The 124161-nt window shown below is 48.4% G+C and overlaps 2 protein-coding genes across 3 annotated transcripts; one reads left to right on the top strand and one right to left on the bottom strand.

Annotated features, from left to right (window-relative positions):
* Nucleotides 1-18957: 18957 nt before the first annotated feature.
* ZXDC (ZXD family zinc finger C) lies at nt 18958-57607 on the top strand (the record flags this gene model as incomplete). 2 transcript variants are annotated; one of them, XM_080801164.1, is made up of 11 exons in its annotated part: nt 18958-19939; nt 22447-22599; nt 22695-22773; nt 23948-24078; nt 28266-28436; nt 31897-32585; nt 33759-33821; nt 34476-34560; nt 52024-52193; nt 54244-54345; nt 55911-57607. In XM_080801164.1, 11 exons carry the CDS (start codon nt 18973-18975, stop codon nt 55995-55997), a joined length of 2697 nt encoding a protein of 898 aa, XP_080657290.1. In that variant the 3' UTR covers nt 55998-57607. The 2 variants fall into 2 exon arrangements, with proteins under 2 accessions (XP_080657290.1, XP_080657289.1); XM_080801163.1 differs by lacking the exon at nt 33759-33821 and having other exon boundaries at nt 18973-19939; nt 55911-57585.
* Nucleotides 57608-58042: 435 nt separating this feature from the next.
* CFAP100 (cilia and flagella associated protein 100) lies at nt 58043-100007 on the bottom strand (the record flags this gene model as incomplete). The annotated part of the gene is made up of 17 exons (XM_080810956.1): nt 58043-58156; nt 59071-59164; nt 59855-60060; nt 61005-61140; nt 77884-78035; nt 78121-78169; nt 83726-83852; nt 83929-83961; nt 84282-84463; nt 84959-85039; nt 85248-85411; nt 85495-85562; nt 87210-87402; nt 88850-88950; nt 95242-95316; nt 99383-99457; nt 99953-100007. The coding sequence occupies 17 exons, from the start codon at nt 100005-100007 to the stop codon at nt 58043-58045; spliced, it is 1905 nt and encodes a 634-aa protein (XP_080667082.1).
* Between the last annotated feature and the right edge of the window lie 24154 nt (nt 100008-124161).

Raw genomic sequence — 124161 nt, 5'->3', positions numbered from 1 at the left:
CTGCTCCCTTCCCTGTAGACATGCAGGGCCATGCAGGGAGTCAGGCTGAGGTGGCTCCACCACACTTGCTGGCTGTCCAGGCCAGGAGAAGCCCCCATGACCTCACCGTGCAAAGCAGGGCACCTTTGACTGTGCACCTCCTTCTCATTATTGCCTAGCCTTAGATTAGCCCCTGGAGCTCATTGACAAATGACCCACCCTACACAGAGAATTTAGAAAGCCACTGGGGGATGCGTGTCTAAGGAGCCAAAGAGAACCTGACACCCCTCCCCCTCTACACCTGCAAAGAGGAGGCCAATCTAGCTGGGCTCTGTCTTTAACCACTAACTGTTGTCTCCTCCCTAGTGGCCATTTCCTCCTTTTCCCTTACTCATGAAGCCCCGGTTTTGTCTGGGCTGTAGTATATACATCACCCCATAGTTGATTTCAGGACTGCTTTGTTCTTAGGAGTGACCATTGGCCGAGTTCTGGCCATGAAACGAGGTGGAAGTGGACTTCTGGGAAAGCTGTTGCTTCTTTAATAACAGTGGACAGGTGAGGCTGGATTGCTTTTGGCCCTCGCCCCTCCCCCTGCCAGAACCTCAGGTGTGATGCCCAGAAGCACAGCAACCCTGCTGTGACCACAATGACCGCAGAAGCACATGGAGGATGCTCATGGAAAGACAGTGGTGCCCGGGCTCCTGGCAGTGTGTGGAGCTGCTGTGCCAGCCCTGCTGCTCCCACTCCAGCCTCTGCCGTCCTCATCTGTTAAAGCTGTCCCAGTCGGGCTTCTGCTGTATGCCACAAACTCAGTTCTAAAACCTCCCACGGTCTGTCCACAAGTCTCCATGGAAAGCACCCTGGTGCCTGTTATCTGTGTGAATATTCCCTCTTCCTTCAGAGAAACAAAGAGGGTACGTCCAATGTTAAGACCAGGACTGTCCTTTTCCCATTCAGCACCTTCCTTTAAGGGCAGGGAGGCAGGACTCAATGGCCAGCCTCAGGCCATGCCTCAGGAGGCAGTTAACCATATGCAAGGGACTTGGACCCTCTCTTGGCTCCACTCCAAGCCATGCCAGTAAGCAGGCTACTTCCCTGGGCCATAGTGTGTCAGCCTATGTCTGCTGCCACCAGGGAGAGGGGACACCGAACATCCAGAGTGGGGCCCCCATGGGGTTCAGTTGGGGAGCTCAGCCTCTGTGGAGTGGATGGAGCAGAATGACTTGTTTGCTGGTATCTCAGGCAGACAAGGAATTGGATATTTTTCAAAGGGATTTGGTGTCCAGTTTAATCTTACTTTTAAGAAAACAGAGATGTGTGGTCTACTGAGAAATGTTTTCATCAAAATGATTGAAACAGAAACCAGTTGACCATGATCAGCATAGGCTTCAGTTGCTTGAAGATTCGAAGTTGTGAATGTGTCAGGGCCTCTCCCTGAGTAGCCTCTGCCCTCCGTGAACCTGGAACTCCTTGGGAATCAGATGCATTCCTTGCTGGCCAGCCCAGGTCAGTTCAGGAAGGCTCAGCTGCATGATGAGCTCTGTTGCCCTGGGCCTTCAACTTGGTCTCTACAAGGAGGGCAGGGGGCCAGACTTGACCTCCTGCTGCATTTTGTTTGCCCTCTTAAAAAATGTTTGACATTAGAGGAAGAAGCAAGATGGCGGAGGAGTGGGAGACTAAAATATCCTCAGGTCCCAGGAGTGCAGCTAGATAGTTATCAAACCATTCTGAACACCTGCAGACTCAACAGGAGATAGAAGAGAAGAAGAGCAGCAATTCTAGGAACAGAAAATTGACCACTTTCTGGAAGGTAGGACGTGTGGAGAAGTGAATCTGAGGAAGATGACCGCGGGGGGAGGGGCCAGCTCCCAGCAAGTGAGAGAGCAGTGAAGTACAAAATTAGGACTTTTAGAAGTCTGCTCCACTGTGGGACATCACTCCAGAGTCTAAGGAGGGGGTGGAGCCCTCACCGAGACATGGTGGTCTCAGGACCCATGGGGTCACAGAGAGACCGAGGGTGTCTGAGTGTAGTAGAGTCCCCAGGTATCGTAGCTGGGAAGCCAACTACAGAGACAGAGCCAAAGAGTGAGCTCTCAGCTCGGGGTTACCTTAAACCGTTATCCAAGGCACGGTCAGGCCACTGCTCTTTGAGTAGGGATCCCATAAGTGGCAGAGTGGTGCAGGAGCACATTGCAGGAATCTGCTGAGTTTGGAGACTCCAAATGGGGCTGTGCACCAGAGATAGAAATGCTCGGTCAAAGGCAGGCTGATCACGGAGCATGGCCTGAGACCAGGGAGACATTGACTGCTTTTCTATGAGGGTGCATTGAGGAGTGGGAACCCGAGCTCTCAGCTCCTCCAGGCCAGAGATTGGAGATTGGAAGAGATTGGGAGGCTGCCATCCTCATTCCCATCCTCCAAAGCTGTATGGAAAGTGTTCAGGGAACAAAAGCTACAGAGAGCAAACCCTAGCAGATTACTTAGCCTGCCCCCTGGCAAGGGTGGTGCAATTCTGCCTTGGGCAAAGACATTTGATAATCACTGCAAGAGGCCCCTCCCCCAGAAGATCAGCAAGAACATCCAGCCAAGACCAAGCTCACTGATCAATGAAAACTGTGGAACTCCAGGGCTAGGGGAAAGCAACACAGAATTCATGGCTTTTTCCCCATGATCCTTTAGTCTTTCAAAGTTAAATTTTTTTCTTTTTTTATTTATAATTTTTTGTTCTTTATTAACATATAATGTATTATTAGCCCCAGGGGTACAGGTCCAAAGTAAAATTTAAAAAAAAAATTTCTTATTCTAATTTTTTAACTTTTCCTCTTTCCTATTTTGACATTTTTAAACTATTTTATCAATACCTTTCTTAGAAAATCTTTTTTTAAAGAATATTTTATTTATTTATTTGACAGAGATCATAAGCAGGCAGACAGGCAGGCAGAGAGAGAGGAGGAAGCAGGCTCCCCACAGAGCAGAGAGCCTGATATGGGGCTCAATCCCAGGACCCTGGGATCATGACCTGAGCCAAAGGCAGAGGCATTAACCCACTGAGCCACCCAGGCGCCCCTAAAAAATCTTATAAATTTTTCATTGTTATAGTCATATTTTATCCCTTCATCGTATTTAACCTTATTTTTGTATACATATAGTTTTTTTTTTCTCTTTAAAATTTTGGGATACAATTTCTTTTAATAGATCAAAATATACCCTAAATCTAGCACATGGCTGTGTTCTAGTCTCCAGACGATTCACATTCTCTCCACTTTTTAAAAAATCTTTTTCTAACCAACTTACTCTTACCAATTCCTTTTTTAGAATTGTTTTTAATTTTCATCTTTGCAGTCATATCCCCTTCCTTCATCATGTTTACCCTTATTTTTGTATATATATAAGTTTTTCTTTCTTTAAAATTTTGGGAGGTAGTTTCTTCTAAGAGACCAGAATACACCCAAAATCAAGTGAGTGGCTCTGTTCTATTCACCAGTCTATCGTATATACACACAGACACACACACACATATACATTTCCTTTCCCCCCCGTTTATTCTCCCCCCTCCCCCAATTTTGGGTCTCTTCTGATTTGGTCAGCATATATTTTGCTGGGGTCGTTGCTATCCTTTTATTATTTTGTTCTCCCATTCATCTATTCTTATCTGGATAAAATGACAAGGTGGAAAAACTCACCACAAAAAAAAGAACAAGAGGCAGTACTGATGGCTGGGGACCTAATCAATACAGACATGAGTAATATGTCAGAACTAGAGTTCAGAATGACGATTATCAAGGTGTTAGCTGGGATCAAAAAAAGCATGGAAGATATTAGAGAATCCCTTTCTGGAGAAATAACCTAAAATCTAACAAAGTTGAAATCAAAAAAGCTATTAATGAGATGCAATAAAAAATGGAGGCTCTTACTGCTAGGATAAATGAGGCAGAAGAGAGAATTAGTGATATAGAAGACCAAATGACAGAGAATAAAAAAGCTGAACAAAAAGCAGACAAACCTGGACCATAGGGGGAGAATTCGAGAGATAAGTGATACCATAAGATGAAACAATATTAGAATAATTGGGATCACAGAAGAAGAAGAAAGAAAGAGAGGGGCAGAAAGTATATTGGAGAAAATTATAGTAGAGAACTTCCCTAATATGGCAAAGGGAACAAGCATCAAAATCTAGGAGGCACAGAGAACCCTTAAAATCAATAAAAATAGGTCATCTAATAGTAAAACTTACAAGTCTTAGAGACAAAGAGAAAATCCTGAAAGCAGCTCAGGACAAGTGGTCTATAACATAAAATGGTAGACAGATTGGCAGCAGACCTATCTAAGAGACCTAGCAGGCCAGAAAGGACTGGTATGATACATTCAGAGCACTAAACCAGAAAAATATGCAGACAACAATACTATATCCACCTAGATAATTATTGAAAGTAGAAGTTGAGATAAAAAGCTTCCAGGACAAACAAAAATTAAAAGAATTCGCAAACACCAAACGAGCCCTACAGGAAATATTGAAAGGGGTCCTCTAAGCAAAGAGAGAGCCTAAAACTAGTAGGCCAGAAAGGAACAGAGACAATATACAGTAACAGTCATCTTGCAGGCAATACAATGGCACTAAATTCATATCTTTCAATAGTTACCCTGAATGTAAATGGGCTAAATGCCCCAATCAAAAGACATAGGGTATCAGAATGGATTAAAAACAACAACAACAACAACAACAACAAAAACAAGACCCATCGATATGCTGTCTACAAGAAACTCATTTTAGATCCAAAGACGTCCCCAGATTTAAAGTGAGGGGGTGGAAAACAATTTTCCTTGCTAATGGGCATCAAAAGAAAGCTGGGGTGGCAATCCTTATATCAGATAAATTAGATTTTAAGCCAAAGACTATAATAAAAGATGAGGAAGGACACTGTATCATACTCAAAGGGTCTGTCCAACAAGATCTAACAATTTTAAATATCTATGTCCTTAACATAGGAGCGGCCAACTATATAAACCAATTAATAACAAAATCAAAGAAACACATTGACAATAATACAATAATAGTAGGGGACTTTAACACCCCCCTCACTGAAATGGACAGATCATCCAACCAAAAGACCAACAAGAAAATAAAGGCCTTAATGACACACTGGACCAGATGGACATCACAGATATATTCAGAACATTCCAACCCAAAGCAACAGAATACACATACTTCTCTAGTGCACATGGAACAGCCTCCAGAATAGATCACATCCTAGGTCACAAATCAGGTCTCAACTGGTACCAAAAGATTGGGACCATTCCCTGCATATTTTCAGACCACAATGCTCTGAAGCTAGAACTTGAATACATGGAGGTTAAAGAGCATCCTACTAAAGAATGAATGGATCAACCAGGAAATTAAAGAAGAATTGAAAAAATTCATGGAAACAAATGAAAATGAAGACACAACTGTTCAAAATCTTTGGGACACAGCAAAGGCAGTCCTGAGAGGAAAATATATAGCCATATAAGCCTTTCTCAAGAAACAAGAAAGGTCTCAAGCACACAACCTAACCCTACACCTAAAGGAGCTGAAGAAAGAACAGCAGAGAAAGCCTAAACCCAGCAGAAAAAGAGAAATCATAAAGATCAGAGAAGAAATCAATGAAATAGAAACGAAAAGAACAGTAGAACAAATCAACAAAACTAGGAGCTGGTTCTTTGAAAGAATGAATAAGATTGATAAACCCCTGGCCAGATTTATCAAAAAGAAAAGAGAAAGGACCCAAATAAATAAAATCATGAATGAAAGAGGAGAGATCACAACTAAAATCAAAGAAATACAGACAATTATAAGAACATATTATGGGCAACTATACGCCAGCAAATCTGGAAGAAATGGATGCATTCCTAGAGACATATAAACAACCAAAACTGAACCAGGAAGAAATAGAAAACCTGAACAGACCCATAACCAGTAAGGAGATTGAAGCAGTCATCATATATCTCCCCCAAAACAAAAGCCCAGGGCCAGACAGCTTCCCAGGGGAATTCTACCAAACATCTAAAGAAGAATTCATACCTATTCTCCTGAAACTGTTCCAAAAAATCAAAATAGAAGGAAAACTTCCAAATTCATTTTATGAATCCAGCATTACCTCGATCCCAAAACCAAAGACCCCATTAAAAAGGAGAATTACAGACCAATATCCTCAATGCACACAGATGCAAAAATTCTCACCAAAATACTAGCAATAGGATCCAACAGTACATTAAAAGGATTACTCATCACAACCAAGTGGGATTTATTCCTGGGATACAAGGTTGGTTTAACATCTGCAAATCAATCAATGTAATACAAAACATTAATAAAAGAAAGGAAAAGAACCATATGATACTCTCAATAGATGCTGAAAAAGCATTTGACAAAGTACAGCATCCTTTCTTGATCAAAACTCTTCAAAGTGTAGGGATAGTGGACACATTCCTCAATATCATCAAAGCCAGCTATGAAAAACCCACGGCGAATATCGTTCTCTATGGGGAAAAACTGAGCACTTTTCCCCTAAGGTCAGGGACATGGCAGGGATGTCCACCATCACCACTGCTATTCAACATAATACTGGAAGTCCTAGCCTCAGCAATCAGACAACAAAAAGAAATTAAAGGCATCTGAATCAGCAAAGAAGAAGTCAAACTCTCACTCTTTGCAGATATTATGATACTTTATGTGGAAAACCCAAAAGTCACACTCTAAAACGGCTAGAACTCATACAGGAATTCAGTAAAGTGTCAGGATATAAAATCAATGCACAGAAATCAGTTGCATTTCTATACACCAACAGCAAGACAGAAGAAAGAGAAATTAAGGAGTCAATCCCATTTACAAGTGCACCCAAAATCATAAGATACCTAGGAATAAACCTAACCAAAGAGGCAAAGAGTCTGTATTCAGAAAACTATAAAGCACTCTTGAAAGAAATTGAGGAAGACACAAAGAAGTGGAAAAGTGTTCCATGTTCATGGACTGGAAGAACAAATATTGTGAAAATGTCTATGCTACCTAAAGGAACCTACACATTTTCTTTTAATTTATTTATTTGTTAGAGAGAGAGTGAGCGAGCACAGGCAGACAGAGTGGCAGGCAGAGGCAGAGGGAGAAGCAGGCTCCCCGCTGAGCAAGGAGCCGGATGTGGAACTTGATCCCAGGACGCTGGGATCATGACCTGAGCCGAAGGCAGCCGCTTAACCAACTGAGCCACCCAGGCGTCCCAGGAATCTACACATTTAACCGAATCCGTATCAAAACACCATCAACTTTTTTCAAAGAAATGGAACAAATAATCCTAAAATTTATATGGAACAAGAGAAGACCCTGAATAGCCAGAGGAATGTTGAAAAAGTTAACCAAAGTTGGTGGCATCACAATTCTGGACTTCAAGCTCTATTACAAAGCTGTAATAATCAAGACAATATGGTACTGGCACAAAAACAGACACATAGATCCCAGATATAGACCCTCAACTCCTCTATAGTCAACTAATCTTCGATGAAGCAGGAAAGAATTCCAATGGAAAAAAGACAGTCTCTTCAACAAATGATGTTGAAAAAAATTGGACAGCCCCATGCAGAAGAATGACACTGGACCATTTACTTATACCACACACAGAAATAGACTCAAAATGGATGAAGGACCTCAATGTGAGACAGGAAGCCATCAAAATCCTTGAGAAGAACACAGGCAGCAACCTCTTTGACCTCAACCATGGCAACTTCTCCCTAGAAACATCACCAAAGGCAAGGGAAGCAAGGGCAAAAATGAACTATTGGGACTTCATCAAGATCAAAATTTTTTGCACAACAAAAGAAACAGTCAATAAAACCAAAAGACAACTGACAGAAAGGGAGAAGATATTCACAAATGACATGTCAGATAAAGGGCTAGTATCCAAAATCTATAAAGAACTTACCAAACTCAACACCCAAAGAACAAATATTCCAATCAAGAAATGGACAGAAGACACGAACAGACGTTTCTGTAAAGAAGACATCCAGATGGCCAACAGACACATAAAAAAGTGCTCCACATCACTCGGCATCAGGGAAATACAAATCAAAACCACAGTGAGATACCACCTCACACCAGTCAGAATGGCTAAAATTAACAAGTCAGGAAACGACAGATGCTGACGAGGATGAGGAGAAAGGGGAACCCTCCTACACTGTTGGTAGGACTGTGAGTTGGTGCAGCCACTCTGGAGAACAATATGGAAGTTCCTCAAAAAGTTGAACATAGAGCTACCCTACGAACCAGGAATCACACTACTAGGTATTTAACCTAAAGATACAAATGTAGTGATCCAAAGGGGCATGTGCACCCCAATGTTTATAGCAGCAATGTCCACAGTAGCCAAACTATGGAAAGGATAGATGTCCAACAACAGATGAATGGATAAAGAAGATGTGTTATACACACACACACACACACACACATACACACACACACACATATAATGGAATACTCTGCAGCCATCAAGGGAAATGAAATCTTGCCATTTGCAACAACGTGGGTGAAATAGAGTATATTATGCTGAGTGAAAAAATCAATCAGAGAAAGACAATTATCGTATGATCTCTCTGACATGAGGAATTTGAGAGGCAGGATGAGGGGTTGTGGGGGGTAGGGAGGAAAAAAATGAAAGAAAATGGGATCAGGAGGGAGACAAACCATGAGACTCTTAGTCTCACAAAACAAACTGAGGGTTGCTGGGGTGGTGGGGAGTTTGAGATAGGGTGGTTGGGTTATGGACATTAGGGAGGGTATTTGCTATGGTGCTGTGAAATGTGTAAGCCTGATGATTCACAGACCTGTACCCCTGGGGCAAATAATACATTATATGTTAATAAAAAAAAGTTTTACTTTAGGGGCGCCTGGGTGGCTCAGTTGGCTGGGCATCTGCCTTCAGCTTGGGTTGTGATCCCAGTGTCCTGGGATTGAGCCCCGTGTCAGGCTCCCTGCTTGGCAGGGAGTCTGCTTCTCCCTCTCCCTGCTCCTACTTGTGCCCTCTCTCGCTATCCCTATTTCTCAAATAAATAAAATATTAAAAAAAATAAAAATGTTTGACTTTGTCACCAACTTTTTAAAAAAAAGATTTTATTTACTTGGCAGAGAGAGAGATCACAAGTAGGTGGAGAGGCAGGCAGAGAGAGAGAGAGAGAGAGAGAGGAGGAAGCAGGCTCCCTGCTGAGCAGAGAGCCTGATGTGGGGCTAGATCGCAGGACCCTGGGATCATGACCTGAGCCGAAGGCAGAGGATTTAACCTACTGAGCCACCCAGGCGGCCCTTGTCACCAACTTTTACAAGTTGGAAGATTTCACTTAAACGTCGAGATTTTCAGTGTACTTAAAGAAGTCAAGGGATCGGGTGACATTGTGCCCTTACCACCTCTGCGTCGGCAATCAGCTGGAAGCTCCTTGTGGCTATGCTTGTTTTTTCCACTTTGCCACAGTCCCTACCAGTCCTTAATGACCTCCAATGGTAAGGCCAAAGTGTTGTTCCTTCTTGGGCTTGAGATGCTTTGCATTGTGTGTCACCTGCAGGGTCTCTGGTGGGATTCAGATCTCTGTGTATTATCGTTCTCTAGATAAATGGAATCAAGAGGAGATGTAGCTGTACATATGTACATATATAATACAGATATCTATAGATGTCTCCAGATAGATAGATATTGTTGCTATATATATCATGGCAGTCCCGTGGAACCGTAAACTAGATGCCTGGGAAGGCCAGAGGCATAATTCAGTTCAAGTCTGAATGCCTGTGAGCCAGGGAAGCAGGGGTGTAAATCCCTGTCCGAGAGCAGGAGATGAAATGAGGTATCCCAGCTCAGTGAGGTATGGAACAGGAAGTTCCTCTTCCTCTGCCTTTTGTTCTGTTCAGACCTCAACAGATTGAGACTTTAAGAGATTGCAGATGCCCACCTACCTGGATAAGAGCCATCCACTTAAATGCTAATCCTGTCTGGAATCACTCACAGGGACATATCCAGAAACAATGTTAAAATGGCCCACTGAAATTGATGCTTAAAATTAACCAGCACAGAAATCCCGGATAGAGAAGTTTCCTTTCACTCTGCAGTATTCTGGTTTATAATAAAAAAAATTATAAATATTTGGTCTTCATTCCTATTTCTCTGTATTCATTCCAAATATATAGACCCTTGATCTTCATTCCCAGAGCTCCTAAAACCCTTGGAATTTCCTAACTGACAAGTGTGATCAAGGTGTTTTGACATTCTGGGGACTTGTGGCTCAGTCGGTTAAGCAGCTGGCTTCAGCTCAAGTCATGATCCTAGGGTCCTTGGATCAATCCGCACATTGGGCTCCCTGCTCAGCGGGGAGTCTGCTTCGCCCTCTGTCCCTCCCCTGCTCATTCTCTCTCTCTCTCAGATAAATAAAATCATTTTTAAAAAGGTGTTTTGATATTCATAACAAACTTCTTTCAAGTACACCTGCCTTTATGTTAATGAGGTGACTTTTGGAGAATACCTAAGGATGATGACTGGTTGCAAGGGGAACCAAGGAGTGATGAGAGGGTTGAAACTTTCAGTCCTACCCTCTGACCTCTGTAAAGAGGAGAGGAGCTAGAGATTGAATCCATCATTAATGGCAATGGTTTGATCAATCATGCCAGAGTATTAAAACATAGAAACCCAAAAGGACAGGGCTAGGAGAGCTCATGGGTGGGGGAACATGGAGATTTGGGGAGAATGGTGTGTTGAGAGGGAATGGAAGCTCTGAGCCCCTTCCTCATACCTTGCCCTATGGATCTCTTCTATCTGGCTTTTCCTGAGTTACATCCTTTACTGGTAAGCTGGTAAGTAAAATGTCCCTCTGAGGGGCTCAGTTGGTTAAACATCTGCCTTTGGCTCAGGTCATGGAATCGAACTCCGCAGCAAGCTCCCTGCTCAGTGGGGAGCCTGTTTTCTCCCCCTCCCTCTGCTCCTTCTCCGGGTCCTGCTCACTCGCTCTTTTATTCTGTCTCTCACTCAGATCAATAAAATATTTTTTAAAAAATGTTCCTCAAAGTTCTGTGAGCCACTCTAGCTCATGAATCAAACCAAAGGAGGGAGTCATGGGAGTCTCCAATCTATTGTTGGTCAATCAGAAGCACAGCTGACAACCTGGGCTTGAAACTGATGTGTGTGTGTGTGTGTGGAGGGGGCCAGTCTTGTAGGACTGAGCCCATAACCTAGGCAATCTGACCCTATCTCCAGGTAGATAGTGTAAGAATTGGGTTAACTGATTAGTGGTGATGCAGGCTGGCCAGGTATGAGGACATAGAGGGCGTCCCACAGGACCAGCCAGGAAGATCCTTGGCTTTGGGCAGGATAGAAATCAAATGCATGGAGAAGAAGTGAGAGCAGAGTTTATCACAGATGTATAGAGAGCACACACAGACAGAGCATCTGGGAGACTCAGAAAGGGAAAAAGAGTGAGTCTCATCTTTGCTTGGAGACTGGGGTTTTTGTTGAGGATTGTGGTTCAGCACACGTGTCTTCTTGGGCATCCAGGAACAAAGATGAGTGTTTAGCTGACCTCCATAAGTCATTTCTGCCCAGGAGTCAGGTGGCTTGGTAAGTCTGTGGTCTTGGAAAACATCTGTAATGACACCATCGGCTCCTCCTTAGATGCTACCTATTGTGCTGGAAGCACAATTCTCAGCTTTACAAAGCAGATTCATGTTATCTGTTCGATGAGGTGTGTGTAAGCCAGGCTTATAGGTCCCAGCAAGAAGCGGGAAAAGAAGCAAAAAAGGAGGCTTTCATGGGGTCCCTTTTGTTTCCCTGTCTCAGTGGTGTTGGAAGGAACATGCACATTGGAACTCGCAACCACAGCCCATCCCTACTCCTGCCAGAACTTGCGATGCTCTGCACATGGACGGTGGCAATTCAAAGACCACAAGGATGTCATCAGAGTTCTCATAGCACACTTCTGCTCCCTCCGTTTTGACCTCAGTCTGTACTAATTGATTAAATTCTTCTTTTCATTTTGTCTCTTAATTTAGGCAAAAGACCCTTGCAGAAAAAAAAAGAAAAAAAAAAAGACCCTGCAGCCAAGCAACCCCTAATAGGAATGAAATCACCCCCTAAAGCAATAAGGACTGCCCTGAGCCAGCAAAGCCCTGCCCAGGATAAAACCTTCACCACCCACCTGCATGTACCCACCCCCTTTCCTCCCACATTTTCCTTTTATCAACGAGGAACAATTTTCAGCACTTCAGAGACCATCTATGAGACACTAGTCAGCAGTCTTCCCAGTGGTGGCCTCAGTAAAGGAATGCCTTCCTTGTTTCACCACTGCTTATTTCTCTGCCTTTGGATTTTGCCAGCGGTGAGTGGCCCAACCTGGGACTGTTTGGGACCCCTGGAGGCAGGGATTCTTGCACCCTTGTGCCCCCCAGTTATAGTGCTGGGCTCCCAGCAACATCTGGCCTGGCGGGATTTCTCTCCAATTGCAAGCAAATGTGACAAGCCCTTGTGTGTCAACTGCTTCTCTTCCCTGGCTGCCCCAAACCGCTTCCTACACACACATTCTTGGAGATTTCCTCTCGGACTGAGACACCACGGAACAACATCAACTATTCAAGCCTAGCGCAGGAGCTAGCACATCTGCTCCTCACTATGAGCCTTATTACTAGCAGTGATGGAGAACCTCAGGCAGGAGGAAGGGTGAGATGAGTCCTTGCCAGATGTTCAATAAAGTTAATTTCACTCACTTTAAAGTGTTATGAAAGATACTTTCAAAAAAGTATCTTTTTTTTAAAAAAGATTTTATTTATTTGAGAGAGAGAGCCCGCGCAGGAGTCGGGGGGAGGGGCAGAGGGAGAGGAAGATGCAGACTCCCCACTGAGCAGGGAGCCTGACCAGGGGTCCATTGCAGGACCCTGAGGTCATGACCTAAGCAGAAGGTAGATGCTTAACCCAGTGGGGCACCCAGGCGCACCTGTAATTATCTTTTAAAAATGGTAAAATCCAAAAGATGAAACTCACTGATATTCCCACCAAATATTTTTCATTAAAAATTTCAAAATTTTCTTTTGTTGTAGTAAAATATGCATAGCACAGAATTTACCGCTTTAACCACTTCTGAGAGTTCAGTCCAGCAGCGTGAAGTGCACTCACCCATCCCCACCATTCAGCTCCAGAACTTTTTCATCGTCCCAGACTGGAACTCCGTATCTATTAAGCCCTGACTCTCCCTCCCTCCACCCCAGCCCCTGTGACCACTGTCCTACTTTCTGTCTCTATGAATGTGGCAACTTGAGGGACCTCTTATAAATAGAATGACACAGGGTTTATCCTTTTTGCGACTGGCTTATTTCATGTAGCACAATGTCCTCAAGTCTCCTCCATGTACTCACATGTGTCAAATTTTCCTTCCTTTTGAGGACTGAATGATGTTCTGTTACATCCATAAACCACATTTTGTTTAGCTATTTATCCATCTGTGGGCACTTGGATTGCTTCCACGTTTTGGCCACTGTGAATAATGCTGCTGTGGGAATACCTGTCTGAGTCTCTGCTTTCAGTTCTTTTCAGTATCTACCCAGAGTGAAATTGTTGGGTCTTGTGGTAATTCTATTCTCAGTTTTTGAAGAACGACCATACTGTTTTCCATAGTGGAAAAAATTATTTAATTATAAAAGTTACTTTGAAAGCAGTCATGATCTTGAGAACTCTGTAGTTACCGTTCTCTCTGATGAACATAGAAAAATCCTCAATAAAATATTAGCAAATTGAATCCAGTAATACACTAAAAAATCATTCACCCCAATCAAGTAGGATTTATTCTTGATATGCAAGGGTAGTTCAGTGTTTGCAAATCAATCAAGACGATACATCACGTGAGTGAGAGAAAGGATAAAAGCCATGCGATCATTTCAATAGATGCAGAAAAAGCACTTGACAAAGTCCATTCATGATAAAAACTTTTAAACTTTCCCTTTAGAGGGAACATACCTCAACATAATAAAGGCCTTATATGAAAAATATCATACTCAATGGGGAAAAACAAAGAGCTTTTCCCTTATGGTCAGGAACAAGACCAGGATGTCCACTCTCACTGGTTTTATTTAACATAGTACTGGGAGTTCTGGCCATAGCAATCAGATGATAAAAAGAAAAAAAAAGTACACAAATTATTAAGGAAGAAGTAAAACTGTCACTATGTGCAGATGAAAGGATACTATGTATAGAAAACCCAAACTACTTCTAGAAAAATATTAAAACCGATAAATGAATTCAGTAAAGTACTCAATATATAGAAATCCATTGCATTGCTATACCCTCATAACAAAATAGCATAAAGAGAAATTAAGACAATTCCATTTACAACACCAAAAATAAAAATACCTAGGAATAAACCTAACCAAGGAGGTGAAAGACCTGTACTCTGAAAACTATAAACACTGATGAAAGAAATTGAAGATGATTGAAATGGAAAGACATCCCATGCTCATGGATTGGGAGGACAAATTTTTTTTTAAATGTCTATACTACCCAAAGCAACCTACAGCTTTGATACAATCCTTATCAAAATATCAATAGCATTTTTCACAGAACTAGAACAAATAATCCTATAATTTGTATGGAACCACAAAAAACCCTCAAATAGCCAAAGCAAAATTGGAAAAGAAGAACAAAACTGGAGGTATCACAACCCCAAATTTCAAGATATACTACAAAGCTGTAGTCATCAAAACAGTATAGTACTGACACAAAAATAGACACATAGATCAACGAATGGCACAGAACAGAGAGCCCAGAAATAAACCCATGATAATATAGTCAATTAACTTTGACAAAGGAGGCAAGAATATCCAATGGGAAAAAGACAGTTTCTTCAACAAATGGTGTTGGGGAAACGGGACGGCTACATGCAAAAGAATGAAACTGGCCCACTTTCTTACATCATACACAGAAATATTATTCAAAATGGATTAAATATCTAAATGTGAGACATGAAACCATAAAAGTCCTCAAAGAGAACACAGACAGTAATTTCTCTGACATTGACTGTAGCAACATTTTTCTAGATATGTCTCCTGAGGCAAGGGGAACACAAGCAAAATTAAACTTTTGGGACCACATCAAAATAAAAAGCTTCTACACAATCAAGGAAATAATAAAAAAACTAAAAGGCAACCTATGGAATGGGAAAAGATATTTGCAAATGACATATCTGATAAAGGGTCTGTAGCCACAATATAGAAATAACTTATACAATTCAACATCCCAAAACCAAATAATCCAATAAAAGTTGGGCAGAAGATGTGAATAGACATTTCTCCTAAGAAGGTATATAGAGGGCTAACAGAGATGTAAATAGATGCTCACCATCACTCATTGTCAGGGAGATGTAAATCAAAAAAGTATAATGAGATATCACATCACACTTGTCAGAATGGTTAAAATCAACAACACAAGAAACAACAGGTGTTGGCAAAGATGTGGAGAAAGGGGAACCCTTGTGCACTGTTGGTGGGAATGCAAACTATTGCAGCCACTGTGGAAAACAGTATGGAGTTTCCTCAAAAGGTTAAAAATAGAACTACCCTAGATCCAGCAATCCCCACTGGGTATTTACCCAAATAATGAAAAAACACTAATTTAAGGAATACAACACCCCTATCTTTATAGCAGCACTATTTACAATGGTCAAGATAAGGAAATAGCCCAAGTGTCCATCAACAGATGAATGGATAAATATGTGGTGTATATATACAATGAAATATTACTCAGCCATAAAAAAGACTGAAATCTTGCACTTGCAATGATCTGGATGGAACTAGAGAGTATAATGCTAAGTGAAATAAGTCAGAGAAAAACAAACACCATATGATTTCACTGATATGTAGAATTTAAGAAACTAATGACAAAGAAAAAAGATGAACAAGAAACCAGACTCTTAAATACAGAGAACAAATTGGTGGTTAGCAGATGGGAGGTGTGGGGGGGAATAGATGAAATAGTGAAGGGGACTAAGAGTGCACGTACTGTCATGAGCACCGAGTAATGTATAGAATTGTTGAATCACTCTCTATGTTGTACACTGGAAACTAATATAGCACTGTATGTTAACTACACTGGAATTAAAATAAAACAACAAAAACAAAAACAGAATCCCACTCATAATCTAAAACAAAAGCAAATAGTGCCAACAGGAGAGAAGTATTAAGTGAAGGTGCCCTTCCCCACCTCACTTTAGAAGTAGTCACAAGTACTAGCAGTGTCTTGTGTATCTTTTTACAAACTTTCTAAGGATATGCAAGCATATGAGCATAGGTATAGTTTTTCCTTCCTTACACAAACGGGGTCCTCCTAAATATAAACAATTGTTCTGCATTGATTTTTCCCAACAATATATTTTTAACAGAACAAATCAGAACATAAAAGTCACTACTTTAAAGTGTATAAGCCAGAGGTTTTTAGTATGTTCAACTGTGTTGTGTACCCACCACCACTGTCTAATTCCAAAACATTTCCATCACTCCCAAAAGAAATACTGTAGCTATCAGCAGTTATCTCTGATTTCCCCTCACCTTCTGTCCCCTGGCAACCACTAATCTACTTTCTGGCTCAATGGATTTACCTTTTCTAGACGTATGAGTGGAATCATGTATTATGTGTTTTCTGTCTGGCTTTCCCCCCTTACATGTTTTCAAGGTTCACTCATGTTGTAGCCTGTGTCAGTACTCCATTCCTTTTTACGGCTCAGTTATATTCTATTGTGTGGATACACTGCAATTTGTCTATCCATTTGTCTATTGATGGACACTTTGTTGTTTCCACTTTTATTATGTAGCATGCTACTATGACCATTCACAAACAAGTTTTTGTGTGAATACGTTTTCATTTCTCTTGGGTATATGCCTACAAGTGGAATTGCTGGGTCATATGGAAATTCTATATTTAACTTTTTGAGGAAATGCCAAGCCTTCTTGCACACCGGCTTCAGTTTTATATTCCCAGCAGAAATGTATGAGGGTTCCAATTTTTCTGTCATCCTCACACTCCTTTTTCTTTTTAAAAAATGACTGCTGTTAGCAGATAAGAAATGTTATCTCCTTATGGTTTTGATTTGCATTTCCCTAATGGGTAATGTTGGACATCTCCTCATGGGCTTATTGCCCATCTGTACATTTCTGGGAAGATGTTGATTTTGTTTTAAATTTGGTTGTCTTTTTGCTGTTTTGAGTCATGGGTTTTAAAAAATATATTCTAGGTAGTAGTTGCTTATCAGATATATGATTTGCAAATTTTTCTCCCATTCTGTGGGTTGTCTTTTCATTTTCTTTTTGGTGTTCTTTGACCAGAAGAGTTTTCGGTTTTGGCAAAGCCCAATTTGTTCCTTTCATTGCTTGTGTTTTTAGATTTATATCTAGGACACCATCTCCTAATCCTAGGTCACAAAGATATACTGTTTTCTCCTAATAGTTTTATAGTTTTCACTCTTACATTTAGGTCCTTGATCCATTTTGAGTTACTTTTTGTGTCTGGCGGGAAGTAGGGGTCCAAATTCATTCTTTCATGTGTGGACACCCAGTTGTCCCAGAATCATTTGTTGAAAAGATTATTCTTTCCTGATGAACAATGTATTTGGGGGCATAAATTCACATTTCATATATAATATGATATTTCTTATTCGTTTCAACAATATTTATGTATCTTATTAAGAACTTTTACCAGTACAGCATTCATCAATAAATATTTACTGAGAGTCTCTGCTACTAGCCTCTGAGCCTACAGCTGTGAACGAGACCAACACAGTTCCTGTCCTAAATGAGTCTACATTCTAGAGGGGGATTGTCCAGGAAAGGGGCAAATAAAACAATAGCAGTTGAGAGCTATAAGAACTAACAATTGGGGGGTGGAGAATAAGGGGCTGGGTGAGGGTGTACCTCATCAGAAGGCCAGTCTTCCCAGAGCAGAGACCACGGGTGTGGTCCCGCAGAACTAGCTCGGCTTGCTGGAGGAAATGGAAAGAGAGAGGGGAGCCTTGGGATTGTAGGGTGAGGGGCGAAGTGGTGAGAAATGTGGGGGGGACTTCCTAGGCCGTAAGAGCAATGGAGTGTCCCGAAGACTGGGGCACGACTGATTCGTACTTTTGGAAGATCACAAAAGTCGGCCCTATTGAGACTAGACTGGGTGGAGGCGCGGCGGAGGCTGCGGCTCAGCTGCGGTGTTACTTTCCCACGAAGCTAGGCTTGAACGAGGGGCTCGGGTCCGGAGGGCGGTGACGCGAGGCCAAGCAGAGGGGCCGCAGACTGAAGCTGGGTTGAGCTGGCGGGTGGGGAGCTCGGCAGCATGAGTAAGGGCTAAGGCGGGGTGGGCCAGTGCGGAGTCCGAGAGGACAGAAGTTGGGAGCACGGGCAGGGGTCCCCGTGGAGGGGCGGCGGGGGCGGATCTGGGGGCAGTTCGCGCCAAGGTCTGTGAGCCAAAGGCCAGCGGCGGCTGCGCTGCTCGCAGTTCCGGGAGCCCGCCCGACGCCCGAATCCTGCCTCTCCCCGTTCCCAGCTGGGTGACCTCGGGCAAGGGACTCCTGCCGGCTGCGCCTCGGTTTCCGCACACTCGCGAGTGTGAGGACAGTTGGCGGCTGTTACTAACCCACCACCCGAACGGAAGACACGACTGTGGAGTCCGGCGAGCGCCGTTCCCCACGCAGGGAGTCAGGATGCGGCTGCAAGGTCGGGGCTCGCCCAAACCCCCAGGCTCGGCGGCGAGCGGGACCCGCGGGACCGCGTCCGGGCGGCGCCGACCACCCCTGGCCCGGCAGGCCCCGCGCGGCGCCCCGCGGCTCACGCGCACGCGCAGCTCCGGGCCGGAGTCCGGCCGTGCTCCGCGCCGGGCTTTGGTGTCGACCCGTCGCGGCGGCCGCACGGCGTCGCGCACGGCTGGGCGGGGCGGAGCGCGCTTCCTCCAAGGCGGCGGCTGGGACGCCGCGGCTGGGCCCAAGATGGACCTTCCGAAGCTGCTCGCCGCCCCGACCGCGCGCGGAGCCCAACATGGCGGCGGCGGCGGCCCCGGCCGACTCCGCCGAGGCCCGGGGCCACCGCCCAGCCCGGGCCCCGCGCGCCGCCGCCTGCTCCTGCTGCGGGGCCCCGAAGATGGCGGGCCGGGGCCGCTGCGCGGGGAGGCCCGGGCGGCGGCGGCGGGCCCGGAGCCGAGCCCCTCGCCCCCCGAGGACAGTGGCGACTCTTTCGTGGTGCTGCTGGAAGTGGCGCGCGGCGGTGCGGCCGAGGACCCCGGGCGGCGGGAGGTGGGGCCCGGCGCTGGCGCGAGCCCCGTCACCCACTCCGAGCCGGGCCCCAGCGGCGCAGCCGCCGCCCCCGGGTCCGGCGCGGCTCTCGCGGGCACCGTCACCATTAACAGCCAGGACCTGCTGGTGCGCTTCGATCACGGCGTCTTCACGCTGGCCGCCGCGCCGCCGCAGCCGGGCCAGCCTCCCCGAGGCCCGCCCGCACCGCCGGGCGAGGAGGCCGCGAGCCCGGCCGAGGGCCGCCGGGGTCCCCAGGGTCCCGGCTCGGGTGCCCCGGGCTACCGCTGTCCCGAGCCGCAGTGCGCGCTCTCCTTCGCCAAGAAGCACCAGCTCAAGGTGCACCTGCTGACGCACGGCAGCAGCCAGGGCCGACGGCCCTTCAAGTGCCCGCTGGACGGCTGCGGCTGGGCCTTCACTACCTCCTACAAGCTCAAGCGGCACCTGCAGTCGCACGACAAGCTTCGGCCCTTCGGCTGCCCGGTGGGCGGCTGCGGCAAGAAGTTTACCACCGTGTACAACCTCAAGGCGCACATGAAGGGCCACGAGCAGGAGAACTTGTTCAAGTGCGAGGTGTGCTCCGAGCGCTTTCCCACGCACGCCAAACTCAGCTCCCACCAGCGCAGCCACTTCGAGCCGGAGAGGCCCTACAAGTGTGACTTTCCCGGTAACCGCGCGCCACGGGCCTGCGGGCGGGCTTCGGGGGGCTCCCGGGGCCCCAGGTCCAAATTCAGCCGCCCGCCCTGGGCGCGGTGTCGCCCTGCCTCCGGCTGTTCATCTGGGCAGGATTTAAGTTCCGTGGGCCAAGAGTGAGGGGCGGGGACGGAGCACTCTGGTGTTTATGTTCCAGGTGATTTGGGTTTGACACCTCAGCCCTGCGTTGCTGTGGGGATCTCGACAAAGGAAGCACTAGTTTCCCCACGGTGGAGGCAACAGGTGTCTCTTAAGGTGCTTCAGGTTAATGAAGGTGATAAAGCATCTTACTGGAGATTTGTTTTAGGAGTCAGGTGTCTGTTTTCTTGGGGGTTTCATCAGTTAGAAATTCAGGTATCAGATACTTAGGTCGCACAGATGAGTCTGGCCAGGTGGAACGCCCTAAGGCCCACAGGGGGTAGTCACAGGTGTGTGGTGCAGTGCAGTTTTCTGGCCTTTTATGCTTTTATCTTCTTTGGACTTCACAGTTTTGGGAAGTTCTAAAAATTATCATTTTACAGATGAAGAGTCTGAGGCCCAGTAATGTGGATAAAATCCAGGGAAGTGTTCTTCCCCCTCTGTCATTGCCTGCAGTAGGAGGGAATGCAGGGTCCAAAACCGTGAACTCCACCAGAAGAGGCAGATTTACATGCTCTAAGAGGGAGAGTGTGCCTCCCCAGGAGGAAGAGAAGATTCCTACCTGGCGAGGAGGTGGCTTGCGTGAGCTGGTGTGGAGGGCAGTGCTGGTGGGTGACACTGCAAAGCCAAGGCAGGGAATGCGGGCTGTGATGGTGCTGTGGGGTGGGGAGTGAAGTTGGGAGAGTGTGGGAGGGCCCAGTAGAGGGCGAGGGACTTTCTCCATCCTCTTCGTTAAAACAGAACCTCAACTATGTGCCTAGCGGGTGCCTTTCATGTGTATTGATGCATTATATATGTGCAGTGCTCTCATAGTAATGTGTTTGTTAGAAAATGTACTTAAATTAGAGGGATTTTGAAAGGGTGAAATGAAAAACACATTAATAGGTTCTAGTTTCTTTTCCCCCCATATGCTTGTGGACGGGCTTGTGCACCCCTTTTGTGGAGAATATAGGTTTAGACCGTTTCAGAACCTTTCTAAATTATACTCTGTAAATCTGGCTTATAGACTGCTCCTGAGTAAAGTGTACTAAGAGAGAGCATCATTTCAAGTGTAATACTAGGAAGATGAGGGATTTAGCTTGCTTTAGGGTATGAAATCCTCCTGAGAGTTTTGGGTTGGATGATCAGAGGTGTTCTACATGGGTGGGTTCAGGGGAGGGAACTGTGAAGCCTCATTAAATGTTCTACACCTGAGTTTGCTGAGGCATTGGGAATGGTGAGGGGCTTCCTGTAGGAAAGATTACAGAGGCAGGATCAAAGGGCTTGATTGTTGATTGCAGGGAGGGTGGTTCTTGGTAAGGCAGAGAGGTTTACCTCTTGGAGTGTGTGACTGCACCAAAGCCCAAAACAGGGAATGAGGGGGGTGGGAGGGGAGAGCAGATTTATGCCAAAGAGGAGGAGCACGATGATTTGGGGGCATTTAGGAAGAGGAGTGTTTCCCGGTTGAGTGTTGCTAGGGAAAGTAGGGTTCCTGGGGCTCAGTGCTTTGAGGCGGTGATGTGCAGCGTGTATCTGCTTGGTGGTTTATAGGCACGATGGTAGCATGTTACAGGTTCTAGGAAGAGCTGCCACAAAGATAGGAATCTTGCAACCTGGTATTTTCTACTCTATTTAAACACTGAACGTTTTTGTCAGAGGAGAGCTATTGATGTGGAAAGTTTGGGGATGGCTGAGGTAGGTTCCTTTCTGAAGTGGGGTTGAAGATGGGAGTGAAGGAAGAGGCCATGTGAATGATGACTCTGGGAGCCTCCTTTGACAGCAGGGAATCTTGTGAGATAAGCAAAAGGAAAAGGAGAAGCCAGGTGACAGTGGGGGCTGCTGCCCTTTGCAGAGGTTGTCGAAGAGGACATTTGTAATTGCGGAGGACACAGCGTCATGTGCGGGGGCGAATGAGAAGTCTCAGAACAATGGTTTGTGGCCCTTCCAGGTTCAACCCTCCCAGACAGAATCCTTGTTCCTTAGTATCTAATATCTCTTGTTGGGTTTTCCTTGGCCTCACACAGACAGCATTGACATTTGAGTTCACAAAATGTAAGAAAGGTCTGTGCTGTGGAAACGGGAAGCATGTGGCTGTGATTGGAGGACTTTTCCTTGATCACGCCCTCATAGCTAAGTCATAGCGCAGCAGGTGGCCTGCCTGTGCTTGCTGGCTGCCCTTAGCCACTATTACAAAGACCGTTGTCAATGGTTATAACAGTGGTTGTAACTTTCTGGAGCTGCTTCTATCTCATTTTCTTTCTTGTTTGCTTCAGTGTGCATGGTGTCCTGGAGCGGTGACTAGTTTAGCTGTGGTATGTGATTTTTGTCACACCAGTGAGCAGGGTTTGTGTTTTCTTTGTTCAGGCTGCGAGAAGACATTCATCACAGTGAGTGCTCTGTTTTCCCATAACCGAGCTCACTTCAGGGAACAAGAACTCTTTTCTTGCTCCTTTCCTGGGTGCAGCAAACAATATGACAAAGCTTGTCGCCTGAAAATTCACCTGAGAAGTCATACAGGTAATGAGCTGGAGAATACAGCATTTGTACCTAAGATTTGCCTTTGTGGTAGCTTGCATTTATGATTATATGGCATAATTTTTTTGTTTTCTAAGGTGAAAGACCTTTTATTTGTGACTCTGACAGTTGTGGCTGGACCTTTACCAGCATGTCTAAACTCCTGCGACACAAAAGGTAATCTTTACGTTTCACTTGAATTACCCATATAGAAAATGAGTGAGTTGTTTGTCAGTGGCAGAAGCCTGTGGATTAAATATCTGTCGATTTTTTTATGTTATAAGAAAAGGAGCCCATTGTAGATAGTTTGGAAAGTTCAGAAAGCTGTAAAAAAGAAAACCACGCAGAATCTGGTCACCTAATGTCAGTTTTTCTGTGTTATACTTGTTTTTATTTTATTTTTATTTTTTTAAGATTTTTATTTATTTATTCGACAGAGATCACAGTAGACAGAGAGGCAGGCAGAGAGAGAGAGAGGGAAGCAGGCTCTCTGTTGAGCAGAGAGCCCGATGTGGGACTCGATCCCAGGACCCTGAGATCATGACCCGAGCCGAAGGCAGCGGCTTAACCCACTGAGCCACCCAGGCGCCCGTGTTATACTTGTTTTTAAATGTAATTTATGTACTTTATACAAAATCCAATATTTAAAAAAGGTTAACATTGTGGAAGCAGCTTTCCTGGTGTCATTATAAACTTTCCACACTGGTAGCGATGTCCTTGGAGGGCTTTGTCTATGTGCAGGTGTTGGTCAGCATCTTACCTTTAATCTCTTTCCTTTAACCGTCACAATGACTATGGCTTTGATGTTCTTACTTCAGACTTTGATGTTCTTAGTCTCCTGGTTTGCATTGGGACAGAGAGGTTGGGTGGTTTGTCCATGCTTGCACAGCTGGGGATTTGAGGGGTTTTAAGTATAACAACATTACTAGAAAAGGACTGTATTTGTGCATGAACTTGAGGGGGTCCTTTTAGCATTGCCATTGATTTTCTTTGCATGCTTTTCTTTGCTCTCTGCAGCTTGGAAACCTTGTTTGTTAGCAGAATCTCTAAACATTGGAAGTAGTTTCGTCAATACGCAGACATTTGTTCATAGATTGAAGCAGCACTAATTGTCATGTCTGACTTTTGAGTCAACCTTGTCATTAAAGTAGAATTTCTAATTGCAGGATTAGCTAAATTGCAAACCTGTCCACATGGGTTAGAAAGAATTAAGATTTTCTGAAATGTGCTGATCGTTTTCTTTAAATGCTAAGACTTTGTAATTTGCAGAATCTTAAACAAAGAATCACTTCTGAGGTTTGGTGTCTCCGGGTTGTGTGAGTGAAAAATCACTGTTTTTCTCTTCTGGCAGGAAACACGATGACGACCGGAGGTTTACTTGCCCTGTTGAAGGCTGTGGGAAGTCATTCACCAGAGCAGAGCACCTGAAAGGCCATAGCATCACCCACCTGGGCACAAAGCCATTCGAGTGTCCCGTGGAAGGTAGATTTTAATAGATTACTTCGAGCTGTAAACTAGTATGTGACTGCGTTGTTGTAAGTTTAAGTCGTTTAAAGGTAAGTTTTATTTGCTTCAAGGCAAGGTGAGTGTACATTGCAGCATTAGATTTAATTGGCCGGTTTTTAGTTAGTTGTTTTATCTTGGGAGTAGTATATCGAAAAGAACTGATTTCAGAATCAGACCTGGTCTGACTCTTGGCTCTGAAGTGCACTCCCTAGATTTGTGGCTCTAGTTATTACCTGTTTCATTTGGTGGTTGTGAGGAGTAGGTGAAATGACCTGTTGAAAAGGCTTGTTTTGGCATCTGGCACCTGTCACGGATTCAGTAAATCAAAGCTATCTGTGCATGCTATGACTGGACAGCAGTCAAGTTAGGCTAGCTTTTTGAAAAGGGCACTCAGATGTTTTTTTTCTCTGCACAGCGAAGGCACGATTCGTGGGCAGAAGTGTGCTCCATGGCTTGTGTGTGCTGGCCTACTGTAGTTGCTGCAGGTGTGTGGGAGGGCAGAGCAGGTCAGTGTGTGCTTGTGAGTCTCCTTCCTGGCTTCCCCTTCCCTCAGGTGATGAACTCAGGCCAGCTTCTCTGGGCATTAATTTCCTTATCCGGAAAAGGGATAATAAAGACCAATTTGAAGCCAAGACCAGTTCCTAGAATGTCATGAAGGTAATATAGGTTGTTTAACCAAGACAGTTCCTTCTGTCATCAGAGCTCCAGTTGGGGCACACCAGGTCGACCAGTGCCTATAGGGTGCTGTGGGGACACAGAGGTCACCCAGGCTGCTTCTAGAGCATGGGGGCATGGGAGTGGTCTCCCAGTTGGCAGAAAAAGGAGGCGGAGCTCACCAGGGTTAGAGGAGGCAGAAGAGGCCAGTGTAGGGGCATCTCCCAGAATGGTGACAGCAGCAGGCTGGGTGTTCAGGGCAGGAGTGTGATGGGACCATGACTGAGTTTAGGGCTCAGTCTGGTTTCCTGGGGAGATGGCTTGTGCCTGCACTGGGGCTTGGCAGTGGGAAGGGAGAGAATGCACAGGTGAGAGAAAGGAATTGGACAGTGTGCCAGTAGCGCTTGGTGATAGATTTGGGAGTAGGGGTTTTGGGTGAAGCAGTAGTTAGGGCCAGTATCTCACTTGAGGTGGGCACACAGGGCTGGTGGTTGGAAGAAGAGGATGTGCTGCATTTTAGGTGCCCGCAGGCTTTCCAAGTTCAGATGCTCAGGAGGCAGGGATGTACTGCTTGTTGGGCTCAGTGAGGAGGTGGGCTGGGAGTGAGGCTGGTGCACATGAGGATGAGCTAAGCCGTGGAAGTGGATGCGGGGCTCAAGGATTGGTGTATGCTGAAGAGGGGAGGTAGAGTGTGGTGACTGAAGGCTTGAGGCTTCCTGGACCCCATTCCCAACCCTGCCACTTAAGTCACTCTGTAACCTCTGACAAGTGGCTCAAGCACTCTTTGCCTCTTTCCCTCATCTTTGAAGTGGTCATGAAACCACACAGGAAAAGCAGTCACATTCCTGGCCATCAGAGGATGTACAAGTGAAAATGAAATATATTTTGTTCTCTGTCGAGTTAACAAATATTTTTAAAAATGGAAACCACTGCTAACAAGTGTGGCAGACATCCCTGTTGTGGTTGATTCCTGTCCTTGGCAAAGCAGTTTGGTAAGAAGCGTTTTCAGCACCTCTGCTCAGTGCTGTGCCTCCTTAAGTGTGTGTGGAGGTGTCCCAGCTGGAAACGGGGCTGAGGGACATTGCAGGTATAGAGAACCCCTGGGCACCATGTGGAGCAAGGGACACATTGTAGACGGTGCATCTAGGGGTGAACCTGGAGGTATCTGTCCTCTTGTGTGTTTTCCAAATGTTCTCTCCTGAGCCTGACCTGGAAACAAGCTGGAAGCTTTGTTTGAAAGTGAAGTAAGTTCAGAACTCCTCTCAGAGGCAGCCAAAACCCTTAGTCATCTGGCTGTATTCTGTCTTCATAGCCTCTTTTCCTAAAATAGGCCTCCCCCAGGCCCTAGACTCCAGCAGCTCCACCTCGCCATCCCAAGAAGCTTCCACAAGTGCAGTGATGCTCGTTCTACTTTCTTGGGTACTGTGCGAGCATTCTGTAGGTTGGAATTGTTTACCCTATAGTGTTCATAACCCCTCTGAGGCGTGTGTCATTCCCACTTTACAGAAAAGGAAAAGGAGACCCAGAAAGAATAAATAAGGCCACGTGGCCAGTAGGGTCTGAAGTAGAGTTGCTCCAGAGTGCAGGCTCTGCCCACCCTGCTTGGTGGCCTCCATGCCTTGGGTGGCAGTTGCTCAGCCTGTACACCTTCCTGCTCTGCTGTGTGGCCCCTACTATTTGTCAAGACCCAGTCACCTCAAATGCTACCTACCTCTTGAAACCTTTTTTCTCTCTTCTCAAGAGGTACACTGTTTCTTCTGCTTCTAGAACACTCCATGGCATTAGCACTGGTTTATTTTGCCCTTTTTTAAGACAGCTGGTTTTCACATCCCTACCAGGTCACAAGCTTGTAGGTACCTAGACCTGCTTCCCTCTGCTTGTCCTGTGATACAGAGCTCCAAGAGCGGGAGATTAGGCCAAGAGGAACGTGGTGATACTTTGTAATTTGTCTTGTTTTCCCTCTGACACACGTGCGCAGGTCGGTGGTCTTACTGATTCTGGTTAAGCTGTTGAGTAATCAGCAAGACTACTCCACCTCCAGACTCCACTTGTGCTTCTGATTTAGGGTCATTTGCTTGGTCCCTTTGGGCCTCAGTTTCTCAGTAGTAAAATGAGAAGAATTGGCTTTGGTGGTATTTTGAGATAGTTTCCAAACTCTAAATGTCATAGGGTTCCAGTTTTTTAGTAGTAGCTAAGTACAGGTAATTGGTACACATTTTTAGTAATTGAACTTTTAAGGAGTTGTTTAACACTGAATTTAACTTACTTTGTCCAGCAGCCTTGTGTAGTGGGTGAAGAAACAGGCCCAGCGTTAACTTGTCAAGGTTATGTGTCTTCTACACAACTGATGGGGAACTTCCTATCTCCTTTTATTTATTTATTTATTTTTAAAGATTTTATTTATCCATTTGACAGACAGAGATTACAAGTAGGCAGAGAGGCAGGCAGAGAGAGGAAGGGAAGCAGGCTCCCTGCTGAGCAGAGAGCCTGACGTGGGGCTCTATCCGAGGACCCTGAGATCATGACCTGAGCCTAAGGCAGAGGCTTAACCCACTGAGCCACCCAGGCGCCCCCTCCTGTCTTCTTTTAAATGGAGTTTGCTTTCAAATTTAATTCCTTGTTTTGTGGGGGAAGAATTTTTTTCTACCCTTCAATATTGTTCTCACTGGACTAAATTAAATTGATGTGAGACAGATTAACAGAAAATAAGGTTTATTTAATCATTTATTTATTTTAAATATTTTATTTATTTATTTGACAGGGAGGGAGAGACAGGGAGAGAGGGAATAGAAGCAGGGGAGTGGGAGAGGGAGGAGCAGATTTCCTGCTGAGCAGGGAGTCCAATGCAGGGCTCAATCCCGGGACCCTGGGATCATGACCTGAGCCGAAGGCAGATGCTCAATGACTGAGCCACCCAGGCACCCCTGGAAAATAAAATTTAATTTTATATGTATGGAAAACCCACACAGACATGATATTCAGAGACAGGTAAAATGAATTATGTATGTCATCCTGAGCTAAAGAGAAGGGTGGATAGGGACCTGGGACTTTCAGAGGGAAGGAAAGCATTTTACAGGAAAATGGAAATGAGTAAATGGTGAACAAGTGTTTCCTGGGCTCATAGAAACAATGTGACACAGAGCAGACTTTGCTAAAACAGGCCTTGCTAGGTCCTCCCTGTCCCCCATACCTAGTTCATATCATAACATAGTTATCTGTGGTGTTAGCTTTTTTCCTGGAGTCTGTCCTCCATCTAAATTCTTTTAGGCAGTAGGCAGAGGGATGTCAAAGTTTATTTCTGAGTCTTTTAGGCCTTGATTGCTTCTAGCTGGCATAACCTGCACCGTGCCTTGGCCCCACATTTGTGATGTTGCCCTAAGGGCTATGTGTCTGTCCCTGGTCAGTGGCCAGAGCATGGCATGCATTGTCTTATGATTCCAATGGGAGGAAATGTCAGCACTGGTTCCTTGGGGATCCTCAGGTTTACCACTCATTTGTTCTCGTTCCAGGGTGCTGTGCCAGGTTCTCTGCCCGTAGCAGCCTCTACATTCACTCCAAGAAACACCTGCAGGACGTGGGTGCTCCGAAGAGCCGTTGCCCAGTGTCCAGCTGTAACAGACTCTTCACCTCCAAGCACAGCATGAAGGCCCATGTGGTCCGGCAGCATAGCCGGCGCCCAGGTCTGCTTGTTTACTTCTCTCTTAGGGCACTGCAGAGATGTGTCTGCTTGACATGTGTTAGAGAAGCTAAAGCGTGTCCTTCCTTCCTTCCTCCGCCCCCTTCAGAAGTTGTCTGGTTAATTTAATCAATTAATTGAGCACAACGAAGTCTTACTGGCCCATAAACCATGGCTGCCAAGCCTAGTGTCATCTTTTGGACTGTCTTCTGCCACTTTTTGCCTCTGACCCTAATCCCTCACCTCTGAAGTGCTTCCCTCCAGGAGCATTCAGTTATTTATTTATTTGTTTATTTATTTTCAGTGTTTTTCTTGGTTGGCTTTTCCTAGCATGTGTCTCCTAAGTCTGTCTCCCTCTGTGACCTTTGTCCTGGATTCTGAGCCTACCCCTCCCTTGTTTCTGTCTTCACCCCTCTCTGTCTGGTTGTGCAGAGTGGTGGTTCACCTTGTGAGCAGGGGGCGGGTCTTGAGGACCTGGGTAGGGGAGAGGGGTGGGGGAACCACAGCAGTAGTCTGGAGCAGGGATTCTGGGCAAACGAAGGCCTGGTCATCTGGCTGCATGGTGACATGGGATGATGGTCTACCTTTCGAACTGCACGCACAGCCCTATGGGCAGACTGTTGAGGGATGTGGGCAGCCATGCACTGCCTCTGCCCTGGAGCTCACAACATCCTGCTCTCTGGGGCGCGGTGGGGTTGCTGCTCCTGGCAGGGGAAGCCCTCGCTAGCCTTAGAGTCATTTGAGTGTGCTGCCTCCCTGCCACCTGTGTGACAGGCAGCAGCAGCCTTGGGGCACAACTGCTTCCCAGCCGTGGGATCTAGGCTAGGGCACAGGTTCTTGAGCTTTGGCTTTTCATCTTTAAAACATGGAAGAGAATTTGTGTAGTGTTCTGAAGGAAACCTCCTTCCTCTGGCTTCTTCCCATCCTGTTATAGATGTGGTCACGTCACTCCTTTGGCTCTAACAGTAATTGCCATTTCACTTGGGATTTAAGAAGCTGCCCTTCTGAACTCTAGGTGTTAATGAGGACTCATATGAGAGGCTGTCACCTCAACTCACAGAGTTTAGTCAGGAGCCGTAGGCTGGTCTTGAGAGGCCCTCAGTGGTCGGGTTGCTACTTCTGTCTCTAGAACTTAGCCGTCGCCCCTCCTGGCTCTGAGCTAGCACTATGGGACACTGTGCACCCGGCCCTCTCATTTGGAACTCAGCAACAGCATCATTCCTTCCACACGAGTGTCCTTAGTCTCTGTCTCCATGTGAGAGCCTCTTAGGGGCTCTGTAGTGCCTGTGTTTCCCAGGCTCTGAATTTATAATGTGCCATTGACTGACTTGGATGTCATTCTTCTCTGCCATGGTCGGGGTGGATAACTAGGTAGTGTCCCAGTGCTAGCCTTGTGAGAAACGGGTGCTTGGGAACCTGCCTTGTTGTGGACTGATGCTGCCAGGGGCTCTGCTAGACCCTGGACGGGTGTTGGAGTTCCCTCACAGTGATCCTGGGGCAGGGGCATTTTCACTGCTCCATTCCTCATGAAGCCGAGGTGGATAGGAGAGGGACTTGTCTGAGGTCCCATATACTGAGAAGTGCTGGAGCGAGGTCATGCTTATAACCTTGGTCAAGATGCTGTATTAATTAATGTTTAATGATTTCTGAATATCCAGGCCTTGCAATAGCAGGTGTCCAGTAGATATCTGTGATTTCAAGGCTAAATAGGAAATTTATGAACAAATTGGTGTCTGTTTGCACTGAGATTATTATTACTAATTTTTTTATCCGTATGAAATTCTCAAGATAGTGAAGGAAATTTTGGGGAGGTTTTGAAAAAGAGACTGTTTTCCATTTTTAATTTCTGAATCTCTGCCATTTTTTAAAGTTGTTTTATTGGTACTGAGATACTTAGTGAAGAAGCAATAATATATCGATACTATTTTTCAGCTTTGAAGTAGTATGACAACTGAAGAAGATAATATTCGGGATTTAGTTATTAATTTATTTTGGAAGGGTCTGTCATGGATTTCTTTCATAGGTTTGCCTTAGAACTATAGTAGGCACTCTTATGTGGTGTCCACCACTAAAAAGTATGAGTTTGGGATTAATTAACAGTTGGTGTAGGAGGAATAGAACCAAAGAACTGAGAGAGCCTTTCCCTCTGGCCAGGCACTGGCATGTTCTAGAAGCTTCAGCTACACATTTCTTGGGAAGGATTAACTTCAGGGCCCTGTTGGGCTCCCTTACCCAAATATTTTATACTCCCATCTTCCTCTTTGCTTGCTGCTTAAAGAGTCCTAGGATTTGGGATGATTGATTGGGTTCACTGGTGTATAAATTTCTGACTTGAATATTCATTGAAATTTTTTAAGATTTTATTTTTAAGTAATTTCTACACCCAACGTGGACTTGAACCCACAGCCCCAACCAAGACGAAGAGTCACGTACTCCACTGACTAAGCTAGGCACTGCTCAGTGAAATTCTGTAAAAGTATGCTAATGCTCACTATTCCTCCAAGGGTAGTCTGACTGTTTGAGTTACTTAATTGAATGACAAGAGAATCAAATATTTGATGAGTAAAATGACCAACAACAGAGGCTAAATGAACAATCAAGACTAAAGAGGGATTTACTAGAATTATTTTTTCTGTGATCATTAAGTGCTGCTTAGGGGCTAGGTGCCAGTGCCTGGTGCTAAAGGGACATTGTTGGTCAGATAGACTCCCTGCCTTCAGGATGATCAAGGAAAGAGTGTTGGAGTTTAGAAATACAGTGGTGGGGAGAAGGAGAGCCTCTTAGGAAATGCTCCAGGGGACACAACTCCAGAGTGCCTGGGGGGCGGATGTCTTAGTTCTCTGTAGTCCGTAGGGTTTGGACCTTGAGCCAGGGCATTTATCCCAGAGCATGCCAGACAGGACAGTTTTTTTACCCACTGATCACCCCCAGATGACTCAAATTTGTTTTGGAATGGCAGCTAGTTGTGGAGTGGGGCATAGATTTTGATGAGACATGAGCTGACACCAGCCGACTCCAAAAATATCCTGGAGCCGGAGTTCAGCTTGTGTCTGACTTCTGAAGATTTGTGGTCTGGGTTAGGTTTTACAGGCTTCCGAAGGCACTTGTTGTGTAGCAGGACGAGCGTAGCATTTGAAGTCGGAAAGACATGGATTCAGTTCTTCCCTCTTTCTGTTACAAGTTGATGTGACTTTAGGAAGTATTATTTAGACTCTCAGGTCATCTTCTGTCTGGAGAAATCCCAGTGAGCTCAAGGATTTGAGGGAGTGTACTTACAATGCCTCATAGGTTATCAAGCAATGCCTTTCTTAAGCCTGTGGCCACCTTCGATGCACCAGGCGACAGGGGCAGGAGGAGTAGATGTTACCTTGATGGCTTGCTTACTGCGTAACGTCTCAGCACGAACAAAACCTCCGAGTCTGCTAAAGTGCATAAGACAACTGGAGTGTTCATTTCTCTTTCAGATCTCTTCCCTCAGCTTGGAGCTTCGAGTTCTCTTACCCATAGCAGTGAACTTGGCAGCCCAGGCCAAAGTGAGCTGAACAACCTAGACCTGGCAGCGCTCTTCTCTGATGCACCCGGTGATGGTGGTGGTGCGGCGGGGGCCTCAGACGAGGCACTGAACTCTGGCATCCTGACTATTGATGTTACTTCTGTGAGCGCCTCACTCGGAGGGAACCTTCCCGCTAATAATAGTTCCTTGGGGCCCATGGACCCACTGGTGTTGGTGGCCCATAGTGACATTCCTCCAAGCCTGGATAGCCCTCTTGTTCTTGGGACAGCAGCCACCGTTCTTCAACAAGGCAGCTTCGGTATGGATGACGTACAGACTGTAAATGCAGGAGCTTTAGGCTGTTTGGTAGCTCTGCCTGTGAAGAACTTGAGTCCGGACCCACAGGCTTTGACCTCAGGTGGTCATTTAGCAGACACCACCTCCACACTGACCTCTCCGAGCCCCCCACCTGGAGACACCGGTGGCCCAGAGCTGCTGGCTCCAATCAAAGTGGAACCGGCCTCGCCTCCCAGCCCCGACACTGTAAGGCAGCAGGAACGGAGCGGAGGGGCGCCCAGGTCGGTGTTCTGCAGCCCTGCGGAAAAGCACAGTCCTCAGAAAGACACGGGGCTCAGTGCGGGGACCGGCAGCTTCTATTTGGTATGAAGTGCTCTATTCAGTCACCACCGCATAACTCGCTTCTCTTACACTCAGTTTTGAGGATGTTCTGGATTAATCGTTCATGTGCAGACATTTCTTACTGGTTTGCGAAAAGACGGAGCCCTGGACTACAAGTCTGGATTCTGGACTCTGATCTTGAGTCTGGAGCTGACTAGGTTTTACGACCTTAAGGAAATCACTTATCCTGTCTGAGCCTTAAGTTCTCATTTATTTCTAAAACGAGGAGGTTTGGCTAGATGATTTCTAAGGTCCTTTTGAGTTCTGTGATTCTGTGATGATGTGTTTCTTTTCTTGGAAAAAAAAAATGGGGTATTTCGTAATGTTGAAATGTTCTGCCTTTGTGCTTTTCATGGAATAACAGGTCCTTAGACTTACTAATGGCCAGAGGAAGAGGAATCGTGACATCAGGTTTAATGGAAACTTTAAAACCATGCAGAAAAATTAAAAAAAAAAAATTAGAATTAACAAGGAATAAAGGGAGTGGTTTGTGAGCTTTTGTTTCTGGAGGGTTTTAAGAGTACTTCTCCAATTTTGAGGCTCGGCAGTTAATATACTTTAATTATATTTATGTCAGTTAATACATTTAATATAATTTAATTTAAAATAATTTAATTAAAGATTCTTGGGGGAGAGTCTGATTATTTCCTCAGTCTCAGATGGGAGTGATCAAATAGGTTTTTTCTTTGTGGCACATGTTAAATTTGATGGTGATATTTATATTCAAAATGTTAAATCTTATTTTACCACAATTTTAAAAAAAAAGTTAAATCCTTTGAATTTGAATTTAGATCATTTGTGAGGGATGTGGTAACCCATCTACCATGAGCCTTTCAGTCTGAGAGAAGCACAGTCTGTCATACCATTTCTGATGGCTCTCACTTGTCGGTGGCCTAGCCATACTTGCCAGCCTTTGCTTAGGTGGCCAGAGCAGTTGCTAAGCCACCCAGGTGACTGGGCCAGAATGGGGAGGTGGCCGAGGCTCAGAGGTCACTGGGGAGGCAGGGCCTGTGTGGAGGGCCTTGATATCTTGGGAAACCATAGTTCCTTGGTGTCACTGCCGTGACACCTTGGTGTCCAGAGCTGTGACTGTGGGTGGAGGCAGGAGGAGCCGCCATGACCTTGATCCTGACTCCTTGTTCATTTTCTCGCTAGCTGTGTGACGTTGGGCTGCCTCGATTCTCTGAGCACAGATGGTGTGTGGTGAATGGGTTACAGGTATGCCACAAGCTGTTGAGGGATGTTCTTTTTCTTTTTGTAGTGATAAGCATTAAGCTGTTTTTCTTATCAAACATTGACAAATTTACAGAAGTGAAGTCCCATTTGAATACTGTTTGGATCCCTCCATAAACTTTCTGAATTCAGTAATGTAGTTCTTGTTTTGGTGTATATAACTTTTGAGTCCGGCACCTGCCACCAGAGCGGCCTCTGTAGTGGGTATATGAAATAGGGTCTTCCTGGGTCTGCCGTACAAGTGTCGTGTGGCATGTTCTGGAAAATGTTGAGAAGTGCTGCAGTTAATTAATCCTGAACCACCAAGGGAAGGCTGCTTGTTTCAGACAGCAGAGAAGTATGTAACTCCTTTTATAACAGTTTCTGTGTAAAGTATTTTAATATGTTTTAGACTTTGGAGGAATAAACTTTGCTTCTCTGGATAATAAAATTATGTATATTGTTCCAACTCTCATTCTGTTTAGTTGTCACTGTAATTGGATGTAACATTTGATTCTCCGTGAACCTTTGCTGGAGATCCTCAAAGATTATTGGACTCAACTCTGTTCAGGAGGCAGACTTAGTACATTTCCATAGTTCTTTGCTACCCTTCCTTTACTATTTGGAACGAGTGACTGACATGCTTTTCTTTGGTCTCAGGAAAGTGGGGGCTCAGCAAGAACTGATTCCCGAGCCATTCAACTAGCCAAGAAAAAAAAGCAGAAAGGAACTGGGAGCAACGCAGGTGAGGCTGTGTGTGCTGGGGGACTGAGGGATCTGAGTCGCCCTGGGCCTTAATTAAGGACAGAAGAAACAGGCAGAATAGGTGTTTCTGTGTTCTTTGTGTTACTTTTATGTTCAAAATGCCCTTTATCAATTCCTTAGTTTTATGTGAACCTAAGAAAAAATTATCCATTAAGAAAAAATTATCAGCAAAATTTCCAGCATCAGTATGGACATGTTTTATTTATCTAAAAAAGACTGTGCAAAAGTTAGTGGTCGCAGACTCCAGTGTCTGCTGCCTACCAGGCTGCTAGGACAAAGAATAGACTGGCCAGGGGTCAGAAGAGCAGAGGTGTGAACCTGAAACTAACTGGCCACTGCCCCTTACCTTGGCACTGGGAAGAGCCTGGGGACAAGACTGCAGCTGTCCCAGTAGCTGGGTTCCAGGAGCCAGCCCCTGGCTGGCACATGGCATTGTGGATACCTAGTTCTGAGTTCTGTTGAAATCTTGTCATTTTAAAATGTCAACAGTTTTTTTGGAATTAAAACAAACAAACAAACAAAAAAAACCAGTGGACCAAACCAGACCTGCTGGTTTGTGGCTTCAAGTATTTATCCAGAAGGTGGGATAGTGGGATGTGATGCTTAAAGAAACTATGGCAATCTTTTGTAAAGGTAATAGTGATTTCTTCTAATATCATTTTCTGCATATTTCATGTGTCTCTTTACCTAAAATTTGTTTGAAGAGTATCAAAGGGTAGGGTGCCTGGTTGACTCAGTTGGTTAGGTGTTTTAACTCTTGGTTTTGGCTCGGCTCCTGAACTCATGGGTCACCGGTGGGATAGAGCCCTGAGTCTGTCTCTGCAATCAGCAGTGAGTCTGCTGGAGATTCTCTCTCTCCCTCTCTGTCCCTCCTTTCACAAACGCATGTGTGTGCTTACTTGCACACGCTCTCTCTGAAATAATAAATGTTTTTTAAAAAAGAATAGTGATTTCTATAATCAGAGAAAATGTACAGTGAATTATACAACAATGAATTATACAATGTAGGGTTAGCGATTCAGTTTTATGTCTTTCTGTTTGTAATAGCATGGCTTCTTTCACTCCCTATTTTCTGTTAATTAGTTGTCTTTAAGCAGATACTGTCCTATAATGGATGTCATTCATGTCCGTGTTCATGGTGACTGGGGAAGGGTTCAGGGCAGTTCAGGAAGTATCCAGATGGCACTTGGAGAGATAATAAAAGAAGGTGTGGGTGGGGGGGAGAGGAGATAGGTAGAGTGAAAGAATTCAGCACAGTCCGTGCTACAAATTCCGTGAAGGGAGCCAACTGTCTTTAGCCTGATAGGTAATCTCCATTTGAAGGAAGAGGAACACTGAGCATTCAGGGATACAGTGTGTGTCGCATTGATTGCATTGCTTTGGGATCATCTATAGAGGGGGTTTTATTTATTTTTAATTGTTTTTATAAATATTTCAGTATTTTCTTTTAATAAGAAGGTCACTTAAAAAGCATAGTGATATGTTATTATCACTTCTTTAAAAAATAATAGTATTTCCTTCATATCTAGCAAGTGTTCAAATTTTCAGTTGTTTCAAATGCTGTAAATGTTTCTTGTAATTGTCTGCTTAAATCAGAATACAAGTAAGTCTCCTCTTACTCTCGGTTGGTGTGTTTCTTCAGTGTCTTTAACATGTATAGGTCTCTCCATTTCTCGCCCATGTATTTGTGGAAGAAACCGGGTGGCTTGTCCTGTCAAGTTGGCCAGTCTAGATTTGGCTGATGGCATCCCTTTTAGTTTAACAGGTTCCTCTGTCATCTGGGGTTCCTGTAAATCAGCATCTAGAGGCTTGATCTGATGGGTCAGCCATTGGGGGTTGATGAAAGTCATTTGCCAGTGGTGGGATGCTCTTCCAGCGGTCCGTGACACCTGGTGGTCGGTCTGTCCTGTGTTGTTAGCAGCCACTGATGACCATGACTGGATTTATTAATTCCTGAGGATTTGCAGAAGATACTTCTCATTTCATTACTAGCTAGGATTCTGTAAAGAGCAGCTTCTCATCTCTTCTTTACCTGGAGGTACAGTCATACTGGAATGTCAGGATAAATGTCTGAGCCTTTTTCTTCATCAGTTTTCAAAGTAATGAACTGGTTTCTTTGCATCCTCCAATGGTGGTCAGAGTACTTTTATACACTCGTTGATTTAAACATTTTATAGACTTTTTTAAGGGGAAATAATCTCCAACCTCTAAATGTTTACATAGTAGAGTTTTCTTGTATTTATGAGGGCTTACATCTTTGCCCCCCACATATTTTCTTGAAAAGCCCTCGTGAAGTCTTGTCATCAGCCAAGAGATAGAGAAATGATCCCTTTTCCAGAATCTTTGGGGCCAACTCTATTTCCCCCTCACCCCTTGTCATTTTATTTTACTAGAATCTCAGACTTGCAGAAAAAAATGATTCCCTGGCTGGCCATACTCTATGAATATTGTCACTCACTCATGTTTTCCAGCTGTAGAACCCCTTACCCAGCCTCCCCTCATATTACCATCTCCCATAGTCATAGTGTGTTTACCCAAGCTAAGGAGTGATCACCACCACAGTCCCAGGGAGCGGACTGCAGACTCTATCTGAGTTTGACCGGCACCCCACTGCTGATCCTGTCGGGGGTCCCAAGCTGCACTTGGTTGTCACAAGTCCTTAGTCTCCCGCAGTCTGGGTCAGTTCCTCAGCCTTCCTCGCCCTTCATGATACATTTGAAGAGTGCTGGTCCCTTACTCTGTTTGGGCCTGATGCTTTTTTCATTAGGCTGAGGTGATGGAGCCTGAAGTGAGGTACCCATTGCACTGTGTCGTATTGGGGTCCATGCAATAAACGTATTACAGCTGATACTAACCATTATCACCGGGTTAAGGTGTTGTCTGCCAGGTTTGTCCATCATGAAGTTACTATTTTTTCCTTTTACAGTGAATAAATATTTATTTTGAGGTCGATACTTTGAGATGGTATGCAAATCTCAGGGATCTGCAAGATGACCCTGAACTTCTACAAGTTCCAGGGTCTCTGAGACCACTCTCAGGTTCACTAATTCTTGAGAAGGGCTCAGAACTCACAGTTAGCGATTACTGGAGTGAAAGGATTTAGAATTAAGTCAGCCAAGGGAAGAGGAGAGGCATAGGGCAGGTTCCAGGTGAGATCCTAGTGTGAAGCTTCCCACCGGCCTCTCCCTGGAGTTTTATTGCCAGCTAGGGGAGCTCACCTCAGCCTTCATGTCCAGACATTTATCAGGTCTCAGTTGCACAGATGGATGCCTGTCCGTGCGGCTGACTTGGTCTACAGCCCCTCTGAAGGTCGAGCAGACACTGTGACCCAAGACCTACATTCTAAGTCACACTGTTAGACTATCTGGAGTAGCTGAGAGCTCCCAGGTAAACAGACACACTTCCCAGGCAGGACCTTCCAAGGACCTTGGTGATTTCTTCTCAGGAGCCAGGGGCAAAGGCCAGACGTGACCTTGGGCAAAGTTAATCTGCCCATGTACATGTGCAAATATCCCTTTTCTCTTTAAACCTCCCATCAATTCAGGGCTTAAGGGTAGATTTTGTTACAGTGATGTTCTAGTGGTGATCCCCCCTACTTATTCTTGTGCATTCATTAGACAACTTCTGTAAGGAAAAGCTGTCTCTTGTAACTCATTTATTTATTCCTTTCTGTCAGTATGGACTCAAAGGTATTTTTCCTTTAGGCTATTATAAGGAATATTAGACTATAGTCAGTATTACCAGTGTTTATTTTGCTGTTCAGATTGTTCCAGCTTTGGCCACTGGGCGCTCTTTCGGTTGGATTCTTGTGCCATGGTGTTTTAGGGGGCATTTCCCTACCTTCTGGCACCATCCATCTGTGTGTTCCCTGCCCCAGCCCAGGATTCAGTCACTTCCCCAAGGAGTGCTATTCCTTTTATTAGAAAAAGGTTAGAAACCAAGATCTGGTCGCTCTGTGTGGCTGTTGCTCATTGCTATCCAGCTGTCATTGTGTCTAGGCCCTCACAGCAGACAGTGCTAGGAAATAATCTTCATGTCCATTAGCATGCTGGCTGTGTTTTTAATTCAGAATATTTTACGTTTTAGAACGGTAATAAAGTACATATATTCTATATTTCTTAACATGCCCAGTTACTGCATCAGCACTTTTCAGTTAAATATATTCGTTTAATAAGAGTTCAGGTCAGGTGTTGGCCGGTGATTATTTTTGGCACCAAATTTAGGAGGGGAAATGTAGGTTTGGGAGCTTTTTGGTTTTCAGGATTAAAGGATTTATTTGTGTAATAAGGCTAAGAACAGAGAAGTTGCAGGGAAACAGGACTTAGTGGAATTGAGACACTTAAACATGGTTGGGATTTTATTGTCGCTGTAGTTAAGTGCAGAGCCTTAGAAAACGTGCAGTCTGAATGATTTGAAAAATAAAGGTAAAATGTCTAAAATTCAAGATTATTCCTGTTGGGTTGCTGTTGCGTATAGAAAATAAAATTGTGCTAGTTTCTTTATCTTTAGTATTGTGGCTTTCCCTGCCCCAAATAAACCAAGAATATTTTCTCAACATAAGAAGTAAAGAGAAACTTTCTTTCTCGAATCTGATAGGGAAACAAACTTTTTTTTTTAATGTAACCGGCTTCGGGACTATGACTAGATGTGCACCTTTCTTGTCTCTGAGGACTGGGCAAGGAGGGCACAGGTGGGACTGGTAGGAAGACACAGGAAACAGCAAATCCTGCCGACCGCCCTTTTTCTTGACCAAGTGAAAAAGGGAAATCCCAATTCTGCGTTGTCTAGAAGAGACACACTCTGGAAGGAAATATTTAGGAAGGTTAAAATTTAAGACCAGATAAAACAAAAAATAGGGGTCAATAGTAATGTTAGAGATGTGGAATTCAAAGGAAACAATTGGGGCAGAGAAGGTTTTCCCTATTTTGGGATGCTGTTCACATGTAATCAACAGCAAGACTAAGATTTGTGACCAGGCATGTGAGTATTTATATGAAAACTTGTAATATCAAATAGGATAAAGTAAAAACTGGTGGAAATCTATAATTAGATAAATGAAAACCTAGCAATATTGGAAGTGGGTAATTAAACTCATTAGCAGATCAAGCACAAAAAAATACAGATATGAAGGATGTTTACAGTGGGATTAATAAAATTTAACAAGCTGTACTCCATAACCATGGGATATTTATCAAAATTAAACTGAATAAACTAGGCCATTAGGAAAACTGTAACAAAGTGTTAAAGGGGAAAAACCCAACCTGACAGTACATGTTTTTACTATAACGTGATAAAATAGAAAGTAAAAATTCGGGGCACCTGGGTGGCTCAGTCGGTTAAGCAGTTTGCCTTCAGCTCAGGTCATGATCCCAGGGTCCTGAGATGGAGCCCCGCATCGGGCTCCCTGCTCAGCAGAGAGCCTGCTTCTCCCTTCCCCGGCTCTTGTGCTCTTGTCCTCCCACTGGCTCTCCCTCCCTCTCAAATAAATAAAATCTTAAAAAAAAAAAAAAAAGTAAAAATTACTTGGAAAACAAAAGAACCTACTAAACTCTAAGTAAAGAAATAAAAGCTGATTACAGATAGTTACAGAAAAACTGGCTCACCGTCCAGTTATGGAGTGTGAATTGAGCAAGCAGCCTCCTTGCTTTCTCCTTTGTAAAATGGTTAATAAAAGCACCTATTTAGGATTCTTGGGGGGGTTAAATGAGATAATACAGGTGAGATGCCTAAAAGCAGTCAGTGTCAGCTTCTCCTTGTTAGGTATGCAGGCAGGGGACGTCACCAGAGCCAGAGGCGCGTTTATGACCCGAGTGCCTGCCTGTTAAAATGCTCAAAAGGAAGCTAAGAGGAATAGCTATTATTTCAGGATGGAAAAAGAACAAACCTGAAGGGAGTCAGATCCAGATTTTGACACTTGAGTGTGCAACCTATTCATGATTTAAGAACGTTCTGTGTGGGCCAAACAAAACATCCTTCAGTGGATATAGCCCCTTCCCTGTTAGTGTCTACCTCCGTCTGAGTGGTTTTACCGAGAGAGAAGAGAAAGCGTAGGTGAATTCCACTGATCCAATGGAGAGTCAGTATCATGCAAACCACATGGTAATACATTGGAGTACTTGCAGTAGAATGCACGATTTAAAAAAAAATAAAAATCAACCATTATTCAGAAATAAAAGTATAAGCAGTTCAGCAACCCCCGGATGAAGTTAGTATTTCAGAGGCTCATGCTTACCTGCTGGCTATACAGACAGATTCTACTCTTCTGTGGAATATGTACATTAAATGGTATTCTGGGCTGTGTAGAAAAGAGGAAACTCCCTGTGATCTTGACACCAAAGCCTGACAGAGATACCCTCCCAAAGGAGAGCTGTAGATTGATGACTTACAAAAATACACTTAGGATTTGGCAAAATATTTTAATATTCTGACCAAGTGGGGTTTAGTCCTATAGCTTGCGAGTGATTAATGTAGGAAGTCTGGTATTTGGGTTATGTTATTTTCTCAGTAGATTATGTATTTATTGAAAAAATTGGTATCCATTATTGATAGAATTAGGAATGCAATAAAGATTCCGTAGCCCAAACTAAGAGCCAACATCATAACTCACTGGTGGCTTACCAAAGGCATTCTGCATGCGTGCCGGAATTGCTTTTATTATCATGGTTAACCCTTGACAGTTAATGTTGCTCTGGATGTTCTTGCCATTGAAATCAAGAAAAATAGGAGCTCGTAGGGAAGAGACAGTGACTTAAGAGATGATTTGACCACTTATTGGAAGACCCCATAGAATCAAGTGAAAACTGCTTAGAACTTCAAAGACATCGAAGTGACCACTTATAAACATATAACCATTGGCAGTGTCCTGTGTGGCAGCAGTAGCTAGTTAGGAAATGCAGCAGAGAGAACAGCTCATGTGCAGTAGCAACAAAAATTCTAGAACAATTAGGGGGAGATTTCATAAGTGGGCAGGACATAAAGGAAGAGAGGAGACGACAAAACTTGGGACTGAGAGAAGAGACAATGCTTCCAGATGTCCTGACTCCCGCTTTGATACATGTCCCCCACGGAGTGCCATGCAGGGAGACCACTGCTTGCATTCTGATGTGGGAGCTGGGGTGGGGGTCGGGGGAGCTTTGGATAAACAAAAACAGTAAATCAAATGGTAAATGTGACTACAACAAGGAACAGGTATGTGTTCCTTTGCGGTTTATAGTAGGGTAGAGAGAGGCCTCAACAGAGGAGGAGACCCTTGACAAAGGTGAGAAAGGAGCCATGAGGATGGATCTGGGCAAAGTCCCTGTGAGCCTGAGGCTGGAAAGTGCTCTCAGTAGAAAGATCTTTGTTGTCCAAGGTTGGAGGCCCAGGGGGTCCTTTTCTGAAGTGGTCAGAGAGCTGGTGGGAGGCTGGGCTGTTGAGGGCCGCTCAGGAACTGTTGGAACTTTGGCTTTCACTCCGAGTCCGATGGGGAGACATAGGGACATAATTAGAAAAGTGACATGGTCTTTTGAAAAGGATCATTCCAGCTGCTCTTCTGAAAATAAACCGTAAGGGGCAAGGACTGCAGGTAGGGGGTTCCTTGTAGTCCCCAGCAGGAAATGACCATGGCCGTGGGCAGATGGTGGCTTCCAGTGGGAAGAGGTGGGTAAATCCTCCTCTGTCTTAAAGACGGGTCCAGCAAGATTTGCGGACAGCTCTGGGGTTTGGGGGAGGAAGAAGTCATTATTGCAGACATGCTAACTCTTCCCACAGTATTTCATGCAATTCCATTTGAAATTCCGAGGACGCTTGTGTGGGAACCTACAGTCAGGGATTCCTGAGGACACATGGAAAATGAGCCTGGAGGCGTTGCTCTGGGTTTGGGGGGACATCTCACAGGCGTCAACCACTGAAGCTGTGACAGGGCTGTGATCCGTAGGCCAGGACACAGGGACGCACATTGATCGATCGTCCTAAGACCGACACTCTTGTGTGTGTCAAGGTGGCTTCTGTTATTGGCAAATGAGTAATGGCCTTTTGGGAGAAAGAGACTAAAATTCCATACAGGATAAAGAAAGAAGACAAGAGGTTTCAGGTTTTTTAAAAGCATGGAAAGCTGTCTGGATAGCCCACACTTGCTTTGCCCTTATGTGTGTGCTTTACATGATTTAGCTTGTGTATCTTCACAGTAGCTCCCTAAGGTAGAGACTTAATTACCAGCCTGTTCTACAGCTGGGCCGCCAGAGCCGCTCCCCCAGTGTGCTCACTGCTCAGAGGGTACGGATGCCCAGAGCAGAGCAGAGGCCCAGGCCTTGGAGATGGGTGGACGCTGAAAGGTTTTAAATGAGTGTACACAGCATGAAGTAAGAGGAAAGGTGGGGACGGGACATGAGTAGGCACTGTGCAGAAGGCGGCCAACAAATGAGGAAGCAGAGGGGATGTGCTTGGTGCTCAGAGGCAAGGAAACCCAGAGCCCACAGGGGTGCACGTGGAACATGGGGATGCAGTGTGACATTTCTGGATGGTCACTTGATACTGTTTGCAAGAGCCAGAAGATTCACGTAATGTCCAGTCGTGAAATGACTGTGTTGTAACTTATCTCAAGGAAATATCCAGGGATCTACGTCAACGGACGTGTGCCAGCTGCTGCCCAGTGCTGAGCTGTGTATTACTAAATACCGCTCGTGTCTGCCAGGAAAGCGCCACACTTGGTGCATATTTTTGGTAAGTTCGTGTTCATAAGAAAAGCTGGGTGTGTTGTCGGTAGACACGTTTGTTTTTGTATTTGCACAGAAACAAAAATGGTAGAACACATACCCTTGCAGGGTTAGTAGTTTTTTTCTGAGTGATAAGATTGAGTTTTTAAATCATTTTTCATCATTTTCATTTTCTATATTTGAAAACACATGAACTACATAGTTAGAAAATAAATATTAACCACCCCCATCTAAGTAGTGGGAACCAGAACATTGGTCCCCTCTGTCCCACCCTGGGGTGGAGTGTACCAGTGGAGGTTTTTGGGTTGCACCTGAGGCACTTGGGTGGGCTCTCCAGCTGCTTCCCCTGTAAACTGAGACAGAATAGTCTGCAATTGGTTTCCCTGCCCAGAAAGGGATGATGAGAGCAGCAGGGAGCGGGCAGAGGGGCCAGGCAGCATGAGGCAGGGCCCCTCTGTGGCTCCTGTAGGCTCGCCAGCTTGTCCAGCACGGGAAGGTGGGCATGCGGATGGAGGGGGAGCTGATAGACCTGCTTGGTGCCTCTGGTCAGTCTATGCCACGTGAATGTTTGAATAATTGGGTTGGATTGAGCCATGAAATTAAGTCAGTGATCTATTTTTTATAGTATATATACATATATATTTAAAAAAATGTTTTTCTCACATTAAAGCAAAAATTTGGGGGCCTGTATCACCAGGCTCCTCCCATTTCTTCCTGTTGCTGCCGTGCTGAGAGCAGAAGGGCCACACTGAGGGAGACAGGATTCGGAAGGCCCCCACGCAGGCTGTCCGTTAATTGGGGAGCGGTGGCAATTGTAACTCTTTTTCTAGAAGAGAATTCTGGGAACGTTCACACAGGCACTCCTGAAAGACTGGATTGTGAACTCGAGTGTCATGAAGCTCCCTGGTTGGTGGATGGGGAGTCTGGACTGCAGCCAGAGAAAGCCCCCTCTGATGTATGGGAAAGTGTGTGTCTGAATCTCTCAGGGCTTTCTCATTCCCTGTGGACTCCGTTTAGGCACCCTGGAGGACAGATGGGGCCTGTGACGGCATGCAAAGTGGCTTGCAGGCCGTGGGGAGGCCGTCTGGTCTGGTCTTTGCTTTGAGGTACCGGATGATTTGCTCTGGCTGTCTGTGGTGGTTCCCTCTGCACCGCTGGCCTTCACCTGGCCAGGCTTAGACCCTGCAGGCTAGGGTTAGTACAGCACGGTTGCCTTGAGCAGCTCTTTGTGGAGTGAGTCTCCTGGCGGTGCACTTGTGGCCAGGGCCACAGCCATCTCTGGTCATTGTTCCCATAGGGCTGAGGGTCCGTGTGGTCCCTGGACTGGAGCTGTGGTTTTGAGGGCTGGCATAGCCAGAGATCTCCTGAAGCAGGATACAGGGGCGTGGTGGCAGCCATCTTCCTGTTGCGCTGGTGGGGAAATGTGGCCTCCTATCCCTGAATCGGCTGTGAGTTGAGGTTTCCTGCACTGGGACAGTGAGCAGGTGATACTCATTTTCTCAGTCCTGGTCCTCTAGGCCCGCCCTTTACTGACGAGCAGCGGTCACTTTGGTTTCTGTTAGCTGTGTGCCTGCCCTGTGCTGTTCCCTGCTGGAGTGCATGTCTCGCTTCCTTTCTGTCTCCCTGGTAGATAACTGTTTCCCTGTAGGTCCTCCCGTCTCGCTGCGAGGGGATCATGGAAGCCTACTGAGGCCCTCCCTGGCAGGTCCCTAACCCCGGTAAGGAGGAGGCCTTTGTTCGAGAAAGATGTGATTGGCTTGGCCACGCATTTGAGAGTTCTGCTGCCACGTGAGGTGATTTGTGGGGACAGTGCCAGGTGGCAGTGTCAGAGTACCAACTCAGGAGTCCGGAGTGCAGTTGAGGTCTGCTCGTGCAGTCTCAGTGGCCTTGGGCAAGAGTCTGCCCTCTGGCTGGCTGCAGCAACATCCTCTGTTACTGGAGGTGGTACAGGACCCACCTTCCTAGGTGGTCATGAGGATTACATTCGAGGATTCTTGTAAAACAGCCCAGTGCTGATTGGAGGACCCAGTGCTTCGTTGAATTCCATGTAGGTTTCGCTCATCACAACACATACTTCTGTACCTTCAGTTAGCCTCCCTTTGGAGCAGAATAAGAAAACAATGGCAGGGCTTTGTGTCTATGTGGTTTCGGGCCCCTAGCTCTTACAGTTCAGCTGACAGAGGTGGCAATCGTGCCCTGGGAGCCCCGGCCTGCTCTCCTTGGCCTGATGTATGTGCTTTGGTTGTCCTGAACTATGGATGGCACCTGGGGATGTACTCTGTCCCATAGCCTGTCCCCCTGGGAGCTCCTATACAGCCTTTTTCGGTGAAGTCTGAGTCACCCTTCCCGACTTGCTGGTTTGACCTTCACAGCCTCAGGAACTGTCTTTCCTAGGCTCCCAGCCAGGGCTGGCCAGCGGGAGCACTGGCAGGAGATTAGGTGGAGGGAGGAAGGGGGAACCAGGACCTTGCTCTCGTTCACTTTAGTGGGAGTTTTATGACCATGGCTATATCTCCCCTGGGGTCTCAGTTCTTGCTGGGCAGCCCCTGACATAGTTCTGGTTTGTGTGCACTGTCCCTCTTCTGGATTTTGGGGGTGGTGGTGTCTATGGGCCATACTGACAAGGGTGTTTGCCCCTTAGCGCACCGTCACTGGTATACATGTCGGCATGACATCCCTCTTGGTGCAGTACCTTGAGTATTCCTGGGGCCCTGACGGGACCCTGACGGATCCCCTAACGTGAGCAGCTTCTCCAGGGCCGTGGCTGCATTATGGCTGCAGTGTTACCCAACCTCTCCAAGGCCTCCTGCCAGCACCGGCCCCTTCTGTTCGCGGGATGCTGTTGGGCTTCATCCTCGAGTGTGGGCTGCAGGCCCGTCTCTGTGTCCCTGGGAAACAGCTGTACTTAGGACACAGGTAAGGCTCACCATTTCTAGTCCTGTACCCAGTGGAGTAAAGAGTCAGTCAATATTTGTTGAAAGAATGATAAAGCGTGAAGAGACGGCTAATCACCGGACACATGTCAAGTAGCAGCCCTTCAGTAAGCACACCCCTTGCTGCACCTGACAGACGTGTGGCATTCATTCAAGCTAACTGTACACCCAGCGTGGTTCTCACCGCAAGCCTGTGAGATGCAGGTGCTCATACCCCATTGTCTGGGGGAGGAACCCAAGGCACAGAGAATGCAGTTGATGGGGGCTGCACAGCTGATGGGTGACTGCGCTGGGGGTAGAAGCCCAGGCTGACCGGCTCTAGAGCCTTCAACCAGCCTGTGAGCTGTACGACACACAAGAACAGCGTGTCTCCCCTTCAGCGAGTGAAACGGATGTGGAACTCCCGGGTAAAATACTAGCACCTGGATTCCGGATGATTAGGGCTGGTCCAGGGTTGCAGGTGGGCCAAGGTTAAGCAGCTGTCAATGTAATTTGCCACATCAGGAAGCTGGAGGAGAACCCTGCTATCTTCACTGAACAAGGCAGCTGAGAAAATTAATCATCGCTGATTTTTAAAAATCATAAACCTTAACTAGGAACTAAAAAAGATTTCCGTAATAATAGAGAGCAAGTTAGAATAGCAGTCAACATTATTTTCAGTGAGGTGATGTGTTCCCATTATAATCGGAAGAGGCAGCAAAGCCGACACGTCAACAGGATTGGACATTTTTATGGAAGCTTTAGAGAAAAACCAATAAATAGGAAGATGTGATTACCTATCAATGATGATTATTGGGCTTAGAAAACCCAAGGGGATAGACTCAATTAGCTAATTGTACAAAAAGTGTTTGCATATATCACAGGAATAGCTTTTCAATTTTTGGAAAAACAGTAATGAAAAATAGATCTCACTCATAATGGCAATAAAAGTACTGAAGTATCTCAGTTTCACCAGTGACATATAGGCTGGGCTTGGATAAGGCCCTATCCACAGCTTATTATATACTTGGATGGAGCACTCTGTTCTGTTAATTTACATCTTTTATTCAGTTCCTTTAAAATCCCAAAGGAACTTTTTAAAAGAAAAAAACCACCTGTCCATTTTAAGTTCATCTGGAAGGATAGCTTCATTAAAATCTCCATGCATACTTCAAAAAAGAGAGGGCATGGGTCAGGGAGACCACTGCGCTGGTGACGCAGGCCTGCTGAGGAGTGTTGGAGATGAAAGTGGGCCGGTGCTCTGGCGGGGAGCAGGCCATCTAGGCGGCTGGGGACAGCCGGAGCAGAGGCACGCGGGCCAGTAAGCGAAGGCTGCACAGCCCATCAGTGGTTCTGGTAACGTGGGTTTACTCTTCGGGAAAAGTAATGGTGATTTCATACACGCTTTCTCCCCCCACCGTAGTTCCACCACCCAGGGGAAACCGCTTCCGGCATTTCGATGTTGAACATTTTCCCATGTGTATAAACTACACCTGTTACTTTTTTTAAAGAAATGATATACATATATTTTTATCTGCTTTTTGCTTTTAAACATGACTATTTTTCCATGTGAATAAATACATGTTTGTGGTTTATTCTTTACTAGCCGTGTAGGATGGACCACTTCAGGAACTATGAAGGGGTTAGGCTCCAGTGCCCTCCACCATCCAGGATACATAATGGGGCCAGCCTCCCATCCCTAGGAGAACCGGGGAATAGTTACTGAAACAGGTCACTGCGCTCTCTGGTTCAGTGAGGATCCCCAGCAGAGCCCAAGGTTATCAGGCCCCTCCTGCACACCTGGTGGCGGGAGCAAGTGAGCCATTGGAGCCCGCAGTATGCAGGATAGAGAGCTGACCATACTCAGTGCAGAGCCCTCCTGGGGTGAGGAGGCCACATGCTTGGGGTGGTACTGGATTCTGTAGCTGTCAGCCTAGGGGCGACTTCGGGAGGTGTGCCGGCAGAGCCCTTCGCCTGAGCCCTCACCTAATTCTGGTCATGGTCGTGCTGCAGCGCGGTGCACCGGTGAGTTGGGGACTCGGGGCACGCAGTGGTGTACTCCAGCTCGCTTGGCTATTTCACGCCCAAATAGGGTTGTCTTTTAGGTCTCCTTAGCCAGAAGCTGACTTGCTGGTTGGCTTTATCCTTCTGTCCTCTCCCTGCTCTTTCAGGCTATCGAGCACAATCCAGTGTTTCAGGTAAATGTTGAGATTACTGAAGCAAAACTCAGTTCATTTGAAGATGACTTGCCCTCTAAGGTTTTTTGGATTTCTACCTCGAGAAAGAAGTTTTTTATGTTTCTGGACATTGGTCTGTAGGTTAAGTTGGTCACGTTACATGCAGTGCCGTGACATCTTTTACTAGTGAGGACGGCTGCATGGCCATTGTAGGGTCCTGTGTAGAGGCTGTGTGTCAGCTTTAAGCCCTCCGGCATCCATGGCTCGGTGGGCTTGTGTAGCCAACTCTGGAAGGGTGTGATTTTCAGACATTGTATGCGGTGATGGCACACTGTCGGATGGTACAATGTACCGTCTGGGGTCACGTAACCCAGCACCCTGCCCCAGTGGTGCCAGCAGGTCAGCAAGGTGTTTTTTCTCCGGAGCAGGAAGTCTGGAGGCCAGGTGCAGGGCGCTCAGCGCATCAGCTCTCGTTCCCCTCTCCTGGCCCTGCCTTCTCCCTTCGCAGCTTTCTCAGGGCGCCAGTGGGCAGTGCTCAGCCTGAGCTCTGAGACCTTGGGTGCACCAGAAGACTTTGAAGGGGGAGGCGAGCATGGCTAGTCTGAAGGGAATCTGCTTTCCCGTAGCTGTCTTCCGTTCGTAACAGAGATCGTGCATTTGGGCCCAGAACTTCTGCAGGCTCTCCTGTCCACCTTTCCTTCACGACAGTGAGTCCTTCCCCACCACCAAGCTCTCTGTGGTGCAGCACCCCCGGGGGCGCATGTAAACGCAGTCTTCCAGAGCCCCAGACCCAGGACACTTCAGAGTGCTGACTTCAGGGAGGCGCCTTGTATGGATCTGTTCATGCAGGCATCAAGACCGCCTCGGGGCTCTGTGGCCAGCTTGGCCTCCCTCATGCACTGGTTTTCCTAGGCAGGCATGTTGAGATGTTCTGAGGTGAGATACAGCATAGGGGGGCCCTGGGGCGGGGTCAGCCCTTACCTTTCCCACCCTTCTGCTCTCGTCCTAGCAGCAGCTGCTTTTACGGGGAGTCCCATGAAAGCAGCGGTATATGTAAGCCCGAGCAGTTCCTTTTAGCTCTGGGAACATTTCATCACCAGGAGGAGTTGTTAACCGCAGAAGGTCCCAAAGCACCTGTGGTTAGGGGCAATGATTCTCAGTGGAACTGTGGCATCTGCAGGAGTAACCAGAGTGTCAGGTGCCAGACGAAGGGACAGGCTGTAAAGAGAACATGATGACACGTGTGCTTATACAGTAATTAGCTAATACAGTTTAGCCTGTGATGTGTCACCAAGTGTTCTAGGTGCAGTCTGTCTTACTTCCTGTTACCAAACTACTGCCTCTTACATCCCTTTAAAAAACACAGTTATGTTCCTGTCACTGACTCGTTTTTCAGCAGTGTATACTGTTTGTGATGGAAGCCTGTAACGCTGATGTACAGCAAAATTAAGTGGGGTCTATTTCTGATGTTCATGTGGTTTTTACCTAATTTCCCCATCGTTTGCGTAGCATACATGCTAGCACACAGCTAGTAAAGGGACACAAGGCTTTGATCATTCTTCTTGCTTCATAGGTAATGCAGAGTATGAGCTACACAGCTTTCATTGAATCCTTATAACACAGACGAGAAATGGCTCAGAATGACCTGGTTTTTAATCTTACAAAGCTCAGTAATAAGCATTAATATACATATTTAAATCTTGCTTTTAAAAGTAGCTTAAAATGATGCATCACTTGATGCTTTCCTTTGTTGATTTCATAGTGGGTTTCATAATATCCCTTGAACCATGTTTCAGTGTGTTTATTTGAACTGAAAAATGGAATTGGACCTTTCAGGGGAAAGGAGCACTGTCCTGACAGCGTGGACTCTGAGGCCCGTTCCTCCTTTAGCTGCAGCTGCAGAGTGCTGCGATTGTGATGAAATGATATTTAAAGCACACGAGCAGTGTATTTAAAATACTTTTTTATTTGCCAAAAGGCATCTGAGTCTAGCAATGAGTAGTACTGATCCCCAGCCCCATGAGCCTCCTGGGAAACAGGCAGTCACGCTGTTCTCTCTGCGTTCTAAGCTTTCGATACTCTGTCACCGTCAGAGTTTCTAATAGGTTTGGTTATTCTGGTTGGGCTTGTGTTATTAATAATTGCAATGGTAACTTGATTTTTCACATGAAGATTTCAACTCCTAGAATGTATATTTAAGTTTTTGTTAAAACTAGAATTTTAATTTACATACATGTTTTTATCACAGGGAAGATGCTAGGGGATAAAAGACTTCAAAGCCCAACAACACATTCAGGGAAAAAGCCGGAGTTGAGGGGAGTAGCGTGCATGTGTAGGGAGACTAGCGAGTGACGAGGAGTTTCTTACTGAGTGGATCCCAGGCCGTAGCCCCTCACCCTCGTCCCAGCCCTGGTCTGCCGGCTGGAAGCTGCACCGCAGTGGGGAGAAGCATGGACGGCGGCCGGAGCTAAGCCAGCAGGAGGGCACTGGGCTCCCTGAGGTAGAGGAGCTGGTATTGCTGTCAAGAACTTGCTCTGACAGAGGCGGCTTGTCCTCTGTGTCAGAGTCAGCTGTTCCTGTTTAAAATGGAAACTTCGAGTACAGAAACCTACACAAAGAATGCAGCCTCTCATGTGTTTCCTCCTTTCCCTGTAACATTAGGTCGTTAGACATTTTCATGAAGACGTGTTTTCTAGAAGTTCAGCACATCCTTCAGTTTCACTTGTTCCTTTTCATTTTATTAAATTCAACAAAAATCAGATGCTTTTATCCTTTTTAACTTGTACGATGTTCACTGTAAAATTGTCTTTATGAAGTCACTCATGTACACCTGTCCTGGGCTCTCCGGCCACAGCTATCACAGCACCTGAAATTCCTTGGCACTTACTAGGACCCAGGCACTGTTCTCAACTTGCATCACATCTCTACTTAATCCTCCCAAAACTTTGAGGTAGGGAGTATTGTTCCCATTTCACAGGTAGGGAACACTGAGGTGAGAGCTTAAGTTGCTTGTCCAATGTCAGGTAGCAGAGTCAGGGGTGGAGCCAGGATTTGAATCCAGGCCACTGTCCTTGGGGTTTTGCGCTGCTCACAAAGCACGTGAGTGTCAGAGAAACCCTTTCTGGGTGTCTGGATTGTTTTGATTTTTCTTTATACTTTATTATTTTTAAAAGTATGTTTTTATGAGATCAACGGAGAGATGACTTTTGAGGAGGAAGCTGGACAGAAAACAGCCTAAGGGATTTGGTGGCTTACTGAGCACACACCAAGGGGCCTGAGGGTGGGATGTGGTGGCTAGCTTCCTTCCCTTGTTCCTTTTCTGCGACTGTGTAGCCCTGCCCGCTATTTGAGCTCCACCGTGTTGGGGATCTCCTGTGTGCCTGCAGCTCTTGGCGTTGCAGGGTAAGGAGGAGCCTCTGCCCCTGTGAAATGGGCACTGGGGTTCTGACCGCTGAGCGTCCAGAAGACACGTATGTAAGTTTGCTACGGTTTCTAATCAAAATCTTGTTTTTTCCCGCCTCTGAAGCCCATGACTCTCTCTGTTGACTAGTTTGAAGCCCGCAGGGCTGTGCACAATGACGATGGGGAGGCCGTATCCCCAGAGCGTGGCCTCTGTGAGGCACGGTACCCTGCATGTGTCGGTTTGTCTTTTTCATCATAGGAGCCTCAGGGTCCGCTCAGAGGAAAATGAAAGGTGGCAAAGTCAGTCCTACTCACTTGCACACGAGCCAGCCTGGCTGGTTGTGTGGGAACCTTGTGGTGCCCAGCGGAGGTCAGCCAGCACCGGCTCCGGCGGCTGGAGTGCAGTGCGTTCAGCTCCAGCTACTGCAGGTAAGAGCCAGTGAGCCCGGAGGACCCTGGTCACAGGGCGGGAGCGGGGGCCAGGCTTCGGGCCGCATCTCCCAGAGCCCCCACCCTCCAGTGCTCCACCTTCTCAGGAACTGCCCCCCACACTGCTTCTGACGTCCTAAGTCCTGGATGATGTCTCCATCACCCCAGCTCCCCCCTTCCTCCCGCCCTGTCCTGCTCTGTTTGTCTGAGCTTCCGTCTTTACTAGGATTGATGCTTCTGTGTCCCCATGAGGTGAGCAGTGAGCCACGGGACACCTGGCACAGCCCTGCCCCTCCCTAGACACCACTGCTCTTTTCAGGGCTGGGGTGAAGGGGCTTTGCTCATGCAGCTTGGCAGTTCTGTGTCTGGGAGCATCCGCAGTGCGCCGAGGATATAGCCTTTATGTGCTAAGGATGCTGGCTCCCTACCCCCTCACTGCCCTTCTTCTCTACAAAATGAGCCCTCGAGGGCAGGCCAGCCACCTTGGGCTGTGCCGGGGCCTAGCAGGTGCCTGCAGCTGGCAGCCACTCCGTGAACGCTCACCGGACACATTGACTGCAGCTCTGTGGGCACCTTTGTCTGCAGTGTCCTTTTTGAGGGTCCAGCAGAGGGGCAATGAATTGGGACTGTTTGGGGAGAGAAGAGGCTTAGAAGCTGAGGCTATGTAGCTCTGACCTGGCCTGATCTCATTGCCACCTCGTCCCTGAGCATCTCCTTTGTTCATACTCTGGGGCCGTAGAATACCATGGGCCTGGGAAGGCACAGACACCCAAGGACTTCTGAGTGCCGAGCTGACTCTGAAGAGGAGGGTGGCCAGATCCTGGGGGTGTGTAGTCCTGGGAGAGGCTCGTTGAGGAGATAGGACCGAGCTGGTTGTGAAGAGTATAAAAGGGTGGATGGCCTAGGTGGAGCTTGGGGAGGGGCTGGAAGATGGGACCTGAGAGCATCCTTGCTCTTCCAGAAAACAAGATGTTAATGTGAGCTTTTGGTGGGGGTGGGACCTGGGAAGACTGGTCTGCAGAGGTGAGCGGGAAAACAGGTCTCTTCTTTCCAGGTGTGGGGCCAGGGTGTTGGGGCAGTAAAGAGGCCAGGGCTCTCCTGAGATGGGGGCTGTGGAGGTGGGGGGGAGGAGCAGCAGAGCCCTTCTGAACGTGCTCATGGCGGGCAGGTGAGACGTGGGGAAGGCGGGACTGGAGGTTCTAACGGAAACTTCAAGAAAGCTGATACATTGCAGAAAAGGCGTTCATTGGAAAGGGAGATGTTGCTCTTTCGGACATCCAGTTGAAGGCGTGAGCCTTGAGGCAGAGAGAACTCACTTTCAATTCTCAACCTTCCCCTTTACCAGTTAGTGTTGTCTTGTTCCTTAAGTTCTCCGGGCCTCGGTTTTGTTGTCTGTGAAGTGGGGATGATAGTGCTTGGCACAGAAGGTTCTTGAGGCCAGGGAAGGGCTGGGCTGATGGGGGCGGTGGCATCGGAAGTTGAGTGGCAGGGCCGTGGGCTGCCATGGGCTGGGTGTGCAGGTGAAAGCTGAAAGGTTAGATAGCGTCCCTTTTCTTACTTGCATGATTATCAGGAGCCTATGTGCCTCCCTCTCTCCAGAGACCGGTGATCTTTTGTCCCTTCCAGCCTGACTGTGGTTTGGGGCAGAGGTGGGCCTTCTTATGTGCTGTGAGGTGGCCACTGGAGAGCTGCTGCGAGCCTCCACCAGAGTTCAGGAACAGCCTATGGGAGGGAAATTCGGGCCTAGGCTAAGGGGAGGTATTGAATGTGGGGGAGTTCCAGGGAAGGGGCCTGGGAGCGGGGAGCAGCCAGATGGCAGGTGGTACGGGCCTCAAGCTGGGGACAAGATGAGAGACTGAGGACCAGGAGGAAAGGTCAGTAGCCCCCAGCCCCTGATTCCAGTGACTGCTGGGTCCCCGGGCCTCACCTGGCTCCCTGTGTGGCCTCGCCTGGAATCCAGGGGCTGTGTATCAGAGGGACGGGGACTCCTCAGGCCGGAGTGAGGAATGTCGCTGTGCTTGATCAATGAAACATGCCATTGCCTCCCCAGAACGAGCCCTCCAGTGAAGCAGCCTCATCGCTGGTTCTCAGCCCGCAGCCTTCCGCCCTCCACCCCCTGTTTGCTGTCGATTTGCCAGTCTATGTCCTCCAGGTCTGGATGCCTTACAGCTCTTTGGGTCTGTTAGTAAGACTGTCGGGAAGCTTTCGGCTTTCTGGGGCTTGCTGCTGAGGCGGGGCTCAAGTGGGCACTCACGGGGTTGGTGGCCGGGACGTTTTGCTGCTTTCTAGAAAAGGTGGATCAATGACCGAGGAAGAAAGACTAAGAATAAAGCTCAGGTTTGCTCCCGCTTTTAGCTCCTCCTTGTAAATAAGGTGAAATTCAATACACTCGAAATATTTTCTATTTAGAGACTCTAGTCACGGGACACCTGGGTGGCTCAGCCAGTTAAGTGGCTGCCTTTAGCTCAGGTCATGACCCCAGGATGTCCCATAGCAGGCTCCTTGCTTAGCAAGAAGCCTGCTTCTACCTCTGCCTGCTGCTCCCCTGCTTGTGCGTTCTTTCTGACAAATATCTTTAAAAAATAAAATAAAATGCTCTTTGACTATATAAAAAAAAAATTCTAGTCACTTTCTCCTATGGGAAATAGGCTGGCCAGGGTTTGTTTTTAAAGATTTATTTATTTATTTGGGGCGGGGGGGGTAGGGGCAGAGGGAGAGGTGGAGAAACCAAAGAAGATTCTACACTGAACATGGAGGGGAGGGGACATGGGGCTCGATCTCACAACCCTGAGATCAGACCTGAGCCAAAACCAAGAGTCAGACGCTTCACTGTGTGTGCCACCCAGGCATCCCTAGGCCAGCCAAGTTTTTGACCTATGGGAAGACAGACGCAGGAGAGTTAGCTTGCTTAAGTAAGTGGATAAACCACGTATTGGTGGCAATAGGTAATTCAGATTTGGCTATAAAATAAAGTAGGTAGCTTATCAAATTTTTAACAGTTCAGCCTTAAATATGTATTTTTAAAAGACCTACACATATAATTTTAGTTTTCTTGTATTCAAATTGGGCTGTTGAACGTTTTCCTTAAGAGGTCAAAAATAAATATCGAGTAAAGTGCTGGTAGACAGAGGTGTGGCTGGGGGTCCCGGGCAGCTGGAGTGGGGGTTCCTTCCAGTGCAGTTGGGGATCGTGTATTTAGAAAACCTCACGGATGTCGACTCCATTCTGCCTGGTATTCCCACTCAGGAGATTATTCTTAAAGAAATCTGGCAGTGTACATGTAATTGGCCAAAAGATGTTTGCCATCGTCTCAAAGCTAATGCTGGGGACGTGTTGTAGCACGAGGAGGTGGGCTAGGTGGGCGGTGGTGCAGCCATCGATGACCACCACAGGCAGTTAGGAACTGAGAGAGGAGCTTCCCCATACAGAACGGGGAGGGGCTATAAATTGAACAAGGACATTTCCGAGGAGACCTAGAACACAGTAGCATTAAGTTCACTTTGCCTTTTTGTTTACACTCAAGTTTCTTTCTTCAAGGAATATATGTGAAAATAAGGGAAAAACAGTTCGTTTTAGGAAAGTGGGAGGTGCCCTTGCTGGCCAGCCCTGTGGGTTATGATGCTGGTCGTGTGTGGCCGCCCCGCTGCCTTCTGGGAGGTGGTCCTGCACTGCCCCGGGCCCCGGCTCTGCTCCTCACCACTCTGCTTGGTTTTTCAGGAGGTGCTTCCTGCAACTGGAGGGACTGTCGGGCCTGAGGACGTGCAGTGTGCGGGGAGCACCATCAACCTTCGGGACCTGCAGTGACCGCGGCCCTTTCCCAGGGACCCAAGGGCCACGCCTCCAGCCTGTGGCCCTGAGACTCTGTTAGGTGGTCTTACAGGCCTGGGGGAGATCCCACTAGGTTTCTGCTCAGGAGGCTCGCTGAGCTCCTCGGAGACTTTTGGGCATGCTTCTCAAAAATGTTTTTCGTTCGTTTTATCAGGAACCGGTTTGGGGCAGTATTCGTGGAAATCGCCTTATAGGAACATGAGGCAAGGCCTGCCCTCAGGGCCAAGCACATGGCTTTCCCAGACTTGGCTGCACACGAATGTCCCTTGTCCCATTTGAGCGAAGCCATGGAGCCCCTGCTGCATGAGGAGAAGAGACTTAGGCAGGGGGTAGGGTGGAGTACAGATTTCCTAGTCAGATAGGACTTCATCTGTGGTAAAAGCAAATGGGATCTTTCACCTTCCATGCTTCAGCATTTGGCCTGAGAAAGATCTAGAAACTCTTTCCCCTTTCTGAGAGCTAGCAGGCTGATTCCCATCCCCTGGGGTGGGGGCTGTGCTTGGGCTGATTCTGTCAGCCCGAGGGGCAGAAGTGGTCCCGTTGTCACAGTGAAGCCAAATTCGAAGCCCTGTTTCGGCAGAGCAGGCGGGGGAGCTCGTGTGAGGGGAAGGAGATGGGGGTGAAGAGGGGCGCACTGGGGCCCTGTTAGCGAGCCCTCTGCACGGAGGCCAAATGTAAAGCTCCTAATTCGGGCATGGATGGTTGAGGTAAACTTTACGTTTTTCTAAATTCTGTATTTGGGTATTCACGTTTAATACTAATTTGTCCACGGTTTCTAAAGTCACAGTCTGAGTCCTGGACATGACGTGTGGGGCAGCGAGAATGGTGTGTCTGCTTGTCCAGGCTGCACACGTGCGTGTTCTGTGTGGCCGTGCATTTTTACAGAGTGCGGTCTGTCTTGCACAGGAGGCGAGCCGATAACCTTGCACATATTTATTTGTTTGTTAGTGGGACTGGCCATGGGGCACTCAGAAATGCTGTTTTTCACCGTGTACCTTTGAGGATTATGTTGATTCAGATGCTGTTTTGGTTCTTGAATTTGGAATTGTCCAAACTCTGCCTGTTCTTTGTTTCTTCATTTCTTGAGTTTTTGGCCTTGAGCTTTTGGGAATGACCCCAGCATTTGGTGGTAAGTCCTATCTCTGTCCTCCTCTGAGGTGCTGTCTCTCCGGGGTGCTTCTCCACCCAGGGGAACTCGGGCCCTGTCAGAAATGGTTTCTGTGCTGCGTCACAGACTAAAGTTTTGTGTCCGCCTGGCCCCTCAGCCTCCAAGTCACCAGCAGCCCCCTCCCTTCATGATGAGCCAGCCCGCCTGCCAGGGTGGTCTTGGGGGCTGGGTCGCCTAGTGGCCGCACTGCCCTGTCCTTCTGTTGGGAGGAGGGGCCGGGCCATGGGAACGCTCTCTCTGGGCTGGGTGGTTGGAACATTCCCCAGAACGTTCTCCTGGGAATGTCCACCACCTATATGACTGGTACTGGCTGTCAGTTTCCTGGGCACTGAGTTCTGTGGTGACCATGGGCCCAACTTCTAGTACAAATGAATAAAAGTTTTTGTACAGTCATGTACTGATGGTGTTACTTGGCTTTACTTCACGGGAGTGTGTGTATAGTGTGGACATCATGTTTTGTTTTTGGTCAATAGTGAGAACCCTCTCACCCGCCTAGCTTGTTGCCTCCTTTCTTGTCTCCGCATATCACACCTCAGTGTGGAACTGGCCTTCATGTCTCAAAGCAGCCACCTCTTACCTGAGGGCCAGATGAGCTCCTTCCTCAGCCATGGGCCTAGGGCTCAGGGATTAGAGGACAGGGTACAGATGTCAGAACCAGCTTGCCTCCTTAAACAGGCCATCAGGCCACCAAGGAGGGGGAGTTTATTTCACACGAGTAAGGAAATGTACAGTGGGAGGCCTGGAGCGGCATGGGGACAGGGCGACGGCCACCGCGGGCCCGCCTGCCCTGCCCCTGCTTCCTGCTGCTGTCCTTGCTGGGCTGGGGGTAGAGCGGCCAGCTGGCGCCGGGTGGCTAGGTGAAGAACAGCAGCTGCTCATCCTTGTCCTCCTCCATCTGCACGTGCTCAGGCTCCTCCTTCACCTTGAGAGCTGGGGGCCGGGAGCGACTCACCAGTCTCCTGCCTCTCTGCAGAACAAGTGGACTCTGTGAGCTGCGCCCCGCGGTGTCACCGCACCCAAAGGTGCCGCCCAGGTCCTGAGCGTGCCTGGAAGCCAGGGAGCTGGGGCTGTGGGCTCCCAGGGACGTCCTGGCCTCCCCCGTCAGCCCACGGGCTCAGGGCTAGAGCCGTCCTGAAATGACTTGGGAGTGAGCCTCCCCAGCATTTCCAGAGCCTGTTCCCTGGGCTGCAGGCCCCTTGATGTGTGTGTGTGTTGGGGCACACCTGCAAACACACGGGCTAAACACCTGGCTAACAGAGAGAGCCCTCTTCCTTCGCTCCAGGGATTTAAGGGGAGACCCCACAGTGTCTGCCGACCCCGTGTGACAGCATAGAGAGCTCTACTCTATTCAGAGAGCAGCCCCTGTCTGCTGGAGGCTGTATCTGGGCTTGGGCCTGCTTTAGGGAGCACCCCTCCTGCTCCCAGGGCCTGAAGAAAGTGGCTGCTCTAGCCTTTGTCTGTGGGGTGGTCAGGGGAAACCCTAGTGATGGGGGATGAGCTGGAGTGATGGGTTCTGGCTGGAGTGTTGGTGGAATGATGGGACCCTGCGGGGGCTGAGCTGCACCTGAGTAGGACTGGGAGGGGGCTAGCCAGGCCAGTCACCCCCCCAGGAGTGCGTGTGCAGGACGACAGGCAGCCCCAGGAGGACTTGCTGAGGAAGCCAGTCCCGAGGGGCAGCAGGACTGGTGGGCCGGGAACGGGACAGCCTGCTCTCTCCTGGCCCTACTTGGGTGGCCCCATCTTTCCCCCGGCGCCTCAGCAATTAGCAGCTGCAAAACGGTGAGCCAGGCTTGGCTGTAGTTCCCCAGCCCCTCTCAGCCCCACAGTGCCTGGTCATGGGGCCCTTGCCCAGCAGTGACTCGCCGGGACCACCCTGCCCACCTTCTTCTTGATCTCAGCCTGGGCCCGGGCCTGGGCCCGCTGCACACGCTCCTCCTGCAGCCGCTTCTGCATCATGACCTTCTCCTCCCGGAGTCTGGATGCAGGGGCAGCACAAGGCGGATTAAGAACTGGAGGCGCTGGGGAAGCTCCCAGATCCCCTTCCCAGCGCCTCCCATGCAGCCTTCAGTCAGGCCCCGGCCCTCCCCCTAGGAGAACACTCCCCTCTCCTCTCCACCCTTCCCTGCCAGGCCAGGTTGGCCTCTGAACCTTGTTCTTGGGGTTCCCGGCGTAGGTCCATCTGCTCGTACCCCTTGGACGGTGGGTCCCTGCTGCCTGCTTCTAGCATTCTGACACTGCCAAGTCTTCCTGCCTTCCCTGCCACCGAACTGGGCTTCCCTGGCTTCCCCCTGAGTCTGCATCTTCCTTCCCTGGGGCTCTGGCAATGCCGATCTCTTCCTCTCCCAATCCAGCAAGGAAGATGGCCATTGCTGTCCCTTGTCCTTGGGGTGAGGCCATGCTGTCCACACCCTCACTTTGGCTCTGGGCCCCCTGAGCCCACATCCTCTCCCACTCCAGACTAAGTTAGGGGTCCTCTCTGGAAGACCTCTCAGCATGGAGCACCAAGGTCCTGTCTCCCTTGGTTTGGGCTCTTACAGGACGAGTCTGTACCCGACCTCTGTCCCCAGGGCCGGCCTGGGCCTGCCTAGAGCAAAGCAGGGGTGTGGAGGGCATCGTGAGGCGGCCAGGCAGACTGCGTGGGGTGGGGCAGGGGCTTGGCTCTCACCTCATGCGGCGCTCCTTCTCCTTGGCCTTCTCCGCCTGCTCGATCTTGATCTGGGGCACCCGCTCTAGGTTTTCCAGCAGCTCGTCCAGGTGGTGCTCGATGATGGTGAGCATCTGCACGGCGCCCAGGTTGGACTCCTGCTGGCTGCCGATGCATTGCTGGTACACGTCCAGCACCTTGCGGTTCAGGCTTTCCAGCAGCTTGTCCTGTGAGGGGGGGCGGGCCGGCAGAGGGGTGGGCCTCTGCCTGCCCCCCGCCGCACAGCCCGCCGCACCCAGTGCCCTTGCCCTCCTGCGATCAGCCAGACCTAGGGCTCCAGCCACCACTGAGGTTCTACCTCAGCTGCCTCAGTGTGTCCATGGGGCCCAGTCCCCTCCTCTAGGGCTCTCTTCTGCCCTGCACTGACCTCAGCTCCCCACAGGACCCTGGCCCATAAGAGTGACTTCCTGTGCGGCCTGGGGCAGATGAACTCCCCTCTCAGCCTGATCTTACACTTAGAAAGTAACACTCCCTACCACATGGACTGGGCGTGAGGACTGAGTGAGGAAGAGCAGACAGGCTCAGGCCAGGAGTGGGGCCCAGCCAGCACCCAGGGAGTCTGTCTGACAGGCCGCGGATACACCAGCCTGCTTGTTGTGGCCTCCTGCGTACCCGGCCTGGGCTGGTACACGGTGGGTGCTCAACAGTAATTTGAGGGAATTAGGAAGCTGGGACTGTGCCTATGCCCCCAGTGCACTGTCAGGAAGGGTGCGCAGTGTGCCCTGGAACGTTCTTGCTCTCTGTGCCCTCAGAATTCTCTCCCTCTTTCAGGCTGGCTTGGGGGCATGCCTTCTTCCTCCTGGCAGGGTCACCTTCTGGACACTTTGTGTTGAAGAAACAGATGTATTTGTTGAGTGAAAGAAGGAGGGAATGGAGGAAGTGTGCTGGGCAGCTGAATGGCCAAGGGGCATAAACACAGGATGACTCCAGTTGGGGGACCAAGGGCCTTCTCCAGCCAGTGCCCCTCGATCAGCCCTACAGAGCCTAGAAGGTGGTGAGGTCGGCACTGGGTGCTCCCAGATGTGCTCTTCAGGGGATTGGGCCCCAGGCCTGTGGTCACCCGCACTCCCTCCGCACTCGCTGCCCTCCGGCTGCTGATCGGGGGGCCTACCTCCTGAGCACCCTTGTACTTGCCGAAGTGGAAGACTCGGGCTTTGAGCTCCAGCTCAGCGGCAGTCTCCTCCTCCTTGGTGATGGACATCATCAGTGTGGTGACCCACTGCTTCAGCTGGTTGACCTCCTTGTCCCTGGATTGGGGACCGGCAGGGCCCTGCCCACTCAGCGCAGCTCCAGGCACTCCATCTCTCTGAGCCTCTCTGCCCCACCACTGTCCTGAGGGCTAAGGGGCCGTGACTGCAGAGTGCGTGCCCGGGGACCAGAGATGCTGCTGAGATGCAGGACTAAGATTTAAGATCTTTAACAATCAGCACTATGAAAAAATAAGTAACCGCTTTATTGAGGTATAATTCACATACCTATAAAATTCTTTTAAAATGCATAATTCAGGGGGCACCTGGGCGGCTCAGTTAAGCATCGGACTCTTGGTTTCAGCTCAGGTCATGATCTCAGGGTCATGAGATGGAACCCTGTGCCAGGCTCCATGCCCAGTGGGAAGTTTGCTTGAGATCCTCTCCCCTCCCTCTGGCCCTCCCCCCACTTGTGTGCTCTTTTTCTCTCTCTCAAATAAATAAGTAAAATCTTAAAAAAAATACAGTTCATTAGTTTTCAGGATATTTATACAATTGCACAACCATCGCCATCATCTCATTTTAGAGTATTTTCATCACCCAGAGGAACCTGTTCCCCATTAGCAGTCACTCCCCATCCTTTCCTCTCCCGCCTGCCCTGTGTCTCTCTTCTGGACATTTCATAAATGTGGAGCCATACTGTGGTGGCCTTTGTGTCTGGCTTCTTCATTCAACAGAGTGTTTTTCAAGGTCTGTCCATGCTAATGGCATTTGTCAGGACTCCATTCTTTTGGAGGATTATGTGACAGTCCCCTGGGTCGGTGGACCATACTTTGTTGAAATGGACATATGGTTGATCCTACCTTTTGACTTTTGGGAATTATGCTGCTGTAAACATTCATAGACCGGTTTCTGTGAGGACATGTTTTTAATTCTCTTGGGCATATATTTATTTTTTAAAAGATTTTATTTATCGGGGCACCTGGTGGCTCAGTGGGGTAAGCCTCTGCCTTCGGCTCAGGTCATGGTCTCAGGGTCCTGGGATCGAGCCCCGCATTGGGCTCTCTGCTCGGCGGGGAGCCTGCTTCCCCCTCCCCCTCTGCCTGCCTCTCTGCCTACTTGTGATCTCTCCCTCTCTCTGTCAAATAAATAAATAAGAAATAAATAAAAGATTTTATTTATTAGAGATAGATAGCAAAGCAGGGGGGAGGGACAGAAGGGGAGAGAGAAACACTCCCCCCTGAGCTGGGAGCCCAATGCGGGGCTTGACCGCAGGACCCTGGGATCATGACCTGAGCTGAAGGCAGACGCTTAACCAACTGAGCCACCCAGGCACCCTTGGGCATATATTTAGAAATAGAATTCCAAAAACCAATTTTTAAGTGAAATAACAAACTTAAAGAGTAATACCAAATAAAAATCTTCCACAATCATGGCATACACTGACCATCATATGTCAGGATTTCCTGAGCAAGAATCCCTGTTCTTAGGGCTGACATGGGTCCACCCAGTGTGGGCAGCTGCATCTGGCCACTCCCCCAGCAGTGCCTGGGAGGCCCAGAGGGACCCTCCCACCCCCCATGGTGATTCTGTGCCTCTTCCCCCATTTGTTGATAGAACTCACCGACGTTTTCCCAACCCTAAGCAAAGACCCATGGGCTGCTGCTCCTTTGCCACTGTGGGTCCCATGGCCTGTCACATGCACCAGAGCAGGGGTGCAGGCCAACCCCCCTCCCCAGGAGTCCTCCAGGCTACACTCCCCTGACTTTGGGGTGGAGGGCTGAGACCAGAAGCTTGTGAGTATGAGGGGGGCTGAGGTAGGTGGCCAGAGGGACCACATGGAGCTCACACACAGCCCACCCACCCAGGTGCTGGTGGGGCTCATGCAGGTCACCTGGGATAACATCAGAGAGCATGTCCTGGGTGTCAGGACCAACTTTTTTCCAAACACACATGCCCATTGTAGGGATAGGTATGTTTAGGGTCAGTGGTACTTGTCCCAAAAGATACATGATTGCATTCAATTTTAACCTTTTTTTTAAAAAAATACTTCCTTCACTTCCATCCCCTTAACTGGTAAGTGTGATGCTACAGCTGGCACAGGGCTGCTGTGCTTGCCCTCTTCCTCCTTTGCTATATGGATGTGGTGGTGGCAGCAGAGGGCTTTCCGTTGTTGTTCTCTTTCTTATCAGGGTAACTGGGATAAAAGGATACCCTTTCCCTACTAGTTCTCTTTCGATGTAAAATTGTTGGGTCGCGATATTTTCTTCTCAACTAGATCTTGCCAATTTATGGGAATGCAAAAGCTTGGGGGACATACTGCTGAGCATTGCTCCTCAGGCTAGCATGCATATCACCTGCATGTTTGTCAGAAATGCAGGTTCTTGGGGGGATTCCAGTGCACACAGAGTCTAAGAAGCACTTCAGTGCTGGAAAAGTGACCTGGTTTTTTCAATAGCTGGACTGCAGGGGGACAAGAAGCTGGAGAGGGAACCTGTAGACCGAAGGGATTTAATGACACAACGAATATTGCAGAGCATGATCTTATTTAGATCTCATTCAAACTAAGTTTAAAAACTCCAATCATTTATGGATTATGGATATTTAATGTTAAGGATTACTGGCTTTTCCAAATATGATGATCGTATTGTGATTATGTTAAAGAATCCATATCTTTTTAGAGATATCGACTGGCATATTTACAGATGAAATGATACATGCCTGGAATTTGCTCTGAAATAATATGGGAGGTGGAGAAGTTGGTGGAATCTAGGTAAAAGTGTATTAGCTATGAGTTGATCACTGCTGAAGCTAGTGATGGGACCCTGTGGACTCATGATACTATTCTCTCTATGTTTGTAGACTTATACGTATGAAATTTTCTTAAAGCTGTTGGGGTGAATTGCAGAAGTTATAAAAAGTTTTGAAAGGTAACAAGATGATCTCTTCATAAATGCCTGGGGACATATAGCCAGAAAGCTTAGTATTAAAAAAAAAAAAAAGCAAACACCACCAAATAGGAATAAAGTTCATTCAAAAGACCAAGCAAAAGAGAAAGAGTTACCATATTCCTGCAGAAATAGCAAGAAAAAGAACAAAAATTTAAAATTTTGAAATAGAGAAAGATGGCAGAGTAGGAGCACCATAAATCTGTCTCCCCACCAGACAATGATTGCAGAACCTATCTGATATAGCCATCTTGGAACTCTGGAGTCTACTGAAAGCTTGCAACTTCCGGGGGAAGGCTTGGACAGTAATTGTGGTTAATTCCCATCCATTTCAGCTCTAAGCATAGTAACACTTACCCAGCCATCACTCCCAGCCATGTGGCAGGCAGCTGTTCAGGTTTTCTGGAGCAACTAGCACACAGCCTGTTGGAGCTAGGGTGGGCAAAAAAGGACCTTGTCCTCCAAATGTTGGGGATCTGTGCCCTGATCCCTGATTGGTGCTTCTGACTACAGAGGTACAGACAAATAGGCAGGCAGCCCTTGTTTCAAGCAACCCCGTAATCCCCCACTTGACTTTCAGAGGATTTAAAGGGCCAATGTTTTTTCCTCTCTTCATTTTTTGCTTTTTCCCCCTTGGAAAGCCAGATCTTAAAGACTGAAGACATGCAAAAACAACAGCATATATGGGAAAAATTCCCTGCATGCCCAGGGAAAGTCTCAGAAAAGACCTACATTTACACTGCAGGATGAGTCTCAACATAGAGACAACCCACAAGATTCTTTTTTTTTTTTTTAATATTTTATTTATTTATTTATTTGTCAGAGAGAGAGAGAGAGAGAGAGAGAGAGAGAACAAGCAGGTAGAGGCGGAGAGAGAAGCAGGCTCCCTTGAGCCAGGAGCCTGATGTGGGACTCGATCCCAGGACCCTAGGATCATGACCTGAGCCTAAGGCAGCAGCTTAACCAACTGAGCCACCCAGGCGTCCCAACCCACAAGATTCTTATAAACAAAACAATACACAATGGAGTAGGGAAATGAAAAATTCACTAGAGGTATTTAAAGGCTTATCTGAGCAGGGAGAAGAAAGAATCAGTGATCTTGAAGATAGGACAATGGAAACTATCAAGGCTGAGGAACAGAAAGAAAAAGATTGAAAAAAGCAAACAGACCCTAACAAACTGGTGGGATACCATCATGAGGACCAATATATGCACCATACGAGTCCCAGAAAGGGAAGAGAAAAGGGGGCAGAGAGAAGATTTGAAGAAAAATAGATGAAAATTCTAAAATTGATGAGAGACATGAATATAAGCAGCCAAGAAGCTCAAGGAACTCCAAGTAAAAGGAAATCAAAGAGCCCCACACTGAGACATTACTATAATCAAACTATTACAGGATAACCAAAAGCCAAAGCCAGAAAACTTTGAAAGCTGCAAAAGAGAAGCGAATCATTTTATACAGAAGATCTTCAATAAGATTATCAGCAGATTACTCATTAGAAACTTTGGTGGTCAGAAGGCTGATATAGTTGAAGTGCTTGGGGGGGGGGGACCCATTAGCCAAGGATTCTGTATCTGGCAAAACTGTTTTTTAAAAGTGAGGGAGAAGCTAAGAGATTCCCCAATGAACAAAAATGAAGGAGTTCATTCCCATGAGACCTGCCCTGCCAGAAATGCTCAGGGGAGTCCTGCACAGTGAAATGAAATCAAGACAGTCAATTAAAGCCCTATGACAGACTAAAAATCTCAATAAAAGGTATAATGTGGGCAATTTTAAAAGCTAGTAGAAATGTAACACTGGTTTGTAACTGGAGAAGGGAAGGAAAAGAGCAAGGGTAGCAATACTAGTTTGTAACTGTTTTCTACATGATTTAAGAGACTAATACATTTAAAAGAATCTTTAGTTTATGTTTTAGAGCACACAGTGTATGGAAGCATAAGGTTGTGACATCCGCAACCAAAGGGATGATGATGGAGCTGTAAGGGAGTAGGGTTTCTGTATGTTAGAAATTAAGGTGGTATAGATTCAAATTTGAGTGTTAACAACCTTAGGATATTAAATATAATCCTCATGGTAACCACAAAGAAAATAGCTATAGAATATACACAAAAAGGAAAGAGGAAGGAATTTAGATATTTCACCACAATCAGCTAAACACAAAGAAAACAGTATTGCAGGATATGAGGGGCAAAAACTATAAGGCATATAGTAGACAAAAAGTACAATGACAGAAATCCCACCAGATCATAATTACTTTAAATGTAAGTGGGCTAAATTCTCCAATCAAAAGACTGAGACTGGCAGAATGGATAACACATGATTCAACTATATGCCGTCTACAAGAGCCTCACTTGAGACCCAAAGACACAGAAGTGTTGAAAATGAAAGGATGGGAAAAGATATTCCATGCAAAAGAGAGAGCAAGGGTAGCAATACTAGGATCAGACAGAAAAATTTATCAGAGACGAAGAAGGACCTTATATATTAATAAATGTCTAATGCAATAAGAAAATATAACAATTATAAGCATTTATGCACCGAATGACAGACTACCAAAATATATGAAGCCAAAATTTACAGATGGAAGGGAGAACTAATTCTATAATAATAGACTTTAATACCCACCTTGCAATAGTGGATGAACAAGCAGACAGAGAATTAGGAAAAAGAAGACTTAAGCATTGCAATACACCAACTAGGTTTAACAGACAGACACAGAAAACTCTACCCAACAACAGAAGCATGTACTCTCAAGGGCAAATGGGGCATTTTTCAGGCTGTCCCAAATATTAGGGCCAAAAACTAAGTTTCAATAGATTTTTAAAAAGATAGATATTATACAAACTTCTCTGTCAACAACTGGATGAAGTTAGAAATTGTTAACAAAAGCAAAACTAGAAATTTCACAAATTTCTAGAAATTAAAAAACACATTTTAAAACAACCAATGGACCAAAGAAGAAATCATAAGGGAAATTAGAAAAAAATAGAGATGAAAAAACCTGAGAACACAACAAAGCAAAACTTAAGGGACACACAGCAAAATTTATGGTGCTAAAGGGAGTACTTACGATGACAAAACTTATATTTAAAAAAGAGATCTCAAACTAACAACCCAACTTTACAACTTAAGAAATTTCTAGTTAAAGAAGAACAAATTCAACCTGAAGCTAGTGGAAGGAAAGGATTAGTAAAAAATTAGAGGAGAAAAACAAAATAGAGAATAGAAAAACAATCAGTTTTTCAAAAAGATCAATAAAAATGACAAACCTTTAGCTTGTTGGACTAAGGGAAATAACTGACATTACTAAAATGAGAATGAAGGTGGGAACATCACTACTGACCCTACAGAAATAAGAAGGATTAGGAGAGAGCACTATCAACTGTGTGCCTCCAAACTGGACAACTTGGATAAAACTGACAAATTTCTAGAAACACAAAATCTACCAAGACTTAATCATGTAGGGGTATCTGGGTGGCTCAGTCGGTTAAGTCTCTGCCTTTTCATGATTCCGTGGTCCTGGAATCAAGCCTCATATCAGGCTCCCTGCCCACTGGAGAGTCTGTGTTTCTCTCTCCTGCAACCGTCCTTCCCCCAAGTTCGTGCACTCTCTCTCTCACTTGCTTTCCCTCAAATAAATAGATAAAATCTTAAAAAAAAAAAAAAGGATTAAATCATGTAGAAATAGAAAATCTGAATAGGCCTATAACCAGTAAGAAGATGGAATCAATAATCAAAAATCTAATACTGGGGCGCCTGGGTGGCTCTGTGGGTTAAAGCCTCTGCCTTTGGCTCAGGTCATGATCCCAGGGTCCTTGGATCGAGCCCTGCATCATGCTCTCTGCTCAGCAGGGAGCCTGCTTCCTCCTCTCTTTCTCTGCCTGCCCCTCTGCCTACTTGTGATCTCTGTCTGTCAAATAAATAAATAAAATCTTTTTAAAAAATCTAATACCAGTCCTTTTAAAACTTTTCCAAAATATTGAAGAGGAGACAACATCTCCTAATTCATCTTAGGAGAGCAGCCAGTGCTCTCCAAATGATTCCAAAGCCAGTCAAAGACACTTACAAGAAAAGAAACTATATAGAAACTATATAGACCAAACTCCCTTATGAACATTCATGCAAAAACATCAACAAATGCTCTGCTAGACCCTGGCCGGCATTTAGGATTCTGGAGGAAACAGGTGACACACACTTATTAGCGTACAGGATTCAGTCAAATATTAGAGAGATTATATGATACTTATATTACAAGGATTAGAAGAAGCAAGTGGGACTCATTCCTGGAATGCAAGGCTGTATTATCAATCAGGGTAATACACTACATTAACATAATGAAGGAAAAAGACCACACGATCATCTCAATTGGTGCAGAGAAAGGATTTGACAAACATGAGAAAACACTCAGCAAAATAGGGAAACAGAAACAGCCTCCATATAATAAAAGCCGTATCTGAAAAGCCCACAGCAAACATCATACTGAGTGGTGAAAGACTGGAGGATTTTCCTCTAAGATCAGAGGGTAAGGATGCCTGCATTCACCACTTCTATTCAACATAGTACTGGAAGTTCCATCCAGAGTGATGAAGCAAGAAAAAGAAAGAAAATCATTCAAGTTGGAAAAGAAGAAGTAAAATGAGCTCTTTGCAGATGACATCATGTTCTGTGAAGAAAACCCTAAAGACTCCACAACAAAGCTGTTAGAATTAAATGAATTCAGCAAAGTAGCAGGAAACAAAGTCAACAAAGTCAATGAAATGCAGTTCTATACACAAATAATGAACACTCTGAAAAGGAAAACAAAAACCGTCCCATTTACAATAGCATCCAAACAATTCCATTTGCAGTAGCATCCCAAAGTTAAAAACAGAAATACCGTATGCCCCGGCAATTGTGCTTTTGGGAATATACCCAGAGGAATTGAAAACAGAGTCTTGCAGAAGCATTTTCACACCCATGTTCACAGCAGCATTATTCACAGTTGCTAAAATGTGGAAGCCACCCAAGTGTGCATGATGGATGAATGGAGAAACAGAACGTCTAGACATAAAATGAATATTGTCTAACCTTAAAAAGGAAGGAAACTCTGACACATGCTACCCCATGAATGAAACTTGAAGGCATTAGGTGAAACAAGCCAGTTACGAAAAGTCAAATATTGTATGATCCCACTTCTAGGAGGTACTCAGAGTAGTCAACACCTTATGACAGAAAGCACAATGGCGTTGCCAGGGACTGAGGGGAGGAGAATGGAGAGGTATTAGTAACAGGGATAGAGCTTCAGTTCTACAAGATGAAAAGAGCAGAGAGTTGGACAGTGGGGTCGGCTGCACAATGTAAAGGTACTTCATACCACTGAACCAGACACGTACAAGTGGTTAAGATGGTAAATTTTGTGTTATGTGGATGTTATCACATTGAAAAAGGAAAAGAAATAGAGACCCCCCTTTGCCTCCACAAACTCAAGAGCAGTGCTCTGCTAGACCCTGCCCAGCATTTAGGATCCTGGAGGAAACAGGTGACACATACTTAGTTCCGGTTCCTATAGGGGTACCTGGCCTTTTTTTTTTTTTTTCTTGAGATGGGGTGGGGCAGAGGAGGAACGAGAGAGAGAGTGAGAGAGAGAATATCTTAAGCAGACTCCATGCTCAGACTTGGGGCTCAATCTCATAACTCTGAGATCATGACCTGACCCCAAATCAAGAGTTGGACACTTACCTGACCTAGCCACCCAGGCACCCACGGAGTGCCTGGCTTTTTGTTCATTTTTATTGGCTGCTTTGGCACTGTGGCTTGTTCTGCTCACTCTTAAACCCTGCGGGAGGTGTGTAGTGTGAGCCCGTCTCCCTGCATGTGGGCCTGCTCTTTGCTTCAGCACAGGGAAATTTTCACCCGTCACTACACTGGGCTTTTGCTCCTCCATTCCGTGTGCAGCCATGTCCTGGAATTCCTTCCACGTGTGCCCCGCACGTGGCCCCCTGGGGTCCTATCGCTTCATCTCCTTGTCCTTTCCCTCAGAGTTCTGGGAGCTGTCCCCAGCTTAACAAGGTTCTCCTTGCCCACTCGATGGCGGGCTGCATCCAGTCCTCATTGTGGTCTTGACCTCCTGTGGGCTTGTCTGCTCCCAGGTCTGTCTCTCTAGCGGCAGGGGTGTAGCTTCTTGGGAGGAATTAAGATGTCTGTTCCGATTCTTCAGGATCTACATTTACTTGGATTTCTCACACACATCCCTTAATGAATGTTTTTTTCTCATGTTTCTGGTGACATTTTCCTGTTTGTGTGTCCTTTGAGCTGCGCATGGGTGCAAGTTCAATACCAGGGACTTCGGAGGACTTGCGCCATTTTGATCGTGCGTCCAGATGGAGCCTGGGCTGGAGGCGGAGGTGCAGGCTGGATTTCCTCTGAGCCGTGGGAACTCATGTCTGAGGGGCAGCCATGGTTGCAGGTGTCTAGCATGGCTACCAAGATGCAGCCCACACAAGGTCTCACCTTAGCCTGAGGTCAGCATTGGAATGTGCTTTCTGGAGCTCGTGGTGCCTTCCGTGTGGCTTGCCTTGCTCTCTGGGCTCTGGCTGCTGCGAGACCAATCCTCATCTCCACCCCTGGCTCACTGCAGGGACCGGGAGTCTGAGTTGCTTCCTGCTCCTTTTCCAACTAACTGGCTGGGCCGGGTTTTCCCGGAGGAAGTTTTGCATGGTTTCCAGGAAGGGATTCAGGCTTAATTTCTCTTTTCTGTTCTTTTGGTCAATGTGGCAGAATCTGGGAGGGGTTGGGTTGGGCTTCATCTCGCTTGAGCAGCTCTGCTCATTCTTCTCCTGGGTCCCATCACCTCTCTGGCTGCTGGAAGTGCTGAGCTGATGCTGGTGTTCAGGCTCTGCGGCTTACTGCAGGCTGTCCTGAGGTCCTTGTGCTCCCTTCTGTATCCAGCAGTCCATCTTCCTAGGCTGGCTCCCCTTGGCCCTCACTGGAGGGACTGTGGAGTGAGCATCTCAAACAGATCACAGCAAGGCAGGCAGAAAATGGGGCTAGGACCCAGTGCAGAAAATTCAAGGAAGTGCTCACCCTTGGGGTCACACATGCACCTCTCTAAATATTGTGCCCTGGGTGTCTCACCCACCTCACCCCAGTCCTCTCTGGCCAAGAATGAATGATGCTGTTCTCTTGGCCAGGGAGGGAGGACATGGCTCGCCCTACAGCCCTTATGCACACAGTCAATGAGAGGCAAGGGCCTTCAATAAACTGTTATTGAGATTTAATTTACATATCACAACATGCACCCGTTCTGTGTGGCATTTGATGAGATTTGACAAACTTATACACTGGTGTAAGGACTAACATCATCAGGACACTGATCATTTTCATCACCCCAATATTTCTTCATGCCCTTTTGTATCAACTCCCCCCACCTTCCCCAGCCACAGGCACCCAATGGGCTGATGTCTCCATTTGTTTTTTCCCTTATGAGCAAACCTCTAAGATGACCCTAGTGACACCTGCCTCCGCAAAAGTATTCACACCCTGGAGTGTAGGCTGAGCCCAGCGGCTTGCTTCTAACCCATGTGGAACGGGATGTCGCTTCTGTGATTAGGTTACATAAGACCATGACTTCCATCTTGCTAGCAGACTCACTCCGTTGGCTTTTTGGCTTGCACATTTTGAAGCAGCAAGCTGCTGTATCGGAGAGCCCATGTGGCAAGAAACTGAGGGTAGCCTCTGGCCTACAGCCAGCAAGGAATCAGGTCCTGCCAGCAGCCACGTGAATGAGCTGGAGTGTGGCTCCTTCCCCAAGTCGGTCTTGGGATGACCGCAGCCCAGCTGCCACCTGGACAGCAATCCATGAGAGGCTCGGGAGCAGAGGAGCTGGCCCAGCTGAGCCCAGATTCCTGATCCGCAGAAAGGGTGAAATAAATGTGTGTTATATTAAGCCACCAAGTTTTGGGAAGATTTGTTATGCAGCAACCGATAACCAATACAGCTGGTTCTAGCACTTCACATGAATAATACAGTCAGTCGTCTTTGGTGCCTGGCTTCTTTCCACACAGTGTGTGTGAGGTTTGTCCGCATTGTTGTCTGTGTTAACAGCTTGTTCCTTTTTTATTGCTGAGTAGATTTCTATAGTGTGTAATGGCCCCTTTACATGTCCACGCCCTAATCCCAGGACCCTGTGGATATATTATACTACTTGGCAAGGGAGAACAAAGGCGGCAGATGCAATAAAGGTCGCCAACCAGCTGACCTGGAGATGGGGAAATGAACCTGGGTTGTCTGGTCGGGCCCAGTGTCATCCTACGCATCCCTATGAATGGAGGAGCAAGGCAGGAAAGAGAGTCAAGAGTGAGGGGTGTGGGAAAGACTCAGCCGGCATTGCCGGTTTGAAAATTTAAGGAGTTATGGTGGCCTCTGGAAACTGGAAGAGGAAACAAAAAGAGCTCCCTTTCAGCCTCCAGAGACGAACAAAGCCTTGCTGGTGCTTTGATTCTAGCGGGGGAGACCCATTTTGGAATTCTGGTCTCGAGGACTATAAGGGACACATCTGTTGTAAGGCACTCTGTGTGCAGTCATTTGTTACAGCACGCACACAGCTTGTCTGCTCCCCTGCTGTGGGCACGCAGGCTGTTCGTTTTCTTTTCTTTTTTAAATTTTATTTATTTTAGAAAGAGTAAGCAAGCAAAAAAGCATGACAGGGAGAGGGGCAGAGAGAGAGAGAGAGAGGGAGAGAGAGAATCTTAAGCAGAATCCATAGAGGAGCACAGAGCCTGATGTGGGGCTTCATCTCAACCCTGAGAACATGACCTGAGCTGAAATCGACAGTCAGACACTTAAACAGCTGAGCCACCCGGGCGCCACCAGCATGTGGGCTATTTCTAGTTCTTGCCTATTATGAATAATTTTGCCGTGAAGAATCCTGGGAATTTTTTTTTTTTTGGTATGTTGTCTCTAATACAGTTACTCTTCCTTCCAATGTTGGAACAGATGTCTCATTCGTTGTTGTATAAGTTTTTTAATAGAGACTTCAACTTTAAAAGCAGTTTTAGGTTCATGGCAAAATTGGGCAGAATGTACAGAGCTTTCCTAAATATTCTCTCCTCCCACCTGCCTTCCCTCACCATCGACATACATTTGTTACAATCAATGAACATACACTGACACATCATTATCACCCAAAGCCAATAGTCTGCATGAAGGTCCACTCAGCGTTGTGCATTCCATGGGTTTGGAGAAATGTATAATGACATGTATCCATCATTAGGGGTATCATACAGAGTCATTTCCTTGCCCTAAAAATCTTCTGTGCTGCACTTACTTATCCTTCCTTCCCCCCAAGCCCTGGCAATCACCATCTCCATAGTTTTCCTTTTCTAGGATGTCCTACAGCTGGAAACATACAGTTGTAGCCTTTCCCAGAAGCCTTCTTTCGCTTAGTAATATGCTGTTAAGGTTCCTCCCTGTCTTTCTAAGGCTCAATAACTCCTTTTTTTTTTTTTTTTTTTAAAGCACTGAATGATACACCCTCGTTGGAATGTGCCAAGTTTGTTTATCCATTCACCTACCGAAGGACATCTCAGTTGCTTCCAAGTTTTGGCAATTTTGAACAAAGCTGCCATAAACATCTAGGTACAGGTTTTGTGTGGACCTACGTTTTTGACTCCTTTGGGTAAATACCATGGAGTGTGCTTGCTGGATCATATGGTGAGAGTATGTTTAGCTTTGTAAGAAACTGTCTTCCAAAGCGGCTGTCCCGTTCTGCGTTCCCTGCAGCCATGGGTGAGAGTCGCTGTTGTTCTGCACCCTCACCAGCATTCGGTGCTGTTAGTCTTTGGATTTGGGCCATTGTAATAGGTGTAGATAGTAGTATCTTACTGGTTTAAGTTGCAATTTCTTAATGACATTTGATGTTGAATATCTTTTCATATGTTTATTTGCCATCTGTATCTATTCTTTGATGAAGTGTCTGCTCAGGTCTTTGGCCCATTTTTAATCATATTATTCATTTTTTATTGTTAAATTTTAAGACTTCTTTGTATATTTTCGAAAACAGTTCTTTATCAGATATGTATTTCACAGATATTTTCTCCCAGCCTGTGACTTGTCTTCTCATCTCTTATCTTTCATAGAGCAGAATTGTTAAGATTCATAGAATCTAGTTTACCAATTCTTCGTGGATTATCACTTTGGGATTGTATCTAAACATCACCAGACCCAAGGTCACCTAGATTTGCTCCTATGTTATCTTCCAGGAATTTTATGGTTTTGCATTTTACTCTTAGGTCGATGATCCATTTTGAGCTAGTTTTTTATGAAAGATGTAAAGTCTGTGTCTAAATTCATTATTTTGTGTGTGGTTGTCCAGTTGTCCCAGCACCATTTTTTTGGAAAAGTCTATCTTTGCTCCATTGTATAGACTTTGCCCCTTTGTCAGAGATTAGTTGACTATATTTATGTGAGTCTGCTTCTGAGCTTTCTATTCTGTTCCACTGATTTATTTGCCAGTAACACAGGGCTTGATTACTGTAGCTTATAGTAAGTCTTGAAGTTGTGTAGTGTCTGTCCTCCAACTTTGTTCTTTTCCTTTAATAATGTGTTGGCTATTCTGGGTCTTTTGTCTCTCTGTATAAACTTTAAACTTTTTTTTTTTTTAAACTTTATTAATTTATTTGACAGAGATCACAAGTAAGCAGAGAGGCAGAGAGAGAGGAAGGAAAGCAGGCTCCTTGCCAAGTAGAGAGCCTGATGCGGGGCTCGATCCCAGGACCCGGGGATCATGACCTGAGCTGAGAGCAAAGGCTTTAACTCACTGAGCCACCCAGGCGCCCCTCTCTGTATAAACTTTAGAATCAGTTTGTCAGGGGCACCTGGGTGGCTCAGTGGGTTAAAGCCTCTGCCTTCGGCCCAGGTCATGATCTCAGGGTCCTGGGATCCAGCCCCACATCCGGCTCTCTGCTCAGCGGGGAGCCTGCTTCCCTCTCTCTCTCTCTGCCTGCCTCTCTGCCTACTTGTGATCTCTGTCTGTCAAATAAATAAATAAAATAAAAAAAAAAAGAATCAGTTTGTCAGTATCCACAAGATAACTAGTTGGGATTTTCATTGGGATTGTGTTAAATCTATAGATCAAGTTGGGATGAACTGATATCTTGAAAATACTGAATTTCCTTACCTATAAACATGAACTAGCTCTTTGTAATTCTTTGATCCATCATCAGAATTTTGCATTTTTCCTAATATAAATCTTGTACATATTTTGTTAGTTTTATTTTTTATTTTATTTTATTTTTTAGAGAGAGAGATTGGGCAAGTGGGGCAGGGCAAGGAGGGGCAGAGGGAGAGGGAAAGAGAATCTTAAGCAGGCTCCATGCTTGGAGGGGAGCCCAAATCGGGGCTCGAGCTCATGATCCTGAGATCATGACCTGAGCTGAGTTGAGGTGGATGCCTAACCGACTGAGCCACCCAGGTACCCCTTGTTAGTTTTATATGTAAGCATTTCTTTTTTGAGGGTGCTAATGAAAATGGTATTATGTTTTCAACTTCAAATTCCACTTGTTCATTGCTGGTACATAGGAAATGAGTTTTGTCTAGTAACTCAGTATTCTGTGACTTTGCCATAATGGTTTACTAGTCCAGGAGTTTTTGGTTGATTCTTTGAGATTCTCTACATGTCATCTGCCAGAAAGTTTTGTTTCTTTCTTCCCCATCTGTAGACAGGTATTCCTGCTTTTCTAAACTTTGTATTATGCCACTTCCCTTTTAGGAAACATCTTCATTAGTACCTGTTTTCGCTAACTGAAAGAAAACAAGAGAGGAAGACATCCTTGCTTTTGTTCTTGATCTTAGTGGGAAAACTTTAAGTATGATATTAGCTGTAAGCTTTTGTAGATGTTCTTTATCAAGTTCAGGAAGCTCTCTACTCCTAGTTAACTGAGAACTTTTATTATGAATGGGTGTTAGAGTTTATCAAATGCTTTTTCTGCATCTATTGATATAATCATGTGATTTTTCTTCTTCAGCTTGTTGATATGATGGATTACATTAATTGATTTTCAAACATTGAAAGAGCCTTGCATACCCTGGAAAAATCCCACTTGATCATGATGTACAATTCTGTTTATACATTGTTCCATTCAATTTGCTAATGTTTTGTTGAGGATTTTTACATCTGTGTGCATGAGAAATACTGGTCTGTCATTTCCTTTTCTTGTGATGTCTTTGCCTGGTTTTGGAATTAGGTTAATGCTGGTCTTACAGAATGAGTTGGAAAGTATTCCCTCTGTTTCTATCTTTTGGAAGAGATTGTAGGGAATTGGCAAAATTTCTTCCTTAAATATTTGGTAGAATTTGCCAGTAAACCCATCCGGGTCTGGTGCTTTCTGTTTTGAAGGTTATTAATTATTGGCTCGGGGGGAGAGGGGTGGGGAGATGGGTTAGCTCAGTGATGGGTATTAAGGAGGGCACGTATTGCATGGAGCACTGGGTGTTATATGCAAACAATGAATCATGGAACACTACATCAAAAACCAATGACATACTGTATGGTGACCAACATAACATAATAAAAAAAAATTGGCTTGATTTCCTCAATAGATACAGGCCTATTTAGAAAAGTGTACATATACCTTCTTTTCTCTTCTTGCCCAGATAGGGCAGATGAGTTTATGACAGTTAATACAGGCCATGACTCTCCTGGAAATAATAAAGTACTGGTGCTCAGGGACAGCTCAGCTGGCTAAAGACCAGCAACTGGAGCTCATCTCCAGGATTCTGCTCTGTATGTGTGTGTGTTCTGTTGCCAGGTTCCTGGAACCTAGGAGGCTGCCTGCATCTCCCCAGCTCATCTCTCTCTCTCTCTCTCTGAGATGGAAGGGGGTCACCCTGAAAAACATCAGTGATGGAACCCTCCCCTCTCCCCACCCGGTCAGCCCTGGCAGGAGACCTACATGTGGATCCGGGTGTTTTTCAGGGTGACTCCCAGCTTTCTAGGAAATACAGTCTTGCTTGAACGTGCTGGTGGTTTTGCATCACCTGCAGGAGACTCTGGGCAGGAGACTCTCCACGGCAGGACGTGAGCCAACAAGACATGGGTACTCAAGAACATGCCTTCCTGGGGGGCATCAAAGCCTTGGGCTGGATTCCACCTTAAGTGTTTGCCCCTGCTCTGCCTCTGCCTGGAACCCTCTTACACCAGATGTCTGTGCCGCTTCCCATGCTCAGGAAGTGCCCGGGTCAAATGATGCTTTCCCCTGGAACCCTGCCCTCTCCCTCTACTTCAGTCTCCTTCTCATATCACTGTCTATTTTCCTCTGGCACATGTCGTATCTACAAGTCACATCTGTGGGCTGTCTGTCTGTTTCCATCAAATGCCAGCTCCATGAGGCAGGCCTTGCTTATCCTTAGAGAACCTTGACCTGGGCCTGACCCAGAACAGGAGCTCACCCCATATTTGGGTGTGGAGAGATGATTCCTTGCTCCTGATCAGCCTCACCTAGTGCCCCAGCCTGATATGTCCAGCCCTGCTGGGCCTGGTGTCAGCAGAATGCCCCTGGGTGGGAACTCCTTGGTGCCTCCTGCTGGCTGCAGGCTGCTCTTAGTGGAGATGGGACAAGCCCCAAGTGTCTCCACCTACCTGACCTCTTCCCACCCTCCACCCTCCCAGCTCCCCTGCCCAACAGGGCATGACCTCATCCTAGAGTCAGGCTTCCAGTGGAGCTTTCCAGAAAGTGGAAGCTAGCGCAGGGCCAGAGCCCTGGATGGGCGGACGGGCGGCTGCCAGCTCAGCTCCCACTGGCTATGGGGGTCCCAGGATGACAGCCAGTGACAGAAAGCTCTCCTCCCCCCACCAATCAGCCCCAGCAGGAGACCTACATGCGGATCTGGGTGTTTTTCAGGGTGATGTTCAGATCATCCAGGGCCTCCTCCATCTCCTGTGTGTTCTGGATGAGCGAGAGGTTCTGCTCTTCCAGCTTCATGAAGATGTCCAGGAGCTGCTGGGGATCTGTGAAGTACAGCTCCAGCTCCTGCAACCAGAGCCACGTGTGCAGGCCGGCTGGGCAGCACAGGGGGACTAGCTTCTGCAGCCCCACCCAGAGCGGGGCCACTGACCTCCCCGTCGCTGTCTGGATCCTCACACAGGGTGGAGATAGAGCTTGACCTGCAGAGAGATGTGGGGTCAGGGCACTGCTGCCCAGCCTGGGGGGCAGAGGTCTGGTGGTGGTCTTACTTTACCCCCAATGGGGAAGCCTCCCCTTCTCCTCCCACCAGCTGACCTGGAGAGGGCACTAGTTTCCCTCTTGGCCCCATACCTGTCACACAGCAGTCAGGGGAGGGTTTCAAAATTCAATTAGTTCACGTCATTTCAGTTAGAATAGAACTCAGCCTCCTTCCTGGAGCCTATAGGACCCCTACTGCCCCCTCACCTCCCTCTGTTACCCCTTAAGTTACTCAGCCCCTGTTCCTACCAGCTCTCTTTCTGTTTCTCTGGTTGTTGACCCTACCTCAGGACCTTTGCACACATAGCTCCCACTGCTAGAGTTGCCTCGCCCCATTTACCATTCTTTTTCTAAGAACAACCTTCAGGGCCTTTTCTGCCCACCTCCCCTATCTAGATTTGCCCTTGGCACTTTCCTTGATGGTCCTACTCAGAGCTATCCTGTGATATTCGAAGCCACTTCTGCCTGACCCTGAGAACCCCACAGGGGCAGGGACTATCCTCAGGGTTGCGGGGAAAACTATGAGCTTTGAGCACTCAGCATGGGGACCTGGGAGGCCCTGCTGGAGGGGACCTAACCTCAACCGAATTCCAAACTGCTTTCATCACCCCTCCTGGCCTCCTTCAGCCTGGGCCCTTGCCCTGGATGTGCTGGTTCTGGGGGCTGAGAAGCAGGTGGGGCAGGCTCATAGCCAGAGGCATCTGGGCCCCACCCATAAGAACCCAAGCTGAGGCCTGCCTGACTCCAGGCTCTGACCTAAGTGACAGGGAAAGGTGGTAAGTGCAGGACTCTGTGGGATCCCAGAGGGGGAACCTTGGAGGAAGGGCCACAGTAACAACCAAAGCACTCACCAGACCTGTGGCTCATACTGAACACTTGATGTCTATTTGGCAAATGAAGAACATGCAGCTTAGAGAACTGGCTACCTGCCCAAGGTCATCTGCAGGGCACTGCTGACCCATAAGGTGCCTGAGAGTCTGCTCTCCAGATGGGCATTGTCTGTGGGGTGGGCTGGACTTTAGCCCCCACTTGCCCTCTCTACTGAATGCCTTGTGCAGCCCACAACCTGCCCAACTGTACTCAGTGGCCCCGGTAACATGGCTAAAAGATGGAGGGACGCGGGTAGTGTGATCCTAGACCTCTCTTCTGAGGGATTGCCCCAGCATGGGGCCTTGAGGGTGAGGCTTCTGAGCTGAGGGCAATGCCGGCAGGGGAGGCATGCAGAGCCTCTGTTCAACAAGGAACTGGAAATGACAGTTCCCACTGGCCAGGGTTGCAGGGATCCAAGTTAACCTGAGGCTTGTGCCTGGCCCACCATTGGTGGCTACTCTTCTCCACAAGGCACAACCATGATGCATAAAGAGGAAAGTAAGCTCAGAAACTGGTAGCACTCTGGTCCCCCTGCAGCCCAAGAAACATCCATTTGGGATGTGGGAGGCCGAGTGAGGAGAACATCAAAGGGAGCAGGGTATGCGCACAGGGGCATAGAGCTCAGGAGCTAGTGGGGGAGAGAACCATGGGGAAGGGTTGGCAGGCTGGGGAAGGGTTGGCAGGCTGTTGTAGAGAAGGAAGGAGAGAGGATGGCGCACTTAAGGGAAGAGCAGAAGATACAGACCTTGCACGGCAGAATGGCGGGGAGGCTCCTGGGCTCCTGGGCCACCCACTCTCTCCAACCCTCGTGCCACAACACTTACCTAAGCTGATCAACTAGAAAGCTTCCAAGGAAACAGAGGAGGCTATTTCAGTGGGATTGGCAAAGATTTCTTACATCGGACACAACATTCACCAACCATAAAAGCAAAGATTGGCTAATTGGACTCAAAACAATAACATTGAGAGAGTAATAAGACGAGTCACAGACTGGGCAAATACAGTCATACTACACTTTCACACGAAGGACTGGCATCCAGATATATAAAGAACTAATGGAAAACCAGAAGCAGAAGACCAATAATCCAATAAAAATGTACAAAAATTGAATAGACACCTCAAAAAGGAGGCTATCTGAGTCGCCATCATATGTGTCATCATGAAAGTGTCATGAAGACCGCAATGAGATACTACCCCCACCCCCATAGGACTCCTGTCTTTTATTCTCCATATTCTGATCTTTTCACCCCTGGGGCTGAGCTGACTTCTGACTGGACAGACTGTCCCTCCCAGGGCTAGCCAATTCCTAGAAAGGGTAAAGGACACACCCTTGAATATGCTTTTCAGGGGCAAACCAACCAATACCAAGCTCTCATAGCTGGGGTCACTATTCCCCTGCCCTGGTGGCCAGATAACTGAGGACATCCCTTGGCCCCAGAGCCCTGAAATTAACCAAGCCCACCAATCCTAAATCCACATACCCTGCGCACTTGCTCTTTCCAGCAGAAACCACAAGAAGGGCTCCTGCCCACACCTCCCGCACTCCCTCTGCCTCCGGACCCAGCTGGTCGCCTCCCCCTGTAGCCCCAGGCTGTGTGGTGTGCCCCCTCCTCATGAGAACAGAGTAAAAACCACCTTTTCAATGACATCATCTCATGATGTGCTGGTCTTACCCACCGTCACATTCTCTATTAGGACATGATTTTCGAACAACCCTGCCAGAATACCTAGACAGACGGGAACCTACAATAGCGTGATCCCGGATCTGACCTGATGTGGGGCGGGACGTGGGGGTGCCGGCCAGAGCGGCAAATGTGACAGCCATGGTAGGAGTCTGTTTGGCAGAAGCTGCTAACGCTCAACATCGACTCACCTTGTGACCCAGCAGTCCCACTCTTATTTCCAGCCAAAAAGAAATCTTTTTTTTTCCAGCCAAAATGTATCTTTTTCATGCAAAAGAGGGTGCTTATACATAAAAGAACAGGAATGTTTGCAGCAGTTTTAATGAGAAGAGCCAAGAATTGGGAACAATGCAAAAGGCCACCAGTCAGAGAGAGGACCCAAAGAGTGGGGCTTCTTCATGAGGTGGGACACTAAGCAACAACAGCCAAGAACAACCTGCCGCCGCACACAACTGCGCAGATGCTCAGTGAACGGACGCCGGCCCCGAGAGCCCACTGGTGCTGTTCTCGGTGCACCGAGTTTCAGAACAGGGAGAGTGTCCCAGGGCAACAAAGACAAAAGAGTGTGAACGTACTGGTGTGGGGTCTGACTGAGGAGGGCCTGAGGGAGTTCTGGGCTCCGGGAATATTCTATGTCTGGACCTGAGTGTGATTACACAAGTACATATATGTGTAAGAACTCAAGAGTTGTTCACTTAAGATTTGTTCGTTTTGTGATCTGTCGACATAGCATAAGTATGAGAGAAAAAGAATAAAAGAAGACCTAAGTCTGATCACATCACTGGTTTGCGGAAGCTTCCCGGCTCCTGTAGGCTCTGGGCCTGAGGGTGCCAATTCCACCTGGCTGCGTGTGGCCCAGTTTTCTCACCTGTCATGTGGGTACCCTCCAGGAGGCACTGGGGCTTGGGGGGTGCTGCCTGGAATAGCAAGGGGGCAAGTAGCAGGGAAGGAGGCAGGGGTTGGCTGGGGAAGGGGCAGGGGGGCTGGGGCAGGAGGTCTGTCTTGTGGTCACTGGTCATGGCTGGAGAACACTGGTGGGCATATGTGGGGCGGGGGGTCAGGCACTGCAGGAAGAAATCCAGGATGTGTAAGAGGTGCCTGGTGGTCCCAGAGACGGTGCTGGAGAGGCTAAGGGGCAAGAGTCACTGGAGTTGGAACCTGATCCCAGGAGGAGGCAGGACCTTCAGGTAGAGCATCCAGGATGATTAAGAGAACTGCCAGACACTGGAATGACTATGCATGACCAGCAGACCCACCTCTGTGCCCTGAGACAGTGGATTTTGTGTCAACTTGCCTAGGTTCAACATTATTCTAGATGCTTCTGTGAAGATGTTTGTTAGATGAGATGAACAAATCAGTAGACTTTGAGTGAAATAGATGACCCTTTGTGATGTGGGTGGGCCTCGTCCAATCAGTCGAAGGCCCGAAGAGACAAAGACTGACCTCCCATGAAGAAGAGGGGATTCTGCCAGCCTACTGCCTTCAGACTCATGCTGCAGCAGCAGCTCTTCTTCCCTGGGTTTCCACCTGCCAGCCACCTGCCTTGGCTCTCCAGTCTTACCAGGCTGGCCCGAGGGGGTGGTCCAGATTGCATGGGACAGGTGAGACCCTGGCAGTGGCCCCTGGCCCTGTAAAGGCGAGCACCTGGTAGCCATCTGAGGCCATCCCTCCCCATAATCACATATGACTATCGCTCCAGTAGCGCCAAGAGGCCAGGGCTAGACAGTCGAGGGAATCTGAGAAGGACTACCTCCAGCTGCTCCCCGGCTGTGCCACTTATGGACAGACAGCAAGATGCACGGGGTCAGCTCTCCAGTAAAAGGAAGGACGGGTGTAAGAAAATCACCTTTGCTTGTATTTACGTTGAATCAGGAGGAAATGCCGGTATTCATTTGAGCTACTGAACAGCATTCATATGGTTCAATGTACTGTTAACATTAAAAGGCTGGAGAGGGACGCCTGGGTGGCTCCGTGGGTTGAGTGTCGGACTTGTGATTTCTGCTCAGGTCATGGTCTCAGGCTCAGTGTCCCCAGTGTCTGCTTAGGATTCTCTCTCTCCCTCTCCCTCTGTCCCCCTCCCCGCCCCATTCACGCACACGTGCTTTCTCTGTCAAATAAATAAATACATCTTAAAAAACTAAACGGCTGGCAGGATATGCTGTAGATAACAAATCTCGCTGCAGTGCCCTCTGTGACTTCTTGGCCCAACAGTCTATGTGGAGAGGGGGCTGGAAGGAGGTGTGCCAGGCCTGGGGCTGGGGGCAGGAGGCTAAGACTTCTCAGCTTATACCTTTCTACATGGTTGTGATTTTTCTGAATGTATCACTTAGTAAACTCCTAAAACTAAACAAGTTTTCAGTGAGGGAGAAGGAGTAACTGGGGGTGACCCAGCAGCAGGGGGAGTTGGGGGGGGTATGGCTCTGGCCTTAGAGGCAGAGAGGTTTTTAAGTGGGGTAGGGATAGGTCTGCATTGACTCACGGTTGTGTTTGAGGCTTCTGTTTGTCCAAAGTAACTGTCACACTTAAATCTGGGTAATTTTAGTAAAAATCCAGACTCTGGCTTTCCGTGAAAGGCTCCGGAGCTCTGGCCTCCTTGGCCGACACTCCCTGGCCACCGAGGGCTGGCAGGGGGCATGTGTCTTCCCGTTCACTGCACCCAATTTGGCTGCCTGTACTGTTTATATCTGACTGTCCCATTAACACCTGAGTGGGCCACCTCGGGTATAAGTTGATCGAACCGGACAGAAATAAAACTGTTCAGAAAACATTTTGATTTTGGTGCTTAAGTCCGACTACACAGCTTCTGTGTTGGGAACAGCCCTTCCTCGTGGTCTCACTCTTCCCGGAGAGACTGGGCTCATCCTGGGCACCCCTGGCCCAGAGCCACTGCAGAGCACTCCCCACCAGGCCCCAGCCACTTCCCTGCCCTACCCGAGGCCCACTCACCCTTTGGGGTCCAGCTCACTGCTCAGGCTGGGCTGTCTGCTGTACTGGAGGCTCATGGTGCTGGATAGAAGCCGCCTCAGCCGGGTCACCGGCAGGGACTTCGAGGGTTTCTTTGGGCCCTGACCATCTGGAGGAAGCAGAGGAATTGTTTCCACATACCCCAGCCCAGGGCAGGACTCTTCCAGCTTGGGGCAGCCACATACCTCTAGAGCTTGTTTTGCCCTTGTTCCCTGGTCCTACAGGAAGCAAGGGAGGGTTCCAGATGGCTTCAGCTGGAGCCAGAATTTCAGCAACACTGCTTGAGGGCACAGGGCTCCCCAGGATCCTCCCAGCCCCCTTCCCCTCGGTTTCAGAAAGATACGCATGGGAGGAACGTGCCTGGGGTCTGAGTTAGAGCCGGCCCTATCTTCCTCGACTGGATGTGTGCGCTGAGCCACCAGGCCCCAAGGGGCACCTACTGCCTCTGGCTGGGGCTTTGTGAAGCATGGAAGGGGCCCAGCCTGCGGTTCTCCATGCCCTAGATGGACCCAGGGACTGGCTGTCTCTTTTCTGCTACCTTTGTCCCCTCCTGTGGAGAATGAAATGTTCTCTTTTGGGGGCTCGGTGGCCTCCTTGGTCTTTTTGAGGTCCCGGTGCCGCTTCTCCTTTTCTTCCAACCACTCCCTGGGCGACAGCTTGTATAGGAAGTCTTTGTAGATCCTGTAATGCTGCAAAGTGTCTTCAAATTTGGAGATTTCACTAGACCCGGGAGGGGTGGTGAGGTCAGGCTCTGCCTGCTGGGACGCCCCTCCACAGGGGACGGCCCCCGAAGCCTGGCCACGCCTGTCGTGCTCCTTGTTCTCCTGGGGACAGGCATGGCAGCACTGCTGTGCTGGGGAGAGGACATTGCCCCACTGGGGACCAATGGGGCTCAGACCTCCACAGTGACAGTGCTCTGACACTTTGGAGTGGCCGTGGACCCTGGCGACTCTGTGTGCCAAGTGAGCCCTGCCTCCTAGTGAGGCTTTGGGAAAGTCACTGAATCTTTTCTTGGCCTCTGTCACCTCATTCGTAAAATGGGCAGCTGCATCTGGCAGGCTTTGAGTCCCTAACTTATGAGTCCCTAAGCTATTTAGTAAGTCTGGGAGGTGAGGTCATGAGGTCTGTGCTGCGGGGGGGCTCCCTTTGGCCCTGGGAGAGGGGCGGAGGGAAGGGCAGCAGGCCAGGATAGGCAGGCTCTCTCCTTTAGCTCACCTTTTGATGTTCATGATCTGCGTGGTCAGTTCACGGATCTCAATGATCTTCTCCACTTTTGCTTTGGTCTCCTTCTCAGCCCTGGGGGTGGGGATGGGGGTGGGGGCAGGGAGCCAATCGCAGACTGTTAAAGGGGGCGTGTATGCGGCCTTGGGGGGTGGGGGTGGGATGGGGAGCCGCCTGGGACCCCTTGGGCGGCTGGGCGGATGCAGGCAGGTTGGGCGCAGGTACAGAGTTCCAGGGGGCACTGGGTTGGGGCGCGCGGGCTGCCCCTCCGCGGGGGGCTCACGCTCTCAGGGCCTGAACGGAGCTGCGGTCGTTCTCCCGGAGAAACTCGTCGAACAAGGCTGCGTCCTTCTCCAGGGACTTCTCTGCCTTCTCCAGCTCGGCCTCCTCCTTGGCCGCCAGCATCTCCAGCCGCTGGATCTCCTTCCGCTTCATATCCAGGGCGTACTGAGGGCCACCAGAGCGGGAGTCAGGCTCCTGGCTGGGAGATCCCCCTCCCTGGGCCCCCTGCGCATTGTAGCTGGGCCAACCTGAATGAGGAATATCTGCCGCTTCTGGTTAATGTAGATGTTCATGTTATCAGATTCCATCTTCCTTTCTGCAAAGATAGGAGGAAAGCCTCTGGGGGGCGGGGTGGGCGGCGCGAGAGAGACCCGAGCTGGGCCGAGGAAGCCAATCCCGACATGGGCTGTGCTAGGAGGCCCAGGTTATCACAGGGCCTCTGGGAGATTGAGCCCTGCCTCTAGCCAAAGGAAAGAGGGCTCTGTTTATGAATTGCACTCTGCATGGCTGGAGACTGGGCCAGGTGGTGAGTCCTTTCCTATGTCTGACTCGAGCCTCTCTTGCTGTAATACTCTTCTCACCTGGAGTAAGGCTCTGGACACCTCCTGCCATGGACATTTCATCCAACGGGATCTAATAACGAAAGTCCTACTAGGTCAGGACCTGCATCGGGGTGGTGAGAGAAAAATGGGGCAGCATGATCTCTTTTTGGGGGTACTCTAAGCCCCCAGGATCCAATTTAGGTAGAAGCTAAGTCAGCACACCAGGGTTTCAGCCAGGTGGGAGGAAATTAAGGTGGGCATCTGGAACACCTTCCGGAGGGCAAGCAGAGAGGTAATGTAGCAGGGGCTAAGGGCCATGGGAGCCTCCTTCTCTCGCGTTTCTGGAAAGCAAGGCTTAGAAGCGCCCTGACTTTGGAGAGGCCAGGAACTGAGGAACAGGCCATGGAACCATGTGGCTCTCTGCATTGTCTCTTAAACCCTCTCCTTTCTGGAAGATGCTGTGGTGTGGGAGTCTAGAAGTCTAGAAGCCTGGCAGACACCCAGCTTGGCCTCTGTCTCCCTGGCCCACCTTGTGGGAAGACCCTTTCCCTCAAGGAGACCCAGCTCCCCACTGCAAGTCAAATCTGGGACAAGGACAAGTCTTGTGTCTAAACCTGCTGAGTCCAGTCTTCCCCGTCCAGACACAGCCTGCCCCTCCCAGATCTTAGGGACACAGGGTGGAGACAGAAATGAAAACCTTGCGGTGCTGCTGTTCCCACTCACACAGAGCTGGGCACAAAAGTGTCAGAGTGAGCTCGGGGCTCTCCACCCCAGAATAAGCCATGGGGCCAGCCATGGAGGCTGGGTGTCTTTTTGATTAATATTTCTGTTCAGTACACCTGAAGTCCAGCTGGTTTCCAGGACTTTATTGTCTGGGCTGATAGAATATTAATGCCTATTCTGCACTCAAGATTTCCTAGTGGGTCATAAAATTAATAAGAGCTCACACACACACACACACACACACACACACGTACATATAGTTCCTTCTAATTACATGTAGCATCTGAGGACGTTGGATCATACAACCCACGAGGTCGGCACTGTCACTGGCCAGGAGAGGAAACTGCTGTGCAAAGGAGCTGAAGAGCCCGCCCAGGATGGCAAGGTCATTCAATGCTAAAACTGAGATCTGAACTCAGGGAACTTCATGCCAGACGGACTCTCTTTACCATCAAGTTAAGGGACTATATTTTATAGGTGTGCAATCTGCATTCACGTGCACGGTAACATTCCAAATGCAGACAATACTGGGATCCAAAGGCTTTTAAATCTGCAGTCCATCTGGAATTGATGTGTGTGGTCGTGGGAGGCAGGGTCAGACCTGAAGACGCCCAAATTCCCCATTGCACCGCAGCCCCGCCTCTTCAAGCACTTTAAAAGCATGAAAGGCAAGACCTGACTCCAGAAAAAGGGGGCACCTTTGGTCATGCAGAGCTTCCACGCCGTGTGGTCATGGAAGGCGCGCAGCCGCTCGGCCTCGGCGCGCACCTCCTGCTCTTGCATCTCGTCCTCCAGCTGCAGCTCCCGACGCAGGCTGGTGTGCTTGGCCGACACTTTGGATGAGTAGGTCATCTTCTCGTGCACCTGCAGGGTGGTCTTCTGCTCCCGCTCCTGGCAGGCGGGGCCAGGTGGAGTTGGGCTGGGCCAGCATCTATTTCTGGCCCCTCCCCCACCAGGCCTAGGACAAGCCTCCTCCCCTCAGCATGCTGCCGGGACCACTAAGGTCCCACTGAGGTCGGAGAGAGGGGTCGAGGTGCGCTCCTGGACCTGCATGCGCCGTCGCTGCACAGGAAGGCTGTGGAGCTGCGTGTGCTTGTGGAAGCGCCTGGGATGCCTTGAACACAGCTCTCGGGTTGAGAGGTAAGTGGGCAGGAAGCACTTTCAGAGAGCGGGGTAAAGGCGGGGTCCCCAGGTGAAGTACAGTTTGCCTAGTTAGATGGCATTCAATAGTGCAGGGACATACTAACAGATGATTCCTCTTTCATCTGAAATTCACACTTACTGTGATTTGCTAAATCTGACCCTCCAAGGTTCAGGGAAACTAGATCTGAGCTTCCAAAAGAAACTCAAGATCCCTGGGGTCTGGAGTGGGGCTGGAAAATGTGCATTTCCTGATGTATCTTTGGTCACTGGTTGGGTCTCAGTGGGAGCCACTTGTCCAAGGAATCTCAGATACTGAGCCCTGAGTTGGGGCAGACAAAGTCAGCCCAGGAGGGAGTCTGGAATACCGGCCATGCCCATGCCCCTGAGAGTGTGTCCCAGAAACACGGCTCATGCTGACCGCTTCTCGGTGAAGATGTCCCAGGTGAATCCTCCCTGAGCCTGGCTGCAAGTCTGCTTGCATGCCACAGGGGGTGAGAATCGACAAGGGGCTCTTGGATGGGGAGGCAAGACAGACCATTCTGGGGTACAGACAAGGCAAGGGGCTGGGGGTTGGGGCTGGCTCCACGACTCCCAGGTACTGCTGAGGGGCATGCGTGTCTGTGTGTGTGCTCCTGTGTGCTTGTTTGTGTGTGTATCTGGCTTCCAAGAATTCCAGCGAGGGGGATTGTGCAAGGCTGGAGCAGTTCGGAGGGTGGTGGTCTCCTGGGGAAGATGTGAGGGTCCCTGAGGTCTGAGATGAGTCTTGCAGGACAGGGAGAGTCTCGGGAGCCGATGACCTCTGGTGTAAGGGAAGCAGAAGTAAAGCCTCGTGGTTGAGGCTAGGCCTTAGCAGCCTCTAACAGCCCACTCGGACAAGGCCCAGGAACAGTAGTGATAAAACCATGTGAGAACAGTGGGACAGGTCAGAGACTGGAGAGCTAGTCAGGCTTTTGAAATGATTTTTTTTTAAATGGTGAGCCACTGGGGCGCCTGGGCAGCTCAGTTGGTTAAGCATCCAACTCTTGATTTCAGCTCAGGTCATGATCTCAGGATCATCAGGCTTTGCGCTCAACTTGGAGTCTGCTTGAGATTCTTTCTCTCCTTCTCCATCTGCCCCCCTGACTTGTGCTCTCTCTAAATAAATAAACAAAATAAAGGATTCTTCTGAGAAGGGCAATCAGTCTTAGATACTCACTGCGCGAGACTTATTCCGCTCCTGTTCTCTGAGCAAGAAGAAATCCACATCTCCAGATGTGTGGAAAGGATTTGTGGAATGGTCAGGAGCCACTGTGGACACTGGGGAGAGAGATACTTCATTGGAGAGATGAGCTGGCTCTTCCAAATGGTGGCCTGTGTCTCAGGAGTCCTGGCTCCCCCCAGCCCAGCACGAGGAACTTGGAAGCACAAGCTAGTGGCAAATGTTCTCTTGGATCTGGCGGTACCTGAAGTCCAACCCTGGACCTTCCAACTCCATAAACCCACCTGTCTGGTTTAACTTAGTTGGACATGGGCATCTGAAAGAGACCTGGTGAACCCAGCACAATCTGTGTCTCAGACGTCTGGCCCCTCTCAATTAAAGTCTCAGGAACCCCCATTCCATAGAGGAGAGAAGCAAGAGGCGGGAATTGATGAGGCCGGCTGGCAGGAGGTTGGCTCCCAAACCGAGGCACCCGCCTGCAGAGTGGCAGTGGGCACACCAGGTGAACCTACCCTGTCTGCAGGATTCTCCAGGAGCTTCCCAGGAGAAGGCTGAGTTTGTTGGTGAGTGAGGCAAAGCACCTGAGGCCTAGCGGGTGGAGGGCAGGGCAGGAATTTGGGAGATGGGGGCTGCCAAGGACCTCAGCTCTGATGCTCTCCTACTCCTGTGGGTAAGGGAGAGGTTCCTGCTGCTCAGCTCAGCAGGGACAGAACCCAAGAGGCATCAAAGTAAGGGCTTCAAAATATGGACGCTCTCTCCCCTCATCCTCGATTTAGAGGAAACATTTCTCCCCTCATCCTCGATTTAGAGGAAACAAGGTTCCTTATAAGATCAAACAAAACAAAACAAAAAATTCTTGGAAGTAAAAGAGTATGAGAACAAAATAACTCCTCCACTTTGAAAAAACTCTGGGTGACATTCTGGGGGTATTGCTTCTAGTAATTTCTAACACCTATTTTTAATAATTTCACATCTTTAAAAAAAAAAACACTTCACCTTCAGCAAATGCCTGGGAAATTACTAATTCAGTGAGAGCCCTGTACGCAATTACAAAGGGGTACAGTAAGGCAGGACTTCACCAGGGCATGTCGGGGGACCAAGCGTGGCAGCCACACGCTGCCTCGGGCACTGGTGTGCCACCACAGGCTGGCTCTCGGCAACTGACTTTCTGAAGGGGGAGCAGGGGCCAGGGGCCGTGAGCGCTTCCAAGCTTCAGAGCCTTATGCCGACCTGCCTTTCTGCAGGTCTGTCCCATTTTACACCCTCACCAGCAAGAAGAGACTGTGAAGGGGATTTGACGTTATGCTCTGAGGGTCTCAAAATGCCTCCGCACAAGAGCCGAACTTATTAATGAGTGAAAATGGAGAAGCTGGCCGACTCCATCCTGCTCAGGCCATCCGGGTGAACCAGAGCAGAAGCGAGAGGGGTGGTCTTCTCTGGCCAGTGCGACCCCAACAGTCACTTAGACGGCCCCCCCAGGGTGCTTCATCTGCACCCATCATATGGAGGGCAGAAAAGCTCCAAGTCTACACCATCTTTGTACTATTCTTTCAAATTTTCTCAAAGAATGAAATCCTGTCAAAATAGTTTACAAATCTGAGTGAGAGAAGGAAAGAAAGATGACCAGCTCCTAGGCCCCGCTGAGGGGACGAAGCCCGCAGCAGCCTCTGGTAGGTCTTAGCCTGGCTTCTGGAGACGGGAGAATGCAGGAGGGGGCGGCCCGAGACAGGGAGAGGTCACGGGGCGGTGCCGGACCCAGGGCCATCAGGGACCTGCGGAGAGGAGGGACAGAAGTGGGATGGGCTTGTGCGAGTTTGGAGCATGGACTCTCGTCCCACAACTAATCACGACTTTCTTTTACACACGGATTTTGCGGCTGCTAGAGAGGCTCTGGAAGAGACTTCAGGGCCTTTCTGTCCGAATTGGGAGGCTGGGGAAGCAGGTGTGGATGGTGCACTGGGCACATGGCTTGCCTCCCCTACCAAGCCAACCCCAGTCCCCAGAAATGATGTAACACACATTCAGAGAATGCACACAGCTCTGGACAAGAAGGGATGACTCTGGGTGGGGGGAGCGGTGGGCGGGAGTTGCCAGGGAGGGTTGGAAGAGGGAACGTGGTGGGGATGGGGATGGGGTAGAGGGGGGGCTATGGTCCAAGTAGGCCGGCCTGGGAGGAGGAAGGGATCAGGGAAGTGACGGCTCTGAGTGCAGCAATGGGGGCACGAGGGACCTGGACAGAACTGCCGCAGCTCGCCCCCGCCGCATGTCCTCATCCCACTCTCTCTCACTCCCTGTGCTCCTCCAGCAACCCCAGGCAGGGGTCCTAAATTCAGAATCGTGAGGACTGAGCTCGGGCGAGAGAGGCAGGGAAAAGTTAGAGTCTTGACGTACCCAGATTGCGGGGCAGTAGCATGCGTGGGCTGCATGTCCCACGGCCCCATGGAGTAATTAATTATGCTAGTTAGCCAGCACGGAGCACTTAACCATGGCCAGACTTCACCTGACTGAATGTTCGTAACCACCCTGAGCTGGGAAATATTGTTACTCCTGGTGAGGAGGAACGGAGGGACAGAGAGGTAAAGGTAAGCTGCTCAACCTGTAAGTAGCAATGTGGAGACTGGCTTCTGAAAACAGGCGCTGCTTGTGCAGTCTGGTGAGTGGGAAATGTTTCCAAGTGGAAATCTGTTAATGGGAAGATGAGCCTACAACCCAGACTGGCAGTCATTTGAAGCAGATCATTCCACACATGCCAAGTTGGTTTCACATTTAGTTTCACATAATACACCCCATGATGGTTTTTTTCATATGTTTCACAGAATACACCCCATTATCAGAATGAGGGAGAAAATGATATGATCTTTTCAAGGGATGCAGTGAAAGTGTTTGATACAATTCTAAACTGATTTTAAATCATAGTCATAGCAACCTAGGAAGAGGAGGGAACTTCCCAATCTGATAAGGGAAAGCGTGGTGAGTTCAGTAATGGCCCCCAGAGATGTCCATGCCATAAACCCCAAGCCTGTGACTAGATTCCTTTATATGGTAAAAGGGATTTTGCAGATGGGATGAAGGACTTCGAGACGGGAGATGGTCCTGGATTAGACAGAGGGGCCTGATGTAATCACACGGGTCCTACTAAGACGGAGGCAGGAGGGCCAGAAGCAGGAGGAGTAGGTGTGATGACAGAAGCGGAGGTTGGAGTGACGTCACGGAAACCAGGCAGGTTGTGCTGCTGGCTTGGAGCCAGAGAGGGGCTGGGAGCCAAGGACCCGTGAGCCTCTAAACTGGAAACTGCAAGGAAGCAGATTCTCCCCTGGAGCTTCTGGAAGGAGTTCTGTAAGATTCATTCCAGACTTCTGACTTCAGAATTATAAGATAACATATTTGTGTTGCTTTAAGCCACCAAATTTGTGGTGCAACAGCCACACAAAATGAATACAGGTATCTACAAGAAACTTCCAGGGGGAAATATTGCATATTTCCCTTCCAGGATCAGGAACAAGGCATGGATACCCATCTTTGCACTTCTAATCAACACTGCAGTTAGGCCAGGAAAAGATATAAAAGCACAGTATTGGAAAGGAAGCACAAATAATGTCATCTCAAGGTGATGTGAGTGTCGGGGAGAAAATCCAAAGAATCTACCAACAAAATGGTTACAATTAGCTTAGAGGTGATTTGTAGGTCTGATTGCAAAGTGAACACAAAACTTGTATAAGATACAGTATCTTCATGACCTCGGGGGAGGGGTCAGCAAAGAGCTTTGAAACAGGACACAAAAAGTACCAACCATACAAAAATGACTGGTAAAGTGAACTCCATGAAAATTAGGAACGTTTGTTTATTAAGAGGCAACACCAAGAAAGGAAAAAGCAATCTACTAAGCAAGGGAAGGTATTTGCGTACTAAGGACTGGTGAATGATTTGTTTCCAGAATATGTAAAGAGCTCCTAGAAATCATTCAAGTAAAAGGACAACCCAGTAGAAAAATGAGCAGAGGCAGGGAGGCACTTTATAACACAGACTCATCAGTGAACATATGGAAAGGTGATCACCCTCATTGGTCACAGGGAATACGAGATGCTAATACATATCGAAAGGGCCAGATGATAGTAAAAGCATAGAGGTGCGGGGCATCTGGGACGCTCACACCTGCTAGTGGGGCTGTAAACTGGTACAGTTGTTCTGGAAAACTGCTCAGCGGTATCTAAGGTTAAACATACTACCAGCAATTCCACTCCTTCATATACACCCAGGAGAAAGGAGTGCTTTTTTTCCCTAAATGGCATGTACAAGAATGTTCATTGCAGTATTATTTGTAATATCGAAAGCCCGGAAACAACCCAAATGTCCATCCACTCCAGAGAGAATAATACACTGTTGACATATGCACACAATAGGATATACACGGCGACAACAAAGAAGGGAGTCCTGTGACTGGCATTCCACAGATGTGATGCTGAGTGAACAGGGTCAGGACCACAAGAGCACAGAATGTGACCCCATTTATACAAGGTTCGAGAATGGATAAAGTGATTCTCTGGTGATAACAGAACAGTGCTGTCTCTTGGGCAAAGGGAATGTCTGGGCAGATGGAAAGGTTCTAGACTGTGGGGTAGAAGTTACAAAATTGTATACGTTTATTGAAACTTATCAAACTGTATACCTAAGATTTGTGCATTTCACCTTACATGAATTATACCTTAGCAAAGAAACCAAACCAAACCCAAACCCAGACTGCTCACCCTTATGTAGTGATCAATTTAGGCATCCACGGGCGGAAGAAGCTGTTGGGTGAACGGCTGGTGGGAATCTGGCTGAGGGCCAGGCGGCCACCACCTGAACCCACTGAGCATGCGCTTCTTGTGAAAGGAGGTAGGAGGGATTCTGGTGGTCAAAGTGGAATACCAAGCATGTAGGGTTATGTCTAATTAAAGGAAATATGAGGAACAGAGGAACAGTTTCAATAAAAATGACAATGACCAGGAAGCAAACAGACACATACAGAATGGGGGATATTGTATAAGATAACTAACACCACTTCTCAATAAGTCAAGACTCAGAAAATGGAAGGACATGGGGAACGGAGGGACTCTGCAAGACTTAAAGAGAGGGAAGATGATCAGATCTCATCTGAATCCTCATTAGAACGAATCTTCTATAGGAAGACATTTCTGAGACATTTGGGAGCCTTCATTGTGGCCTTGCAGGGAAACATCCCTATTTTTGAAAAATGAATGTTGCGGGATATAAGGATGAAATGACATGCCTGGACTTCACTTTAAAATATTCTGGCAAAGTATAGAAGCAACCCAAGTGTGCCTTGATAGATGAATGGAAGGAAGATGTGATAGGCATACACACAGACACACAGACACACACACACACACACACACACACACACACTGGAATATCACTTAGCCACTGTATGTTAACTATACTGGAGTTAAAAATTAAAATAATTTTTTCTGGCAAAAAAAAAATAAAAAGGATAGATGAAACAAATGTGGCCAAATCCAGTCTGGTGATGGGCACGTTCGTTTACTGCATTTTGGTCTCTGCTTCTGAGCAGGTTTGGATTGTCATAATTAAAAGCAAGAGGGGACACAGTGGGGTGGGGTCTTGATGGGAGAAGGCTCAGCCTGAGAGAGATAGGCTCAGGGAACATGCTCACATCTGCACTCCTCCACAGAAGCATCAAACTGGCTAGTAAGCCTTGGGGGCAGCGCACAGCGTAGGAGCTAAAGGGATGAATGGCAGTGCAGGGGCTTGGAGGAAGCAGTATGAGCAGGTGGCTGCCTACCCTACTTCCTCTTAATAGTTGGCAGCCTCATTGAATGTGCCTCATTGAACAGTTATACTTCTCAGCCTCCTTTGCAAATACTGATGGCCACATGACAAATTTGTAGACATTGGAATGTAGGCAGAAATTGCTGGGTGGGGCTTTTGGGAATGCTTTTTCCAGGGAGGGCTGAGTTGGCTGGTGTGCAGTTTTGCTCTTGCCTTTACCCCTTCTCCTTGTCTGAAATCAGATGTGATGGCTGGAGCTGCAGCAGCCATTTTGTGACTGCACAGTAACTTTGCAGTTGAAAACCCTAAGGCTAAAACTGGTGGAGCAGAAAGACTTGGGAACTGGTCACCTGATTTCTTAGAACTGCTGTTTGTAGACCTCATGGAGCTCTGGACTGCCTCCCATATTTCCCATTACAGGAAGAAAAACAAATCCTACTTTGTTCATGTTACTGTTATTTCAGGTCTCAGTCACCCAATTCCTAATGGAAATAGAAGCATTTCCCTTTGCCACTTGCATGGGAGACTATGTTGACGAGGGGAGATGTTTGACTCCCACCAACTTAGACTTCAGCTCCCAGCTTGAGGGCTACGTTTACCTTTTTTCCCATGTTTCTTCTTTTTTTCTTCAATGATTGAAGAAGAACTGTTGTCTGGGGACTCCAGGCTGTTCGCTGGAGAGAGACAAAAGCAAAGCTTAAATACAGCGTGAGTCTGGGGAGAGGCTCAGGCACCAGCATCCTCACTGGCCCGTTAAGTGGCCCTGGCAAGGTGCTCAGATTCTCTGAGCTTCCGTTTCCACATCTGAGATAATCATGCTGACTTTGCTGGCAAGTTGTGATAACTGTGCAAGAAAAGGGCCCATGTGTACACGTGCCTGGCACACAGAACATATTTTGTGCCTTCCCTTTTGCATCCTTGCATTTACTACTTAAGAGGAGTGTAGGACCATTTTATGGGGAGGTCACAGACCCAAGCCCTCTGCCTCATGGCACTGCCCACACTTTTGCTGTGAGCCTCCCAGAGTTTCCCTCAGACTGCAACAGAAGATTCAGAGACACCCATTTCCCTGTTGTCCTCCCTTCCACGGATACTCACATGGAAGGGGGCAGTGGGCCTGATACTTCCTCCTACCCCAACACAGAAATCATCTGTAGCTTGGCGATTCCAGTTTATGCCAGCCAGGGAGGGCAGCCAGCCACTGGCAGAAGGGGTGGGGGCTGCTGGAGAGCCTGGGGTATGGTCTGGTGTGGAGCCCAAGGAGTCAGTCCTTTTGGACCCGCTAGGAGGAGGAGACCTGGGATGATGAGGGGATGACAGGGTTTGCAAGGTAGGGGACGTGATACAGAAGGCAGGCCCTGAGCAGCTGGGATGGGATGTGGGGAGAATGAGGAGGAACAGCTGTCCTGTGGCACTGGCAGGAATGTCAAGGGGCCCAAAATCCCAATGCCTATATGTCAAGGTGTATATTTATAATGGTAAGGAGAGGTCAAGCCATATATATAATGGTAAAGAGAGGGGAGGCGGTAGGGAGTGGTGAGGCCAGTGGAGAGAGTTCAGGAGCAGAGGCTGTTCAGCGAGTATTTTCTGTCTTAGTGACTCTGGGGTTCAATTTCCAGGTAGCAACATTTAACCAACCATATCATAAAATCAGAACATACCACTATCAATTAAATAGACCAAAACCCAAACAAACAAACCCAAACTCTAATAAAATTCAGCTTTTTCTTAATTGAAAAAATGATGTGTAGACATAGCAGACTTTTTTAACAATGTCCTTCGATGTGTTATGATGAACACTGATACGACATGCCGCTATGAAGATTCTACCAGATGGATCTTTGTTCACCTAACCAGAGGTATTTTATGCATACAGATTCTTTTTCGTTTTAAGATTTTATTTATTTGTCAGAGAGCGAGCGAGCGAGAGAGCACAAGCAGTGGAGGCAGCAGGCAGGGAGAAGCAGGCTCCCTGCTGAGCAAGGAGCCTGATGCAGGATTCGATCCCAGGACCCTGGGATCATGACCCAAACTAAAGGCAGACTCCCAATCAGCTGAGCCACCCAGGCGCCCCATGCACACACATTCTTAGATGCCCCTTACTTCTTCACTGAACAATGCATCTGCTTTCATGCTACAATATGGGTGAACCCTGAGGACACTGAGCCCAGGGAAGAAGCCAGTCACAAAAGGACCACTTCTATGAGGTCCCTAGAGTCATCCAATTACACATAGAAAGTAGGATGGTGGGTGCCAGGGACTGCGGAAGCGGGGATGGGAGTTAGTGTTCAGTGGGGATAGAGTATCAGTTTTGCAAGGTGAAAAAGTTCTGCAGACAGATGGGGGGATGATTGCACACGAATATGAATGTACTTATAACTGAACGTTCCACTTGCAAATGCCCAAAAGAGTAAATTCTGTTATGTATATACAGTTGACCCCAATTTTTAAAATGCTAACAAAAAAAAAAAAAAAAAAAGAACGTCTGCTCATGTCCAAGTCTCATTGCCCCTTAGCCATGTCCTGGGGTGGACCCTGAGGCTGTTTCCAGTCTTAACGCAATTTCCAAGCTTGTGCAGTGGTCACTCTCTATCACCCAGTTGAGCAGGACCGGGTCCCACACACCTGGAGTTTTGTCAGTAGGACAGGTGATAAATGCATCTCAGTTTTAATTTGCACTTCTCAATTATGGAAACTATTGTGTGTCTTTTCAGATGTTAATTAACTGCTTGCTTCTCTGTTAGTATCCTTCGCCTATTTTACTATTGGGATGTTGTAGTTTTTAAACAATCTTGAGAACTGTTATCTATTAGAGGACTCTAGCTCATTTGTTTGTCAGAGCTGCTAAAAATACTTTTGCTCCAGCTGATATGACAATTTCCTTTGGATTGTCTCTCGTGTGTTCTCCTTACAGGACATTTTCATGTTTGCTTAGTGAAGTGCTTCGGTGTTCTGTGTCTTGTTTAGAAAGGAATTCTGCATCTGAAGGTTAAATACATTTTAAAAACTCCTGTTTTCTTCCAGTACTTTAACAGAATTGAATTTTTTACTTAAAAATTTTATAGATTTTATTTATTTATTTGACAGACAGAGAGAACAAGCAGGGGGAGAAGCAGAGGGAGAAGCAGGCTCCCCACTGAGTGGGGAGCCCAACCACATCATGACCTGAGCCGAAGGCAGATGCTCAACCGACTGAGCCACCGAGGTTCCCCAAATTAAGAAGTTTTAAAATGTGAGCCTTCTTTTAGAAAAATTCTCCAAGAAAGACCAGGAGGTGAACCGGGTACAAAATGTCCTCATAAGAAGTGATAGAATTTTAGTCCCCATCTGCCTTCTGCAGTACTGGAGTGCGGGGGGGCGGGGGGAGGTGGGAAACGACAGCTCCCCAGGGAAGCTGACCTGCTCCTTCTCTAGCAGCCAGGAGTCTCTCCCCCTCTACTCCCCTGAGCCACCTTCCCTGCATTCCAGTTACAAGAGGGCTGGGCCACCATCATTGACCCCGGTTCCCGGCCATCTCCCTCCTTCACCCTGGGACTCACTCAGCATCTCCCCTGCACACTGGCAAGCGTGTCCTCTCCGCTGCAAGTCCCCTCCACTCCCCCACAGACGAGGGCTGGTGGCTTCAATGAGGGTGGGAGGGAGGGGTGGATATAGGGCTTTTCAGGAGAGCCCAGGGGGCTTGGTGCCAGACAGGATGTTGGTGAGGGAGAGAAGGGAGCACAGGGGATAACTCCGTCCCTTGGTATAAACTCCTGTGCTTCAGGTGCTGTTTGCTGAGGTGGCAGAGAAGGGAGGAAGGGGTGGGGGGGCAGCAAGAGGCCTGGAGCTCAGGCGGAAGTGCTGGGTTCAGGTGCCCGTGGGAGCAGCGAAACAGGGACTCTGAAGAGGCCACTCCTGATGGAGGTCTGGGGACTAGGACAATAGAGAACAAAAATGTGTCATTGGCAAATAGATGGAAACTGAGGCCGTGCTTGTGGTCGAGACAGAGGATGGCAGGGACAGCCGAGGAACCCCGATGGTCCAGGAGCTTGGCAAGGAGGCCTGCGGAGCAGAGGGACAGGCAGGAGAAGACCAGAGCCCCGGGGGAGGGTGGAAGGAGGAGCCAGGGTCTGAGGGGAGGTGCCTTTGGAGAGGTCTTAGCCCCCAGAGTGAGACTGGTAGTGTGGGGTGAAGGGGCAGAAGCCAAGATCCCACAGGGTTAGGGAGGGGAGGCAAGTGGACTTGGTAGGTTTGGCCAGCTCTCAAGGGATGGCTGGAAATGGAGGGGAGGTGCACAGTGAGAAAGGGACCATGCAGTCGGGGAACGGCCACCACTGGAATCCCAGCAAGACACAGAAGTGTGACGCAGGTGGAGTGATTGAGGGGTCCAGGAAACAAAGAGGGGCAGTTCCGTAGCAGCCTTGCCCATCCCTGGGTATGAGAGGGCAAACGAGAGACACAGACCAAAACCCAAAGACGACGCTGTATGAAGAGACTTGACCACGCTGAGCAGACTGGCAGACCCCCTTTTTTTTGAGCTGGGGTGGAGAGAGTAAAATAGAGAGAGAGGGGAGGAGCAGAGGGAGAGAGACTCCCAAGCAGACTCCATGCCTAGCACGGAGCTGAGGCGGGGCTCCGTCTCACCACCCTGAGATCAGGACCTGAGCCAAAATGAAGAGTCGGACACAACCAACAGAACCACCCAGGTGCCCCAGGGCAGACCACTTTAAGACACAAGTCACAAAACCACTGTGTGTTTACCTCCTTCGCGGTGGCCGGCACCTGAAATAGCCCCCAGTGTCCCCAGGCTCCAGGCACTCACAGCCTTCAGTGCCCCTCCAGCAACAGATCATGGCTGGTTTGTGTGGTCAGCTGTGGAAGTGACAGTGTGGGACTTCAGAAGCAAGGCTAGAGAGGACATTTGGGCCCTGCCTTGCCTCTCTGGGATCACCTGTTCTGAAGGGGGTCAGCCCCAGCCAATGGCCACATGACTAAGCCTGCCCAGAGCTGATTCTCCAGCCCTGGTCAAGCCTTCCGGTGACCACGGAGGAGACCCCCTGGGCCCGAATCCCCAAGCCAAGCCCCTCATGAGCTCCTGACCCAAAGAAACTGAGCTAACTCATGTTTACTGTTGTTTTAAGCCACTCAGTTTTGAGGTAATTTGTTACACAGCCCACTCTTCAGGGGCATCCCAGGCTTGGGAGGTCCAGGACCGCAATCCACAGGGTTTGGGAGATCCTACGTGATCTCATGCAGCGACCTCTGTAGCTTCTCATCTCGCTCCCAGCCTCACCCCTCCCTGCTACCCTCTGGCCACCTGAAGACTCTCACGGACCGTCCCACAGGCAACACCACCCTTTGCTTTTTTCACTGCACGGGAGTCCATGCCCCGTCAGTCAACATCTCCCTCGTCTGTTGTTGGCCCCCTGACCTCCCCCCCATCCAGGACAGAGGGGCTCACTGCCTGCCCTCCCAGAGACGGCACTCCCCTCTCTTGCACGTGTCACATCTGCTATTATGGAGCGTCACCTTCTTTCCCAAGATGGGAAACAGCTTCAGGTGCATTAAGGATGTCTTGTACTTTCTGCACCTGATGCTCTAGCACGTGGGTCTTACGGACCCCACAGGGACTGTCCCCATCTCTCCACCCTGGGGTTGGCCAACCCCTAGTGAGAGTGAAGGAGGTATCCAAGAGGGTGATTTACAAATGTAGACCAACTGCTCTAGAGCCCACATGCCCACCTCCCACCTCCACTGTCAGCCTCTCACACCCAGGGCCCCTGGACCCTGCTCTAGTTGCCCAGGGCCAGGTCCCAGATAACTCAGGACAGCCCTGTGCCACAGAGTCCTGACATTACTCAAACCAGTCAACCCTAAGCCTGCACACCCTGCCTCCCCTGCTCCTTCCCAAAGAAATCACGACAAAGGCTCTTGCCCACAGTGCCCCGCTCCCTCTGCCTCTGACCCAGCCTGGTCCGTTCCAGTGTGGCCCTGCCGCCTATTTCTAGGGATCTGAGAAGATCACACACTGTCTTTCCAATGGCAGCCATCCCCTTGTCTGCTGATCTTGCTACACCTGAGCGGTAGTGAAACCGACAGTTTACTTATCTTTTATTTGTATGTCAATTTTAATATCTATATTATATCTTTACATTTCAATTGTTCTCATTACCTTGATCTATCTACGGGGTGTATTCCTGATTGCTTTTTTCTTTTTCTTTTTTTATTTAACATACAGGGTTATATTAGTTTTAGGTGAGCAATACAGTGACTCAACACTTCCACGCCTCACCCCATGCTCATGATGACAAGTGTCCTCCTTCATTCCCATCACCTATTTCACCCATCCTCCGCCCCCCCCCCCCCGTCTGGTAACCATCAGGGTGTTCTCTATAGTGAAGAGTCCACTTCTTGCTTTATCTTTTTTTCCCTTTGCTCGTTTGTTTCTTAAATTCCACATATGAATGAAATTGTATGGTATTTGTCTTTCTCTGACACATTTTGCTTCGCATAGTGCATTCTAGCTCCATCCATGTTGTTGCACATGGCAAGATTTCATTATTTCTGATGGCTGAGTCATATTCCATTGTATACACACCACATCTTCTTTATCCACTCATCAGCCGATGGACACACGGGCTGCTTCCTTATCTTGGCTACTGTAGATAATGCTGCTATAAACTTCAGGGTGCATGTATCCATTTGAATTAGTGTTTTTGTTTTCTTTGGATAAATACCTAGGAGTGCAATGGCTGGTTCATAGGGTAGCTCTATTTTAAACTTTCTGAGGAACCTCCACACTGTTTTCCACATTGGCTGCCCCAGTTTGCATTTCCACCAACAGAGCACGCGTGTTTCTTTTTCTCGACATCTTCACCAGCACCGGTTGTTTCTTGTGTTGCTGATTTTAGCCATTCTGACATGTGTGAAGTGATATCTACTGTAGTTTTGATTTGCATTTTCCTGATGAGGAGTGATGATGAACATCTTTCCCTGTGTCTGTTGGCCATTTGTACATCTTTTTTGGAGAAATGTCTGTTCGTGTCTTCTGTCCATTTTTAAATTGGATTATTTGGTGTTTGGGTGTTAAGTTTTACAAGTGAAATCTACATTTTAAAACAACAGGAGCCATGCCTGTCCATCCCCAGCTCCCAGCACGGGATCCGTGATGTTATCGAGAAGGCAGCTGAGTCTCTGAGGGCGGGCTTTAGAGCAGTGTCTAGGCTGGTACTGAGGACTCTCTGGTGGGCTCTGAGAGCTGGCAGGAGTGGGGCGGCGGGGGGCGGGGCGGGGAGGACAGGGTGAGATCGTCATTCACTGTCTGCTGGCCGATGTTTATTGGCATTCTAAGTGTGAGGTCCTGCAGCAGGTGCTGGCAAACCTCCTCAGAGCCTATATTCTAGACAGGTGACAAACACAAATAAGAGTGTTGGGCTTCCAATAATTTTGTGAACGTACCCAGAAATGGAATTGCCGGGTCATATAATTTTATGCATTCCTTTCTGAGGGACCACCCTCCCATGTTCCATAGCTGTGTACCTCCCCACCAGCAGTGCACATGGGTCCCAGTTTCTCTACATCCTTGCCGGCACTTGTTACATTGGATTTTTTTTTTTTTTTTAAATAGCTATCGTACTAGTGCGATGTGATATCTTGCTTTCCTAGTGACTGATGCTAATGTGAGCATCATGCCATGTACTTATTAGTTTTTTGGAAGATCTTCTTTGGCAAAACGTCTATCAGCTCCTTTGCCCCCTTTTCAGTGGGGTCATTCATTTTTTGTTGCGTTTTAGGAATTCTCTATACATTCTGGATATTAATCTTTTGTCAAAGATTTCCTTCAGTGTCTGGGTCTGGAAAGGCTGAGAGGGTGGTCTGGTGTCTTTAAATCACTATTGACAGAACTGGCAGGGAGGTCACCCCAGCTCCCGGAGCTGAAAGAACGGCCAACCTCAGTACTGGCTTCTTAGCAACCAAACACACAACTGGGCTTGGGGAGGAAAAGGTCCTTATGGCCCACCGGGGCACCAGCCCGCCACGCCAGGAACGTGGGCTGCCCTCCCCATTGTTGCTGGGCTAGAGGCTGCTCCACAGAATGTCACCATTCACCAAAATTTCCCAGCCTCCCCCTCCGGTTCTGTCCTGGAACCCGCATGTGTTCATCCAGGCTCCAGAGTTCCGATTTCGGATTCTGAGGGTTGTGACCAGCTCAGTGGTTGTTTGGGTGGAAAAACTGATTCCTGGGAGCTTTCTGCTCTAATTAACATCTCCCAGGTGTCACCTCATACGTGGATATTTTCTTCTTTTAGATGCCATTGTAAAATGGAGCTGCTTTCTTCATTTCCACGTTGGATTGCTTGGTGCTGGTGTGGAGGAGCACAGATCTTGTACTCTGCAACCTGGCTTAATTCATTTATTAGCGCTAGTAGCTTTCTTGTGGGTTCCTGGGGATTGTTTCTGTATAGGATTGTGTCATCTGGGAATAAAATAGTTTCACGTCTTCCTTTCCAATTTGTATATCTTTTCGTTCTTTTCCTTCTCTAAATGCTCTGGCCAGGGGCACCTGGCTGGCTCAGTCAGTAGAGCGTGTGACTCTTGATCTTGGTATTTTAAGTTTGAGCCCCACATTGGATAGAGAGATAGGTTACTTAAAATCTTTAACAAATAAATAAATAAATGCTCCAGCTAGAACTGCCAGCACACGGTGTTGAATAGCAGTGAAAACAGACGTCCTGGCCTTATTCCTGACCTTCAGGGGAAAGATTTCAGGCTAACAGAATTTTATTGAGGACCTGTTACATGCCAGGCTCTGGGGAGACAGCAACACGCAAGACAGACGAACACTCCTGCCCGGGTGGAGCTTATGTTCTACTGAGGAGGGAGAAACAAGTAAGGAACGGTGATGCAGGTGGAGGCAGAAAGCGGTATCACGAAAAGTAAACTAGAGGGTGACATTTGAATAAAAGTCTCAAGGAGGTGGAGGAGGGAGCCACTGGGTGATCTAGGGGGAGAGCATTCTGGGGAGGGAGACAGCAGTGCCAAGACACTGAGGGGAGTGTCCCCAGCCCAAGGAACATGGGCAGCTGAGTGGCAGGACTGGGGCAGTCCCGAGAGGGGAGCTGTTTGTGGCTTTTCTCTCCAACTGCACATTCTGTTCCAGCACACCCCACCCCACAAGCCCTGGCTGGGAAATCTTGGGTCTAGTATGGGCTTTCCCTGACTCCTCTGCCTGGCCAAGGCCTCTATCAAGTGTCCTCCACTCTCTGCACCAGGGGTGAGGCCTTGCCCGGGGTCTCCAGGGAGGCTCTGGTCAATCAGACCCTCTGTCTGTGTCACAGACATTGGCATCCCTATATAAAAGTCATTAATCGCAGAAACTGCAATCTCCCTGCTTCAACCCCTCTCAGCATCTTTACAGAACTGAAGAGTCCTCCCCATGGTCCGTAGGCCCTACCTAAGTAGTTCCAGACTGGCCTTCTGTCTCTCCCTCTAACACTGAGCTCATACCAGCCTCAGCCTTTGCTGGCCCTTCCCCCGTGCCTAGAATGCCCTTCTCCCTCTTTCATCCTTCAGGATTGTTATGGATAGGCATCAAATGTCACCTCCCCTGAGAGTCCTTCCTTGATTACCTCTCCCAGTTAAGTTATGCCTTGCCCCCTGCCCAAAACTTCTGGTAGGTTTCCTTTCTACTGGCTGTTTGCTTTGCAATGTCTGCCTTCCTTACAATGTCCCAGGTGGGGGAGGGTATTGGTCGCCCCTGAATCCCCAATGCTTAGAACACAAGCCCTCATCCAGCTGGCACTTACTAAGGATTTGGGAATGAAGACCAAATCCAGAGCTTACTTCTCTGATGTCAAATTCCAGCTGGTCTTTGCCCAGACCCCTTAACCACCCCTCCACCAGCACTCCCCAAGCATTATCTTCTGACTCAGACTTCACACAGTGGGAGACAAGCCAAGGCCCTAGAGGTGGGGTGTTGGGTATCGTAATAGTGAGTAGAGACCCTAATAATAGCAGTATCAAGGAGCTGAGCCCTTGACACGTATCTCCCCTTACAGCTCACAGCAGCCTCAGGGAATTGGGATTGCTCCCATTCCACAGATGAGGCAGCTGAGGCTCACAGAAGTGTTGTACTCCACCATGTGTGTCTGACCCTAGCGTTCTCCCCCTCGGCTGGGCTCCAGAAATGCCATCTGTACCTGGCTCAGGCTCAGAGCTCAGTGTCCCCCCGCTCTTCTCTCCCAGGAAGCCCCTCTTCCCCAGAGTTTTTCTGGCTCTTACATTCGTACCCAGCTCCTACAGCTGAACCCAGGATGTCAGGGTCAACTGTCATCCTGGCCTGAGCCCCTGGCTGATGTGCTCCCATCCAGGCTCCCATCCCATTCACTTGCCTACCTGACTAGGTGCCCCTGCCTGGCCTGGCCTGCAAATGCCACGGGTCTGTCCACTTGGCTGTGCCTGCCTGGCCTGGTTTCCTCCCAAATGCACAGATCCTCAACCCAGACCATGGAGATCAGCTTGGGGGAGGGGGACCTCCTATTTGCATGTCACTGCCAAGGGAAGTGATAAACCCAATCTCGAGGGTCACAGGGTACCCCCCCCACCCCCGCCATGTAACTACACTCTTGGTACCATAGGATGAATCAGTCTAGTTCATAAAGCCTTCAACGGTCTTGTGCCAGTTGCATTATTTTGTGTGTGTGTCTAAAGTTAATTTGTTGTTATCTGCAAACATTTCAAAGCTATCTTTTTTTTGGGTAACTCCCTTTCAGACTTCCTTCATTTTTCAATTTGCCCTGGGGCAGAGTGAGTGAGTGCACAATAGCAGCGGTGGGGACGGATGTAGAGAGCAGCATTTGTTTGAAACAAGCTAAGTGCCCGTTCACGTGGATTGCTTCAGTAAATTATGATACATTCATGCTACGGGATCGCTGTTCTGCTCACAACACGGAAAGTCGAAGGGAACTCCTGATGTATTGACAAGGAATTCTTTTCACTGTGTCGGGGTTAACGGAAAAAGCAAGGCGCAGGAAGCCTGTTTCTTGTGTGGTCGTTTGTGTGAGAAAAAGACAAACGGTATAAACCATGTCTGTATGTATTTGCCTGTGTGCACAGAGCATGTGCGTGGAGCACGGGGAGCAGGAGAGGAGAGGCTCGTGCTACTCCCCTCTGAGAAGGGCAGACTGGGTATCTGGGGACAGGAGGGGGAGGGGCTTTCACGAGAGGGGGCTTTGAACACTTTTGAATTTTGAACCATGGGAATCTTTTACCTATTCAAAACCAAATTAAATTAAAAGCACAAAATTGACAGCACGCAGCATTGACCATTCTGCCCACCTCAGCGCCCACCGCCCCCGGAGGTGCGCCGGCAGCACTTGGCGGGAGAACCTGGCAGCAGACCTGGGACTTCAGTGGAGCCAGGACATCTCCCGCAAGGACCTGCGGCTGGTACTTCCTCTGGGCTCAGTCTAGTGACCTTAGCTGCAGAGAGGCTGAGAGAGACCCACATCCATTCTGGTACCTTCCACAAAGCCTGTTATGGGGGGAACTGTGCCCCCGCCCACAAAATTAATGGTTTTGAAGACTTGAAATCCTGCCTTCCAGCACCTCACAAGGTGACTCTGGGTCACGGCAGCCCTAACTTAGATGAGGTCATGCTGGAGTAGTGTGGGCACCTGATCCTATATGATTCCTGACCTTAATAAAAAGGGGAAATTTGCAACAGGCATGCACACAGGCAGAACGCCACGTGATGATGAAGGCAGACATAGCGACGACACGTTCCCAGTCCCAGGAATACCGAAGATTGCCAGCAAACCACCAGAAGCTTCCGAGGAGAGAGCCTGGAACAGACGCTTCCTGTGACCCCTCAGAAGGAACCAGCCCTGTCAGTGACACCTGCATCTTGGACTTCAGCCTCCAGAACCATGAGATAATAAATCTCTGGTGTTAAAGCCACCACTGGGTGGTGGCACTTTGCTATAGCGGCCTGAGGAAATAAAATGTGAAGTTGCCCCAGAATCTGGCACACCTATGTTTCTGCCTCATGCTCTGATTTGGAATCCCCTTAACCCTCAGTTAAGTCTGGATATCACTGTCCCAGGCTCCCGAGGCTGTCTTCGACTCTGAGCCCATGCCAGCCCCATACTTACTGTTGTGAGTCATACCCTTGGAGACCACAGCAGACATGATCTTGGACATCTGGGCAGAGGAACAAAGGCTTGTTGCAAAGCTTGATTTTGGCTAAAGGCGATTCCAACCTGAGGAGTGATACAGTGCTTGAGCCAGGTGATCCCCAGGCCCTCAGCAACCCTTGCCCCGGGGTGGCTGAGAAAACTTGGCATTTCCTGAGGGCCTACCATGTGACCAACACCTATAGTTCCCCGCCTCCCCCTCCTTCATCCTCTCTCCCCTCCTTGACTTAGTTCTAGCTGCCCGGCCTAATCTTTCTGTGTCTAGAACATGCCAACCTTGGTCTGCCTCAGGGCCTTTGTCTATACCACTTCCTTGGCCAAAAAATGTTCATGGACAACCAGCTGCGGAGAATGGGTCTCTCCCTCCAGCTCTGAGCTCATGTCACCCACTTCAGAGACACTACTCTCACCACTCCATTCAAAACAGTTTCTTTCTTCCCACCTCCATAAGACCTCACTTTACTTTCTCCTCTGCAGTTACCACTATCTGATTTGTCACACGCACACGCACACACACGCACACACACACACACATCGATGCATTGCCTATTACCCCTTGAAGGGAAGGTCCAAGAGAACAGGGGTATTTTCTCATTTGGAGCCAATGCGCTCATCAAAGCGCCTGGCATAGCCTTGGGTCTTCGTAACTATTCATTGGATGAATTTTTCATTTTGCAGAGGAGGAAGTAAAGGAGAGATTCAGCTAGGTGTCCAAAGTCACACAGTAGGGAAAGACCCTAGCTGGGATTCCACCCCAAGATTCCTTGACTCCAAAGCCTGCGCCCTTCCAGCAACATTCTGCTACAATCCAGGTGGAAAGAAATCCTGGTCCTGGAGAGGCACTAGTTAGCAGTGCCCCGTCTCCCAGCACCCCAACTTGGCGAGGATGCGTGGGTCATACAGCAGGGGTGCAGAAGGCAAGGAAGGATAGAGGGATGGCTAGGTAGTAGGTGTGTGATAAAGCAAATCCAGTAATAAATCAGGAAGGGCGGGCAAACTTGCAAAGACGCCTTGCAAGTGGCGCCCGAGGAGCCCGCCCCAAGCCCCATGCACCCCCGACCCGACGCCGCGCGCACCCACCGGCCCAGCGCGCCCAGGCTAGCCCGGAAGCCTCCGCACCGCAGTTCCCCGCTCCCAGCGCCGGGAGTTCGGTTTACGTCGCCAAGGCAACCATTCTCCCCGCCCGCTGGGACAGTGACGTCACAAAGCCGAGGCGCTCGGGCTACGTGGGGGTGGGGCCTGCGGGCGTCCCGGTCCCGCAGTAGAGGAGAGGCCCGGAGTCCCGCCGCCCGAGCTCCGGGCGCCTCCTGCGCAGTGTCTGGGATTGGGCCTGGGGCACAGGCGTTTCCTTCCTCCGTCATTCCTTACTCCGCACTCCTCCCGCCCTTTGCCTTTTTTCCCCGGATCCTGTATTCAGTGTGCACTTCGGGATGCATGTGTTGCAAACACAGACCTGTCCTTTCTGCCGAGGGGACCTCGCTTTCTAGAGGGTCGGTTCTTAAAAGTGTGGTACCGGGGCCAGCGGCAGCAGCAGATAATGCCGGGAACTCGTTAGAAAAGCAAAAGTTGTGCCCGCCCCGGCAGCGGAAAGTCTGGGGGGCGGAGCCGTGCAATCTGGGTGGTAACCAGGCCTCCCGGTGAACACGATGCGGGCTAAGGCTTGAGAATCACTATTCCCGAGGGTGAATGAGACTTTTTACAGTAAAGACACAGCATGGCAAGGGCTATCAGTAGACAGGGCAGGGATGGGGTGATAAAGAGCAGGGATCCAGTTTAGACAGCCCAGATTCACCGGCTGATGTGGCCGTGGGCTGAAGTGTGCCTCTGCTTCCCCAGCTCAGGTCCCTGGTTCCTCCGAAACAGGAGAACCCCTCCCACAGTTCTCACCATGGTCACCGCATTGTCCCACGCATCTAGGGAATTTGCAGATTGACAAAGGCTGCTTGGAGCTGGGGCACAGTCAGGGCTCTGTCTTTCTAGCGGTACTCTGTGCTCTAGAGCAGTCTGCAAGCAAGTAGGGTGCCAGTGAGAATCCCAGCAGCTCCCAGCTCTGCTCAAGGCAGGTGTAGTGGGTAGGAAGACCAGTACCACACAATGTGGAGGGGCTCCCTGGATTGGAAGAAGCGGGGATCCCTGAATCACCACTGGAGGACATCATTCCACTGGCATTATCTACAGGAGGCTTTGTACAAGGGAGGAAGGAAATTTTTATTATGTCAAGCCATATACATGATTTGTGCATGAGTGTGTGGGGGTGCCCACATGTACGTGGAGAGGACTATTTGTTACAGCAGCTAGCTTGAACAGACCCCTTGAACAACCCCTTGAACAGACAAGTGGCTTCCGTGTAGCCCCAGGGCAGAGGGTCCTTCTGCTGTCATTTAAAGTCCTGAACGCTTTAGCCTCTGCTGGTCTCTGGTCTCTGCCACAGCAGAACAAGAAGCTAGACAGTGGAGTCAGCTATCAGCAAGGGCCAGAGGCACTTTATTAATTAGTGACTGGGGGAGGAAAGCAAAGAGTTTCAAAATAGTTTATCACAAATACTTGGAGTTCTAATGAGACTTTTAGGACTCTCGAAAATAGGTGACTCAAAGAGGGAAAAGCTACTGAGCATACTATCAATTCATTGCTATTAGCAGGTACATTTATGAACTATTGTAAATTATCTGTGAACCTTCATAGTCTTTCTGGGTGCCTGACACCGTTCTCTGTGCCCATTTAATGCAGCCTGCCTGTGAAGTCGGCTCCTCTTACTACCCCGCTATCAAGGAGGAGATTGCACCACCGTGAGGTTAAGAAACCTGCCCACAGAGCAGGCAAGTAAGTGTTTTTCAGAAAGTCCACGGAACAGAGAGCTTAAAGAGTGCGTGCCAGGAAAATCCAATGAGGGGAAAAATGGCTTTTCAACAAGTGGTGCTAGAACAGTTGGATTTCCACATGCAGAAGAATGAGGCTGGGCTCCACCCCATCCCATACCAAAATCAACTCAAATAGAACCAGTGACCTAAATGTAAGTACTAAAACTCTCAGAAAAAAAAACAAAACACACAGGAGTAAATCTTTGTGACCTTGACTTAGGCAGCTATTCCTTGGCTCTGACACCAAAAGCACAAATGACAAAAGACAAAAAGAGATAGACTGGACTTCATCCAAGTTAAAAACTTTAGTGTTGTAAAAGATACCATCAAGAAAGTGGAAAGAGGGGCACCTGGGTGGCTCAGTGGGTTAAGCCACTGCCTTCTGCTCAGGTCATGATCCCAGGGTCCTGGGATCGAGCCCCACATCGGGCTCTCTGCTCAGCGGGGAGCCTGCTTCCCCCACCCCACTGCCTGCCTCTCTGCCTACCTGTTTTTTTAAATTTAATTAAATTAATTAATTTATTTTTAAAGATTTTATTTATTTATTTGACAGACAGAGATCACAAGTAGGCAGAGAGGCAGGCAGAGAGAGAGAGGGGGAAGCAGGCTCCCTGCTGAGCAGAGAGCCGACGTGGGGCTCGATCCCAGGACCCTGGGATCACGACCCAAGCTGAAGGCAGAGGCTTTAACCCACTGAGCCACCCAGGTGCCCCCTCTCTGCCTACTTGTGATTTCTGTCTGTCAAATAAATAAATAAAATCTTAAAAAAAAAAAGAAAGAGGAAAGAATGGGAGAGCTCTACTCGAAAAGATGGTTAATAACAAGTGCTGGTGAGAATGTGGAGAAATTGGAGCTCTCCTACATTGCTGGTGGGAATGCAAAATGGTGCAGCTGCTTTGGAACACAGTCTGGCAGCTCCTCAAAGAATTACACCAGAGTTATCATATGACCCAGCAATTCCGCTTCTAGATACTGACCCAAGCAAAATGAAAACATGTCCACATAAAAACTTGTATGTGGATATTCATGGCAGCATTCTTCATGATGGCTAAGAAACAACCTGGATTTTCATTAACTGATGAATGGATCAACAAAATATAGGACTCTCACTCATGGAATATTATTTGGCAATAAAAAGAAATGCAGTACTGATAAATACTATAACATAGGTGAACCTTGAAAACATTACACTAAGTGCTAAGAGACAGTCCCAACAGACCATGTATTATTTGATTCTGTTTGCCAGGAATAGGCAAATCCACAGAGACAGAAAGTCTGTGAGTTGTTGCCAGGTGCTCAGGAAGGGATGGTGTTGGGGGAAACTGGCAGGGACCACTAAATGGAGATGTGGGTTTTTTCTTATGGGAGATGAAAATGTCTACAGTAGATTATGGTGGTGATTGCACAACTCTATGAATATACTAAATACATTTTAAATGGGTGAATTGTTTGGTACATTAATATCTCAAATAATACGTTAAAAGAAGAAGAAATGCTCTTGAGTGACTAACAGGTTGAAAAGTGTTCATTGAGTTTGTCAAATAGGAGACTGTCCGTGGCCTGGGTGAGAGTAGTTTCAGGAAATTCTGGGGGTGATCTGATGGGTGAGGAAAGAGGAGACACAAAGGCCTTGGCTGAGGCCCTATCTTGCTTTTTGAGGGCAGGCTGGCACTGACCCACAGTGGGACTGGGAGATCTGACCAAGTTTTTCCCCTGCAGTTCTGCTGGAGCCTTGGTCATCAAGAGGCAGACCCAGTGCCACAGCTCAGAAGCCAGATGGCTAAGGCTTGGGAAATGCTGTGTGCTGGCTGGTAAAGTTGCAATAGCATCATTTAGGATCAAAGACGGTGCTCCAGTGCCTGGTCTTCATAGGCTTTGTGGGGATGGGCGGGGTGGGGTGCAGGTCCCAAGTGGTTATGGGGATTGTGGTCATCCAGGAAGAGGGGCTGAGACTAGACCAGGTTTGAGGGTGTGGAGGAAGCAAGATTGGGAGGGGGGGGGAGGAGAAAGAGGACAAGACAGAGGAACCATGGTGCTGAATTGGTGGGCGTGGGGGTGGTTGCAGCTAAGGTGGGGTAGGACATTCTTGCTTTTGGACCAGGAGATTTGAGGCAGTAGGCTGTCACTTCCTGGACTGTGCCCCACAAGAGTGTGTCGTGGAGCTTCAGGAGTCCAGGATAAGGAGATTCTTAATAATAGTTCCTGACATCATTTAGGTTGCATTTGGTTTCAAGAAACAGAAAGCTCCAGGAGAAAATGACTTCAATAAGAAGGCAGTATCATCTCACACAATGAGAAACCCCTCAGAACACTTGTCACATCTCCTTAGCAAAAACGATTTTTCCACACATGCCTAAAGAGTGCTAGCATGGAAAATGGGACTCTGTGGAGGATCTCAGCATCAGGGCATATGGCCCTGGGGAAGAGTGGAAGCGGGAGCAGAAGTTGAAGGGACAATGTGTTGACCCCAACCATCTCACACTGAGGAGCCCAGTGCAGGCTCTCCCATGGATGCATGGGGGAGATCTCCATATATTGCACATATGCCAAAATATCTTCCACCCCCTCTGTTCAGAGCCTACTTGGATTCCAGGCCTTTGCCTATGTGGCATCCTGTGCCAGACCACTAGCTGCTTCCCTCCTACTCCTCTTTGCTTGGCTTTTCCCTGGCCATTCTTTAAACCTCAGCCTAGAAGTCATTTGTCAGCCCAACCATCCCTAGTCCCCACGTCTGAGCTGATACATTCTTACAGTGCCCTGTAATCCCTTCAAAGCAATGGCCATTTCACAAGGGCCTCTATGAGTGTGTCTCTTCTGCTGTCGTGTAGGTCCCCGGAGGATAAGAACTATGCCCTCTGACCCCTTGACCCTAATGTTTTGCACAGTACCTAGCACACAGAAGGTGTTCCATAAATATTTTGTCGAATGTCAATGGATAGTGGATGGTGAGTGGATATGAATAGAAAAATAAATATTTACCTGAAAGAATGAAAACTCTTGGAGATGAATAAGTGGGTGGGTGGGTGGGTGGGTGGATGGGACGGTGGAGAGAAAATGTATATAGCTGAGCTACACTTATGTAGGCGGATGGGTGGCTGGTGTTTTGGTGGGTGGACATGCATTGGCTGGGTGGCGGGGTAGAGAGGTGGATGAATGGGTGGGTGGATGGGTGGTATGGATAGATGATGCAGGTATGGTGGGTAGGTTGTAGAGTGGGTATAGATGGGCAAAAGGACCGAGCTGATGGGTGTGGGCGCACTGTCTGAATCTACCACGGGGTGGCGGCCTGCACCAGTTTGAGCCCCGGCCTGTGCGAATGCCCTTTTTGTCCAAAGGGGACTTACAAAAGAGGAACCTTTTGTCCTAGGTAGCGGTGAAAGGTTCCCCGGTGACGCAGGCTTGTAAACAAGTTGAAAAGACGCTGCCCTGCGGGCTCACGTCAAGCGGGACCGCGCAAACAGTGCCACCTCGACCTTGGCTCCCTCGCCCGGAGGCCCGTGTCCGGCTGCTCCTAGCACAAGTATGAGCTGAGCTTGGGGACAGGAGTCGTGCTCGCTGATGTGAAGGCAGCCACCCCTTCCTTGGCCACAGCGTCCCAGTAGGGGACCCCGAAGACGCCTGCCTTGAATTGCTGCAGAAAGCCGCAGGGAGGTGTTGAGGGCAGGTGGGATGTCCCAAAGCCTATGCAGTTCCTTTTGCCCACGTGGGAACACACATTATCCTAAGCTGCCTGACTTTGAGCCTAATGGGAAATCTACATCCTGGCAAACTCCAACCCAAGACCATTCATCCCAGCCTTGGCTCCATCAGAATCTTAATTTATTCCAGACCCTGATTCAGGCTCACATTTTGAAACTGATCCTCCCCAAGCACTAACCCAGGGAGTCTTTACCCCAACTTTGCTGGGCCTAATCAGAGCACCCCTTAAACCAATAGTAAGATAACTTAATATGAACCACCTCCAAATCCAACCATGGATTCATAAATGCTTCAAAACACTGAAAAAATAGACAAATGCACAATATTTGTGGGTGCCAATTCACATCCACCCATGTGGGGGTGTAGGAAAGTGCTAGCTACCCCAAAATTTACCAGTGCTGAGTATTATCACCCTTTCTCTTCTCTGCCAATTTGATGGGGAGAAACATCCCAAGTATCACTTTGATTTGCATTTCTGAAGGACTTAAAGGCAACTTCCCCCAACAACTACTTATTAAATATTAAACAAGGTTTATTGAAGCCATGTGATAAAAACCAGCACTTCTTGGCCCCTGACAACCCTCCCCTCTTCTCAACTCTTCTGGCTGTTTCTTCGGATATATGTCTTCATTTTTGTAAATAATAGGTTTAAATTTCAGTCTCTTGATTGAATTGTGAATAAATATCAGTTGACTTCCTGTCATGGGAGGTGAAGATTGAACATCCCATGCAACCCTGGGTTCTGTTCATCAGCTACTCAGTGTGGCTGACTCAGGGCTTGAGAACCCGTGTTTCTTTGACCTATTATGACTACATTAGTGTTGCTCCCTTCTGACACTTCCCCAATGTTTGCAATTCTCCCTGAAATTAAATACTTTGTTTTCCACCTTCTTAGTTTTATCCATTTTTAAAATTATGAAATACAGAAATCATGTGGAAGAATGTATCATTCTATTTCATTTGTTTATTTTTAAAAGATTTGTATATTTTGAGGGAGAGTCGGGGGAAGGGCTGAGGGAGAGGGAGAGAATCTTAAGCAGACTCCCCACTGAGCGTGGAGCCAGATGTGGGCTGACCCCAGGACCCTAAGATCTTGACCTGAGCCGAGCCTGAGAATCTGATGTCCAACTGACTGAGCCACCAAGCACCCCAAGAATAATTTTATTAAAAAAAAAAAGAAGAAGAAGAACAAATATGCAGACTATGAACTGAAACTTTTCCAGTCGCTTAGAAATCCCTTGGGTCCTCACCCTGACTTCCGTGATGTGCTTTGCCTGGTTCGTTTAGTTTTATCACCCACGTGTGTGGCCTTAGCAGCTTGTTTAGTCTCACCTGGTGGTGAACATAGAAAGGGGAACATTTGCCCTTCTTCTTTGGGGACTTGCTTTTTTGCTCAGCATTGGGAGAGCCGTCCACTTCGGCTCACATGCATGTGGCCTATTCATTTTCATGGGTACCTGGTAACCTTTCATTGTAAGAATACAAGGCAGTTGATCTATTTTACTGTTGTGGAACTTTGTGCTGTGTCCAGTTTTTTTCTTTTACAGACAATGGTTCTAAAACAAATTTTGTCTATGTTTCCTGATGCACAGGTGTGAGAGTTTTTCTTGGGTGGACACTGGGGAGTGGAATTGCCGGGTTAGAAGATGTGCATTTGTCCCATTTTCCTGGATAATACCAAACTGTTTTCCAAAGTGGTTGCACCAATTTACACCCTGTGAACAGGGAATTTAAGTTGCCTTTGATCTGTTTCCTTGCCAACACTCTGTACTATCAGGCTTTTAAATTTTGCCAGTCTAATCTGCACTATTACCATGGCCAGATAGTATCTGTTTGTTTACACATAGGCCTGTATCCAGGTTCTATTTTATTCAACTGATCTTTCTGTCATCTGTTCCAGTCTATATGTCATGATCACAAACCCTTGCAACCACCCTAAAGATCACTTCCTAGTGCACAAACACTCTCTGAGAGAAAGTCACAGGATTTAAACTTTTGAGAATTTCCAGACATTCACCTGATTGATAGTTTTGCTGGGTACAGAAGTTTAGGTGGGAATGATTTTTTTTTTCTGCTGGGATGCTGAAGGCATTTTGTAGCCCCTTGCGACAGATAGTATTTCCCCAAAAGAGCCAGAGAAATATGTCTAGTCCCACGTGCATTTCTAGAACCTGGCGACCATATATCAGGATATAGACACCATTTCTTACCCCCTGAGCCTGAGGAACTGAGCAGCTGCCTTGACAAATGTGGCAGGAGTGAGCTTGTATGGTTTTCCGGGTTCCATCATAAAAGGTGATAGAGTTTCTTCCTGGCTGTCTGTCAGGACACTCAGCCCTGGAAACCAGTGTCTGTGTGCTGAGGAAGTCCTGGACACATGGAGAGGCCATGTGTGTGTGTCCTGGCTGGTAACCGCAGCTAAGACTTCAGCCAAGAATTTGCTTCCATTCCCAACAACACGATGAGCAGTCTTTCAGATCATCTCAGCTCTCAGGCTTTGAATCACCCCAGCTGCTGCCAAGTGGAGCAGAAGTATACTATCCCCACCAAGGCCTACACAAATTGAAGATTTGCAAATGAGTGTGGTCATTGTTTTAAGCCACTAAGTTTTGGGGTATTTGTTCCATAGCCAATGCAACAGAATTTCTTTCTGTGTGCCAGTTCCTAGCTAAGCAGGCCTTGAGGATGTGAAAGGTGAGTAGGCTATTCCTTGCACCTTAGGAGATCATAATATATTCAATTCAATTCAATTTGAAAAATGTGAGTTACCCACATATCCCCCAGTGCCCTGACATTTGTTCCTGTTTACAACAATGTACCCAGACTCGGCAGCACATTGCCCTACTGAAGAGTGGAAGGAACAGTTGTAGGTCTGCTGCTCTGAGAAAGTTTGACCAGATTTTGCTGGTGACAAAGAGGTGACAAGAAGTTGGAGAGTGATGAGCGGCAACAGTCTTGCCCATGCTGGTCCCCTTTGCAGTGCAGTGGTCCCCGGTAGGCACCTCAGCCCCGCCCACTCCAAGTCTGGCATCCATGGGGGACCATGAGCAAGCACAGCTAATCCCTCCTAAGTGTGGGCTGGAGCTGGAATTTATGAAGGTCTGTTGAACCAGGTTAGGTTCCAACCTAGGTGGCTGGGCTCTGGAACACAGTGCCGTTTAGTGACAGCCAGAAAGGCAGTCTTTGCCCCGCAGTCACTCCTGACCCAGATGAAGCAGAAGGAAGAGGTCACCTTAGGGAAGAGTGTGGCTGCTGTGAAGGGAGCCCTAGCGAGGCAGAGGGGCACAGGAAAGACCCGTCCAGGAGCATGCAAGGCATGAGCTGTTGACAGCCAGGTCCTTCTCTGCCCTGGTTGTAGGTGGTGGTTTGGAGCCAGGCAGGGGCTGGTGCTTGGGCTGAGGTTTGAGATGAGGCCTTGGAATGACCCTTGGGTGATGGGGGGGACAGCCTGAGCAGTGTGACATTATTCCTTCAATCATTCAAGAAAGACTGATTGAGCATTCATCACCAGCCAGGCACGGTGGGAAAGCAGCAAAGGACAATAGGAGCCAAAATCCCTCCTGTCAGAGAACTAACTTTGCGCGGAGACTGAGAGACAGTGCATGAACGGCCCTGCAGGCAGCAGGCCTGGTGCAGAAGGCGCAGTGGCAGGAAAAAATCCTGGTGAGGGGACTGGGGAGGATTTGGTGGGGGTGGAGAGTTGTTACTTTGTACGGTGTGGTCAGTGGGAGCCTTCCGGGAAAGGGGACTTTGGCACAATGACCTGAAGATGGTGATGGCACGCATTAACCTCTTCCTGGGAGACCCGAGTCCAGGAGAGGGCCAGTGTGGGTGAACCACTGGAGGGGGAGCGGGATGGAGGAGGGGAGAGAGGATGGGGAGTGCTCGGGGTGCAGAGCACGCGAGGGGGAGGACGGTGGCAGGGCCTCCCAGCTCATTGCCTGGGCTTTCCCCTCCGTGGGTGAAGTGGGAAGCCGTTGGTGGGTTCCGAACAGAGGAAGATGTGGGTTGACTCCTGCTTTTGGAGGGTCCTTGTGGCTGCTGCATTGGGAAAAGACCGAGGGGTAGGGTCCTGGATACATCGTGAGCATGTTGCTGGGTGCTGGTCACGAGACAGAGGAGCCAGGGAGGACCGCAGAGATGATTTTGGCCTGAATGACCTCTGGGCGACGGAGGAGTTCTTGCTCCCCGCCTGGCCTTGCCGGGCACTCAGCCCGGATGCAGCTTGCCCGCATTCCCACCCTGAGCTCGCGTTTACAGCCATCTTCAGTGCTGGAGTGAAAGTTGACTCAGATGGAAATCATTTGTTCAGCCATTTATTCACTCAGCAAACATTTATTGAGCTCCTGCTCTGTGCCGGACACGCGGTAGGAGCCGGAGGTCTGTGGTGGTCTCTGTCCCCACGGAGCTCACAGCCCCTCAGAGTAGAGAGACGTGGATGAGGTGAACGGGCACAGGGAGTGAGCGAAGGGCTTGGTGGACAGGAGGAGCACCAGAGGGAGACCCCTCTGTTCACAGTGAGGCAGGCCAGTCCGAGCTGAAGAGAGTGAGGCGGGGAGGAGGAGGGCAGAGACGCGACAGGGATGACAGACTAGGAGGATCAGGGTGGGGGGCAGCAGGGGCAACCAGGAGCTTACTCGGAGGACAGGATGGTGAGAGCAGCCTTCTTACAGAGCAATTGTTTAAGACCAAGTTGAAAGGCCGAGGCGGAGCTCAGCCGGCAGGTCAGGGTGAAGCAGGACCCAGAGGGGCAGTGGCCCCTGTGAGAGACCAGAGGTCAGGAAGGCCCGGGGGAGCTCCAGGAACTACCGTGAAGCGTCAGTCAGCTTTTGCTCTGTAATAAACCACCCTAAAATGTAGTGCTTAAAACGAGGAGGAGTGTGGTGCGGCTGCAGGGGGCGGAGTCTGTGTTGGGCAAGGGGAAACCGCTTAGCTAGGGTCCCACTCTCAGGAACAGCTGGGAATGGACTGGAGCAGACAAGAGATGTGGGAAGAACCGTTGCTCTGCCTTCTGGATGAGAGGGAGGTGGTGCGGACAAAACCCCAAGGACTGGTGAGGGAGAGGCAGAAAGAAAATCTACAGGACTAAGAGATGGTCAGCCATGAGCCCAGGAAGAGGGCTGACCTTTGACCCTTCAGGAACTGGACCCCAGAGTTCCCTGCCCAGATGACTCGGAACCTGCTCCCAGGCCTGACCCTTCCAAAGGGGCGCTGCAGCACAGGCATATGCCTGGTTAGGCCTGAGAGGGGAAGGGTGCTCTTTGTGGAGGCAGGCATGGGTGTGGACAGAGCCCAAGCTCTGTCTGCACGAGGGCGCTAGACCCTGACACTCTGGATGGAGCCGGGAAGGGAGGAGAGGCGGGGGGGTGGGACCTCCATTTCCCCTCACCCTGGGTCCCCCAGATATAAGGGGAGAGCGACAGCCTGAAGGCCGGTGGTGTCTCAGAAACACTCGCGCGGAGATGCAGACGGGTGACTGGATGCAAAAGACCGGAATTCAGGGGAGAGATCCCAGCAGGAGACAGAAATTTGAAAGTTACTGGCAAAAAGGTAGACGACAAGCCGCCCAGACCAATGGATTCTCCGGGAAAAGGCCCCTCTCAGGGCGTGGTATCACTCTGAAGCTTTGTTGAACTTTGATGAGGGGAAAGAAAGCTTGTCCTCTCAGAGTACATAGACTGCTTGGCACAGAAGGATCAGAAAACGGCTGATTTGATTGCTGATGAGATAAAGAAGGCCCCAGACCCATGGCACGTGGCAAGGAAGATAAAAGAAAAGAAAAATGTACACGGTCAAGCCGCAGCATCTAAGCGGCGGAGGGATCTGTGAGCAAGGGAGAGGTACTTGGCAAGCTTCTGGAAGCCGGGAGTCAGAAGCTTGGTGGCCTGTGGACGACCAGCAGAGCTCTTCTTCAGGGCAAGACACACAAGCCAAGGGCGGGGAGCAGAGCAAGAAGCAAGGCAGAATGAAACCCCAGGTGGATTAGGGTCCACCCACGAGCAAACCAAACAAGACACACTTGAAAGCTCAGCGGCCACATACAGTTGGGACATGGGTACGGATCTTGCATAACCATGCCAAGCCCCCAAAAGCTTCCCAGCCGAAAATAGAAATTACTTTTAAATGTACTCCTAAGAAACAGTCCCGAGTGACAGCAACCCTCCAGGGGCAAGAAGAAGACAAAAGGATCTTATGACCAGCTTGAGCCGAGTTCCTCGTCCCAACAGGAGCTTCTGCGACCTGCAGCCCTCGCTCTGTCTCAGCCAGCTGCCTCTGACATTCTCCTTCTCTGTTTCACAGACGAGGAAACTGAGGCCAAGACGGGTCCAGACATGTGAAGGCCACACAGCTGGCAGGTTTGTATGTCTGGGGTCTCATTCCCTACATCGTTCTATCTTCTCCAGTGGTCAGTTTCCCCTAGAAGCCCTTAATGCAGGTCCTTCTCTGTGACTCAGCATCCTCCTGGTGACCATTACTCTTGGCTCCTGTCAATGGCTCCTCCCAGGTCCTGGGACCCAGGATCCTCCTACCTCTGGTCCCTGTCCAGCCCAGCCTGCCCGCTCTGGTGGGCAGCCTGCGTCACCCCAGGTGGATGACAACGCTCCCACCCCCTCACCGAGCCATGCCCTGTGCCTGACAGCTATCGTCACGGCTCCCATTCCTCACGGGGTGGAATGGAGATGCGGGGAAGTCGAGGGGCTTGCTTGAGTTCCCACCTCTGGTGAGTGTGCAGGTAGGACTTCCCGGTGTTAGATCGGAGCCAGACCTCTTGTCTGTCTGCTGGCTCACCTCTCTGACAAGAACTCTGTGTTCTATTTTCTTTACAAACATCATTCCTCAGGGTGAGGGTTGTGACTTTTTTGTCCAAAACATGTGGCTCTTCGAGAACCTGGGCTCTGGCTTCAGATGACTTGGGTTCAAATGTGACCTCTGCCATCTTTGAGCTGTGTGACCTGGGGTGAGTTCCTTTACTTCTCTGTGCCTCAGTATCCTTATCTGTACAACAGGACCATGAGTACACCAGGTCTATAAGGTTATGTGAGCATTAAATGGATTAACACTAGCAAAGCGCTTGGAACAGAGGCTGGCCTGGTCTAAGTTCTTGGTCCCACTTAGGGACCTGCTGGCTTCACACTGTCTGTGGCTGCTGCTCGGCCTCAGACATCCTCATCAAGCGGGCGCCTGTCTCACCCAACATCACCCCTCTCCTTTGACTCTTTCCGTGTTGCTGTGGCCACACTGGCTTCTTTGATTTCTCAATGACACCAGCCCAGCTGCCTCAGGACATTTGCACTGTTTCCTCTTCCCTTTACCTTCAAGACTACTGTCACCTTCTCAACAAGCCCTGTCCTCCTGGCCTGTTCCACATTACAGCCTGCATCTGCGGCCTGAACACATCACTTGGCTCCACTTCTTACTTCTCCATAGTAGAGCTCTCTTCTGACCTTCCCTATCATTTTCTGTCTGAGTCTTCCTGCTGCCCGTTTTTGATCTTCCTGCGATAGACTACACACTCCTCGAGGGCAGAAATCTTTGCCTGTGTGTTCACTGATGTGACTTGAATGCTCAGAGAGTAGCCGACACCTAGCAGTGATGTTCTCAAGTGTCCTTGCACGGAAGGGGGAGGCCTGCATCCCAGACGCCCATGTTGCCCGAGGGCCCTGTGCTCCTGGTGCCCAGACCACAGTCCGAATCAGATTTCTGCAGCCCTAGCTGTTCGCGCCCCTGAGTTTTCCTGGCTTCTCCGACAGTGGCAACATGCCCGGTGCTGTATGGGAAACATTTCCTTTTGCAAGAAGTGGCCAGAGGCATGGAAAAAAGTCCCAGCGAGGACCGGGACCAGCCAGAGAGTTCTTGATCCTTTCAGGCAGCTGAAGAGGTCTTGATCCTGAGGATGGAGGATGGCCTTGGGCTGGGTGGGGGTGGGTGGGAGAGGATGCAGGAAGATTGGGAGGCTGGATGCCCTGGTGGAGGCCTCCACGTACTCCAAGTATAGGGGTCGGGCCCTGTAGGGTTGAGACAATGGTCCCCCTTCCCGGGCCAGTGATTCCTCCTCCCCAGCCCACAAGAGGAATGGGAGCCAAGCAAGGCTGCTGGTGGGCAAAAAGGTTAGGAGTCAGTTAATTCAATTCTTTTATTTTCTTTCTTTCCTTTTGTTTTTAAATTTAAATAGGCTCCATGACCAGCATGGAGCCCAGTGTGGGGCTTGAATTTACAACGCTGAGATTAAGACCTGAGCTGAGGTCAAGAGTCAGAGGCTTAACGGACTTGGAGTCACCCAGGAGGCCCTGCCTCTTTGATTCCTTATCAAAAGTTGATGAGGGGGCGCCTGGTGGCTCAGTCATTAAGAGTCAGGTCATGATCCCAGGGTCTTAGGATCGAGTCCCACATCAGGCTCCCTGCTCTGTTCGAAGCCTGCTTCTCCTCCCACTCCCCCTGCCTGTATTTTCTCTCTCACTGTGTCTCTCTCTGTCAAGTAAATAAATAAAATCTTTAAAAACAAAAATGCTGCCTTTCTTTAAAAAAAAAAAAAGTCAATGAGATACCTTGCAGTTATTAATCCAACTTTAAAAATGCAAATACCCTTGGGGCTCCTGGGTATGGGAAATCCACTGGTTGAGTGTCTGACTCTTGATTTTGACTCAGATCATGATCTCAGGGTCCTGGGATTGAGCCCCAAGTCGGGCTCCGCACTCTGCAGGGAGTCAGCCCCTCCTCCCAGGCTGTTTCCTTCTCTAGAATAAATAAATAAATCTTTTAAAAAGATACAAATACCCTTGACCTGACCCTACTCGCCTCACCCTGCCCAGCCCACTATGCTACAGGAGGGGCTGACTGTGAACGGTGAGTCATGTACACAGTGGAACCATCTCAGATGTCAGGGAACGTCCCCTGTATCCATATGGAACAGCCTCAGGGAGACGGTTAAGGGGCATGTGTATGCGTACGTGTGTGCGTACGTGTGTGCGTATGTGTGCATTAGAATCCACGTTGTGTACTAAAGATGGCGACCCTTTTCTGCTTAACATAGCCATAGAAATGTCCACAGGGTGGCCTCTGGGAAGGGACGCTGTGGGAGCAGGTGGCGAAAGGAGGGACCCAGGCTCTTCACTGAACACCCTTGGCTTATTTGCTGGGTGCATGAGTTACACAGAAGAATCTGCTACACTGAAAACAGACATATGTGGCTAAGATCCCAGCAGTGGTCACGCTGGGCACACGGTACCAGACTTCCATTCCTTTAGTGCTCTACTTGGGCCTCAGCTCAGGGCAGGCATGTGGTGTGTTCTGTTTTGAACCAGGGAGAGCCCACTCCTAAGTCACTGGGGAGCAGGCTGAGAGAATGTGGCATTCCTGCGCCATGGTGAGCCCGGGACCTTGGACCCAGGGCTGATGGCAGGATAGTGAAAGGCCCCGCACAACTTCTCACTGCCCTTAGCTGGAAACAAGACTTTCCATCTGGCCTGACCTCTGGTTCACTATGTGTGCTCACCATGCTACGGACACACTGGTCTTCTCTTAGTCTGTCTCACCTCAGTGCTTTAGCATGTGCTGAGCTCTTGGCTAGGAATGCTTTTTTGTGACTCTGAGTCTGGCTGGACCCTTCCACGTAAATACTCTGATAGAAGCCTGTCTTGACATTGCTATAGAACTATGCCTCCTGCTACCTTTTTTTTTTTTTTCCTGTCTCATTCTAGGGCTGATTTTCTTCATCCAGTTACAGAGAAATTCCCTCCCTGAGAGGTATTTATGTAAGTGTCTGGAGCATGGGCTCTGTGGAGCTTGTCTGCTACCTTCTCCTCAGGACCCAGCACACAGTCTGTGCTGGGTAGGTACCACACACAAGTTTTCTTTGCCGTTTGTTCTTAACAACGCTGATTACACTTTAGTGAAGGGATCCTATAACTCATGACTGGGTTCTAACTTGTTTAGTTGGACAGAGGGATAAAGACTTCTGCAAATGACCATGGAGGGAAGGTGTGCCATCCAAGGCTGCCCCTGCTCATGCCCCTTCCCTGAGTACGTCGGGGGTCTCAGAGATAATGGAATGTCACATATCTTTCTTCATCCTGCTGGGTTGGGCTGGGCCCCCCACCCCAAATGCCATCTCAGGTTGAGCTCTGCTTCTGTCGTTTGCTTTTGCCTTCAGAATATTCCAGCATGATCCCCCTTAACCGAAAGGACACACCTGGGTGGTGATGCAGTCAGGATGCCTCAGAATGGAAAGACCAACAAGGAAAATATTCAACAGTGGGTGAGCTGCCCTGTCCCGACTCCCAGGGATCCCCTGCTCCCAGCCACACCTCTGCCTTGGGCTGCCTGTGGCCCAGTAACAGAGGGTACGTGTGCGTACCTCCCACAGCTAGCTCTGCTGATGTTCTGACCAGCGGAGGCCTGTACCCTGCCGCAGATACTCTGAGCATCCTCCCTGCCCTCAATCAGTGCCCGTGCTGAGTCCGGGGCTTGCCTCCAGCCCGTGTGCCTTGACATCTGCTCTTTCCACTCCACCCCACCCTGCTCCCTCCACCAGTTTTGCATCCTGTGTTTTTCCAAGAGCTTCAAAGAGGAAACAAAGCCTTTTCTCTACCAGAGCAGAATCCAACCCTTGGCTAGCCCTGAGGTCCGCCTGCCCTTATTCCCAAAGCCATTTGCATTTCCTTTGCCACTCCCTGGTCCAAGCCAGCACAGGCTCTCGCCTGGCTCCGCCAATCCCATCTGTCTTCTCCTCCTGTCTCCTCCTGGGTGTCCAGTCTCAGCTAGCCACCCCTTTCTCTGCCCTCTGCCTTGT

The sequence above is a fragment of the Martes martes genome (assembly GCF_963455335.1).
Source record: "Martes martes genome assembly, chromosome: 1".
Lineage (NCBI taxonomy): Eukaryota > Metazoa > Chordata > Mammalia > Carnivora > Mustelidae > Martes > Martes martes.
The sequence above is the reverse complement of the archived record's forward strand: the minus strand, read 5'-3'. Positions and strand labels throughout refer to the sequence as shown.